Source organism: Ceratotherium simum, chromosome 17 (assembly GCF_057802395.1).
Source record: "Ceratotherium simum simum isolate JZ-2026a chromosome 17, ASM5780239v1, whole genome shotgun sequence".
Taxonomy (NCBI): Eukaryota; Metazoa; Chordata; class Mammalia; order Perissodactyla; family Rhinocerotidae; genus Ceratotherium; species Ceratotherium simum.
Genome location: NC_141916.1, coordinates 5,426,107 through 5,545,699, shown reverse-complemented (window position 1 = coordinate 5,545,699; position 119,593 = coordinate 5,426,107). Strand labels below are relative to the sequence as shown.

The 119,593-nt window shown below is 36.9% G+C and overlaps 1 protein-coding gene across 1 annotated transcript; it reads left to right on the top strand.

Moving 5' to 3' along the window:
- Positions 1-52,085: 52,085 nt before the first annotated feature.
- Positions 52,086-119,200, top strand: LEMD3 (LEM domain containing 3). The gene is made up of 13 exons (XM_087442068.1): positions 52,086-53,635; positions 84,810-84,847; positions 88,690-88,756; positions 91,059-91,126; positions 105,862-105,941; positions 106,028-106,173; positions 107,085-107,186; positions 107,298-107,400; positions 108,085-108,263; positions 114,344-114,425; positions 116,506-116,611; positions 116,715-116,793; positions 117,015-119,200. The coding sequence occupies exons 1-13, from the start codon at positions 52,108-52,110 to the stop codon at positions 117,176-117,178; spliced, it is 2,742 nt and encodes a 913-aa protein (XP_087298194.1). The 5' UTR covers positions 52,086-52,107; the 3' UTR covers positions 117,179-119,200.
- Positions 119,201-119,593: the final 393 nt, after the last annotated feature.

The window sequence follows — 119,593 nt, the reverse complement described above, 5'->3', positions numbered from 1 at the left end:
ATGTGAGCTCAGGGCCAATCTTCCTCAGCAAAAAGAGGAGGATTGGCAATGGATGTTAGCTCATGGCCAATCTCCCTCACCAAAAAAAAAAAAATTAAGAACTTCTTTTATCAAATGATAACATTGAGAATGAAAAGGTAAGCCACAGAGAGAGAAGATACTTGGGTGTATAGGATTCTTATCCAAAATATATAAAGAATTTCTACCAATCTGTAAGAAAACAGACAAATAATCCAGTAGAAAAGTGGGCAAAAGGCTTGAACAGACCCTTCACAAAAGAGCATACCTAAGTGATCAATTAACACATGAAAAACTACTCAACTTCATTAGCCATCAGAGAAATGTGAATTAAAACCACAGTGGGGGTAGTGACATCAGCATCATGGCAGAGTGAGCTATCCTGTAAACTCTTCCCCCAATAAGATACAACAAAAGGGTCAATCATACACCAACAAGAGACACTCAACCACACAAAGGGACATCAGAAAGACACACTGCTGCACATCTGAGAGTGGACATGCTGGGACCCCTGGAGGAAGTGGGGAGAGGTAAGGAGAAATCCTCTCCCTCTCCATCAGATCGGCGACTTGGGTTGCAAGGCTCCCAGAGAGAGGGGAGGAGCAGCCCTCTGCGGGGAAACCATAGCTCTTCAGGCTCTCTCAGCCAGTGGGAAACTCCCACACAGAGGACTCAGAACTGCTGCAGGGGTGCCATAAACATTTGAGCAGCCCAGGAGAGTGGATAACGAGGGGTGAGTGAGAATCACCCCACCAGGGACCCAGTGGGCAAAAGAGAGAGCCCCTCCATGCCCTGCATGTCTGACACTGCAGCTCAGCCAACCAGTCAGAGCAGCCAGGGCAGAGCACGGGGGGCTCAGATTACACAGCCCTTGACCCCCACATGGTGATGGCAGATGGAAACTGCAACCAGATATTTCCAGGATGAGGAAAAACACAATCAATACAGCAAGCATAATGCAAAAGTACATTAAATTGCCAGACCAGAAGGAAAATGACAAGCACCCAGAAATCAACCCTGAAGGCACAGAAATCCATAACTTAAATGACAGAGAATTCAAAATAGCTATCATAAAAAAGCTCAATGAAATACAAGAAAACACAGATAAACAATTCAACGAGATAAGGAGTTTCTTCACAAGAGAAACTGAAATCATAAGAAAAACCAATCAGTACTGATGGAAATGAAGAACACAAGGGAGGAGATAAAGGAGAATATGGAATCTTTAAAGAACAGAGCTGACAATATGGAGGAAAGACTTAGCATTATAGAGGATAGGAATACAGATATGCTCCAGATGGAGGAGGAGAGAGAACTAAGACTAAAAAGAAATGAAGAATGTCTCCAAGAAATATCTGACTCAATTAGGAAATGTAACATAAGAATTATAGGTATTCCTGAGGGAAAAGAGAGGGAAAGAGGAACAGAGAGCCTATTCAAGGAAATAATAGCTGAGAACTTCCCAAATCTGGGGAATGAGCAGGAAATACCAGTACGCGAAGCCAATAGGTCACCTAAATATGTCAACAGGCAAAGGCCCACTCCAAGGCATATAGTAGTAAAACTGGCAAAAGTCAATGACAAAGAAACAATATTAAGGGCACCTAGATGAAAACGAAGAATAACATACAAAGGAGCTCCCATCAGGCTCTCAGCAGATTTCTCAACAGAAACTTTACAGGCTAGGAGAGACTGGAATGATATATTCAAAATACTGAAAGACAAAAACTTTCAGCCAAGAATACTCTACCCAGTGAAAATATCCTTCAAATATGATGGAAAAATAATAACTTTCCCAGATAAATAAAAGCTAAGGGAGTTCATGGCCACAAGACCCCCACTACAAGAAATGCTCAAGAAGGCCCTCAGGCCTGAAAAAAAGAAGAGAAATGGAATACAAAGCTTGGAGCAAGGAGAAAAACAGGTAGACAAAACCAGAAAAATAGTAGATCTTTACCAGAATAGATTAGCAACCACTTAAATACCAAAATCAAATCACTTTAAACACACACCCACAACACAAGATAGAATAAGTTGTGACAAGAATAACTTAGAAGGGGAAGAGGAAAGAGATCAAATTGACTTAGTATAAGGGAATAAGAGGCCATCAGATAATGGACTATCTCATACACAAGATTTTTTATACAAACCTCAAGGTAACCACTAAACAAATAATCAAAACAAAATCACATAAGATAAACAAAGAGAAAACTAGAAGAGTCATAAGACAGAACAACCAAACTGAATTGGCAGTCCGAAACACATGGGACAAGAAACAAAGGAAATGCAAAAGAACCAGAAAATAAGTGATAAAAGAGCAACATTAAGCCCTCGTATATTAATACTTACTCTAAATGTAAATGGATTGAACTCTCCAATCAAAAGACACAGAGTGGCAGGATGGATTAAAAAGCAAGACCCAACAACACGCTGCCTTCAGGAAACACATCTTAGCTCTAAAGACAAGCACAGGCTCAGAGTGAAAGGATGGAAGACAATACTCCAAGCTAATGGCAAACAAAAGAAAGCAGGTATTGCCATACTCATTTCAGACAAAGTAGACTTCAAGATAAAACAGGTTAAGAGAGACAAAGAGGGGCAATATATAATGATAAAAGGGACACTCCACCAAGAAGACATATCAATTATAAATATATATGCACCCAACATAGGAGCGCCAAAGTACATAAAGCAACTATTACCAAACCTAAAAGGAGACATTAACAATAACACAATAATAGTAGCAGATCTTAATACCCCACTTACATCCATGGATAGATCATCCAAACAAAAAGTCAATAAAGAAACAGTGGACTTAAAGGAAAAACTGGACGAGATGGACCCAGTAGACATGTAAAGAGCACTCCATCCAAAAACAGCTGACTACATATTCTTCTCAAGTGCGCATGGAACATTCTCAAGCGTAGACCATATGTTAGGAAACAAGGCAAGCCTCAATAAATTGAAGTAGATTGAAATCATAACAAGTATCTTTTCAGACCATAATACCATGAAACTGGAAATCAACCACAAGAAAAAAACTGAGAAAGTGACAAAGATGTGGAGATTAAACAACATGCTACTGAACAACCAATGGATCATTGAGGAAATTAAAGGAGAAATCAAAAAATATCTGGAGACAAACAAAAATGAAGATACGCCATACCAACTCATATGGGATGCAGCAAAAGCAGTCCTGAGAGGGAAATTCATAGCAATACAGGCCCACCTCAACAAACGAGAAAAAGCCCAAATAAGCAACCTTAAATTACACCTAACAGAACTAGAAAAAGAAGAACAAACAAAGCCCAAAGTCAGCAGAAGAAGAGAAATAATAAAAATTAGAGCAGAAATAAATGAAATTGAGACAAAAAAAACAGTAGAAAGGATTAATGAAACAAAGAGATGGTTCTTTGAGAAGATAAACAAAATTGACAAACCCTTAGCCAGACTTACTAAGAAAAAAAGAGAAAAGGCTCAAATAAATAAAATTAGAAATGAAAGAGGAGAAATTACAATGGCTACCATGGAAATACAAAGAATTATAAGAGAATACTATGAGAAATTATATGCAAACAAATTGGACAATCTAGAAGTAATAGATAAATTCTTAGACTTATACAACCTCCCAAAACTGAACCAAGAAGAAATAGAGAATCTGAATAGACCAATCACAAGTAATGGGATTGAAATAGTAATCAAAAATCTCCCAAAAAATAAAAGTCCAGGACAAGATGGCTTCTCCAGTGAATTTTACCAAACATTCAAAGATTTAATACCCATCCTTCTCAAACTATTCCAAAAAATAGAGGAAGATGGAACACTTCCTAAATCCTTCTATGAGGCCAACATCACCCTGATATCAAAGCCAGACAAAGACAATACAAAAAAGGAAAATTATAGGCCAATATCGTTGATGAACATAGATGTAAAAATCCTCAACAAAATATTGGCAAACCGAATACAGCAATACGTTAAAAAGATCATACACCATGATCAAGTGGGATGTATACCAGGGACACAGGGATGGTTCAACATCCACAAATCAATCAACGTGATACACTATATCAACAAAATGAGGAATAAAAACCACATGGTCATCTCAATAGATGCAGAGAAGGCATTTGACAAGATCCAACATCCATTTATGATAAAAACTCTCAACAAAATGGGTATAGAAGGAAAGTTCCTCAACATAATAAAGGCTATTTATGACAAACCCACAGCCAACATCATACTCAATGGGGAAAGTCTGAAAACCATTCCTCTGAGAACAAGAACGAGACAAGGCTGCCCACTCTCACCACTCTTATTCAACATAGTACTGGAGGTTTTGGCCAGAGCAATCAGGCAAGAAAAAGGAATAAAAGGAATCTAAATAGGCAATGAAGAAGTGAAACTCGCACTATTTGCAGATGACATGATTTTATATATAGAAAACCTTAAAGAATCCATTGGAAAACTATTAGAAATAATCAACAACTACAGCCAAGTTGCAGGGTACAAAATAAACCTACAAAAATCAGTTGCATTTCTGTATGCTAATAACGAACTAACAGAAAGAGAGCTCAGAATGATAATACCATTTACAATTGCATCAAAAAGAATAAAATATCTATGAATAAATCTTACCAAGGAAGTGAAAGACCTATACAATGAAAACTACAAGACATTATTGAAAGAAATCGATAATGACATAAAGAAATGGAAAGAGGGCCGGCCCCATGGCGTAGTGGTTAAGTGCGTGCTCTGCGCTGCTGGCGGCCTGGGTTTGGATCCTGGGAGCGCACCAATGCACCGCTTGTCAGGGCATGCTGTGGCGGCATCCCATATAAAGTGGAGGAAGATGGGCACAGATGTCAGCCCAGGGCCAGTCTTCTCAGCAAAAAGCAGAGGATTGGCATGGATGTTAGCTCAGGGCAGATCTACCTCACAAAAAAAAAAGAAAAGAAAAGAAATGGAAAGATATCCCATGCACATGGATTGAAAGAATAAAAATAGTTAAAATGTCTATACTACCTAAAGCAACCTACAGATTCAACTCAATCCCAATCAGAATCCCAATGATATTCTTCATGGAAACAGAAAAAAGAATACTAAAATTCATATGGGGCAACAAAAGACCCCAAATAGCTAAAGCAATCCTAAGAAAAAAGAACAGAGCGGGAGGCATCACAATCCCTGACTTCAAAACATACTACAAAATAACAGTAATCAAAACAGCATGGTACTGGTACAAAAACAGACACACAGATCAATGGAACAGAATTGAAAGCCCAGAAATAAAACCACACATATACGGACAGCTAATTTTAGACAAAGGAGCTAAGAACATACAATGGAGAAAGGAAAGTCTCTTCAGTAAATGGTGTTGGGAATACTGGACAGCCACATGCAAAAGAATGAAAGTGGACCATGTGCTATCGCCATTCACAAAAATTAACTCAAAATGGATCAAAGACCTGAAGGTGAGACCTGAAACTATAAAACTCATAGAAGAAAATATAGGCAACACACTATTTGACATTGGTCTTAAAGGAATCTTTTCAGATGCCATGCTTACTCAGACTAGGGAAACTAAAGAAAAAATAAGCAAGTGGGACTTCATCAGATTAAAGAGCTTCTACAAGACAAATGAAACCAGGGTCAAAATGAATAGACAACCCACCAGCAGGGAGAAAATATTTGCAAAACATATATCTGACAAGGGGTTAATCTCCATAACATATAAAGAACTCAAACAACTGAACAACAAAAAAACAAACAACCCGATCAAAAAAATGGGCAGAGGAAATGAACAGACACTTCTCCAAAGGAGATATACAGATGGCCAATAGGCACATGAAAAGATGTTCAACTCACTAATCATCAGGCAAATGCAAATCAAAACAACACTAAGATATCACCTCACACCCGTTCGAATGGCTGTAATCACCAAGACAAAAAACAACAAATGTTGTAGAGGATATGGAGCAATGGGAACCCTCATACACAGCTGGTGGGAATGCAAACTGGTGCAACCTCTATGGAAAATGGTATGGAGATTCCTCAAAAAATTAAAAATAGAAATATCCTATGATCCAGCTATCCCACTACTGGGAATCTATCCAACAAACCTGAAATCAACAATCCAAAGAGGCTTATGCACCCCTATGTTCATTGCAGCATTATTCACTATAGCCAAGAAGTGGAAGCAACACAAGTGTCCCTTGACTGATGATTGGATAAAGAAGATGTGGTATATATATACAATGGAATACTACTCAGCCATAAAAAAGACAAAATCATCCCATTTGCAACAACATGGATGGAGGGTATTATGAGGGTATTATGTTAAGTGAAATAAGCCAGAAAGAGAAAGACAAACACAGCATGATTTCACTCATATGTGGAATATAAACCAACACATGGACAGAGAAAACTGTATTGTGGTTACCAGGGGCAAAGGGGGTGGGGAGTGGGCACAAGGGGTGAAGGGAGACATGTATATGGTGATTGACAAACAAAAATGTACAACCAAAATTTCACAATGTTATAAACTATTAAGACATCAGTAAAAAAAAAAAAAAACCACAGTGGGAAACTAATTCACACCCATCAGAATGGTTAAAATGGAAAAAGAAAGAATATATAAAGTTGGTGAGGATGTGAAGCATATATTGCTGGTGAAAGTATAAATTGCTACAATCATTTTGGAAAAACGTTTGGAACTAAGTACCAAAGCTCAACTCAGCAATTCCACTCCTAGGGATAAGCCCAGTGCAACAATGTGTATGTATTCATCCAAAGACGTGTTTATAAAAGCTCTATCTATCCTAGCCCCCAAATGGAAATAACCCAAACATCTATCAACAGTGGAATGAATTAATACATTATTATTTGTACAATAGAATACTATACAGCAATGGGAATACATAAACTACAATTATACACAACAGGGATGACTCTCACAGACATCATGTTGACTTTAATAAGCCAAAATGGTACATAGTGGATGATTCCATTTACTAAAAACTCAAAAATAGAAAAAAACTAATCTGTGATATTAGAAGTTAAGATAGTGAAGGGATTACCCTTTGAGGGTGGTAATGACTGGAAAGGGACATAAAGGGGCTTCAGGGTGCTAGTAATGTTTTGTTTCTCGATCTGGATGTTAGCTACATGGGAATGATTATTTTGTGAAAATTCATTAAGTTGCACACTGTGATTTATGTACTTTTCTATATGTATGTTGTATTTTAATAAAACATTTACTAAAAATCATTATATCATATAAAAAACAAAATCATACAAGATCTAGTAGAATACATAGGTGAATGTATTTATAAGGTTAGAGTGAGGAAGACCTTTCTAAGCAAGTCATTTGCAAGCTATAAAAGAATAGATATAAAAATTTGACCCCAAAAAATATTTTAAATAGCTATGTAGCAATTAAAATAAAAATAGCTACGTCGTAAATAAAATACTGGGGAAAATATCTGCAAACATATGACAGACAAAGGGATAATTTCCTTAATTTCCAAAATGCTTATACTTATGTCATACATACTCATATAAGTATGCCATCTAGTAGAAAAATGGACAGGAATATAGATTTATGTTTTACAGAAATAGAAATACAAAAGGCTAAATGGTGCTGAACTCCATTCACAATTAAAGAGGTGCAAACCAAAACAATGAAATATTGTTTTGTTTTACTGATTGTCCAAATTATAAAATATTGATAAATATAAAATTAAATAAATTAAAAATTAGATATGGCCAGCCCCATGGCTTAGCAGTTAAGTGTGCGCGCTCCGCTACTGGTGGCCCGGGTTCGGATCCCAGGTGCACACCGACGTACCGCTTCTCTGGCCATGTTGAGGCCATGTCCCACATACAGCAACTAGAAGGATGTGCAACTATGACATACAACTATCTACTGGGGCTTTGGGGAAAAAAAAAAGGAGGAGGATTGGCAATAGATGTTAGCTCAGAGCCGGTCTTCCTCAGCAAAAAGAGGAGGATTAGCATGGATGTTAGCTCAGAGCTGATCCGCCTCACAAAAAAAAAAATTTACATAAATTAAAAATTAACTAAATGCAAAGTATTGTCAAGGATGTAGGAAAACTCCATCTATTATTGATGAAGGTATAAATTGATTCATCATTTTTGGAGAACAATTTCTAATTTCCCAATATCCATCAAAAATTCAAAGCACATATATCCTTTGACTCAATAATTCCACTGTTAGGAGTTTATTTTATGAATAACAAGAAAAAATAACCAACCAAAATACATTTACAAAAATATTCTTTATGCTATTGCTTGTAATAGCAAAGACAAAGAAACAAAACACATGAGACAATCTAAATATCCATTAATAGGAAATTAGTCAAACTTTGGTACGTGTATGCAGTGGAATATCAGGCACCATTACCCAGGAAAAGAAAGTTCTATATGTGCTGATAATGAAAGTTCTTAAGGTTCATTATGAAGTGAAGAGAGCAAGACGTAAAGCAGTGTGTATAGTATGTGTTCCTTAGTGTATACAAAAAATTAATACACACACAAACATTTAAACACAGATGTGCATGTACACACAACACTATAGACACAGTCACACGCACACATAGCCACACGCACAACATAAATTTATCTTCAGGAAAAATACATGGGAAACTTGACGTTGGTTTCCTTTGAAGAAAAGAACTATGGGTTAGGCAGAGTTTGGGGAGAGGGGTTTTTTCTATTTTATTTTTTTCTCTATTGTTTGAAATTTTTTAGACATATAGTTGATTTCTCCTTTATGAAACGTTAATAGAAATTATTTAGGTAATGTGATTGTGAGCCATTTAAATTTTCTTCTCTTTGCTTTTCTGTTTTCAAAAATTAAACTCTAAGAAATGTTTTTTTAAATGACATTTCAAAAACTTTTTGATAGCTCATAATATAATTTTGAGTGAAAAAACCCCAATAAAACAATTTTTTTATGTAATATATTATGTGTAATATAAACACATAAAAATAATATAAAAACTTCCCTGAAATGTTAATGAGAAATGAGAAAATTGCCTATATATAATAACTAGAACCATGTTGTACTTACATAGTATAGAGAGAGAGTCAATACAGATATTCAGGTGTCAGCAGGAAAACAATGGAATATTGAGTGAATGATGCTGAGGTAACTGGTTCCTGTTTGGAAAAAAAGTAGATCTCTATTTCTTACCATATTCCAAAATAAGTATTATTGGAAGCATAAGCATCTGGCACTTATATATATATTTACATCTATATATATAAAACAGGAAACAAAATATTAGAAAAAATATGAGTTAGTACCTACCTGAGAAGAGGAAGAATCACTTAGGCATTACCATTAAAGGCGGAAAACTTAAAGACAGAAGTTTAAACTTAACTACAATAATCTTCACTGCTATATTGCATATGGTAGTAAAAAACAAGAAACCACCAATAATCAGTTATGGGTTATATACAAATAAAAAAGATAACTATGTAGCCTTAGGAAAGAGTAGTAGAAAATTACATAATCCCATTGAACAATATCTATGATATACTGTTGAGTGGAAAAAGTCATGTTGAAGAGTATTATGTACTGTGGGAACCTACTTAAAATTGTGTGTGTGTGTGTGTGTAAAAATACACGACTGCAGGAATAATACTTCAAAATGTTAATAGTAACGCCAATGCTTATAGCAGCATTGTTCACAATAGTCGAATGGTGGAAACAATCCAAATGTCCATCGATGGATAAACAAAGGGTGGTATATACATGCAATGGAATACTAAAATATTCCTTAAAAAGGAAGGAAATTCTGATACATGCTACAATATGGATGGACCTTGAAGACATTACACTAAGTGAAATTAGCCAGTCACAAAAATACAAGTACTGTATGATTCCACTTACACAAGGTACTTAGAATAGGCAAATTCATAGAGACAGAAGGTAGAATAGTAGAGTGGTTACTAGGAGGGAAGGGAGAATGAGGAATTAGTGTGTAATGGGTACAGAGTTTCAGTTTGGGATGATGAAAAATTCTGGAGGTGGATAGTGGTGATGACTGCTACCATATGCAGTATGTACTTAATGCAACCTTAAAAATGGTAATAGTAGCTATCTCAAGTTTTTTATTTTCTCTTCTTATTTTTCCTTTTGTTTATTTTCATCTTACTTGCTTATTGTTATTTTCTAACATTTTTATAACAAAAATGTTACTTAAATATTTATTGAAAATTATTTTTAAAACAGTAGAAATGGATTCTTACCGAAGGAGTGAAGGACACTAATGTCTCTTGAGCAACCTACTATATGTGAAGGCATTGGTTTTATTAATTTACTCCTCACAAAAGTTCTGTCAGGGAGTTATTATGCATATTTATACAGGAGGCCCGATGAAGTTAGGTATCTTGTATAAGGTGACACAGCTAACACTCCGCAGAGCCAAGGACAACCTCAGGCAAGTTTAACTCCAAGTCTGCACACAGGTCACGACATGATCAGCTTATGACTGTGGTCTTTTAAATTATTAGAGTCAGGTCCCAATTAAATCCCTAATTAAAGTTCTTCCCAGATAGTGTGGAAAAACATCCGTTGACGTGAGATACAAGAAATGGTGTCAGGGAGGAAGGCCTTGAGATATGAAGGAGGACTGGGAGTTTGACTGGGAGCGAGAGCGGAGGGCTGGGCCCCTCTGGGAATGTAATATTCTCAGGCAAGAGACAGAGGAGCTGAAAAGGAACTCAGAATACAAATGTGATGTTTCAACAGCAATTACAAAATTCACGTGAAAGCGCTTTGTGGACTGCAAAGCCCTGCTAATAGCTGGTGTTTTATGAGTTCTAGTAGCAGTGGTCTGAAGAGCCAAGACTCAAGGCCAGGGTCTGAGCGGCTCCCTCAGCTGTAGATCTGAGGCCGTCCTCAGGGCAGAGGAGTGGGAGGGTTTTCCCATTGTGATCACTGATCTCCAAAGTCTCCAGAGCATTATGAACCTTCCTCCCTTGATTCTTCTCTCTGGCTCATTTGCTAATCTGAGTTCTAGTCCTTCACCCAGACAGTTACCACAGACACAGACAGCCTAGAACACAGACACCTGGACCAATGGAAAATTCCATGAGTAACAGAAATACTATATGAAGGAGCTTAATTCAGAATGTGCCTCAAAAAAGCTGTGAGACAAATTTGACATATGGCTTCAATGAGGCCATTTTACCAAGAGCAGGACCAGGCACTCCATTTCGCCCATCCTTTTCATGGGGTTGTTCTGGGGTCAATAGGTATGTGACTGCTACCACCACAAAGTGACCCTCACTCCCTCCTTCCCTGAGTCTTTGTCTGGTGAGGCTGAGGGATGGCAAAGAGCTGAGGGGTGGAGTGAAGACATCTAGCTTGTACATCACTTAGGAAAAGAAAATTTTGAAAGGGTGACGGTTTGTAAAAATTCTAGAAAAAATTTAGGTGAACATTTGGCTATCTTTCTAAACAAAAACACCAAAGATATATGATCTATACCATATATACGTACCAAAGATATATATGTACACACACAAAGATATAAATATATATCTTTACTTTTATATGGTTTCTGTATACATATAGATACATAGTGTATCTCTATATATGTATCTATATATCTATATGCTCAGTGATATAAGAAATGACATTAAAGATAAATGATATCTCGAGGGGAAAATGTTGAGTTAAAATCCTTAATATAAAGCAATCCTTGCCAAAATTTTTTAAAAAGAGAGATGAAAATCCCAATAGAAAATGGGCAAAACTCCAGATAATTGACATACACATACAAATAAATGAAAAACTATGGTCATTTAACATTTTAAAAGATATCCAACTTCACTGGTAGTCACAGAAATGCAAATAAAAACAAGATATTTTACCTTTCATTATAACAAAGATGAAAATGATTGATAGCATTTCTGTTGTTGAGAGTGGGAGTTGGTGTCATCTTTCCAGAGAGCAATATAGCATCTTGTATCAAATTTTAGATGGGGATACTCTTTAACAAGAATTTTTACTTCTGAGAATTTGTGAAATAATTAGATATGCATAAAGCATATATGAACAAGAATGATCTTGACCAACTTTACAATATTAAAGTATTAGAAATGGGCCGGCCCTGTGGCTTGGTGGTTAAGTGCGCGCGCTGCGATGCTGGTGGCCCGGGTTCGGATCCCGGGTGCGCATCGAGGCACCACTTCTCCGTTCATCCTGAGGCCGAGTCCCGCATACAGCAACTAGAAGGATGTGCAGCTACGACATACAACTATCCACTGGGGCTTTGGGGGGGAAAATAAAATAAATAAAATCTTTAAAAAGAAAAAAAAAAGTATTAGAAGCAATGCTTATCAAAATTGAACAAGTGAGCATACGATGAAATGTCATGCTGCAAGTTAAAATAGTGCCTAATGGAATTTGTTGACATAAAAAGAAATTTTCATTATTTTAAATGAAAAAAGAGGTACAAAACAGCACGGATGACCATGGTATAATCTACGGTACAGTTTAAAATATGTCCATGTATGTTAACATATTTGTGTATATCTGGACACTGCTTATGTTAACAGTGATGGTTAAGGTACTCCAGATTTTCACTTTCTTCTTTATATTATTTGGTTGTATTATCTAAATCTTTTACAATAAACATGTATTAATAAGAAAAAGTAGTAAAGCTATTTCACTTTGAAAAATATTGAATGGGTTTTTTTTTTAAGCAAAGAGATTGAATCAAAATGTCATGTAACCCCCATGAATGATGACTGTTTTGGAGTCTGCAATAGTATTATTAAAGGTTAGCTATCAACATGCTTGATAAAATCAAGTTTTACAAAGACATCTGTCATTTTTGCAAGAATACCAAGGAATTGAATGCTCTTTGGAGTCCTGTTTATAATATATTTATAGTCTCCACAAAATCTCACCTTCTCTTAGGCTTTTAGTATACTTGGGAAGCAATGTAGGACATTTATCCTACATGTCCTTGGACATTTATCACTCATTTATATGGAGCCATATAACTTATTCCCAAGAGGAAATTTTGCTCTGCCCTTTGGATATGGCAATAAAAACTTTACCACTAATGGACAATAGGGCATAGGTCTAGCTTCATCATCTGTGCAACCCAGGAAGCATCAACTAGGATCTCAGAGAGCGTCGTGATTCTAAAAACTCTTCCCATATACAAAAAAAAAAAAAAAAAAAAAAAAAATGATCTGTATAATTAAAAAACTTTTACCAAGGATTTTATAAGATATATTTTGGAAATTCCCTTGCTGATAACTGATAACCACAATAAGAGTTGAATTCTTCTATCTTGTACTCATTTTTGAGAATACTCAGGTTTCCTGAGGCATCTTTCCCTGGACCATCTGAACATGATACATTTTCTTTCCACTCTTGGGAATAATCAATATCAAACAATGCCCGATTATGTGACTGGCTTCATTTAGGTAAAATACTGAATAGCATTTGTTCTTGTAGTAACCTTAAAAAAGGTGCACTTGTGAATTTTTAAAAAGGAATTTGAATTCTGAAATTCGAAATTTCAAGGGAGATCAGCTAATGGTGAAAGTAAGACCTACTGAGGAGACAATACCTTGGCAGAGTTAATACAAAATATGAAGTTAATTTTGTGCAGATGAATCTCAATTTTGTTACTTCCAAATTGATCAGGATCTCAGATACTGTTTCAAGCTAAACAAACTCAAAACAGAATTGGGATAAACCAAAAGGATAATTTATTAATCTCCAAAATAGGAATATATTTCTGGAGACTAGAATACAAAAGTCAGCACTCCATAACATCCCTTTCCAAGTATGAAGGTATCTGCAGAATTTAATTGGTAATCAGAAGATTGGCGAACATTGATCCCGGATGAGAGTATTGGGTGTCATGCGAGTTACTTCATCTTGGTCAGTGAGTCTCAACTGCCACCCACTAGGAGGTGTTTCAGAAATTTGTGGGGATATTTTTGGCTGTTACAATGACTGGAGGGTGTTTTGGGCTTATACAGGGTATAAGCCAGGGATGGTAAATGTCCTACTATGCACAAGACAGGACCACACATGAATTGTTTCACAGTCTACACATCTTTTGATTACCCCACTGGAGATTCATGTAGATGAAAACCTGTTTATAATTATCTGAACCTAGAAACCTAGCTCCATTTTATATACGAACACATCGTTTTTCATATACATGGAATTTTCCAGAAATGCAACTACTGGGAATAGTAAGATTCTGTGAAAAGCAAGAATGTGCTTGGTTTTTTTTGAATCTTTACCAAGAATTATTCACGTTTTGGAAAAATCACATCACACCTCTTTTCATTTTCATTTCCTGTACTTTTTATTTTCCTGTACTTTTTATACATAATAGCGTCTGATCTTCTTACTTCCCTTGAAACCAAACGTTTTCATTAAAGTAGATGCAAGCATCCAATTACTTCATTAGGTCTAGAAGAGTTGTGCTCAACCATTTTCATTTTGAATATGTATTATTTTATAATTGACTATTTGTTTCTCTTTTATATGTTACAGCATTATATTTATTTTGAAATTATATGTGTCAGAGTAGACAATGTTCTCTTTGGATTCTATATGAGGATAGTAAAGGGGGAATAACAGAATATCTATTATAAAAAGGCAGCTTTGGGTCAGTCCATTAAGGCTATATACTGTGTGATTCCATTTATGTGTCATTCTGGATAATCGCTATAGAACAGGGAACACATCAATGGTTGCCAGAGGCTAGGGGTTCCCGGGAAAGTTTAATTACAAAGAGGCAGCATGAGAGAATTTGAGGGGGGCATTGTTAACTGTTCTGAATCTTGACTGTGGTAATGATTACACAACTGCATGCATTTGTCAAAACTTATAGACATGTACACCCCCCCAAAAGAATTTTATTGTATGTAAATTATAAAATGTTTAAAAACTGGGGAGAAAAAACACAGAAAATAGAAGAACCAAAATGGTAGCATTGGGTGTCAGTGTTGAGAACCACTGACCTAGACCATAGAAACCCCTGATGACATTCATGCCCCCACAGTACAGTTCTCATCTCTAGTGACTAATCTACTCCTTTTCATCATTCTCCTGTGAATAGTGTCAAATATGTGAAGAGAAAAAAAAAACTCCTTTTTATGGAATTCATGACAATGAATGAACTATATCTCAACCAAAGCCAGCAAGTTATTGGTCGTTAGGATTAAAACCTAGCCACTTAATTCTAGTGATCTTTTACTACACCATACTGCCTCGCTAGTTTTGTGCTAAAATGGAAGAATACTGTGAATTCTTAAGTTTTTCCATTTATTGCCAGCATTACACCTCTAAAGTAAAATAAAATAAAATACCACTACTCACATTATACTACCACCTGAGGTTACTGAGAAAGCAAAAAAGTTAAGAAATAAATAAAAAGTTGTTTTCTTAATAACATCACCATTCACATTCCTAGGAGAAAAGTGTACTATAATGTCCCTTCTATTGACAGAAAATGCAAGTCTTATGTTTTTTTACAAGGTGTTTACAATAGGTCAGTGTTTTGGCTAGGGTGTTAAAGGCTTTTTGCCATTTACAGTATTTATTTTGCAGCTTTCTGAAACTGCTTTAGGAAATTTTAACATGTAGAAATGCTTGGTTCACTTATGGTAGGTTATTAAAATGGTTAAGGGAGGAACATTAATAAATGCCTTAATTTGGATAATATCCAAATAATAGGTGTCAAAATGACGAATTGCTAGCTCTTTAAATTTTCTTGCCTAACAACTATTCAACCAATTAAGCTACATGAATAGAACATTTGGATAATCGTTAACTGATATCTGTGCTAAGAATCTGTAACTCAAATCCAGTATGCTGGGTTTCTAAAAGAAGAACCAAATAAATGTCACGTTAGTAAATTTGCTTCACAATAATTGACAATGGAATTGAATGTGAATTGAAATGATTTAAAAACAAAAGCAAAATGTACCTTTATTGACTATAAGCTGAACCATGGATTTGAAAGCAAGATGAAGTTACTGATACCCACACTGTACATTCTAGCATCTGTGGCACACAGTCAACCTTCAATTGGTACTCTTTTTCAGTCACTCATAATTGGGTTTGCAATCATCCCGTCCACCATCAATCTATAATTGGTAGTTTCTATGACATATCTAGGAGGCGTAGGAGTGGAGGTGGAGTTATAGATGAAATAAGATTGGCCATAAGTAGGTAATTATTGAAACTGACATTTCTCTGCTAGCTATGTTGGAGTAACTGGTATTGGACTTGTCTTCCCATTACAAACAACTAGAAAATTGGACAAAATGTAAGAAATGTCTGTTTTAAGACCTTGGACAATAGGAAATGCAAGTTTGTAAACCCTAAAAGAAAGGAAACAAATTATTTAATCCCAATTATCACTCTGGCTTTTTTTCCTGAAGGCATTTTCCTGACTATGGAGTAGGGAGAGGGAATCTGAGTAGAGCAAGGTAGTCTCTGAGGAGACAGAGATTGGGGAGGCTGAGGCAGCTGGAATTTGTGGAGCAAAGGACATAGAGGAGAGACTATGTTAAAAAAAAAAAAAGAGCTCAAGAAGTCTTCATAGAAGTTCCCTTGAGTGTGTTTCTGAATACTAAGCTGAAAATTCATAGGAGGAAACTTTGCAAGGCTGGTTAAAGAACTACTAGGGGGCTATAAGCTGGAAAATTCCCAGAGCTCATGCAGAGCAGGGAGACATTTGAGTTTCAACCAGCTAAAGTGAAGAGAGCTCATTGAACACCTCAGGCACTTGGTAGAGATCCCAGAAGGATAATCCTTTGATAGTAGGATTAAATCCTTAACTAGCTCTAGAGTAAAGACTACCCTAGATCCACCCTAACAAAACTTAAAAACAAGATTCAAAAGGATCAAGCTAATCTACAAGTAAGTTAACTTCAGAACAAGATGCAACACTCTTTAAAGAAAAATTTAAAAATCCAGACATTTAAAATCTAAAATTCACAATGTCCATCATCCAATAAAAAATTACTAGGCATGTGAAGAAGCAGGAAAAGATAACACATAAACTAGAAGACAAATGAATCAGTAGAAAAATATCAAGAAATGATGAAATTCACAGATAAAGACTTTTAAGCACCTACTTTAAGTATGCTCAAGGGTTTAAAGAAAACATGAATACAACGAGGAGAGAGATGGCAGCTATAAAAAGAATACAATCAGAACGTTTACATTGCAAAGTGCACTATCTGAAATGAAAAATTCACCAAATGGACTTAAGAGTAGATTAGATATTACAGAGAAAAAGATCAATAAACTTGAAGACATAGCATTAGAAATTATCCAAACTGAAGCACAGAGAAGAAAAAAAGATTGAAAAAAATAGAGCCTCAGTGATCTACATATCTGTATTTGCATATCTAAATTTATGTAACTTTACATATTTATGTAAAGATATGTAAATTTACATATTTACAGAGTTACATATCTGTGATTGGAGTTCCAGAAAGAGAGAGGAAGAGGAGGAAGAAAAAAATATTTGAAAAAGAATGTCTGAAATATTTCCAAATCAGATGAAACTATAAACTCATAGATATAAGAAGCTCACCCCAAAGATAAACACACAGAAAACTACACCAAAGCACATCTATCTTACTCAAATGGCTGAAAACAAGTGGTATAGAGAAAAACCTTTAAAGCAGGCAGAGAGTAAAAGACACATTACTTAGAGAGGAATAAGCTTAAGATTTCTCTTTGAAACAATTCAAGCTAGAGGAAAATGGATTTCACAGCACTGAAAGAAAAAAAAGTCAACATGGAATTCTATATTTATTGAAAATGTCCTTCAATAAATTAAAATGAAATGAAAACTTTTAAAACAAAAGTGAAAAGAATTTGTCACCAGAAGGTCTGCATTATAAGAAATATGAAAGGAAGATTATACCAGATAGAAATCAGAAAAGCTAAATATGTGGATAAATATAAAATAATCTTTTCTCCTTTTAAAGTTCTCTTAAAAATAATTGACTCTTTAAAGCAAAAATAGTCAAGGCCAGCCTGGTGGCACAAGTGGTTGAGTGCGCGTGCTCCGCTGCAGCAGCCCGGGGTTTGCCGGTTTGCATCCCAGGCGCGCACCGACACACCACTTGTGGAGCCATGCTGTGGTGGCGTCCCATACAAAGTGGAGGAAGATGGGCACGGATGTTAGCCCAGGGCCAATCTTCCTCACAAAAAAGAGGAGGATTGGCATCAGATGTTAGCTCAGGGCTGATCTTCCTCACAAAAAAGAAAAAAAGCAAAAATAGTAACAATGTATTGTGAAGTTTATAAAATGTAAAACTAAAAGGTATGACAATGATAGCACGAAGAATGAGAGGGAGGAAACAGAAGTATACTGTTATAGGGTTCTTCATTATATGTGAAGTGGTACAATATTATTTGAATGTAGACTGTGCTAAGTTAAAGACGAATGTTGTAAATCCTGGAAAAAAGAACTAAAAAATAAAACAGAGGTACAGTTAATAAACTAAAAATAGAGGTAAAATAGAATATTAAAAAATACTCAACGTACAAGATGGGAAAAAAAGAACATGGAACAGGGGTTGGCCCAGTGGCACAAGCGGTTAAATGCATGCGCTCCGCAGTGGCGGCCTGGGGTTCGCCAGTTCGGATCCTGGGCACTCACCCACACATTGCTTGCCAAGTCATGCTGTGGCGGCATTCCATATAAGGTAGAGGAGGATGGGCACGGATGTTGCCCAGGGCCAGTCTTCCTCAGCAAAAAGAGGAGGATTGGCAGATGTTAGCTCAGGGCCAATCTTCCTCACCAAAAAAAAAAAAAAAAAAAAAACATGGAACAGATGTAACAAATAGAAAATGAATAGCAAAATGGTAGACAACACTACCGTTTCTTTAATTACATTAACTATAAATGTCTAAATACTCCACTTAAATAGCAGAGATCGTCAGATTTGATTTTAAAAAGGAAGACAATGTTATCTACAAAAAAACAAGTATTTTAAATATGAAGACTCGGATAGATTAAAAGTAAAAGGATGGAAAAAATATATACCAAGTAAACACTATTCATAAGAAAGCCAGAGAAGCTTTATTAACATCAAAGAAAATTGACTTCAGGACAAGGAATATTAGCAGAGATAATTGTTGAAGCTGTGTGATAGATATGTGGCAGTTCATTATACTATTTTATTTCTGTATATGCTTGACATTTTTCATAACAAAATATTAAAAATTGAAAGAGGAGAAATATATTCTAAAACAAAGCTTTATTTTTTCTGTGGAGATTGAATATACACTTCACAGTTTCAGCTACCCATTTTGAAACAAAAATAGCTTTTTCTGTGAGTTTGTATTACCAGCCTCATACTATAGAGATGTATGCTTTCTTTTTTCTATTACTCTAATTTCTCTTATAATGATTATAATACCACACTATTATTATTACTATTTTTGATGAGGAGGATTAGCCCTGAGCTAACCTCTTTTGCCAATCTTCCTCGTTTTTTTTTTTTTTTTTCCTTGCTTGAGGAAGTTTAGCCCTAAGCTAAGATCCATGCCAATCTTCCTCTACTTTACATGTGGGTCAACAGCACAGCGTGGCTGATGAGTGTTGTAGATCCACACGCGGGTTCCAAACCCACAAATCTGGGCCACTGAAGCAGAACATGCTGAAGTTAGCCACTATGCCACGGGGTCGGCCCCTATAATACTACATTTTTGAAATAATGATACCTAGAAGTATTAGAGAAGGTTAATAATTCCCCTGGTGAATGTGGATATTAGGTTCTGGAAAGCTGTGGGTAGATTTCAGTTTTATAGAGTTTACAGAGTTACTACATATTTGAAACACTGTACATATTGCAATTCACATTTTATAGCTATTTTTTCAAATACTCCAGAACAGAGAAGAATGTTTTCCATTATTAACAGAATATTTTTCTTTTCTTTTGCAAAAAAGAAAAGCAATTTGAAAACTGCCAGATTGAAATATATTTTACATGACATATATTTTACATTACATATATTTTACATGACAATAAAACATTTCACAGAGAATTGCTATAAATGGCACCTAGCCCAGTATAGAAAAGATTTTGTCATCTAACTTCCATCCTTTCTATTGTTATTTATCACCCATACAAGAGTTTCATACAGTTTATCACAGATAGGTGTTATTTCCAATCTCACGCAAGGTTTTGTAGATAAGCCTTAAGCCATTATTCTCATATTCAGAAGTCTGAAAAAATATATCTATGCATATTCTTCTCTAATTCACTAAGTATCAGTCAATAAATTTCCATTGGAAACTGAAGGAGAATATTAAACAGAATTTTGCCAAATATACCACCTTAAACATACAGCATTTTCTGTTATAAATTTATCTTATATTTTTATGAAACTATGCAAAGCACTTACACACGGTAATGCAGTAACATTTATTTAGCAATTATCATGTGCCACCTACTTTCATGAACACTAACACACTTTTATTTGTTTTAATTTATACTCTGACTGTTTCAAGGGAGATTTTAAAGTAGTTTAAAAGATACATCGAATGTAACTGGATGGCATATGCTTTCAAGCCAGGGATCCTCTTAAAGTGTAAATAGAGACATATAATTCATTCCCTTCCCTCTCAGGAGAAGCTTTCGGTTGCTCACACTGCTCACGTCAGTCGCACTCCCAACTCAAAGCCTGTGCATCTACTACCCCCTCTTCCTGAGATGTTTTTCTCCTAGACAGCCACAAGGCTTGCTCCCTCCCCTCCTTCAGGTCTTCGCTCAATTCTTCTTTGCAGTGAGGGTTTCCTGTGCCCATATTTAAAACCATACCCTCCCTCACCCTGCTCGGACCCTTCCTACCTCCCTTCCTGCTTTATTTTGATCTGTAGCATTTATCGCCATCAGATGTATCTTCTCCTTTTGCACTTAATCCCCTCTCTCATCTCCTCACCTCCACACTCCCCAAAATTAAGTTCTGTGAGCAGAGATTTTGCCTGTTCTGTTCACCGCTCTCTCCCCAGGACCTAGGACAGTGCCTGGCACTTATTTGACACTGTACACATTTGTTGAATCAGTTAAGAGCAAAAAAAAAAAAAAAACCTATATGGGAAACCCTATATGTGAGATATTTCACAGTTAATCTTTACCACAACACTAGGAAATAGATATTTGTAATTTTTTTCTCAGTCTCTCTCCTTTTAAGGTCACTCCCCTCTAAGATGCTATAGAAGAGACACTTCTCTGGACCTCCGTGCATTTGGCTCCTCGTTGCCACGTGCAATTTCCAATCTATTGCCACTCTCACATGAAGCTGTCACCTCCACGCAAGTATCAGGAAGAAATGAACGTGGGATGGCCTCACTTCCCATTGCTGGCTCTTTATTCCCCACTCACACACTTACATATAAGTACAGACGTGTCAGACTTCAGGGAAATCTCGGGGAAGGAAAAAGAGTTAAATGCAAACACAGAACTAAATATTAGCTATCCCCTTTCCTGAAAGTGCCCTTTTTATTCACCCTAAATCTCCCACTGGCCAGCTCTCTCCACGGGCCCCAGGCTCCTGCCATGTTCTCTCACCCTTTTCCTCTCCTCCTCCTCCCAAGTTCTCCCTCATCCCTAATTTCTGATTATTTCTCCATTAAGCACAGTTTAGTTAAATTTGCCCCTTTCAAGACATGTTCTTAGGCCCCACTTGCACTTTCAATTCATTTTTAAGATATTTTCCTAAATCAAAACTGCTCTCCCTCAACTTGGGAAGAACTATGGTGTAGACCATAGAGATAATTTTTCTCCATTTAAAAAAATTTGTATACGATGAAGAGAAAGAAAGAAGTTAAGTGATTTGCCCAAGGTAAAATATCCAGCAATCAGCATTCGAGCCCAGATCATCCGTGATCTTATATTTCTTAATATATTGATGATAAAAGAGTCCTGAGTTAGGTAGAGACTAGTGCTGTCATTTCACAGGAAGACACCAGCTCACAGGAGCAGTGCCTCGTTCAGCCTTGCCTAAAAGTGTGGGTCAATCCAGGACCCTGGTCTCTTCCTTCTATCACACTGTAATAGAAGCTGAAATACCTTATGTTGGGAAACCATAAGTTTAGTGAATATAGTTAACATAACTAATATAACTGTAAGACCCTATTTTGAGGAACTATAAATTTAGGGAGATATATAATTATAGCCAACAATTATATGGCATTTACAGGTGACAGACACTCTTCTAAGCATTCTACATGTGTTAGAGTATATAACTCACATAATCTTTGTGATGACCCTAAAAATAATAATTATTATTATCCCTGCTTTACAGTTAAGCTTACATATCTAGTAAATGATAGAGCTGGGATTTTAACCAAGTATTCTGGCTCCAGAGTGTGTGCTCTGGATCACTCTGCATTCTGACTCCACCCACACATTTGAGGATTGACTATGCACCAGGCTATTCTAAGTTCTTTACATATGTTATCTCATTTAATCTTTATTTGTAAAAGAGTTCTGGTAAGGTGGGTACCCTCACCCACATTTTACAAATATGTAAACTAAGGGCTCATAGAAGTTAAATTACTCATACAAGATAATGGAGCAAATAAGTGGTAAAAACAAGATTTAAACCCATGTCTTACTCACTCTACCATATTCTCTTTTCAGACTATATAGTGCATATATAAACACACATATGCCAATACATACATAACACATGGAGTTTAAGTTCTCAATAAGTTTATATGTCAAGAAAAAAGAAATACATGAACTTCTGTTTTATTTTTGATTAAAAAAATATGACAAAGATGATTGGAACTATGTTTTGCCCTTGACCTTGAGAGCAAAGATGATGTCCTATTTTTGTTTATATCCCCAACACTAAGCAGAGTGTTGGTGAGTGAAAAAGTAAATATTCATTCCCATGAATAGGTACTTACTTCTTAAATCATGAATTTGGGAATATGATGGACTCCTCTGAAAATGAGGTTTTATGCTTTAAGTGTGATGCAAATTGGAAGTTGCCATAAATATAAGAGACAGTGTGATATTTCACAGATATTCAGCTTCACAAATAAATTAGCTGTAGATATTCAAAATAGTTCATGGAATTCAGCCAAATGGTAAGTCTAAAGTAAAACAGGCTATAAAGATGGGGAATTTGGTTACAGATTCTGCTCTTTGGGCTATGGAGAAAATCATCATGGTCAACGAGTTAGTTTAAGATTCTATGAGTGATTCAAAAAGGAAAGGGGATGATATAATGGTTCTCGAACAAAAAGTAATGTCAACCTGGAAAAAAATGCCTGGAAAATACCTCTTGCAGGAGAGGAAGGGCAGTACCCAGGTGGGGTTCTACGCTGGGCCATGTTGGCAGGAGGCTAGAACAGGGTGGTAAGAGCTGTGGTAGGCAGAAGAGCGGCCCCCGAAGACGCCCGTGTCCTAATCCCCAGAACTTTAGGGGTTTGGAACCTAAACCCCAGAAACATTGCCCAAAAGGCAGAAAGGACTTGGCAAATGTGATTAAGTTAAGGATCTTGAGATGGTGAGATTATCCTGGATTATCCAGGGGGGCCCAATGTGATCAAAGTGTCCTTGTAAGTAAAAGAGGGAGGCAGGAGAGTCAGAGTTAGAGAAGGAGATGTGACAACAGAAGCAGAGATTAGAGTGATGTGCTTTGAAGATAGGAAAGGCCCGTAGGCCAAAGAATGCAGGCAGCCTCTAGGAGCTAGAAGAGGCAAGGAAGTGGTTTCTCCTCTAGGGCCTCCAGATGGAACACTGCCCTGCCGATACTCCAGCTTGAATCCAGTGAGATCCGTTTGGACTTCTGACTCCCAGAACTTTAAGATAATAAATTTGTATTGTTTTAAGCTATTAATTGTGAGACAATTTGTTACAGCTGAGATAGGAAACTGATACAGAAGCCCAGTTATCGGTCATTATCTCAGTCCAAAGAAATAATTTTTAAAGAGGAAAAGGCTAACCAAGCAAAAGAATACATCACAAAGAATAAGATTAATAAATTTGACGATGTAAAATTTCCATATATCCAAAGTAAAAGACAAATGACAAACTGAGAAAAATACCTGTGACAAAGGTGACAGAGAGAGAAGAAATCATCTTTGTACTGAAAAAGAGCTCTATCAAATTAGTAAAAAATAGCATCCTGAGAAAGGGGGGCAAAGGACATAAATAGATACTCCCAGGAAGAATGCAGAGGGCAATAAATGTACGTTTAAAAAATCGTCTCATTTTAAATGAAGAAATGCAAATGAAAACAAGACTGAGACACCATTTTTAATTTATGAAACTAGAACAAATGTTTTTTCTTTAAATCATATTCAAAAACATTTGAAACAAGGTGCATGTTCAACAATAGGGGAAATATGGAATATTATGCAGTTAGTCATTTGTAGCTATATTGACTAACCTGAGGAATGCTCATGATGCAATTTTTAAGTGAGAATAAGACATAAAACCATTCTTCGAGAAAGTTCCCAATTTTGTAATTTATGTGTGGATGTATGAGGTTCAAATTGAGGTGAAATTGGAAAGCAAGAGTAGTAAATGACAATGACTACACACATCACTTCCAATAGGAGGATTGATTTGCCGGTATATTTGTATTTTTCTGATTGAATGTATTGAACCACAGGTGTAATTCCAATTTAAGTTTTCCTTCCTTTATTTCCAGTTAGTTTCAAAATTAACACTACAGTTAATATTATATAAATATAAATATTTATACTTAATTTAAATTCCATTATATTTAATTAATAAAATAAAAATGTGCTTAAATATAAAGGAATAGGAATTATATTCTAGCAATAGAATTAATTCTTCATGTCACAACCTCTTTCTATACGAGCCCTTTTAAACATGTAGATTCAGACAGATTTAATCCACAAATACTTACTGAGTGCCTGTCCTCAAGGAAGTTACAGTCTCAGAGGGCACACAAGACACAAATAAAGATGCAATGTGGACTAACAGAAAGAACACAACGTGGAATTAAAACACGAGAGTTTGAGTCTGGGGTTTGTCACACAGTTAAGCAGCCCGTGAAATCTTTTGCAGGGAATGTAGTAGAACATCATAAATTATAAAGCTCAGTTATCTAATCAGGGGATCATGAAAAGCTTCTTCATCAGTCTGAATGCTCTGTGGCAGGCATACCAAGCATGTGTTTACCAAGTAGAGTTAACATTGGTCTATCCTTTTAATTCTTCTCCGCTTCAGAACAGACGTACACATTGTTCTCCCTGCATATGCATAATTACAAAAGTTTTGGCATATTGGTTACACTGAGAATGAAAATTTAAAAACCAGAGCGGATGGCTGAAACAGAGGTGGCATTATCCTTAGAGGGGAAAAAGGGTATCTCATCCCTGACTCTTAGCCTCATAAAGAGGCTTCCAGTTCTCTTTACGGAAACCTGCCTAGGAATCTAGCTTATGGAAAATAAGCAATACAACATTTGTATGAGCCAGAGACAAAATGATTTAAAAATTATACAATAGAAAGAAAGACAACCCAATAATGGACTAATGGCATCAAAACGATAATGACTGAGGGGTTCAATAAAATTTGAATGTAGGATAAAACAGAAACACTGAATTAAGGGAAATGAGCAACTAAGAAGCAGTGAGATTTCCAATTCTGACATTTCCCTCTCTGATCACAGCATCCTGATATTCTAATTAACCCATTCTTTCACTCCTACTGAACCTACTATTTGTCCAAATAATAAATTCAATTTTTTGCTTTTCCCCGTTCTTTCCGAATATCTACCTTACGCAACTTCATTTCCCCTCCAACCCAGGGTGCCTCTATGGACAGCCGTGCCAGGGGTGTTCTTGTCTGAACACTAGTCTGGACTCTCTCATCAGTGAGGAAACCTGCGCCACAGCCTGTTCGCCAGACTTGAAGCTGAGGAATCCCCGACGTCTGTTTTCTTTGCTCATACCCAGAAGCTGAAAAAGCCGGCTGTAGGATCACAGAGCTAATCTCACCTTCTGCCTAAAATGGTGATGAAGGACAATGAAAAATCTCTTCAAAATTTCCTCCTGATTAACCAGGAAAATGTATTAATGAGGAAAATCTTCTATGAACATATAGTAAAATAAAAGACATAGTCAGATTCTGTTAAGAAACAAAATAATCCTGCCTATCTCTCTGTGAAGTAGGACTGAAATGTAAGAACCTTGTTCTTGCCCATTACTTGTTGCCACAGTGACCATGACTTAGTAACTAAAGGCATTGATGTTCCACCCATGGTGAGCTACCCAGGCCATTCATTATCAGGCAGGAAAGCCATAGAATGACATTTTTAGGCATCCAAGGACTCAGAAACTAGATTGTCTTCCCAAATAAATGTCCTAAAGGCATGCTTCAGAACCCCAACATATTAATCAAAATCTAGATTCAAGAAAACAAAAGGGGTGGTTGAAAGTATTGGAGCAATCTATAAGCTAAATACATAGAGATAATTCGAATTTAGACAAATAGTGTGCAAATTTGAAATAAAGTTACATGAAACAGATGATTTATACTATTTAATGCAAAGACAACGATCCAGTTTATGACTACAGTTGAGATGAAAAAGAAAAAAAAAACAACACACACACACAGGAGAGAAAGGAGAAGCTTCGCTGAAGGACACCAGAGCCCTGGGTTTCACATCCTAAAGGGAGTAAAGTTCTTATGTTGCTCTCAATTTTAATAATTAGATGGTAAAAGTCTAAAATGGTTTAATTGAAACAGGATGCTTCCCTTCTTAATTATTGAAGAGAATAAGAACAAACTAGCAGTCCATATCTAAAGAGAGGAAAGGGATTAACACCCAGGAAGTAGAAAATAAGACATTTTATTTCTGTAACAATTTCTGCCCAGTACTCCTGCATTTCTCTGAGAAAAGCACCCCACGCTTCCATCCCCTCTCTAACCACAGACTCCAAATGGGGATAACATTGTTTTACATGACCTTACTTACCTGGTCTGGATTATCTGGGAGACAATATCTGACTTGAGCTTGGTCAATCCTGGAACCTCATCATCCCACCCACTCCCTACCCAGCGCCCTGAACTGATCCAGCACAGAGGCACGTAGTCATTCGGCACAAACTGTGAGCATCATACTCTTCCTCCAGGGTTTGTTCAACAGGACCTGTGTGAAAAGGTTTTTTCACTTTGGAGCTAAAGCTAGGAAGATGCATGGAGTGATGTGTGTGGACAAAAGTAGTCAGAAGAAGCAAAGCAGAGAGGCAGAGCAGGAGAATCTTGGTAATACCAAGTCTGGCTCACCGCGTCTCTAGCAGCGCTCTTGCCCTTTCTGGTTGCAGGAGCCAGTGAATTTCCGCTCTGCGTAAGCTAATTAAAGATGAATTTCAACATCTTGCAACCAAATACATAAATGCAAGAATTATAATTGTAAATGTAAAGGAGTTTAATTCTCTTAGTAAAAAGTCAAAGACCCAGATTGGAATGGAAAATAAAATCCAGTTACTTAAAAGAAAGACATCTAAAATAAAAGAGTAGAGTAAAATAATTTGCAAATACAAACCAGACAGATACAGAAGACAAATATAATTCAAAGCTGAAATCGTAAATAGAAAAAGTGTTGTCTCATTGTGTTAATAAATAGCATGATCCATAGAAAAGACATAGCAGGGCTGATGTGGCTGCTCAAAAATGTTTTCAAGGAACTTTTATATTTCTGTTTCATCATTCTTGGCATGTGGCTTTCATTCTGGTTACAAGAGGGATGTTTCAGCTTCAGATATTACTTCTGTGTTCCAGGCAGGAATAAAAAGGAATGGCATTTAAATCAAGAAAGCAAAACTTTCTAGGAATCTCTGGCTGACTTCTGTTTCTCATCTCATTGGTAAGAAGTGTATGACATAGCCATCCTCGGTTGTAAGGGAGGCTGAAATTTTTAAGCAGGGCACATTGCCACCCCCAAATCCTAATGTGTTACAAGAAAATGGTGGGGGGAGGGGAGGGAAATTTCATAGGCAACTAGCAGTGGCTGGCACATCATGTCAAAGGTAACATGAACGGGCCCCTCTCACATCTCTTTGGCAGTACTACAAATTATTTGGTAAAATCCTGTTGGAAAGTACCTTGGCAGTGTGTATCCTGCAACATCTTTATATCCTCCCATCTCGTCGTTAGTTGGAAAATGTGTCTTCCACACTCCTCTGATTTTCACGAGTAAGATTTTCCCTAAACACTCTCGGTCTCTTTGCACAGCTCCTGTCTCAAACTTCCCCAAGGAAGACAGAATGACTTCTCTACTTAGTGAGTTTAGGGTAGGAAACGGGCAAACAGTTCAGTTGTCCCTTTTTTCCTCGTAGGAGCCGTTTCTTTATAGGAAACAGACACTGTGGTCGGCTCCACTATGCCGTAGGTGTTCTACAGCATTAGGTCCACTGTGAGGAGGCCTCAGTTATCCAGATGTGCCTCTGTTGGTTGGGCAAGTATGCTTAGTACTGTGTCTGGCTGACACACATATAAGCCGCTTCCTCCAACCTACACTTTATCAATAATTAAGGGGATATTTAGAATTAGCTTGTCAAGTTCTATAAAGAAATATTAGGGTTTTGATTGATTGCACTAGTATCCTATGTTTAACTTTTGAAGTACTATCAAACTGTTTTCCAAAGTGACTGTATCATTTTATATTCCCACCAGCAATGTATATGTGTCATATGATACTAGATCCTTATGAGATATATAATTTCTACCATTCTGTGGCTTGTCATTTTACTTTCTTGATAGTTTCTTTTGAAGCACGAAGGCTTTAATTTTGCGGAAATCCAATCTATCTATTTTTCTCTTTTGTTGTTTGTGCTTTTGATGTCTTATCTAAGAACTCACTGCTTAACCCAAAGTCATGAAGATTTATACCTTTGGTTTTTTATGAGTTTTATAGTTTAGCACTTACATTTAAGTCTTTGATCCATTTTTAGTTAATTTCTTATGTATGTTGTGAGGTAGGGATCCAACTTCATTCTCTTGCATGAGGATATTCTATTGTCCCAGCACCATTTGTTGAAGAGACTGTTCTTTCCCCATTAAATGGTTTGGACACTCTTGTTGGAAATCAATTGGCCATAGATGTTTGGGTTTATTTCTGGAGTCTCAATTCTATTCCCATGGTCTATATCACTATCCTTATGCCAGCACCATACCACCTTGATTACTGTAGCTTTGTAGTAAGTTTTGAGATGGGGAAATGTGAGTCTTCAGCTTTGTTATGCTTTTTCATATTATTTTGGCTACTGTAGGTCCCTTGCATTTCCATGTGAATTTTAATATCAGTTTATCAATTTTTGCAAAAAAGCATGCTGGGATTTTGATAGTGATTAAGTTGAATCTGTAGACCAGTTTGGGGACTACTGTCTGTAATTTCAGTTTTAATTTCCTCTTTAATCAAGAGTTATTTAAAAAAAGTTTGCTTATCCTTTTGTTGTTACTCTATTTTTATTACAACATGATTGGAAAGTGTGTGGGCTGGCCCCGTGGCTTAGCGGTTAAGTGCTCACACTCCGCTGCTGGCGGCCCAGGTTCGGATCCTGGGCGCACACCGACGCACTGCTTCTCTGGCCATGCTGAGGCCGTGTCCCACATACAGCAACTAGAAGGATGTGCAGCTATGACATACAACTATCTACTGGGGCTTTGGGGGGAAAAATAAATAAATAAATAAAATCTTTAAAAAAATAAAAAGAAAGTGTGACGTTGTGAGTCCTATTGTTTGGATTTTGTTGAAATCATCTTTGTTCTCTGATCCAAAATCCATTTATTTAATAATATTCCATAGTCATTTGAAAAGAATACTTACCATATACTCATATGTGTGTGTTTGTGTATACATATATATATACACTTTTAAATCATATTATTTAAATCCTTGTTTATTTTTGTTCACATGATATGTCCATTTATAATAGCTTTCACTATGATTGTTGATTTGTAAGTATCTCTGTAACAGTTTAAAAATACATATTTTGAAGCTATGTTGTTAGATTATGAAGGTTCATAACTATTATACTTTCATAGTCACTTGTTTTTTACATTCCATTTTTTTCCTTCCAATGACTAGAGGGCATACCAAATCCCTTCAAAACTTTTAAACACACATTAAATTTCTATTTTCCTAATCAACAGCTGGAGTGAATCAGCATTCTCTGAAGAAGGCATCAAACTTTGGTGCTCTTTCCTTATCCCTTCTATGGCCCCCTCCTCACTACCTGACATCTCGAAATCATCTGGGATTCTACTTGTAGAAAGTTAATTTTTTACATTGGGTATTAATAATTAATCATAATGATAACTCTCACAGATAGCTTTACTGTGGTAATTAAATGAGCTAATGCATGGAAAGTGTTTGGCATGATGCTTGGCACATACTAGTCCTTCAGTGGTGTTTGCAATGAGATGAGCATGATCAATACTACTTTGTCCAGCACAGAGGCCTTCTCTCTCTACAAGCTCTCTTTGGTGATCCCATCTGCAGCTTTCACCAACACTACTACCTGGATGACTTCCAAACCTGTGTTCCCTACCTACCTACCTGCTCCTGGGCTCTCTTGTTTATTTTCAATTTCTATTACAGATCACCACCTAAATCTTCCACCAGAACATCAAGCTCAATACATTCAAATTAAATTATCTCCTAATTTCCCAATTTCTGTTAATGGAACAAGCATTATTCCTGTTATCTAATCTGGAAACCTTGGAGACATCTTTGCTGTTCTTCTTATCGTGCCCATATCCCTCAGCAAGATAATTGAGCCTAGTGCCTGTAGTATGTAGCTACACAGTCAATGTTAGTCTTCTTCCTTCTCCTTTAACTTGAATACATTGCGAAGCCCTGTAAAATCTCTTTAAAATGCTGCTTCTATTTACCCTCCTCTTTATGACTCCCTCATCCCAATTAACTACTCTTCATTTAGGATTGAGTTAGTCTCCTAGTTTTCCTTCTTATTTTTCAATTTCTTCTTCCTTCTGCTACCCTTACAGGTTAATCCTCCTCAGACATCATTCCAATCATGCACTTATTATATACTACCTGACAGACTCCTTGCTTTGAACATAAGTCTAAACCCCTCAGCTGACCACTCCAGGCTTTCTACCTACATAGGTCTAACCTATATCGCCAACTACTCCCTGTATGGATGCTATGCATCAGTCAACCTGGCACACTGGTTCCTCCTTGAAAACCTCAAACACTTTCTGAACTCTTTGGTTTTATCTTTGATATTCCTTCTGCCTAGAAAGCTTTCTTGAACCATCTCTGTCTGTCAAAATCCTACCTATCCTTAAGACTTTCTCAAAAACCACCCTTGTCACACACCAGATATGACTTGTCCTTCCTTTAAGCCACTATAGCATTTTGTATGCCTCTAGTAGTAATGGGAATATTTTTGCTTTAAATTAAAGATTTTCAGGATTTATTATTTTGACATTATACCAGATTGTAAGATGTTTAAAGAGCTTTGCCCTACTCATCTTTTAATTTTCTGTAGGCCCTTATTAGTACAGCATATTTCACAGAGTTGGTACTCAATAAATATATGTTGAATTTAATAAAGATTATATAATTTAGGATAAAGAAAAAAATTATTCTGAAAGCATGATCAAGCTTTCTTAAACAGACTATGTAAAATAAAGACCTATTCAACTACAAAAAGCTATTTTTCATATACGAATCTTTGCTTGGAGAGTGGACTAGCTAAATATGTCTCTGAATAACACAAGAGAAGGCATACACCATTTTTACGGTGGTAGACCCGAAGGAAACGTACTTTGCGAGAAAACCAGACCACAGAAACAGCTGTAGTATATGAATAGAGGTCTTTCTGAATATTTAATGAAGCGTAGAGGTTGTCCTCTGCTGACAGCTTATTTAGAAATATTTTGCTCTCCAAGTAGCTTTTGTTAATACAGAGATAATAATAATAGCTTTCATCCACTACACTGTACAGCCTGAGTAGATGTAAGAAAATATTGGAACGTAAGTCTAGGAATGCAGATTGTAGCCCAGTTCTGGAGTAGCTTGATGCTGGTATTGGGAGTTTATATAACGAGCAGCCCACTGAAATTTTTTTTTTCTTGTTTGTTTTAGATCCTGTGAGCACCATCATAGAGATATGCTTCAAGAAAACTAACCACACAGCAGAGAGTAAGTTGGATTGGAAGGAGAACCTAAAGGCAAGGAGTTAGCTGGTATACTTAGAGTTGGAAGAGGGCAAATGAACTAAAGTGGCACAAGTGGTGGAGAGGAGGGAAACGCTGATGCAAGAACTATTACAAAGGACTTAGCAATTGACCTGTAAATGATTATGATGGTGGGTAGGGAGAAACCAAAAATAGCTCCTGAAGTTTTGACTCAGGGGGTGGAGAGAGACAGTAATACGGTGAACAGAGAGAGAGAGAGAGACCCTAGAGGAGTTGGAAAGGTTACTTCATTTAGACCTGTGAAAACAGGTTTTCTTCTTACCTCTCTCATTTTCCTTCTCAGTCTTATATATTGGTTTCTCTTCCTTTGTTTGCCCATTTAAAAGTTACCATTTCAGACAAGTCATTAAAATCTGCAATGCAAGTCAATTAGGTACCTCTTTTTGCATGGCAAATGGAAGAAAATTTAAAAACATTTATCATCTCCAGTGTTATCAGTCTAGGAAAAAAAAAGATATGGTTATATGCTCCTGAGGGGGAGTATAAAGTGGGAATTAGTTTTATTATCAGAGATACATATACAATATATTTTGGGATTTTACAGTTTAAATCAACTTTATTGATGCATAATTTACATATAATAAAATACACCCATTTAAGTGTACTATTAGAGGAGTTTTAACAAAAGTGTACCCATGTGACTACTACCTCAGTCAAAATAAAATCTTCATCATCCCCCAAAATTCACTCATGTCCCTTTGCTCTCTGTCTCTCTCCACCTCCTACCAAAGACAAACATTATTCTGCTTTCTGTCACTATGGATTAATTTTTCCTGTGTTAAAATTTCAAATAAATGGAATCATATGGTATATACTCTTTTGTGCTAGCACCTTAAAAAAAAACTTTTTTGAAATGCCTCTAGATTTATGTGTATTAGTAGTTCATTCTTTGTTATTACAAAGAGTAGTTCCAATTTTAGTAGTTCCACTAACATTTGTTTATACATTCACCTATTAATAGATTCTGTTTCCAATTTTTGCCATTATGAATAAAGTTGTTATTAACATTCATATTTAAGCCTTTGTGTGGATATATGTTTCATTTCTCTTGGGCAAATATCTAGAAGTAGAGTTGCTAGATTATATGGTAAGTGTATGTTTAACCTCATAAGAAACTATCAAATTGTTATCCAAAGTGGGTGCACCATTTTACATTTCCACCAGCAATGTGTGAAAGTATTGCCTGCTCCACATCCTTGCCAACACTTGGTATGGTCACTCTTTTAAGTTTTAGCCATTCTAGTAGGTGTGTAGTGGTATTTCATTATGTTTTGATTTGCATTACTTTAATAACTAGTGATGTTGCACATCTGTCATGTGTTTATTGGCCATTTGTATGTCTTCTTTTGAAAAGTGTCTGTTCAAATACCTTGCCCATTTTTTAATTGGGTTATTTGTCTTCTTCTTATCAAATTATACGAGTTTGAGATACAAGTTCTTTATATATATGTGTATCCTTCAGATATATGTATTATGAGTTCAATACCTTGCCCATTTTTTAATTGGGTTATTTGTCTTCTTCTCATCAAATTATACGAGTTTGAGATACAAGTTCTTTATATATATGTGTATCCTTCAGATATATGTATTATGAGTATTTTCTCCCAGTCTGTGGTTTGCCTTTTCATTTTATTAAAGATGGTTTTTGAAGAGTAGTTTTTAGTTTTAATGACATCCAATTTATCACTTTTTAAAAAAATGACCAGAACTTTAGAAACTCCAGCTTAAGAAAATGCAAGCCTCAGCTTAAATTTGCTACGTGTCTGTTATTTACCTGGAATGCTTGAAAATTGCAGAATTGGGCTAGAATCCAGACAAATCTTACAAAAGTCCACAAATGTGACAACCACTTTTGTTTATATTAATAGCTATCATTTCGTGGGTGTTATACTATGCAATAAGTAGTGTGCTAAGTACTTCACAAATAATATTTCATTAATCCTTACAAAAAGCCTTACTGACAAGGAAACTTGGATTTAGAGTAAAAAAAATAATTATAGGAAAGGCTTAAATATCATCAGTGGCAGAACTAGAGTCTACCTGACTCCAAGTTCCTTTGCATCTTAAAAAACTATGTAGTGCCCTAAGAAATATCTGTATATGTCAAAGTCATGAAGATATTTTCCTATGTTTTCTTCTAGAAGTATTATATTTTAATTTTTATGTTTGGGTTTATAATCCCTGAGTTCATTTTTGTATTTAGTATGAGGAAGGATTCAAATTAATTTCCCCCATATGCATATCTGGTTGTTCTGTCATCATTTGTTGAAAAGACTATTCTTTCCCCCATTGAATTAGCTAGACACTTTTATGAAGAATCAATTGACCACGTATTTGTGGGTCTATTTCTGGAACCACTGTTCTGTTCCACTGATCTGTATCTCTATTCTTATACTAATACCACACTGTATTGATTACTGTAACTTTACAATATGTCTTGAAATCAGGTAGTGTAAGACATCCAATGTTGTGGGGGGGTTTTCAACATTGTTTTAGCTATGCTAGGTCCTTTGCATTTCCGTATAAATTTTAAAAACTAGATTATTATTATTTTTTTAATAATTTTATTTATTTATTCTTCACCCCAAAGCCCCCGTAGATAGTTGTATGTCATAGCTGCACATCCTTCTAGTTGCTGTACGTGGGACGCGGCCTCAGCATGGCCGGAGAAGCAGTGCGTCGGTGCGCGCCCGGGATCCGAACCCCGGGCGGCCAGCAGCGGAGCGCACGCACTTAACCGCTAAGCCACGGGGCCGGCCCATAAAAAACTAGATTATTAATGTCTATTTTTAAAAACCTGTTGGGATTTTGATTGAGCTTGCATTGAATTTAAAGGTCAACTTTGAGAGGATGTACATCTCAATATTAAGTCTTCCAATTTGTGAACATGATATAACTCTCCGTGTAATTAGGTCTTTCAATTCTCTCTGCAATATTTTGTAGTTTTCAGTGTATAGATCTTACACATATTTTATAAAATTCACCCCTGAGTATTTCATGTTTTCTAATCCTATTAGAAATAGTATTTAAAAATTTTTAATTTCCAGTTGTTCATTGCTCATATGGAAAAATACAATTGAAACTTTTAATATTGACCTTATATCCTGGACTTTGATATATATATACTTCAATAGGTTTTTTTTTTTTTGTAGCTTCTTGATGATTTTCTTTGTAAAAAATCATGTCATCTGTGGATAAGAATAGTTTTACTCCTTCCTCTCTGACCGTATGCCTTTTATTTATTTTTCTTGCTTTAATATACCCGCTAGGACTTCTAGTACAACGTGCGCAGGATATGCTGGACATGGCCCTCAGCCTTTATTCCCACTTCCTTCTAGTGTGACTTTCCGTACTGAAGTAGATGGAAAGCTATAATACTAAATTTCCCAGACTGCATCGCCACCAGAGCTCTACATTTGATGCGATTCCACCAGTTAGATGCACCTACACACATTTGAGAAGGTGGAGCTAAAGCGGAGGCCCTCTCACTGCTGCCTTTGGCTGCTGACTGATGACAAAACACGGTCACGGAACCGTGGGGTTGGGGCAGAGTCCAGTCTCCAGTTTCACGGCTATCACGAAGCAACTGCAGCGGCAGTAGCGTCAGCTTCCTGATCTCTGGGTTGCAGCTACGGTGTTTTGTTTGGGTTTCTTTTTTTAATCTTTCCTCCCAATTTTATTGAGACATAATTAACACACATCACTGTAAAAGTTTAAGGAGTACAGCATTTTGGTTCGATTTACATATACTGTGAAATGATCGCCACAATAGGTTCCGCTCACATCCATCTTATTTAGATACAATAGAAAGAAAAGAAAGAAAAAAGGAAAAAAGTGTTCTCCCCGTGATGAGAACTCTTAGGACTTAGTCTCTTAACAACTTTCCTATATATCACACAGCACTGTTAGCTATAGTCGCGTTGTACAGTACCTCCCCGTACTTGTTTACCTTATAACTAGAAGTGTGTGCCTTTTGACTACCTTCCTCCAATTCCTCCTCCCTGCATCGTCTGCCTCTGGTAACCACAAGTCTGGTGTCTTTTTCTATGAGTTTAGGGTGCGTTTTTGTTTGTTTGTTTGTTTTAAGATTCCACATACAAGTGAGATCATACAGTATTTGTCTTTCTCTGTCGCAGTTATTTCACTGAGCACAATGCCTTCAAGATCCATCCATGTCATCACAAATGGTAGGATTTCTTTGTTTTTTATGGCTGAATAATATTCCATTGCGTGTATATACTGCAAATTCTTTATCCATTCATCCATCGATGGACATTTAGGTTGTTTCCATGTCTTGGCTATTGTAAATAATGACGCTATGGACATGGGGTGCAGATGTCTTTTCAAGTTAGTATTTTCATTTCCTTTGGATATATTCTCAGAAGTGGAATTGCTGGATCATATAGTAGTTCTATTTTTAATTTTTTGAGGATCCTCCATACTGTTTTCCACAGTGGCTGTACCAAATTACAATCCCACCAACAGTGCACGAGAGTTCCCTTTTCTCCACCTCCACATCAGCATTTATTATCACTTGTCTTTTTGATGATGGCCACTCTAACAGGCATGAGGTGATATCTCACTGTGGTTTTAATTTGCATTTCCATAATGACTAGTGATGTTGAGCATCTTTTCACACTGGCTGAACATGCCTGTTGGCCTTTCCTATATCTTCTTTGGAGAAATGTCTATTCAGGTCCTTTGCCCATTTTTTAACTGGGTTATCATTATTATTTTTTTGCTATTGAGTTGTATGAGTTATTTTTATATATTTTGGATTTTAACCCCTTATCAGATACATGGTTTGCAAATATTTTTTCCCGTTCAGTAGTTCCCATCACTTTATTGATGGTTTCTTTTGCTGTGCAGAAGATTTTTAGTTTGATGTGGTCCCACTTGTTTATTTTTTATTTTGTTGCTTGTGCTTTAGGTGTCACATCCAAAAAATTATTACCTAGATTCATGTCAAAAATCTTTGTTACTGTGTTTTCTTCTAGGAGTTTTATGGTTTTAAGTCTCACATTTAAGTCTTTAATTCATTTTGAGTTAATTTTTGTGAATGGTGTAAGATATGGGTCCAGTTTCATTCTTTTATGTGTGAATATCCAATTATCCCAGTATCATTTCTTGAAGAGATTGCCTTTTCTCCATTGAGTATTCTTGGCTCCCTTGTCAAATATTAGTTGAGACTATATGCTTGGGTTTATTTCTGGGCCCTCGATTCTGTTCCATTGTTCTATTTGTCTGTTTTTATGCCAGTACCCTACTGTTTTGACGACTATAGCTTTATAGTATAGCTTCACACCAGGAAGTGTGATGCCTCCTGCTTTGTTCTTCTTTCTCAGGATTTTTTTTTTTTTTTTTGGCTATTCAAAGTCTTTTGTGGTTCCATATAAATTTTAGGAGTGTTTTTTCTACTTCTGTAAAAAATGCCATTGACATCTTGATAGGGATTGCATTGAATCTATAGACGGCTTTTGATAGTTTTTAACTTTAATAGTTCTAGTGGCAGACTCCTGATTCCCTACCTTCCTGCTTGTGGCAGAGGAGGTAAGTACCCTGGGAGGTCAGTTTCATGGTGTTGAGGGACTCATTCCTGGATCTCAGCTTATAACCCAGTCTTCCAGCCCTTCCAGTGATTTGGTAATGCTCTAATTCTCTGTATTAAGTCCCTTTCTGCTTAAAATACTTTAAATGCCATCTCTTTCCAGCATTGAACCCTGTCTGATATACATGGCAGACAGACATTCAATAAAGGCTTAAGCAACCAGTAATAAGCAGAAGTGGAGATAAACAGGCAGCTCGGGGACAAGAAATTACGTCCTTGGGGAGACAGATGTGCCAGACACGGTCTCTATCACAAGGAAACAACGCACTACCCTAGCTATCAGGGAATCAGGAAACCGGAACACCAACTTCAGGACAGGCCGTGCTGCAATGCAGCCTGTGTGTTGAGTTGGTAAACCTCCATCCTGGGGTTCTTGTGTCTCCTTTTGTCCCCTGTGCCTAGGAAGTTTGATCCCAAAGTGCAGGACAAGATTGTACCGCTAGATCAAGGTGAAGCTATCTTAGAAACCACAATCAGAGAGATGCAAGGACAGGGAAACAAGCAGAGCAGTTTAAACCTTAAAAGAAAAACTTCAAGGCAAATAAAAGGCAAAGCTACTTCATAAAGTGTTTAGTAGATATATGGTACCCATTACCCCAAGGCAGTTAAATGCGTTTTTTTTTCACATACTATTAAGAATTGTAAGTAGTCAGACAAGTCATCGAGCCCATTTGTCATCCAAGTTAGAAATCGCCTCAATGTTACTGACTAATGGTTATCCAACTCTTGCTTGAACATTTCCAGTGACAGGGAGCTCATTATTTCACAAACTTGGCTATTCTGTTTCTCTAATCATCAGAACATTATTTTTTATGTGGAATACCAAATCATCTCTCTGTAATTTTTTCTGTCTGAGGGTAAGCATGTGGTCTCTTGCTACTTATCTCTGTTTCAAAGTATCTCTGGTATTCATTCCCACTCACAAAAGGCCTCAATTTCCTTTTAGGAAATTACATCTCTTCCATGGTGTATGGTTTTCAGAGGAGAAGACCTGTGTGCTTGTCTCCCATTCTGGGAACAAAAGCAAATCCTTGCCTTCCTTGTTCTCATAAAACCAGGCATAGGTATGTGTCCCAGCTTTGGCCAGTCATACACTTTCTCTTTAGTTTTTCAATCTTGAGAAAATGTGGCATGAATAAAAGGAGCAATTCGAGGTCATTCCGCACAGAGTAGTGTGCCAACTACACATTGCAGTTATGAGGCAATGGCTGTACTTTCTGCATCCAAAAGAATTTGTGTTACCTTGGTTATTGTTCCTTTCAGAATCTGGTCCTCTAATCTCAATTCTAAGTGCCCCCAATAGGCTTTCAATGGCTTAATTCTCTTAAGAGTTTGTTTATGTTGCTTGTAGTTCAAATCTCTAATGAATAGTCCAAATATGAATGAGTATGTAGCTTTTCTTTTTCCCTGAAGCGTCTAGTCTCTGCTTATCTTAGTTAGGGACAATTTGGCTGCAGTGGACAGAACCCACTCCAGCTGACTCAGAAAACGAGAGTTGTATTGAAAGAACACAAAGAAGCCTCAAGGCACTAAGGTAGGAGTTAGCGCTGGGTCGGAGGGAAATGGAGCTGGGAAGTGGGAAGTCAGGAACTGTGGTTATTCTTTCGATCTCTCAGGGTCAAGTGTTCTCCTTCATATTTGTGTCTCTCTTGTGATTTCATTGCTATTTTCTACACATATATTCTGGTCTCTATTCTTGCTGGGTTCTGTTTAACCATCTCATATCAACTGCTCATGACTTTTTAGTTTAACCCACAATCAAGTGACTAAAACTTTGTCTCTTAGTTCAGATTATCAAGAGAGAAAAATTTGCTCTCTGACCTGCCAGTAGATTGGCTGACTTTGGTTGGGGATTCACTCTTAGTCAAATCAGCTAGGGAAGAGGTAGGGGCAGGCTGATTGTATGTCCCTCTGGAGGCAGTGGGTATGACAGGTCAAGGTAGGCAGTGTAGTCGGGAGTATGTGGCAAACTGACCGATTGGTCCAGTATGCTCTTGATGGTGAACGATCCCCACGAGGCCAGACATTCTGAAAAACTGTAGCCTGGGATTTGGCAGTTATCCTCTTCTAAGAATCATCCAAGATTTCCTACTAAGAATCATCTTTCTCACCGAAGGTTACCTGCTTGTTTTTAAACAGTCATCCTGATTCTAGTCACCAGTTGTCCCTGAGTGGCTGATAGAGACCCACTGTCTCTTCTCTCCTCTGTCACATTCCAGGATTTCTTAAAGTTTTTCCATGGACCACCTGCATTAGAATCTCCTGGGAAACATGTTTAAAATGGAGATAGATTCTGGGAAATCACTCTAGATCTACTGAATCAGCATTTCTGCAGGGGCAGGAGTGGAAGGAGCTGGCCATTTGCATTTTAACGATTTTCTAGGTGATTTTCTAATACATTAATATTTGAGAACCACTGAGCCAGACAATACATTACTTGAGGACAGGGGACAGTGTTTATCTTGTTCAGGATTGACTTCCTTGACACATTGCATGACACATAGAAGACACTTGATAAATAATCAATAAACTATCTTTTATATCAACAATATAATTCTGATTCTATACAAATGTATAACAACAGTGACGAGCCTAACTTACAATTACTGATTGAATCATAAACTCATGATTATAATACAATACCAAATTACTTCTATCAATTACTAAGAATATTCATAAGGTGTCAAAAAATCAGCCCATTATTGTCATAATTTTAATAGCTAGAACTCTCCTTTGCTTTTATGTTAGACTTGCTTTCAGCCCACATTCCAATTCTTCTTCTCCAAACGGCATAGGTAGGATTTTCATGTCCAATTTCAATTATTTTCCCATCAGACCATTTGAGGTAGAAATATTTGTCCATTTTTAGCCTTGCTGTTCATGTTCCTATTAGTTACTCCTTCTCTTATGTTTCACAATTGTAGAGTGCAAAAAAATGATTACAGGATGAAGGGGAATGTGAGGTGGTGGTGGTCGGACAAATAATTCGCAAGTAATAATTCTAAATGACTCCTCAAGAAAGTGATAGATCATAGTCTTTCTTTTTTCTCCTTCTATACGTCATAAAAAAATGTGTTGTCTTTACACTGAGGTAGAACAAATATAATAGCAGTTTTATGCTTTACAATTTATATTGCTAGTTTCATGAACTTTTTGAAATTCTATAATATTTCTGACAGTTGTGAACTTTTTCTCCCCCTGTGACACTGAGTCAAAATGCTATGACCTTGGAGGGAGAGAGGCATGTTCCAGCTCTGCCCACCCCCACCCACCTCCTCTCTTTGCCATTGGAAAGATCTACCAACTGGCAAATTCCCTCCTCCTGTTCCCATCTGCCCCCCCAACACCACCCATGAGTCCTGGTGCTATCCTCTGGAGACACAGAGATTTAAATTCAGTTTAACCTATTTTTTAAAAAATGTTTTCACTTATACGAAATATATCCCAAATTCAAAATATATCCCAAATTTATTCATCTCCTTCTTCTGCTGATACTGCCCTGGTCTAAGCAATATCCGCTCTTGCCTGGATTATTGCAATAACCTTATTTGTCTCCATGCTGCCACCCTTGCCCCACCCCCAACAGCCTATTCTCAACATAAGTCCCAAACCCATGTGATGCCTCAAACCCATGTGAGACACAGTCCCTCCTCTACCTAAAATCCTCCACATGGCTCCCCAACTCACTTAGGCACTGGCCAAAGTCTTTGCAGTCACCCAAAGGGCCCTACCTATTCTGAAATAGTGTAAGCAGTCAATAAATATTTGTTGAGTGAATGAATAAATTTAAAGAACTCTTAATTCTCCTTACTTTCAAATTAATATCCTAGTTCCTCAAAAGTTCCTCTGAGGAAATGGCTTCCAGACGTCCATTCCGGTCATCCTCCTCTTATGTGAACTTTAGGTTTTTAGTGTCCTTCTCCAAATGTGGCACCAAGATGTGAACTAGCGATCCAACTTTGGTATAACCAGCAAAGTTTACTCCACACATCCTTCCATCACGGTGGCTTAGGATTGCATTCACTCTTTTGGCAGCCTTGTCACAACATTGGATCCCATTCTGTTTGCAGTGAACGAAAATTCCCATGTCTTCACCCAGAAACTGATGTTAATTCAAATCTACTCATCCTTGCACTTGTGCAGTTGGTATTTTGAAACTATGTAAGGACTGACCCAAAATTATCTTCTTTCATAGAATCTGATTCTTTTTGTTCAAAGAAACTTGCATCAATGCCTGTAATTGCTCAGTTTTGCTACTATGGCAACACTGTGAGTTGTTACTATTTTTTCAGCCATTACATTTCCCATCAGCAGCTTGTCCTCCTTTGTCTTCCAACTGGTGCACAATACAAAAGCAATTTGTTTTTCTGCTGAGATTATTTTGCTAGATCATTTAAATATTTCTTCTGATCTGACTAATTGTAGAAAAAAAGTTTAATAGAATTCGGAAGACCTGGGTGCTGTCCCATTTACTAGCTTTATGATCTTGGAGAAGTAAATGAAACTCTATGCCTCCACTTCACCACCTACATAAAATGAGAATGATGACAACTTGCATCTGCTGCTATTTGATAGGGCTATTTTAAAGTTCAGTGAGATCATGGAAGTGCCAAAGGAGTATTGATATAAAACAGGAAAAAAGGCCAGAGACTCCAAATCAAGCTACAATCAGACGAGCTTCTCTTATCCTGCTAATTTTTTCCTTTAAAATATAGCTCCATAGCATAGAGATCTGGAAGTTAGGGTAGCTGGGTTGTAACCTTAATTTTCTCACTAACTAGTTGAGACACTTTGGACAAATAATATCACCGGATAGGCCTTATTTTCTTAACCTAAAAAACAATAGGATTTGCCTACATACTTTCTAAGATCCCTCTCAGCTTTTTGCATTTTTAGAAGTCTGTCATGCTGGCCCACACTCAAGAATAACACAAATCTCAGTTGCTCATTTGTCTTCATCAAGGTACATGTCTGGTGGCTTTTGTAATGATTAAGATACTCATGCTTCATTTCCAATAGGAGCAGAGGTGCAGTGCCTATAAGAGCTAAAGGCTTTTAAAGGAGTCCTAAAACACCAAATTGAAACCAACAAGGCTTAGTTAAGTATTTAAAGAACCACTTGAGCTAAACTAGAAAGAATTTTCCATTTACTGAATATGAATTTTGTAGTTCAGACCCCACCCAAAACCTGTTGGTACTAAAGACTTTAATAGCAATAATGCATCTTGTTTAAGTAAAAACAGTTAAATCTTTTTATATGAATTTGAAAAGATGCAGACATTAGCAATCAGTTATTTTCTTTCCTTTAGAAAAAATGCACCACTTGGACTTTTATGTAACAATATCAAAATGCTAAGAAGAGAACCTGAGTTAATATGAGCATAGAAGAGAATGACAAGTTGGGACATTGCTTCAAATACTTTTTATGAAACTTATTTTTGTTGAAAACATGATTAAACATTAAAAACAATTAAAATAAAATTAATATCATATTATTCATAATCCCACTACTTGTAATGCAGCTTTAAAAAATTACTTTTTACTTTACAAGCATATATGTGAATTCCTTAACTTTGGGGAATCATCAACCTTAGGCCTTCGTGGGAAGAGCCCATTATCCACGGGAGAAAACATGAGGAGAATCTTCTGAAATTTGGCTCAGCAGCCTCCAAGACATCACTCTCAGTTTCCTCTATCTCACCGCCAGTTTTGTTTTCAGTCTTCTCTAAGGTTCTTTGTTATCTTCTCTTCCCCTAAATGTGGGGTGCTTCAGGGCTCAGTTCTCATATCTTTTCTCTTTTCCATCCTGCTAATTTCCACGGCATTAAATTTCATGCATCTGCTGCTGACACTCACATTTACAACTTCATCCCCGAGCTTCCCCCTTGAACTAAAGACTCATGCATACCTCTGCTTACCAGACTCTACCTGGAAGTCCCGAATATAACGTCCAACCGAATCTCTTGACTCCCCCCAAAACTTACTGTATCCCCGAACTGCTACATCTCAGTAAACAGCAACTCCTTTCTTCTGGATAGGAGCCCCGAAACCTTGGAGTCATTCTTGACCCCCTTCTCTCACATCCAACATCCAATTGTAAGCACATCCTGCTTAGCTCTACATTTAAAATATACTCTGAATCCAAATGCGTCTCACTTCCTCCCACTACCGCTCTGTTCCAAACCATAATATTTTTCACCCGGATTTTCGCAGTAGCCTCCTAACCTGTCTCTTTCCTTTCCCCCTTCCCCCTCCTAAAGTCTACTCTCAACACCACAGTGTTAAAAGTAAATTAGATCACGTTGCTCCACTCCTCAAAACCCTACAGTGGCTCCTCATCTCACTCAAGGTGAAATCCAGAGTCCTTACCATGGCCCCAAAGGCCCTACAGGATCTGCACTCCTCCTCCACCACTGATCTGACCGCATCCCCCATGGCTCACGCCCCGTCCCCCTCTCTACACCAGTTATACTGGCCTCCTTCCTGTTCCAGGCATGATCCCACCTTGCACACTTCCACTCTGGGTTTTTGCGCCTGCCATTCCCTTCAGACGCCTGCTCACATGTCACTTTATCAGAAAGGTCTTCCTAACCACCCATATAAAATAGCATCATCCACTTGTCACATTTACTCTCCCTCCCATTTTACCTTGCTTGTTTTTCTTCTTAGCACCTATCACTAATTGATGGACAACATGTTCTTTGTTTAATGTCTGTCTTCTTAAGCTAAAAGGCAAGGTCTATGATGTCTATTTTGTTTATTGTAGTATCCCCATCACCTAGAACAATGTTTGGCCCACAATAAGCACTCAGTAAATATTTGTTGAACAAATGAATGAACAAACCCTGTAGTCTTAATCAGAGACTTGACAAAATAAACATGAGCAGCTAAAAAGTAAATGCACCATTCACTGATTTGATACAGTGAAAATGATTGAACTAGAGTTACTTATGTCTGAATCTGACAAATAAAATGTTGAGCAAAAATGTAAATTGCAGGGGCCAGTCTGGTGGCATAGTGGTTAAGTTCGTCCGCTCCGCTTCAGAGGCCCGGGGATCACAGGTTCAGATCCCATGCACAGACCCACACACCAGTCATCAAGCCACACTGTGGCAGCATCCCACATATAATACAGAGGAAGAATGGCACAGATGTTAGCTCAGCAACAATCTTCCTCAAGCAAAACAAGGAAGATTGGCAATAGATGTTAGCTCAGGGCCAATCTTCCTCACCAAAAAAAAAAAAAAAGAAAAAAGAAAAAATATAGGTTGCAGAAAAATATATATATACACACACATATATAAAATTTTAAAATAACTTAAACATGTTTTATATATATCGTGTGATATATATATATAGAGAGAGACGAATGAGATGATGCATGAGAATGGTAAATACAAAATTCAGACAACAAAATAGTGGATATCTGAGGGGGTAGTATGGGCAAAGATGTTCATGATATTTCTCTAACTTTATGTATGATGAAACAAAAAAATTAGTTATGTAGACTTTACTGAAAAATTCTTAGGGGAGTCAGAGGAGAGAATCTTTATATCTTACAGATAATACAACTAAATAAAATTCCAATTACACAACACTGTTTTCCTTCAAAAACCTGCTGTACTACCAAGCATCAAGCCTTCACTTTTTTAAAAAAAAAACTTTTTATTTTGGAAAATTTCAAACATGTAAAAAATGTAGAGAGATTAGTATATTAAACCTGCCTGTACTGGCATTTCTTCTTCTCGTCAAAATGGAATAACAGGGTCTAAATGTATGCTTTAGCCTGAAACAACTGAAAATCAACTGAAACAACAGTCTAAGACATTGGACATCAGGCATGAAGGGCAGTGATCCCTCAGAAAAGAGGAACAAATGAGGCGAGCCTAAGGTCGCCCCAGCTTTGTCTGGAGAGGTTTCAGGCCCTGGAGCAGGGAGGGGAACCCAGTGAGCACTGCTGCTCCTCGAAGACCTGTTCTTCAGGGGCCAAAGGAACAATAAAAGAACACACTCCATTCAGAAGCATTCCTCTCAAGTGGATGGGCTGAAAATGTTCTCTGTTGAGGCAAGCAGCAGAGGTCAGCAGCAAGTCTCAATCACAAGTTGTGGGAGAGGAAGCTTTCCATACCATCAACCAAAACTCACAGCAGCCCTCTCCTCTCTGTCCCCTCTGTCCATGCGTAAGCTTCTGGGAAGAACAGGTAAGGAACATCAAAGGATACAGAAACCAAAATCTGAAAGTTTTGTAAAACACAAACCTGGTGATTCTCTACACCTGTTTCATACGCAGTTCTCTTATAACAGATAAAATGACATTTAAAGAAAGGATTGCATTGAAAAGAATGGGTCATCATAAACTGAAGTGTTCAGATCTCTGTGTCTACACCACTGCTCATATGATGTGGGACAAGAGAACATTGGTATTAAAATGACTTTTGCTGCTTAAGGAAATCAAATCTCCAGAGTAGCCTGGGCCTTGAGGCCTTGAGCCTCTTTGCAGGAATATTCCTTAAGCTTCATGATGAATTTGTAGACTCCCATTTCTCTTCTATTTATAGATAATCCTGTGGGAGTCCTATCCCTAATGTAGTTCTTTGTGTGTCACCTCAGAGTCTTCCTAACGCTATTTTGCGACATGTGGTGTCACTTTACTATTCATTCAACACACTCAACAATAAGCTAGGAGCTGGAAGGGATGCAAATTTCAGTCAGACACAGACCGCTATCTCAAAGAACATAGAGGGAGAAATAAGGCAAGCATATAAATAACCAGAATAAAAAGTACAATAATAAGTACTGTAAGAAAGTGCTTTCAGAAAGTTTTGGATATGTAAGGGATATTAGTGGTCAAGTATTCTTACTTCCTCATTTTAGAGATGAAGAAACTAAAGAAAAAAGGTTAAATGACTCATTCTGTGCAGTACAATCTACTCATGTGAGGCATCATGATGGGCTAGAAAGAATAGTGAACTTAGGGTCAGACAACCTAGGAGTGATCTTTGGATCTCGGTCCTTAATAGCTCTCATAAAGGAGAAATGATCGAAACTTCTTGAGCCTTAAGTTTTCTCATCTATAGAACCAGGACAATAATGCCTGCCTGTTAGGATTAGTGTAAAGATCTCAGGAGATAATGAGAAGATTTTGTAGACTAGGCAAATTATATTATTGAGGCAATATAAAAATGTAAAATATTACTACAATTAATTAATTGCAGAACTAGGAATAGAACTCAAATATCCTAACCTTGAGACCCTTGTCCATTATGTATTAATGTGAAATGCTCTCCATAACTTCTAGTACATTATTTAGCAATTAATCTTCTTGCATAGTTAGAGTAGAATATAATTATTAATCGTATGTATGTTGTTTACTTGAATTGTGTGATCATTCCTCATCTGTTTGAGTTATACACAAAAAAATAAAACAGATGCTCTTGCTACGAAACATTCTTGGCTAATCCTCATAGTAACATAGGATAAGAATTTTGTCCAACATTTCTCAAGACCATGTTGCATTTTCAGCCTGTTTATTCTGGCTTCTTTCTTAGAAGTAGTGTTAGTGTTGAATAAAAGTTGAGCAATTAAAAAGAAAAATAAATATCAGGAACTTTGTAGATCAAAACTAGTGAACACATCCTTGAGGCACTTTAAGAGAAGTTTAGCGATAACATCGTTATAATATTGTGTTATTTCTTTGATCTGCTAAAAAGTTGTGATGTAATCAGTTTTATATTTCTGAGTTTTCTTTCCAGTTGCTGCATGTAGCAACAAAACTAAGAAACAGGATAACTGTAAAAACTTTTGTCCTCTCCCTCACCCCATCACAGACTCCTTCCTCTTTAGGGTGGGTGAGAAAAGAGGGAACTTTTATGTGTCTATAAAAAGTTTATGTGTAAATAAAAAGTTTAATTTTATACATATTACTGCATGATTTAAGAAAAGTATTGAAGAGGTAGTATGCTGTAGTGGAAAGAACATGGAATTTGGACTCTGAGGTCATGGGTTTCGGTGTTCCATCTGACTCTTTTTGAGACTTGAATCAAGTAGCTTTTCTAACCTTGGTTTCTTTATCTGTAAAACACAAAAACTAATAAAACCCACCCCTTGGATTGTCAGAAGAATTATATGGTATTCCCAAAATAATTAAAAGGCAGCTAAAAAGACGTATATCATATTAGGAAGATAAAATAAAATTAAAATCATTTTAAAAAATGAGGCACATGAATATAAAGTTAGAAAATTTAGATGGAGTCAGCAATGAGATTAATTTATAAAATATATGCTATGGAGCTAAACACTTGCTATGGCTAGGCCACAAATTTGAGTCTGAACTTCCTAGCTGTCTCCTCAAAGAGGGAAACATGGCAAGTCACCAAACCAACAGTGCCATCCATAAGGTTAAAAACAAATTAGTAGTTTGGTGACTCCTCAAAAAGTTAAACACAGAATTACCATATAATCTGAAATTCATAGGTACATACCCCAAATAATTGAAAACAAGTATTCAAACAGATACTTGTACACCAATGTTCACAGCAGCATTAGTCACAACAACCAACAGGTAGAAACACCCAAAATATCTATCAACAGATGAAGAGATAAACAAAATGTGGTATAACTATACAATGAAGTGTTATTCAGCCATAAAAAGAAATGAAATACTAATACATTCTACATCATGGATGAAACTCAAAAACATTATGCTAAGTGAAAGGAGTCAGACACAAAAGGTCACATACCGTATGATTCCATTTATATGAAATATCCAGAATAGTTAAATCCATGGAGACAGAAAGTAGATCAGTGGTTTCCAGGGGCTGGAGAGAGGGAGAAATAGGGAATGTCTGCTTAATGGGTACAGAGTCTCCTTTGGGAGTGATGAAAATGTTTTAGAACTAGATAGAGGTCATGGTTGCACAATATTGTAAATATACTAAATGCTACTAATTGTACACTTTTAAATGGTTAATTTTATGTTATGTGAATTTCATCTCAATAAAAAATAAAACAAAGCAAAACCAAAGCAAAACCAAAACAAATGAGTTGTCTGGAAAAGTGCAACTATTTCTAATAGTGAGACCAGAAAGGACATTTTTTAAGGGAATGAACCCTCAGCAAAATTTTTATTTGAACATAATGTTGGGTTTCATATCATTCTTTAGAAGGTCCTTCAATACGAGCTGGTGTCATCACTATGAAGGGTAATATGGTGAAAGGTATTTTACTGGGAACTGGGGGAAGTACAGGGTTAGGAATGTGGCCCAAGGTACACTGGTCTCTGATGAGCAGGCTTAAGGCAGAGATGAAATTAAAAACATCTAGAGGAAGAGATGAACCGCCTATCCTTCTGCAATCCTCGTAAATGTTTCCCTTAGTCAAATGTTTGGAAGCTCTAGCAGGAGTCAGTTTGGGATTGCATTCCCTCTCAAGCATTTGGGTGCAGTTTGCCAATCTAGAGCCTCATGCTTTCAAGTTAGCCAATCTGGAAGCAGGAATAAGATCCATTGGTAATGAGGAGAATGCTGGGAGTGAGCAGTGACAGAGCTGAGACAGTGAAGGTTCTCCTGAGGAAGTGCTGGGTCTGCTCAAACACCCAAACAAGGGTCATTACAATCCCACACAGTTCCATGCAATAAATCACACCCTCAATATCTTCAAGGAGGAAGAGTTTCTTATAGACAACAGGAGGCCATTTATATAAAAGCTCTTTGTAAAGTGTAAATTTTATATCAATTGTAGTTTTCATTGTTATTAATATCTGGCTATAATACCTAACATGTAAACAACAGATTTGAACAGCATTTTCACATACCAAATTCATTTATCATTCTCAACAAATACTTATTGGATATTAATTGTGTGCCAAGGAGGGTAGACAATATTATCAACATTTTAGAAAAGAATAAATTAAGGTTTTGAGAGCCTAAGATTTGCCCTAAGTCATATGACTTGGAGACTCAAGAACTTTAGTTCCTAGGTCATTCCAAACCTTGCTGCCCCCAAGAGCTGAAATGACCAAGGACTAAGGTGGCCAAGCCCTTCATCTTCATTAACTATTAAATGTGATTATTTAATGCCTTGGGCAAAGTTTTACCACTTCCATATCTGTCTGTACAGGGGTATTTTCTTGAACTGCTCTTACATGGAGTTCTCAGGAGCCACGCTACCAAGCACACACAATGCTCGGCTTTACACTACTGGCCCACATTTAGTGAGTGCACATTGTGTGTTAGGCATGGTGCTAAGCATTATGCAGACATATTCTCATTTAACCCTTAAAATAGCCTGCTGAGGAAGGTTTATCATCCCTCTTTTGTTTATACAGAAACTAAGGCTCAGAAAGAGTAAACACCTTGCCCAAAGTCACAGGCAGAAAGACAAATGGTCTGACAATCCTTATAGGAAGATATTTAAAGGTTCATGAAAATCAGAGGCTGAACCAATAGACTTCTATGATTCCTACCTGAAGAACCAGTAGGGTGTGGAACAAATATTGAACTAAGAGTAAATGTAAGAGACAGGGCTGGGTCCACATCCAGTTTTGTTTAACTCCAAAGCTCACAGCTTAACCACCCTGCTATACTAAGACACAGGTCCAGTAAGTTTGTAATCATTTGATTTCCCACCCAGAAAATTATGGTAATAAATTCTGTGTCATTATCATCATAGTGGCTAAAATGGACTGGGCCAAACAGTCTTAAGTGCTTAACAGTCATAGATTCAGGAACATCTGTAGATTTTAAAGTCTCCTGATAAGGACAAGGAAGTGACCCTCCACATAAAAGTTTTTTTGAGATGGCAAGCTTTTGCTACGAGAAGTCGAAAATTCAAGTTACTGAGTATTACTGTGCTGTTGGACTCAGGATGTTGAAAAGCTGGTATCTATGCTTCTGATTAACATTTGTTTTGGTTCAGATGTGTATAACGCAATAGGGTAAAACAATTCATTAGACAAAAAATTATTATAATGTGCCAGATATCGTGCTAGGTGCCACCGTGTAGCTGCTACGGTTTAAGTACTGAAGAAGTGTCAGCTCTGCCAGGGTTTGAGGAAAAGGGAAGCCACCTTTACCAAATTGGGCAAGTTTCACCTCTCTGGGATTCATTTCCTATTCTGTAAAGGAGGGGGTTGGCTATCCAGGTCTCAAATGTCTCCGGTTTTTTGATTTTGTGTGAAGTCTTCTCCTCCTCCTCTGCACTATTCCCATGTCAAAATATTCAACTCATACCATCCTAGCTCTGCAATTCATTGCAATGTGGGAGTGAAGTAGGGAATAACAGAAGCAAGGCTCCTCTGCTCAGGGAGCGGACAGTTCAAAGGAATAAGACAATAAATAATTAAGTAAATATTATCATTTAAAAAATACATAAAAAGTCATTAACAATTAATAATTAAATAAATAACTGTAGGTTGGAAAGGTGCTAAGAAGGAAATAAGTAGCATGGCTTGTTGTCTTTTTTTCATAGAACGAAGCAAATGAGAAGGCTCTTTCAATTACAAGAATGACAACCTATCGAGGTCATCAGATTTTAAAAAGGGAAAAAATGATCATACCTTACAACCAACTAAGGAATGACTAGCCATTCCTCTTGAAGAAAACTGTGTTGGGACTGGTGTATCTACTCCGTCTCTTTCTTTTGGAATGGAAGTGGAGAGGCTTCTCAAAAAGAGCAGCGAGAGAAACTCACTTTTTTTTGTTTGTAAGTCAAGCGGAAAGACAACGTGAAAAGAGAACCAGGAGTCAGCCAGGGATTGCCAATCTAGTCTGGCCCTCAGGGTTTCTTTTAGTCTCTCCGGGCTCCCTCGGCAGCGGGAATCTGGATGGAAAGAAAGCGAATGCCGTGAACTTCAAGGCAGATTTCCTTTCAGTTATTACCGCCCGGTGGCAGGAGCCCGGGAAGAAGAGGTCAAGGTGTGGTTTAGCGAGAGGCAGCTCGGGGGGAAGGCGCAGGGCAGGGCAGGGCAGCGCAGAGACCGCAGCAGAGGGCGACAGCACGGAGGGGGCACGCGCCGGCCCCAGGTGAGCGCGCAGACCGCCGGCCGGCCGCGGGCGCCGCGCGCCGCTCAGGTGGCGCTTCCCGCTCAGGTGAGCTCCTCCCGCCCTCCCATTGGCCGAGGCGCCGGGCGCCGGGAGGGCGACGCAGCCGGTCTAGTTCAGGGTCTAGGGCGGCGCGTCACTTCCGGGAGCGCGGAGCTTGTAAAACACCCTGGAGAGAAAATGGCGGCGGCAGCGGCTTCGGCGCCTCAGCAGCTCTCGGATGAGGAGCTTTTCTCGCAGCTCCGCCGTTACGGCCTGTCTCCGGGCCCCGTGACGGAGAGCACGCGCCCGGTCTACCTCAAGAAGCTGAAGAAGCTTCGCGAGGAGGAGCAGCAGCAGCACCGGCCCGGGGGCCGCGGCAGCAAGACGCGGAACAGCAATAACAATAACACGGCCGCCGCCACGGGCGCCGCCGCGGGACCGGCGGGGGCGGCGGGGCTGGGGGGCCGGCCGGGGTCGGGCGACCTCTCCTACCTGCGGACTGCGGGCGGCCTGGGCCGGGCCGCGGCCTCGGGCCCCGAGAGCCCCCTGGGAGGGGGAGGGCCCGGGGCCGCCGCGGCCGCCCCCACGGCCGGCAGCAAAGTGCTGCTGGGCTTCAGCTCGGACGAGTCGGACGCCGAGGCCAGTCCCCGGGACCAGGCCGGCGGCGGCGGCGGCGGGGGCGGCGGCAGGCGAGACCGGGCTGCGCTCCAGCCGCGGGCGCTCCGGCCGCCGGCGGCGCCGCTGGCCGCCAGCGAGGGGACCAGCAGCAGCCCGGCTGAGCGCAGGAAGCCCCACTCGTGGTGGGGGGCGCGGAGGCCGGCGGCGCCCGAGACCCCGGCGGGGCGGGACGGGGCCGCGGAGGGCGAGGGCGGGGAGGGCGAGGACGGCGGGGACCGGGACGCCGAGGCCGAGCAGCCGCCGTGGGCGAGCCGCGCCGTGAACGGCAGCCGGCTTCTCCCCTACAGCTGCCGGGAGAACTACTCGGACTCGGAGGAGGAGGACGACGACGACGTGGCCGCGGCCAGGCAGGTGCTGAAGGACGACTCCCTGTCCCGGCCCCGACCCCGACGGAGCCACGGCAAGCCTCTGTCCCCGCCGCCGGCCAGAGCCGCCGGCGGCCGCGCGGAGCCCTCCGCTCCGGGAGGGGGAGGAATCGCGATGAATGACAGGGCGGCGGCCGCCGGCGGTCTAGACAGGGGCCGGAGCCTCGAGGAGGCGGCGGCGGAGCAGGGAGGAGGGTGTGATCCGCTGGACGCCAGCCCCGTTCCTCGATTCCGTGTCAACGCCAAGAAGCTGGCCCCTCTCCTGCCCCCGCCGCTGGCGGACGTGGACTCCACCTTGGATTCCTCCACGGGCTCCCTGCTCAAAACCAATAATCATATCGGCGGGGGGGCCTTCGGCGTGGACTCCCCCAGGATTTTTTCCAACAGCCTCCCTCCCAGTGCGGCGGCGGCCGCCCCGAGTTCACTCAGGATCAATCACTCCAATCACACGGGCTCGAATCACACCTACCTGAAAAACACCTACAGCAAACCGAAGCTGTCCGAACCCGAGGAGGAACTTCTCCAGCAATTTAAACGCGAGGAGGTGTCCCCGACGGGGGGTTTCAGTGCCCACTACTTGTCGATGTTTCTCTTGACTGCTGCCTGCTTGTTCTTTCTAATACTGGGACTGACTTACCTAGGAATGAGAGGGACAGGAGCATCCGAGGATGGAGGACTCAGCAGTAAGTATTAACCCCCGGGTCAGGTAACAAAGGGCGGGGTGGGAGGGGTCCTCTCTAAGCGCACTTGGCATTTTACGTGCGGTGACTTCTGTCTGCAGGGACCTGTGAGAATAGTGAAACGCAACAGATGGAGTGTATTTGGGTCATCTTTCCTTAAGAAAGAACATTATTACCATTGTCAGAAGGACGATCCCATGGCTGGTTTTTAAAGTTTTTCTGTATGATGTATTGGGAAATTGAAAACATCTTGTAAAGGAACAAAATATTACAAGCCTGTTAGTAAAATGCATTTATGTGTGTGACTTAAAGTTTCTTTTAGCCTTAAATAACTAGATGTGCAGATGCCAATTAACAGTTTCGAAATACTTTGATTGTTAAGGGGCAACATAAATGCAGTGTTTTTTCAAATTGACTTGTGACTCTAAAAGGAAATGTAAGATCTCTTGAAATTTTGGTTAAATATTTTGTAGTGTTAAGTGTACATGTAGGTAGTTCTGTAATTTCTTTAAAGTGAATGAATATAGAAAGGAAGGCACACCTCTAAATTGATTTCCCAGCCCAAAGCACCTCACCTCCCACCAGTGAAACAAGTAGTGGTTGGGCAGTGCAGCAGTTTGCAGTCAGATTTATCTGAATTGGTTTCCAGGCCCTGCCATTGACTTGCTAGAGGGCTGTAGGCAGGTGTGTTCATTCATTCATTAAGGCAGCAGCATTTATGCTGAGCATACAGCAGTGATGGCTCAGAGTCTCTCTGTCCTTCAGCACAAGAGGAAGATGAATACAGATCATTTTGTGTTCTGTGAAGGAAGCAAGGATGGAGTGATTGGTGTACACTGCTTTAGAGATGCTGAGAGTAGGTACTGTTTGAGATGAGAACTGCAGCAGAAGGAGACAGCCTTGTAGCGAGACAGGAGAGCATTCTGGGCAGAGATTATAAGAGGAAAGGCCTTCAGTTGAGCAGGAGTCTTGCTGTGGGTTAGAGTGGTTAGAGCACCATGAGCAGGGGGGGTGAGCGAGAGTTTGAGCTTCCCTTTCCTCATCTGTAAAATGATGCTGATATTGATCAGAGTGATGCCTGTCAAGATTAAAGAGAGAAAGTAAATTTAGTGGGTGATGGACTGCTGAACACATAACTTCTCAATATGTCCCTCTCCCCACTTGCCCTGAAACTTCCTACCTTTTTCACTCAACGTGAATTCACTGTGTCATTTGTATTTGTAAAATTGGCTTACTATTATTAATTTTATTTCAAAATAGCTAATGATGCAGTTAGCAGACTTAGCTAAAGAGTAGGAGTCAAAATAGTGTAAGCTTTGATTTGGATATAACCAATTCTAAGATAGTCAAATAATAGATTATTACTGTATTGCTTAATTAGAGGGGTTAAAGAGGACTGAAATCCAGCACTCACTTTAATTGGTACCCTGGGAGCAAGAGTGATATGTTGTGTCCTGCTCCAGATATTTGGGAGAAAAAAGGAATGAGGTCACACCAGAAGTTAAACTGGTAAACTTTACATACATTAAATGATGTTACCTATCAGCAGTACTTATCTGCATCTCTGTTTCTCTAACACACCAGCTCTCTGACCTGGCCCTTTTCTAAGAGCTAAGCGCTTTACACATATTATCTCAGTGAATCTTCCAACAACTCACAGAGGCGGATAGTGTTATCCTCATTTCATAGATGAGGACAGTGAGACTCAAGGAAGTTGAGAAATATACCCACAGTTGAACAGCTAGTGAGTGATAGGCCAAAATTTGGTTTTGATTTTTTTTTCAACTACAGAGCCCATGTTCTTAACATTGCTTTAGGTGTTGTTTGTAGAGAGCTTTCTAAATAAGAGAGTACTTTTATTTTATTAGGATTAAGAAAATAATTGAATATTTGATAGGATTTTATGCAGAATGATTGATGAGCACAATTCTCAATTAAGGTGACTGTCATATCTCACTGTTAAGATGAGTGACTAATGTTTTCTTCGGTACTAATATTTCAAATGGAATAGAAAAGGATAGGACCGCTAGGATTTTGGTACCCCCCCCTCACCTCCACCAATGTGGAAGGAAGGAAATTATAGTGTTTTGCATTTTAATAAATGGTAAATGTGAGGTAGCCAGGGTGATCGAGAGAACAGAGGCTTAGAGGTAGAGGATCTGGGTCTAGGACTTGTGAAAATGACCTTAGTCAAATTCCTTAACCTCTGAGCCTGTTTCTCTTATATTAGATGGGAATAATAATTTCTGCTGTCTATGGGGTTATTGTGAGGATCAGATGAGATAGTTTGTTAAACATAAAGTGGTATTCAAAAGTTTAGATAAAATTTGTTGTATTCCTGGTAAACTACAGTATATATGTGAAGAGAAATAGTTGTTTCTGTAAATGATTTAGTAATGTATTTCTTACCTACTCAACATTTTTTATTAAATTCCATTAAATGCACATTGTAGAGATGGATATAGAAACTTGAATCAAAGTGTCATGAGTCCTTAAATATATTATAGACTTGATCTATTGTATAGCTTTGTGGAAACAGGTGCCTGCTGGTTCACTTAGTCTGCACACCTAATGGTGAATCATTTTCACTCCCTGTGTTTCTGTATTCCGGATCCTTTGTCATATTATAATGGTTAACTGATGCTTAACCATAGGGTTCATTGGTCAGTGTGCTTAAGGAAATAGTTTTACTTTGAGTAATAATTTCACCAGAAGATTATAGGTTTTATATAAGAGTAAACTTTAGTAAGCTTTTATGAGTTATTATTTAAATTATGTATAAGATATAGTAGATTAACCTTTTAAATAGTTCTTAATCATTTATCTTTGAAAATTTTTCATCAATATCCTAGTTTTATTAGTTAGGTTGCTATGAGTCTCTGGTTTCTCATCTGTGAGACTAGGGAATTGGTTAGATAAGCTCTAAGTTCTTTCCAGCTGTAAGGTTTAAGATCCTAACTTTGAACTGCCCTACCACAACAACTCAAGCATCAGCCTGCAATCAGATTAGATGATGACAACCCACCAAAAGAAAATAGGCAGAATGGATTGACTGTCTTAGGTTCATATGATCTTTATTAAAAACTGTCTTTCAATTACAAAAGACATGATTTTTGTAGAGTATTTGAATAGAAATCTATGAAGCAAAAAATGAATGGGTATTGTCAACCTCTCCTCCTAGTCTCACTCACCCCTGGTGTAAATAAGTTCAAATAGTAACTCCTTTTAGAACTGTCTTAATGTTTTTCAGTGTTTTTCTAAATGCTACATTCATATATACGTGTGTGTGTGTACACATTTTCATTCAACAGTAGAGTGCCTACTGTGTGCCAAGCACTGTTTTAAGCAGCAGGGATATGTGGTGAACAAGGCAGATGAGATCGCTCTTCTCATGGAGCTTACATGGTAAGGGGAAGATGGACAAGTAAACAAATAAGAATTTCAGATAGTGATAGTTGCTAATACAAGGTAATGGTAGTAACTTTGGGGGGCTGGGGTAGAGAGGTATGCAATATTACATAAAGGTGGGCAGGCCTCTCTAAAGAGGTGATTTTGAATTGAGATCTGAAAGGAACTAGCCATTGACAGTCGGGGAGAAGAGCATTCTAGGCAGAAGTAACAGCAAGTGCAAAATCCCCAAGGCAGGGGCCGGCCTGGTGGCTCAGTGGTTAAGTGCTCACCCTCCGCTTTGGGGGCCCAGGGTTCGCAGGTTCGGATCCAGGGCACGCACCGTCGCACCGCTTGTTAGGCCATGCTGTGGCGGCGTCACATATAAGGTGGAGGAAGGTGGGGACGGATGTTAGCCCAGGGCCAGTCTTCCTCACGACAACAGGAGAGGATTGGCATCGGATGTTAGCTCAGGGCTAGTCCTCCTCACAAAAAAAGAAAGAAAGAAAGAAAAATCCCCGAGGCAAGAGCAAGCTTGGCCTGTTGAAGCATCAGAATAGAATAGCCGATGTGACTGTGGCTTAGTGATGAGGGGGAGAAGGGCCTTTGATGAAGTCGGAACTAGGCAGGGGCCAGGTCATCAAGGACCTAAAGGCCTTGAGGGCCACAGAAAGGAGTCAAGTTTTATTTTAAGTGACATCATACTGTACGTATTCTGCAACTTGTTTTTTCACTTAATGTTATACCATGGGTAACGTTCCATATACTAAGTTTTTAAGTACAGAGGAGGCATAATTTAAAAGCCTCGCTCTCCACTGGTCCCTTTCTCATCCTATAAAAATGCTAAAATCTCTGTCATCCCCAAACTGTTGTTCTTCAACCCTCTGTTCTTCCGTAGCTGTTACTCTCTTGTCAGCCAAGATTAATTATCTCTTTCCTCCTCTGCCATTCACTCAACCCGTCTGGTTTAGCTTCTTTACCATCCATTCCTGTGTAACCTCTGCGTCAAGTCACCAGTTTCTCAATTGCCAAATCCAAGAGAGGCTTTAAAGTTCTTACCTTCACCTCCTTGGTACATTCAATACGTTGACAGCTCCCTTCTTCATGAAATTCTCTCCTTTCCAAACTTCTGTATCACCACTCTCTCCTAGTGTTCATTTACTCCTGTCTGCCTGTGTGCTAAATTTTGGTGTCCCAAGCTCTCGTCTTTGGCTCTATCCTTTTGTACCGTTTCCCCAGGCAGTTTCATCCACTCTCCTGGCTGATACCACCCAGTCTCATCTTTTCACCTTAGCTTCTCTCTCCTGAGTTCTAGACTTAGCTGTTCGTTTATTAGATAAGTTTTTCTATTTTTCAATTTTTCAGAAGTACCAACACTGTCTGTACTCATCAGCTTTCCTTACTTGCACCTTGTTTCTGCCCTCTTCCCTATTTTAGTTGATGGTCCTTTCATGCACCCAGAGCTCAAGCTAGAAACTTTGAGTTTAGCTAGATTGCTTCCTTTCCTTCGTCTTCTTACCAAACCTCAAACCTCAATCTAATTGGTTACCAAGTTCTGTAGTTCTGCCTCCTACATATCTTTTGAATCAGTTTTTTTCTCTCCATCACCATTGCTCTACGTCTTTTGTCTGAACTGTTCCAGTAGCCTTCTAATGGGTGTCCCTGCTTCTAGGCTATAGCTCTTCCAGTCCGTTTTTCAGTGCCAGAGCGGTATTTCTAAAACACAACTGCAGTAATGCACTCTCTTGCTTAAAATTACTCAATGGCTGTCCCTTAATTATTGGATAAAATCTAAACTCCTTGGCTGAATGTTCATGATCTGACTATGCCTGCTTTTTCTAGCTTCATTTCCTACCTCTCCCTCTTATCACACTTGACTTTCTGGAAAACTGGAACTTGCTGGAACACTAATTGCTGTTCATCATGAAATTTTGTGCCTTATGCCTTTGCACATATTATTCCCCTCTTTGGCAAGGATGTTTCTTTCTCTCTATTAACTGCTATTCATTTTTAAAAGTGTCACCTCTGGATATCGTCTCTGACCCCCGGGCTTCTTTACCCTAGAGTTTGGCCCATCGTTCTCTGCTCAAATAAGATCTTATGCATCCTTCATAGCATTTATTACAGTGTATTATAATTCCGTATGTCCACTGTGTCAGACAGATTACAGCTCCTTGAGGTAATGTTTCTATAGGAGGACTTGAATACACTGGTAAAGGACAAAGGCTTTTCAGTCGGTTCTGAGTTTGAATCTCATTTTTCTCTCTTATACCTGCTGTGTGACTTTATTGATACTCAGTTGCTTCGTATTACAAATGAAGATGATAATACTTGCCTCAAGGTGGCTTTAAGCCTTACATGAGATAATAATATGTATATTTAGTGTTGTTGCCTGGCATATGGAGATCGCTTAGTAGATGGAAGTCACATTAGTATCCTTGGCACAAATTCATTACTCAGTACATATTTGTTGAACACATGGTCACGTATCAGGTACCCAAGATACATGCACTGATTAACTCATCATCTACCTCTGTAATTGGTTACCTCCTCCGTACCTAACTTAATACTCAGTACTGAGAAGGATACGAAAGAAATCTCATTCCTGCAGAAGCCTCCACTCCACTAAACATAGTCACGGGAAATGGGTAAGAAACATACAAGATATGTGATATGTGCCATACTTTTATTAAAGGGGAAAATTCACTATGAGCTGGATCAGTCTCACGTGATCAAAAGCCCTGATTCCAAATTTGGACTTGATTCTGTGAGTTGAGCAATGGGAATCCATGGAGGTTTTAAAGTAGAGGACTAGCATGATCAAATTGATCTTTTAAGAAGGATAAACAGGTGGTAGGACAGGTGATGGAGTGCCAGGATTGGATAGAACGAGTGGGGTAATAGGCACTAGAAGCAGACATGGAGTGGTGAAAACCTGAAGGAGGTTGATAACTGTGGGGACAGAGTAGGGTCTGGGATTGAGAATCCATTTGAGAAAGAAAAATAGTGCTTGGTGACTGTTTGGAGACAGAGAATAAAGGAGAAGTAAGCGTCAAAGATTATTCTGTGGTCATGAGCCTGGATGACTGAGAGAGTAGTGATACCATGGACAGGAATTAGAGATGTTGAAAGGGATCTTGTTTGGGGAAAGGTGGTATAGAGAAAATGAGTTTATGTGGGGCTTGTTTTTTGAGTCGTTCAAGTAGAAATATCCTGTAGGCTGTTGTACTTGCATAATACGGTTAAAGATGAGAGACCGGTGCTCACTGTGAGCACTAGTACTGTTTCCTGTAGGAACAGATACCTTTTTAATATTTGTTTCTTTTTTTAATGTGTGTTTTCTTTTTAAAGACGAGCCAAGCTTTACAAAGGGTACCATAGTTTTTTTAAAAAATAGTTTTTCTTTATCAAGTAATTAGACTAACCAAAAGGTCCAAAACTTGGTATTTATAATGAAATAGGCCTAAGGACTTTGAAAAATAGTTGCCCTCATTCTTGAAGAATGAAAGCTGAGTGTTCACATTTGAAGTTTTTTGAAGTTGACTACTTTGTTAGGAAAAAAATTTTTTTCTAGACCTCGAGGAATTTTCCTGGAACACCAGGAGTTTGCATATCCCAGTTTGATGATTTAAGAAATTAAAATCTACTTTGTGAAAGTCTTTCGTTTGAAATTTATCTCTAGAATAATTTAAAATAAAAATCATCAGAGTGAAAACTTGTGAATTCCCCATGAGTGTATTCCCGGAGCCTAGTTTGAGGAGACTTGGTGAGGATATCGGGATTGGGGTTGTTAAGGAGGCAGGCCTGGGTTTGGCTATTGGCCCTTTCACTTCTTAGCTTTTTTATTAAAGGCAAGTTGCTGAACCACTGTAAACCTCAATATCCTCATCTGTAAAATGGAGCTAAGTAAGGATTAAATGAAATAGTGCATGTAAAGTATTTGGCTCAGTGTGTGACACACAGTACTAGTGGTAATAGCAGCTAACCCTTATGTAGCACTATGTGCCAGGCCCTGACTAACAGTTATAATTGTCATTTAATCTTCATGAGGCAGGTGTTATTCCATTCTGTAGATAAAGAAACTGAGAGAAGGAGAAGTTCAGTAACTTGCCCAGGGTCATGTCACCAGTAAGTGCAGAGGCCGTATTTAGACTCAGATAGCGGCTCTTCACCACTCTGCTAGATTGCCTTTTATTAGGTGTAAGCACATAAGGACTCTGTATATGTTCTCCACTATTATTATTATTATCCAGAAAATTATGAAGGATATGGATGGGTGAAGCAGATTAATGCATCAGATCCTAGAAATGCCAGGAATAATCTGTGAAACAACAACTTTACAAGAAAGTACAAATTTGTACTCACTTAACAATTAGGAATCATGTGGAACTATTTATCCTACTTAATGTTTAAGATTAATTCATTGGTGTATAAGGGGGGAAATCTGCTATAGTATAATACAAACTAGAATATATAATATGTAAAACTATAAAACATGATACACTTTCTAATTTTTAAAAGATTTTCACAGTCTCAAAACTGGTGGGGAAAGTGTTCCTCTAATTTGCATTACCACTTTAAAACTTATGTTTTCCATTGTTCATTTTCAAGATGTAAAGACCTGTAAGTATAGTACATTTGTCTTCCCTTTTAAATAAACTTTGTATATATATATTTTCCCTATACTTATATTTGGTTTACTAGGAATGAAGCATTCTGTAATTGCAGGGATGCTTTAAAAAATTAGATATTTTCATGAAATTCCTCAGTAGAGTTGTGAAGTTTTTAAACTAACTTCTCCTTGCTCATTAATTATTCTATATTAACTTTACCTATCTGGAGAATATTTATGGAAATAAAAGGAACCTCATTGCAAAGAGATATTTATAACATGAGTATAAAGAGATATTTAATCTAGTTTATAAGTAGTTTAAAAATGAAGTATACCTTAAACTATTAGAAATCTCCTCCAAAATATATAGTAAACATGTAGTAGTAACTTCTTTATGAAAATTATATTATTAATGGTATATCTTTATTCTAATCATGTATTAATTTATCATATACTAAATATTGCTACCATTTAATTTGGAAACCCAGCCCAATACTAATTGTGGAAATGGTTATAATGATTATTGTCTCATAACTTTAGATTTTGACATTCCTACTTAGAATCTATTTTTAACAGATTTTGAAGTAAACCAGTAGCAGTATATTTGAGTAGTAACCTTTGGATTTTGCTGTTTTAGTAATGCATGTTATAACCTGAATGACACAAGTGATAGTTTAAAGGAAAATCAAGTTGGTCTAATTAATATTCTTTATTAACAACACTGTCAAAAATAATTTTTAAACAAGAGTTGACCAGAAAGGAAGTGTTTGTTTTAATATTTATTCGTTTATCTAACATTTTATAGTTAAATTTGACATTTGACATGGTTCCTTTGAAAATATATTTCTAAGGAAATTAGCTTTTTAAAAAGATTATGAAAATTTATACTAACGAGTAATAATGTCTGAAAATAGATCTATTGTGTGGAAGCCATCATATATTACTTTTATGACGTCTTAATTTTTTTCTTTTTTTCTAGAGATGTAGAGTGTAAAATTATACCACTGATTTGGTGTGGGTAGCAGATTTATTGCTCTATGCTCACAGCTTTTTGCCTAAAATGTTTTTGCAAGATGACTTCTGAATTCATCTTCATGGCTATGTTGATATCAAATGGCAAGCTAACGTTTAGAAATAAGGCTTGGTGCAAAACTATGCAAGAGTTTAGTTCAGCTGTCCTTGAACTAATTGAGTGATAAGTATGCACCAACAATTGCTCTCCTGCCCTGAATGTGACATGAAGAAAAAAAAATCCTTTAACAGCAATGGGTGTTTTAACACATAGCAGAACATTAATTTTGTTTTGCAGTTAGAGACCCCTTTTTTATATGTATATGTGTACGAAAGGAATTTGCTGATTGTAGCTCATTCCTGAAAGCACTTTATACTTATAAAGGAAGCTTTTGCTCTGTAGGAATTCACCTAGGTATAATTTTTTAAACTTACTTATAGAGAGACCATTGAAATTAATTAGGAGAGGGGAAATCTTAGAATATCTGTTTCTTTTAGTCCCTGGGCTATGGCTTAGAACCTTGGTCAGTCTTATTAATAATGACTTCCTAGGTTTATAAGGGTACCTCCCATAGTATCACAAATGCTTTCTGGTTTTAGTTCACTTGAAACATTTGTTAAGTTTCTCCCATTCATTCATCCATTCACTCACTCACTCATAAATCATTTCTTGAGCACCTTGAGTGCCAAGGATATGCTTTCTAGAACTATAGGAGTGACACTCTTCCCACACGCACACTGCCTCCCCTCCTGCCACATTGTGGTGGCCTTCTCTTCTCTTTCTAAATATTTATGCACTAGCTAGCCTCCAGAATTGTGATTTGGTTACTGTGCAACACTGTTTCAGATTTGTATATTGTGACTTGGAAAACATAACTTTAAAAATTCGTTTCTGCAATTTGAGTATGCCCTATGGTAAAGTTTACCACAGTGTGTACTAGACACAAAAGAAATAGTTTCATATCTTGAAGGTTTTTACAAGTAATTAAAAAAGTAAAAAAAGGAAGAGACATGAAGAATGAATTTGCCAAAAATGAAAATGTCATCAGTCTCAAGTGTTTATGATTATGGTTCAAGATGTTCTAGAAATATTCTTATGCTTATGACAAAAAGTCTTTCTTTTAAAAATGACATCTCCAAATGTCTCTTCTTTCAGATTCTAAAACCTTAAATGATAAAAGCGTTTATAGAGAACTTTCTGTGTGAGCACTTCGTTTTAATTTTCATGAGGGAAACTGCTCATATTACCTCCATGAGAAAACTGAAGTATAGAGGGAATAAGTGACTTGTAAGTGGCTTGTCCAAGATCCCACAGCTACTAAGTTTTGGAGTCAGCATTTGAACCTGTGATCTGACTTCAAGGTTCACAGTCTTAACCATTGGGCAGAAGTAGGTTTTCTTATGTATCTTCTCTCACCTGCTAACTTTATTTGGGCAGGTAAGTCACTCCTCACCTCTAGGCCTTGGTTTTTGCATCTGTCGAATAGGGAATAGTAAAATCAACTTTACTTCCAGCCAATGACTTTTGTAGGGAACTAAGGTGATAATGTCTAGGGAAATGCTTTGGAGAAATTTGAAGTGATATATAGCTGTATATTTTTAATGCTGTAGGTTAGAATTTCCCAGCTACAGTAGTCTAATTTAAGCAACACGTGTTGAGCACTATAACATGTCTTGTCAGTAATATTCGTAAGTAATAGAAGAGTTGGTTAAATTTATAGTCCTTATCAGTCTTTTTAAGCCTTTCTCTCAAGCTGTCTGAGCAGATAAAAGGAGTCATCTTTTTACATTACCTAATTGGTGCCTTATCGCTAGGCATTGAAAAGTAATGTTTTTATTTTTGCAGTTATATTAATTTAATAGGTTTTGAAGCACAATTTGAAACTAAATTTTAGCCTTGTTGACCACTAGAAGGTAGATTTGCTGATAGGAAAGTGAGAGGTGGGATACATTGCTTTAATTCAAAATATAGTAGTGAATTTGAGACAGAAAAACATTTCTTAGGAATGTGGGTGAGTCTTAGAGTAAGCTTCTGTTAACATTATCTGAAGAACAGACAGTGCATGCAGCTGAAAGAGAAGGATGGCCTGCCACGTGCTGTTCTTAAGCTAGTTTGTAAGATAACCTGAGTATTGTTATTGCTCAAGTGGGAGGATGAGGTATGTCCCTATGAATAGGCAGTAGATTGAATGGGGATAATCCAGAGATTGGGGGATAGAAAATAAAATGAATTTGATAAACAGGATATTAAAATCATGCTGCTTAACATAGATGTTCAAGTTACAAAATAACATGTTTTAGGACAACCTTAAACCAGGGATGTTAATTGGTGTTCATTCTTTTGCCCTTGAGTTCTGAACAGCAACAGTATAACTACTTCTCTGCCATAAGTTGTTATTTTCCTTACAAGCATCTTATCGAATTGGAATAAGTGGCAAATTGAACGAAAAAATATTGTCCCGGTTCTGTATGCACTTTTATTTATTATTATTCTTATAATTCTTATTATCCTCTTCTTCTACTATATAGATACTGCAAAGGTGAGGAGATTATTGATATTTTACTCTGATCTTGGCATCTAGACTTATAATTCTTCCCTCATTCCCTTGTTGGTTGCACTATTCTTAGAATCAGCAGTTCTTTAATTAATTGCAGTTTCACTGAGTGTTTAAATATCTGAGGCCAGTATTGCTGAATGGTTCCTTAGTAATTAGTCCCGACCCAAATCAAACACAAGTTGTATTTATGATTTTTTTTATTTGTGCTTGAAGCCAAATTGCCAATATTTTTCATATGAGAACAAGAACACAAGGGACACCCCATATATGCCCAAATGAATATGCTGAATTTTAGAAAAACACATATTACACACGTTATCTTGAATTCAAACTGTCATGAAGGCTGGGGGAACAGTGTTCATCCGTGATGATGTGCAATGAAAATGAATCACCACTGTTTGGGAAAGCTCGTTGAAACAGAAACCAAACTTCTTTTTTTACCTCCTCCCTTTCCCTCACCAAAAAAAAGAAATAAATAGAACAAAGTAAAAAAAAATAAATAAAATCATGCTGCTATATTATAAGGAATTTAAAATGCATTTGGATGTTCACTGTCTTAGATAATTCATATGAAGCACGTAATGAAGTTTTTGTCCCATTTTGCATTTGAAACTGTATCAAAGATGTGATTGGTTTAGACTAGAACTGTCTAATAAAAATGTAATACAAGCAACATGTAATTTTAATTTTTATAGTAGCCACATTAAAATGTAAGAAGAAACAGGTGAAATTAATTTTAATAATAAATTTTATTTAATCTAGTACACAGTCCTGTGCCACATAATGTTTCAGTCAACGACAGACTGCATATATGAGGGTGGTCCCAGAAGATTAGTACTATATAGCCTAGGTGTGTAGTAGGCTATACCGTCTAGGTTTGTGTAAGTACACTCTGATGTTCCCACAATGACAAAACTGCCTAACAACTCGTTTCTCAGAACATATCCCTGTTGTTAAGTGATGCATGACTGTATCTAGAATATTATCATTTCAACATATAATCAGTATAAAAATTATTGAGATATTTTACATTTTTTTGTACTAAGGCTTCAAAATCCAGTGTGTATTTTATACTCACAGCATTATCTCAGTTCACACTAGCCACATTTCAAGTGCTCAGGAGCCACCTGTGGCTAGTGGCTGCTGTATTGGATAGCACAGGTCTAGACTGCCCTTAGTTATGGAGTTAACGTTGTTGGTTTAATGAGATCTAACAGCTGCTAGCATTTGAATCTTACAATGTGCCATGTGTTGTGTTCTCTATAATAGTTTGATTAATCTTTATAATAACTCCATTTGTAGGTTTTATTATTCTCATTTTGCAGATACAATGTGGTATAGAGATGTTAATTTGTCTAAGGTCAAACAGGTATGATAGTCTGTAGCAGAGCAAGTATTTAAAACTAAGTCTGACCCTAAAAATCCTTGTCCTCTTCACTGTATTGCACTGTTTCAAAGCTTGGCCGCTTACCTTGGGCAGGTAGGTGAGTGGGATTTAGTTCTGCCACTGCTCAGGTATTTTTGATTTACTGCAGTGACTTACGATTTAATTACTCCCTATTTTAAGGTATAAAGGGCTTCTTAGCTTAAAGTGGAAGTTATATCCCCTAAATTCTCACTCATGTTTGTGATTAGGAATATTCCTTAATATTCTTTTCACCATTTCCTATTGTAAACTGCTTTGTACAACTCTTCAAACTAGACATGTAGGAGGGAGGGATGGCCTTTTGATTCTGGCACATGACTGTCCCAGGAGATAAGGGAAAAGTCAGCTCCTGTTGAGAAAAATGAAAACAGAATGACTAATACAACATTTGTTGGGGTAAAAAAAATTTTAAGAGTTTCAGTACCTCACTTTGAGAAAGATTTTGGGATGCTTTTATTCATCATGATCTTTGAATGATCTCAATTCAGTATCTCAATCTCAATAAAAATTATCTCAATTCCTTTACAAGGTGTTATTTTATGGTAGATTTATACTTAGCAACATCTCGTAATGAATTTGAGTAATTTCTTTGAATTACATTTAGATTTCTAGAGCATGTTTGCTCACAAAGACAAACTGTTTACTTCCAAAAGGGAAAATGGGCAGTCCTTAATTTTTGAATGGATTGTCTTCCAGATCATGTGTAAAATAGTTGTTGTTACTTGGAACATGTTTAACTGCAGTCACATGCCACTTAACAATGGGGATATGTTCTGAGAAATGTGTCGTTAGGTGATGTCGTCATTGTGTGAACATCATAGAATGTACTGAAGGGGAACAAAATTGGCCACCTCAAAATGTATCTTGGGCCGGCCCCGTGGCTTAGCGGTTGGGTGCGTGCGCTCCGCTACTGGCAGCCCAGGTTCGAATCCCGGGTGCGCACTGACGCACCGCTTCTCCAGCCATGCTGAGGCCGCGTCCCACATACAGCAACTAGAAGGATGTGCAACTAGGACATACAACTATCTACTGGGGCTTTGGGGGAAAAAAAAAATAGAAGAGGATTGGCAATAGATGTTAGCTCAGAGCTGGTCTTCCTCAGCAAAAAGAGGAGGATTAGCACGGATGTTAGCTCAGGGCTGATCTTCCTCACAAAAAAAAAAAAAAGTGTGTCTTTAACATTAGAATTACTTTAGGCTGATTATTTTTAAAAAAACACAAGACGCAGAAAGTTTTTCTTCTTACTCCGCCTCAACTGCCTGAAAGAATTCCGATAAATAAACCTGACTCAAGAAGTGAGCTGTTATCTTAGTATCACGTGAACTAGGTGGTCAATGGGGAAGAACCTAGAAAAACCTGTTTGTTGGACTGTCCTCTGTGTTCTTCCGTTTCTGTGTGGCCATACAAACACTTACTTTCCAAACCTTTGCTCCTTTTCACCTACCTGTGAATTGTTTTCCTTCCCTTTGAAGTTCCTGACTCGCCCCACCCCCAACATCCTCTTTTGTCTTTAGCTATGGATGGTATTTAAGGTGAGGGCTTTTGCCATTTTGCCGAGTTACTCAGTTGTCCTGGGTTTCTCCCATGTACACATGTTGTTAAACTTTTGTTTTTCTCTTGTTAATCTGTCTCATGTCAATTTAATTCTTAGACCACCCAGAAGAACCTAGAAGGGTAGAGGAATAGTTTTCCCTCCCCTGTAGTACTTAACACAAACCTAGATGCTATAGCCTACTACACACGTAGGCTATATGATACTCATCTTACGGGACCACCGTTGTATATATGGTCCATTGTTGACCAAAATGTTATTATGCGGCACGTGACTGTACATTGTTTTTAAGTTTAAGTTCCCAGGCTAGCCCATAGAAGTCTATTTAAAACCGTATCCTATTTTAGCACTAATAGAGTATTGGTTTAAGTTTTGGGTCCTCAGAGTAGTGGATCATGTTCTGTGGGAGATGGAGGAGGAGGAAGCAAGTTTATTTTTGGCGTTTTATGTTTTCTCCTACTTTTCCATCTCTTAACTCCTGTGCTTATACTGGCCTAAGCTTCCTGCTGTTCTAGTATAATGTTGGGCAAACATTTAAGTGCTCAGTACTTCAAATGTTTTTCTTTTTTAAAATTGAGATATAATTGACATATAACATTGTATTAGTTTTAGCTGTACAACATAATGATTTGATATATGGCTATATTGTGAAGTGATTACCACAATAAATTTGTTAACATCCATCACCACACAGGTACAATTTTTTTTTCTTGTGATAGAATTTTTGAGATTTACTCTCTTAGCAACTTTCAAATATACAATACAGTATCGTTAACTATAGTCGCCATGCTGTACCTTACATCCCCAGGACTCACTCATCTTATAACTGGAAATTTGTACCTTTTGACCACTTTCACCCGTTTCATCCACCCCAGCCCCACCTCTGGCAGCCACCAATCTGTTCTCTGTATCTATGAGTTCTTTTTTTTTTTTAATTCCACATACAAGTGAGATCATACAGTACTTGTCTGTCTCTGTCTGACTGATTTCACTTAGCATAATGCCCTATAATAAATAATAGGTCCATTTATTGGGTACTTGGCAAGTGTAAACATTTAATCTTCTTAAGTGTTTTTTACATCATTTTACAAATGAGGCATTTGTAGTGGAGGATTAGGTTAATCACTTTGTCCAAGGTTATAGGTCAGAGAGGGGAGTTACAGAGTTATGTTGTTGGTTGAACCCTAGCAGTGTTTCTTGAAAGCTCATCCTCTAACTATTGTACTGTACTGCATTGTTCCTTCACATGCCCTCCTCTTTACCAAATCCTAACTTCTTTTATTCCCTCAGTTCAGCTCCTTTTAGCTAAATGTTAGGGAAAGCCATTTGATTGAGTTTAATTCACAATATTGTAGAATTCTGATACTGAAAATTACTTGATTTAATTTATGATAAAATTTGATAATGTGGTTATCTTTAGTGAGGATTGAACCAATATGGAATCAGAGTTTAGCCCACCCTCTCTAAATCATCTTTCATCCTTATATGTGTAGTAGTTGGGTTGCCTGCATTTTCTAGTTAGAATTTATGTCAGTAGTCCTCAGCTTATGGGCTGAAAACATTTTGGGAGCTGTACCCATTACAAAGTGTTTGTTGTCTGAGGACCTAACAAATGGTTTGCCCCTCTCGTATTGCGCTATTATTTGTCAGCTATATACAACTGCTATGAATAGAATACAAAAAATTATTGTATTCATGGTAGAATTTTGTCATATTGTCTTAGTGAGTAAATAGTAAAAATACTGTTGTGGTGATCTGAACGTCTTGATATAAATGAAGAGGTCCTTTTACTTAAAAAGTGGAGAACCGTTGCTTAAAGCCCGCTATAAGGAAATTATACTGGTTATAATTTAGAATTTGTTTTTAAGACATTCATAGCGAATGTCGGGGGATCTGTTGTAATGTTTAAATGTCTGACTGACTGACCAACCTACCAACTGGTGAAAAAGCCCTTTAATCTCAGAGGTGATTGTACTTCAAATACAAGACCTTTGTTAAGCCAGATTCTGTCTCTGATTAGTGAAGTTAGTGAAAATTTTGGCAGTTAGTGAAAAATTCAGGCATTATAAAAGATTTTTGGGAGAGATCCTTGCCTTGGGGGTCTTCCCTTATCTCTTCCTAACTCACAGATTTTCTAAGAACTCTGTCATTTCTTTCCAGTAGCTCCATGACAGGGACAAATGAGGAATGGAGTACTGGTATATTGTATTATTTTGTAAACTGAGTGCTGTCTGTTTTTTTATTTCATGCTAGGATTAGGAAAAGAAGAAAAAGCTAAGATTTATTAATCTCTTTTCCCCCCATATTGCTAGACATAGTCACAAAACATCCCATTTTGTATTAGGTTACTAGGGTACCAGAGAGGTGACTTGCCTAAGATCGGAAGTCATAAGTGTTGGAACTAGTATTTCTTGCTTCAGAGATTTTCTTTCACTTTATCCCACTGCCTTTCAGTGTGAAGAGATACTTTTCATTCATCTAAATGACATACCTCCAGAAGTAAGCATTACTTAGAGAAAAATTTGTATTTTATTTAAATTTTAAAAATTTAATTTGTAATTTAAATTTTTAAAATTGTACTAGGTTGAAATTAATATAAAACAATTATAAATTATATTAATTCTATGTCATCCAAGAAGGAAAAGGATAAAAATATCACCCAGTCACTTTGAAACAATTTAGTACCTTTTAAAAAATTCTGTAATATTTATGTTAGAAAATTAGAGAAGCTAGGGTGGTTTAGTGTTCGTGCCTGAATTTTGTTGTAGGCAGAATATCAGTCCAAATGCATTTTTAAAAACAGGAGTATAACATTCTGTTGGGTTGGTTTAGGTTGCTTATTTTATTTTTTTGAGCAAACACTTCTTATCTTCTTTAAGATTCCTTTTTGGTTAATAAATTCTGTAGGGATTATAATGTGGAATAAGGATACTGAGTTTCATCAATAACTGCTAGTGATGAAGAAACATACAAGTACTGCAGTTAAATAAATAAAAATCCATGCACCTGGTGTTTAAAAAGCAAGACTAAATAGCCTATAGTAGGATGTACAATTTGAAAAAAAAAAAGGAATAAACAGCTTAAAGTAGTAATTCAAAATTCTGGCAAGTCAGTCTGCTAACTAGAGCAGACATCATATGAATGTAAATAACTACATTTATCTGTGCTTTAATTTACACGACCTTTTTCTACCAGTTCATTACAGGGTTGTTGCCATGCTTTTTGTCTATTTTTGTTAATAAATCCTTGTTCTGGGGGAAGGGAGATCACACTGAATGAATAAAGGCAGGTAAACTTCAAGTCAACGTTTTTGGCACATAAGATCATCTTAGAGTTTAAAGAAGTTTTAGAGGTCATTAGCTACTTTGGGCAATGGCATTTGAGAGAAGATGATGTTTTAGTTGAGCCATTTTGGTCATAAAGACAGTCTTAAGAAACTGAGCCTTTACTCTGAGGATATGTGTAGACTGGGACTGTAAAGACTTGGGGAATCAATTCAACTCAAGGGAATCTAGGTGTCTACTTGTATGTGTGCCTCTGTCTCGGTAGTGTGCTCAATTTTGTATTCGTTATTTCATTTAATTCTTAAAACAATCTTAAGAGCTGGGTGTTATTCTCATTCCCTTTAGAGGAGGAAACTGAGGCTTAGGGAGGCTAAGAACTTGTCCGAAGTCAGCGAGCGGCAGAACCAGGATTTAAATACCGGTAGTCTGACTCCTGACGTGGAGTCCTTGTCCCCTACTGCACTATCTGCATGGTTTTGTATCATCTTGTGTATTTGTTTTTGAATTTCCTTTGGAATTATCCCCACCTCCTCCTTTAAAAAAAGTCTTGCAGTCTGCTGGACCAGGAGTTCCTAACCCCAGTGGTCCATGAATCTTAAAGAGGCCATAAATGGACTGCAAGTGAACAGTAACTCCTTGAAATTATATGCACATTTTTTGAATATGTGTGCATTTTTCTGGGGAGAGGGTCCATAGATTTTATTATTTCTCAAAAAGGTCCCTGACCCTACAAAGTGGTGAGAATTGCTGCACTGTCAGCTGCCCTGGGGAAGGTGCTGCGAGTTTTCATCTTGGTATGCTTCAGCACCTGGTTTTGGGTTGCTCAAAAAATATTTTATGAACAGAATTTAACAAATAAAAGCTGATATGTGGGGAAATACTCATGATCAGGGTGTTTTAAGATCCCTTGAATGTTGACTAAATGGGTATTGAAGCATCAGTTTTATTTACTTGGTTCAGAAGACTGTTTTGTTATTGACAGGTTGAAATTTCCAGCTCTGCTATATAGTAGTTCTACGAAGTTAGGTTTCTGAAGTCAGAGCATGAAGCAAAAATTAAGCATGGTGAAAACTGGCAGTGAAAAGTCCCCTAGATTTAGAGGCTGCCATATGGTCTCTCAAGAAGACAAGTTTTTTTCCTCCAGCGTAAGGATAGACTTTTTTGGTACCTGATGAAGCATTAAGGACCATAGTACATCTTTAAACATTAAAATCATAATGTTTGAAGTATTCGCAGTATGAGAGCCACATGGAAACTGAGAGCAGCTGAGGAAATAGCATTGTCCTATCTCTCATCTCACGGTTTGTCTAGGGCACATGATTATTGACCGTAACAGCCACTAGAATGATTGTGGGGAATTGCATTCGTCATTTTTTTAGCATTCATTCACGCATTTTTATTCGTATTCTCTTGTTCTGCTACAAGTAGAAGTTGTAGAAGTTAGAAGTAGACATTAGGTGAAAATCGGCCATGATCGCAGTGTATGTGGTAGTTTCTGTCTGTTGTGTTCATGTGTAAGCATGGGTTTTACTCTTAAGGTTCCATATAGTATTCACCAACAAAAAAAGTCTTATTTAGCCTAGTTTACCACATGTTGTAACTGCTTATATTTTGTTTTATCCAGTGGTTTTGTTTTTGACCTAGTGATGACATACTTAAATTCCTGTTTCCCAAATGACTTCATTTCTGTCTGGTTTCTTCCAGAGCTAAAAGTCAGGATATAACTTGTAAGCACGTTACTCATAAAGTCAATGACAGTGATTTCCTTTTTAGCTCCAAATTGAGTTTATATGTTTATTTCGGTCATACTTCAATCTCTGTGCTTTGTCTATACTTATAATGCCCTTTTCCCTTTTATCAGAGCGCTGTTCCTTATCCCCATTAATGAATGGAATGAGAACTACTATCATTTAGATTTTCTTTTTTTTTTTAGTTCTATTCACCTTTTCATTGCTCTGCAGCTTTTCTCTTTCCAATTTCTTATTTGCATATTGTCTTTGTGGTACACAAAACTAAACTGGTGGTAGTATTTATTATCTCTAGTCATTTAAAATGTTAAATACATGCATTGTAATAGAGAATGTTACTAAGTAGAAGATCTCTTGTATTTAATTGTATGGGAAATGCATGCTTCTTTATTGCATTGCACTGGAGATAGGTTGTACAGTGTATCACAGATCCTTTTGGATCTCCAAATTCTCATTTAGCAATATTCTTTCAGAACAGACCCTGTTATAATACAGTTTTACTTGTATTCTTGGCATTGTAAACCTTGAGGAAGTGTTATAGCCAGTCTCTAGTGTGTAGCAGTTAATGTTTAAAATCTCTTAATACAGTGAGCTGTCATCATGTTTAATAAATTACAGTATTGCATTAGCATAAATTCCTTTGGGTGCCAAGTTATCTGTTGCACAGATGCTTGGTATTATTTATAGGTTTATATTTAACCTTTGTGGGTCGACTTGCTTTTATTTTTCTGTTCACTTGTCACCATGCAGTAGCATAATTCTTTAACTGGCATATGTGCGAAAATAGTTTTCAAGAAGAGATCTGTGAAAGTACTGAAAAAGCAGATCACTCAAACTTTTGGACTTTGAGCAGAGTAGTAAGATAAAGCTCCCATAATTTAAGTAGACATATCGCTTTGTCTTTATTTGAATGTGTTCTTATACTGCCTTTACTGCCAACATTGGGTAAACTACAGGAGTGTCTTTAGCTGACAAAATTAGATGGAGGCAGCAGCCTAATCGTTTCCCTCTGGAGTTTTGAGCCACTAAGACTTAGGGGTATGTGTGGGTATGTGTTGGGATGGGGAGAGATTCATTATTAACTTTATATTTTATCTTCAAGTAAGCTGTTTAGATTTTCTTCAAGTCTAAAAGTCTTCTTTTGGGTTAAACATTTTTTGAATGGGAGCTTCAATTTTAGTTACTAGTCAGATTCAGTAGTCAATAATTTTATCAAATATTCTTTGAGTTATGGATGCTCTATTAAGATATCAGAGTTCATTTTTGGAAGGAATAGACTATCATTAAAGTCTTTTAAGTATGTATTATTTTGATATTTTCTTGAATTGCTAGTGATCTACCTTTCTAATTTAGTAATAATTTTATTTTAGGTAAATGAAGCTGGTCTTGTAAAATCATTGGTAGGTGAACTACCTCCAAAACAATAGAGTGTGCATGTTGGAAAATAATTTTGAGTGTTTGTGAAACATTTACTTTTTGAAAATTACTAGATACAAGCTCCTATATTTTGGCTGTTTTCCTATATGCCAAGTTTCTGGCACCATTTTAAATGTAAAAAAGATAACTTAAAATCTTATTTGTAGGGCCGGCCCTGTGGCTTGGTGGTTAAGTGCGCGTGCTGCGATGCTGGTGGCCCGGGTTCGGATCCCGGGTGCGCATCGAGGCACCACTTCTCCGTTCATCCTGGGGCCGAGTCCCGCATGCAGCAACTAGAAGGATGTGCAGCTACGGCATACAACTATCCACTGGGGCTTTGGGGGGAAAAAATAAAATAAATAAAATCTTTAAAAAAAAAAAAAAAATCTTATTTGTAAATGTAAATTATATGAATTTAAAAAAATAAGACTATATTAAGCAAGTCTTTCTAAAACAAAAAAAAACTTTACATTACCATAACTTTTAGTTTTCTGTAAAAGAAGAGGAACTTTTCTTTGTCAGTTTTCAATTTTTCAAGAATTTAGATTGAATTGGAAGGAAGAAAATGTTTTTTCTTGTACAATAAGCTGCAGCTTTTAAAATTAGGGTTTTATGGGCCTGGCACCGTGGCTGAGTGGTTCAAGTTCCACTCGCTTTGCTTTGGTGACCCAAGTTTACGGGTTCAGGTCCCGGGCGTGGACCTACTCCACTCACCAGCCATGCTGTGGCTGGGTATCGAAGTGATTTTTTATGGGTTCTCTGATAGGATTTTAGCACCATCAACACACATTTTTTGTTGTTTTCTATACTTTTCCTCTCCTAGAATTTTATTATGAAAAATTTCAAACAGAAAATGGAAAGAATTGTGCTGTGAGCACTCATACACCCACACCTAGATTCTACACTGAATATTTTCAGTATTTGCTTTATTATATATCTTATCATCACTCTGTCCATCCATCATTCTGTCTTTTTAAAAAATGTATTTCAAAGTAAGTTGAAGACTTAGGATACTTCACCCTTACATGCATTATGCATGTTATTAACTAAAGTGAGGTTTGTTGTTTTTTTTTAGGTAAAATTTACATAATGCACAGATCTTTAATGTACCATGAGGTGAGTTTTGACAAATGCATCTAGCTGCGTAACTTAAATTCCTACAGATACAGAACATTACCTTCACCTCCCAGTTTCCTCATGCCCAGTCAGTACTCTAGCACTGTTCTCATGTTTTCACCATCGTTTGGTTTTGCCTGTTCTAAAACTTCATGTAAGTGGATTCATAGAATACTCTTTTGTGAGGCTTTTTTTGCTCAGCAAGATGTTTTACTCAGCAAGATTCGTCAGTGTGGCATTTTGTTTTTTCAGTGTGGCATTTTCTGGTAGTTCATTCCATTTTATTGATCTCGATTTATTTTTAAGGCTCAGGTTTATTTTAGGCAGAAATTATTGCCCTTTCCTAAATTCTTAAAGCGCTCTATACTAAACTCTAAGGTGGTATGGATTGTTATGTATCATAGCCACTCGTTTATCTCCACTAATCCTTAAGCAGCATGTTCTCAGAACACGGTCTATAGACTGTGCTCCATAAATACTTGTTGAATGGTCTATGGTTAGAAGTCATTCTTTTGGCTTTTGTTACAGAGATCCCAAACTTGGAGTACAATTATAATGTGAAATTAATGCTTGAATAAAGACAAAAATTTAAATTACAGTCTGTTATCATTTTTTCCCCCCTAGGAAATCTTCATTTTTATGGTGAGCAAATGTGAGTCTTTTAAATGACCACACAGTTGAAAGAGACTATAATGTTTATTATCATATAGATACAGAATAAGAACCAACCAAATAATAGAGCTATTGCCGACTTAATTGTGGGTTTTGACCTTTTATTTCCTTGGACACATTATTTTAGTTTTCATTATATTCATACTACTTTGGTATCCACATTTAAAGCCCTTTTTATTTAATTTTATAAATTCACTGTGTATGTTCTGTCATTTTTTAAGGATAGCTTATTTGGAAGTAATATGGGATTGTTGCCTCTCTTAAACCAGAGCAAGTGAAAAGGTGGGAGCCCTATAGGATATGAGAAGTGGAGAAGCTTTTGAGTTTTTGCTCTCCTTCCCTTCTCTTTCACTCATCACCCCCATCTACAGGTACCTCTGTAAATCCAGATAGGTAGGTGGGATTAAAATGAAAAGATGATTTATAAGTAGAACAAGGGTGGTAAAGAGTTTACCTTGGGCAAGTTTTTTTTGGTTTTTTTTGTTTGTTTTTTTTTAATTGATATTTTAATAGTTTTTAACATTGTGAAATTTTGGGTTGTACATTTTTGTTTGTCCATCACCATATATATGACTCCCTTCACCCCTTATCCCCACCCCCCCCCCCCCACCCCCCCTTGCCCCTGGTAACCACAATACAGTTTTCTCTGTCCATGTGTTGGTTTATATTCCACATATGAGTGAGATCATACAGTGTTTGTCTTTCTCTTTCTGGCTTATTTCACTTAACATAATACGCTCCAGGCCCATCCATGTTGTTGCAAATGGGACAATTTTGTCTTTTTTTTATGGCTGAGTAGTATTCCATTGTATACATATACCACATTTTCTTAATCCAATCATCAGTCGAGGGACACTTAGGTTGCTTCCACTTCTTGGCTATGGTGAATAATGCTGCAATGAACATAGGGGTACATAAGCCTCTTTGGATTGTTGATTTCAGGTTTGTTGGATAGATTCCCAGTAGTGGGATGGCTGGATCATAGGGCATCTCTATTTCTGATTCTTTGAGGAATCTCCATACCGTTTTCCATAGAGGCTGCACCAGTTTGCATTCCCACCAGCTGTGTATGAGGGTTCCTGTTTCTCCACATCCTCTCCAACACTTGTTGTTTTTTGTCTTGGTGATTATAGTCATTCTAACAGGGGTGAGGTGATATCTTAGTGTTGTTTTGATTTGCATTTGCCTGATGATTAGTGATGGTGAACATCTTTTCATGTGCCTATTGGCCATCTGTATATCTTCTTTGGAGAAGTGTCTGTTCATTTCCTCTGCCCATTTTTTGATCGGGTTCTTTTTTTTGTTGTTGTTCAGTTGTGTGAGTTCTTTATATATTATGGAGATCAACCCCTTGTCAGATGTATGTTTTGCAAATATTCTCTCCCAGCTGGTGGGTTGGGCAAGTTTTATAGTAGACAGTTTTTGTCCATAAAACTTTGTCTATTTTGATTGCTGATTTAATCTCAATATTCACAGTAACTTGTTAAGTATACTTGAAGTGAACTGTTCCTGTGTTTTAGAATGACTATGTATTTAATGGAGCCATGAAACAATTGGAGACCTTACAGAGAACAAATGGGCAACGTGCTGTTGCAAAAGAATGTACTGCCTTGTTCACCCTGTCCATTTTTAGATCTGTCTGGCTAATGGTGAAATGCAGAAGTGTTTGCCACACAGGTGCAGTGTTCTGCAGCTGTTGGAAACATTTGCCCCCCACTTCTTCACATATAATTATGCTCTGTTTTAACCATTAATGCTAAAAGATGGGATTTGAGAATTTGAATGTCTGTTTACAAGAGGTACAACTCAGAGAGATAATTGGTCACTTAGGCAGCTGAATTTAGCTGCCTAGATCTTGAAGTTTCCAAAGACTAAAACCTAGCCTTAAGGTCATCGAGTTTTAGAATTATAAGAGACTGCCTTTGAAAGCGCATGTCTGCAAAGTTACTGCCCTCTGGACTGGCCTTCTTGAGGACAGGGCTTATATGTTTTCATTTTTTAATTTCCTGCATCTAGCATAATGCCCGGCACATAGTAGGCACTTGATATATGTTTGTGAATATCTTACATTGAAAGATGATGCCAAAATATTTTTTAGATGTGGTATGGTACTAAATTAGAAAATTATGATTTTTTTTTTTAAACTGATGCCTTGTGGTAAGTTTTATAGCAGTGTCATGAACAAAGTGCCATGGCAGCAGAGAGAAGGGGAGTGATTAATGCTTCCCATGGTGGTCATGGGACAGTTTATATTTTGATATATCATGGAAAATTTTTCCTGGACTACAGTTAGAGAACTTGGTCTTGAAGCCTTTTCCTCAACTAAGAGACAACAGTGTATTCTCCAACAGCAGTGTCTTTTCCTCCTTATCCCCATTTTGAGCATTTTTCATGCATTATATCATAAGGAGATGATAAGTTAAATGATTCTAAATCTGAAAGTTCTAGAGAAGAATGCTTTTCTTAAATAGAACAAATATTTTCTTTTCTGTAGTTTTTTGTCTGATGAAAAGAATGTAGGCTTTGGAGTCAGACATAGGTTTGAATCTCACCTTTTTAAACTGTAGTTAGCTCAAGGAAGCAACACAACCTCATCATGCATTAGTTTCCATAAAAATCGGGGTAATACCTGCTCTAAAATAGTCGTATAAGGATGAAATGAGCTACCACATGAGTACATGGCATCAGTATTCGTGGAACATACCAAGAGCTCAATAAATATAATTTCCTTTTTATTCAAAGGAGAAAGTTGTAGCGTGATCAGGATTATAGTATGCCTCTGGCATTGGTGAAGCTGTTATTCTAGAAGACTGCAGTATGCCTTCAAGCTTCCATTCGTTCAACATGTATCACCCAGTATGGGCAAGACATTGAGATATGTAGAGATTTTGCAGTCTTGTTGGAGGAGGAAACAAACAACAAATAGTTAAACTATAATATAAGGTAGTGAAGATACTGAGAGTAAATACATCGGGGTTCTGAGGTAGTGAAGATACTGACAGTAAATACATCAGGGTTCTGAGAAGAGGAAGGTCACGATGAGCTGCAGTGGTCAGGCATCCTTTATGATTGGAGCAGAGCTGCAAACTGGACCTTGAAGACAGAATGAAGCAGAAGGAAAAACACTCAGGCTTGAAGAAGACCAGAAAAATCAAAGGCTCAGAGCCTTCCTGGCAAATTTTTTTTTCAGCTTTATTGAGATACATTTAATATATAACATTGTATAAGTTTAAGGTATGCAACGTGTTGATTTGATACATTTATGTATTGCAAAATGATTACTACCATAGCATTAGCTAACATCTCCATCCTTTCATGTAATCACCATTTCCTTTTTGTGATGAGAACATTTAAGATCTAGTCTGTTAGCAACTTGCAAGTATGTAATACACTATTTTTAGCTATAATAATCATCATGTTGTGCATTAGACACCCAGAACTTGTTAATCTTATAACTGGAAGTTTGTACCCTTTGACCAGTATCTTCCCATTTCCCTCAGCCGTTGGCAACCACCATTTTACTCTCTGTTTCTATAAGTTTAGCTTTTTTTTTAGATTTCACATATAAGTGATATATAGTATTTATCTTTGACTTATTTCACTTGGCATGCCTTTAAGGTCCATCCATATTGTTGCAAAGGGCAGGATTTCCTTCTTTCTCATGGCTGTGTAATATTACATTGTATGTATGTATATACTGTACCTTCTTTATCCATTCAGCTTTTGATGGACTCTTCGGTTGTTTCTATATCTTGGCTATTGTAAATAATGCTGCAGTGAACATGCGGATGCAGATATCTCTTTGAGATCCTGTTTTCCTTCCTTTGGATATATACCCAGAAGTGGGGTTGCTGGACCACTTGGTAGTTGTGTTTTTAATTTTTTGAGGAACCTCTACACTGTTTTCCATAGTGGCTGCACCAGTTTACATTCCCACCAACAGTACAAAAGTGTTCCGTTTTCTCCACATCCTCACCAACACTTGTTATCTTATCTTTTTGAGGATAGCCATTCTAACAAGTGTGAGGTGATGTCTCATTGTGATTTTGATTTGCATTTCTCTGATGATTAGTGATGTTGAGCACCTTTTCAGGTACCTGTTGGCCATTTGTATGTCTTCTTTAGAAAAATGTCTATTTAGTTCCTCCCAGCAGAATATTTTTGTATACTGGTAATTGATAGTAGTTTCAAGTATTCAGAACAGAAAAATCTCAAGGCTGACTGAAGTTGCTTGTGCTGATCCAGGGAAAGCAGGAGGAAAGCACCCTGAATTTACTATCTCCTCAGTTTTCCTGGGTCGTGAATAACAGATCTTTTTTTTTTTTTTTTTTTTTGGTGAGGAAGATTGGCCCTGAGCTAACAACATCTCTTGCCATTCATCCTCTTTTTTGCTTGAAGAAGATTGTCCTGGAGCTAACAACTCTGCCAGTCTTCCTCTATTTTGTATGTGGGACGCCACCACAGCATGGCTTGATGAGTGGTGTATAGGTCTGCATCCGGGATCTGAACCCGCGAACCCCAGGCTGCTGAAGCAGAGTGCATGAACTTAACCATTATGCCACCAAGCTGGCCCCCAGATCATTTATTTTCTAAATGCTTAGACCTCTTAAACTTAATCAAGAGAGTGACCCACGGCTTATTACATGTGCCTTTTCTTCTAAAGCATAAGCCAGATAACATGCCTTCAATTCTCTGAGGTTTCTCGCTCAGAGTAATATATAAAAGTCTTCGAGGTACTACATTATTTGTACTTACTGACTCCTTTAAATGATCTTACCAGGTTGACTTCATTTCTTGCTATTTGCTGTCTCATCCACTCTGCTCCATTTCCAGGAGTAACATGATAGGCGTGCTATCCCTTCACAGCCTGTACACTTCTTGTTCTTCCTCTCTGTAAACCTCTTCTTTCAAGTATCCACATGGCTTGTTCCCTCTGCTCTCAGGTTTTTATACAAATGCAATCCTCTTAGTAAGGCCTTCTCTGACCATCCTATTTAGTATTGCTTCCCTCCCTCACATGTCAAGCACCATTCCTGCTGTTTTACCTTCAAAGCACTTAGAACCATTTGACATGCTATATATTTTAAAAATGTATTTGTTCATAGTCTCTTCTAACCCCTCTAGAACATAAGCTCCTTGAGGGCAGGGATATTTCTTATTTTATTCACTGCCACATTTCTGATGCCTAGCACAAAGTACTCAATAAATATTTGTTAAGTGAATAAACTTTATCTTTCTTTGTGAGTTGTAAAAGGACTTTGGTCACCACAGACTTTTCTTCCCTTTACTGCCCTTGAGTGACCAAAATGGAGTCTTTCTGAAGAGAACATCAATTTATTTGGTCACCATTAACCATGTACTTTGTGAATACATTTATAGGTTGATATACTTCCTTTTTTTTCCTTTTTATGTGTGAATTCATAATGGTTGATAAATTTGATTTCAGCCTAGGAGAATGAAAAAAAGTTTACACTTGACAGAAAGGATCAGTAAAACTAGTAACATTTTTGAAATTGATGTGAGAGAAAGAGGTTTGGAGGAGAGTCAACAATGTGTTTATAAGTAAGTAGGAAATTATCACAAGATTAAAGTCAGTTCCTTGAAGCAAACTGTGATGGGAAATCATTGGATGATTTTGAGGGGTCTAATAGTATAATTAATTTGATTTTTTAAGAAATTTGGTTTTTACAATCATTAGGATAGTTTAAAGGGAAGTCAAAATATTAAGGACATTTACAAAGAAAAGTTTGTATGTTTGAGGTTTGAAAGAATCTGAACAAGAAAGTTGAGGGAGAAGTGGCCAAACCAAAAGAATTGGAGAAGAGTGGTGATGAGAAGCTGTTGGAGGGGTGGGGCATAGAGGAGCCAATACCAGCTCTGAAATGCCTTCACGAGTCTGCCTTCCAGGGGATGGAAGAGTCAAGTGTGAAATACCAACTTGGCATTATCATTGCTTTAGGGTAAACAATAAGAACTATGATTTACTCTCAGGTCCTTCCCTAGAAAAGAGGTGAATGAACGAAGTGGCAGTTCTTTGCTGTGGGATGCTTTGGGAATATGGTGTCTTCTCTACAGTTGCCTATTTGGCAGGCGAGGGAGGAATATTTTCACTGGGGTTAACAATATGTGTTGTTTCCATTAAAGACTGAAGGTAATTTGGGTGAGATAAAAGATACTGATGTGGTGTTAGAAATACTGAAATGATTTGGGAGAAGAAAAGTTAAATGTATAAAGATGCTTCTTTTAGAAATTTGAGGGCTTTTCATTTGTTAAAATTGCTGTTTTTAGATGGAGTGTCCTTTCTAAAACTTAACCTCAAGGCTACGTTTTACTTCTGTTGTTGTTAATTTAATAGGTGTGTCTGTTAATTTAATAGATGACAGTTGGCATAGGAAATTGGAGGAAGATTTCTTTAACAGAAGGTGTGTAGGATGGGAAGTATGCTGTTGGCTTTGTAGATATGTTCTACTCTTGGGTGTCTTAGCCCATTAGACAAGAGGCAGAAATCTAGAAAGATACAAAGGGCAGAGTGGTGTTTTTCATCAGAATTACTCTTTGGCCTTCTCCTTGTTATCCTATCACTCTCCCTCCCCAGTTGCTCAAGAACATCCCCTTCTCCAGCTGCCTGCAGAACTGAACACTTTGGCTTCAGTGTTAACACACACAGGAGAATACAGAAGGGTGGATGTAGTCTGGATAGCACAGCCAACACTTCTCAAGCTCTCTCGGTGTGTACAGTACTACGCTCGGCACCGGCATACAAATGTGAACAACACACGGACCCTCACAGTAGCTCAGTCTAGTGGGAAGCATCTACAATCTACAGTCATAGCTTCAGGGAGATACTTGAAGAGCTAGTTTTCCATTTAATAATCTTGACAAAAAATAACTTTTTACAGTCAAAAAATAATGCTATCATGGCTTTTCTCTGTAGACATTAAAACCTGTTTTTGAGAATTGTGTTTTAATATTTTTAGAATTCTTATAAAGAGCAAATAAAATATTGTTTGACCAATTTATTTTAAGTAGATTGACAAGGCATTTTTTAGTAGTATATTGAACTAAATATAACTTTATTTTAAATTGTTCAAATTTTACATTAATAAAAATTAATATTATTAAAAAGTATCTTTTTAGTCCAAGTGTGTTCTGATTCGTAACATTTTATTTAATCTTTAAGCTATATTGTTTCTTTTTCCTCTTCCCCATTGAGTACTTTTGATCTACTATCTTTCAAAATTTTTTCTTTTCCAGCGTTAAAACCCTGTTGCTCCAAAGAAAAATGTCTAAAAATCCATTAGCAAAATCCTTTTAGATGATAGCAGGGTATGCTTTTTTATTGTACCTTGTTAAACTGGTCTCACACATGAACTTTCTTAGAATCAGGCAGTTCCTGGTTCCTGTGGGACTTCCTGTTTTCTCAAATAAAAATAGAAAAGCACCTCAGAAAGGAAGCCTGGCCAATGTGGCTGCTTTGCAGGCTCAGTCAGTCCTGGTTGTGACCTTACCTATCGGAAAGCTTTGAGTATTTTTGCATGTAATTAAAAATAGGTGATCAGGAGGAGATTCTAAGAAACAACCGTGAGAGATGCTACATATTCAGCCATAAACTTGTTTGTATCTTTTTTTGGGGGGTGGGTATAGGGACGTTGGATGGAAAGTGGTAAAACTTTTCCTCATAATATAGTATTTATCGGAAATACGAAGTTGTTTAGTCCTGAGACTTAATCGCTACTTTGATCTGTGTATTTGTTTCTTGCCACTTTTCCAGATGTTAGCGAGGATTAGGAAGGTTTCTTTTTTTAATCATTAGAAGTCAGAATTATAAGTGAATTATTCAGTTTTAAAGCATCTTACAGATTTCCTCAAGTCGTAACTGCTTTTAGTCTCTATTTTGAAGAGAAACCAAGTTAGGGTGGAAGCATGATACAGTCATTAACAGTAACAGTAACAGGTAACATGTATTAAGTGTTTGATACTATGCCAAGCATTTTATATGGTTTATCTCATTTAATCCTTTCATCTGTGTAAGGTAGGTATCATTATTACAGCCTTCCTTTATAGAAGAGGAAACTACAACTTAGAGTAGCTAAGTAGATATTAGTTCAAGGTTATGTTGCTAATAAATAATAGAGCTGGAACTTGACCCCATCCACTCTGACACCAGGGCACCTGCTCTCAGTTATTACAGAGAAAACCACAAATTCAAAGAGAGAATGGTAAGTATAGTAAGTCTGAAAAATTACTTCCGACCTTTATTATTATCAGTTTGTTTACATGTTTATATTCAGTTTTAGCAAAGTACATGCTGACATTTCATAGGGCTTGTTTAGGTAGCCTCTAATTCTCATTCTTCAGTGATGCTAATAGTTTTCTTTTTTTCTTTCCTTGATAGTAAAAAACCCCTTTGATGAAACATTTGGAAAAATACAAGTAAGTAAAATATCACAATAATGATATTTTGTCTCTTGTTTTATATGATAAAAGTATTAGGATAACTTTCAACTAAAAAATAGTAATTTTAAAGGTTCTTTTAGGCTGAAGCAATAAATTTTCTTATTTTGAGTATTCCTTAGGTATAGTATAATTAAATCTGATGGATTTTTCTCCTAAGAGCTGACCTGTTTATCACTTTAAGGTAAAAGCCAAGTGCCAAGTGAAATGGCAGTGGCCTACCATCTGGGGATCTGGTCTTACCTTCAAAAATATGCCTGTTGCCTTAAGTTGTTGGAGACGCTAGCAGTTTTTGTCCTCTTTGCCCTCGTCTTGTCTCTCTTTGGAGCTTTTGCTCATTGGCGTGCCTATTCAGCCATCAGGGAGGCAAAGGATTTAGAAAGAAACATAGCCCTCAGGCTACCTCTTCATGATTCCTTTTCTTTTTGAAGGATCTGTAATATTAATTTTAACCTAAAGTTTACTCACATGAAAATATTTTTCACTTACCATCATTATTGGCACATCAAAGATTAAGATATTTGAGCTTGTATTATAATACACACCTAGTTGTTAATTTTTTTTATTATAGGAACTGACAGTAATATAGACCTGTATACAAAACATTATTTACTGTGCTGAAGGATGTGTAATAATGTGTAATCAGATCCACAGAATATTACTTTAGATTATTAGAGTGGGACTTTGTAATGATTATTTTTAGTAATATTCTATTGCAGTGATATTTATTTTACAAAAAGTTACAATATTACACTGCCAGTTACAATATTAAGTATGGCACTGCTACTGGCATTATTATTTATGTTTGTATGATATGCTCACTGAATGTGGGAAACACAAGACTTTATTTTCTTCTGTATAATTTTCCCTGTGAGGGGAACTGAAATTCTGAACCTCTAAATAATAGCAATAATTGTAATGAAGATAATGGCAGTTCACTTATATTAAGTGCTTATTCTGTGCCAGGCACCATGCTAAGTGTTTAAAGTCCATTATCATTTAATCAAAGACTTGATACAAACAATTGAAAATATCCTTGAGGAAAAAATTGGCTGAGGATAGAAGAGGGAAATATTTAAAGGTGACAATATAGGAGAAATTCGGTAGAGTTACCCTACAGTTTGATTTTTTCCCCCCCAAGAATGAGAACTTTGCTTCAGAAAATGATATATGTGTTACTAAAAGAAAATCTGGCTTTACCAAAACAGACAGTTAGAAGGTGGCTATTGCAAATTATAAAATTATTTTTGTTTAATGAAAGGTTACTTGAAGGCTAACTTTAAATACGGATTTATTTGTAGTTTAACTTGTTTTTAGAGTGATTAGGGAAGCCAGTAGTTAGGCACATTTCAAGCTGAATGTTAGGAGACAATCTGAAAAGCAGTCAGACTGGAAGAAGGCTGTAATAAAACTATAAGCCAGTATGTTTCTATAGGAAAGTAACTTTAAAATTTGATTTACATGCTTTTCAGAATTATTTCTAGTGTAGCATATACTGGTACTAAAGATAATTGAGCCAAAGCCTGTCTATTTCTTTCTCAAAATTGATTTGTTTACATTAAGAACACACTCCATAAAAACTATTTAGATCATAATTTAGTTGATCGTTTGGATGGCACTTGAGACCCTTGTAATATACAGATGGTCATTTTGAATAAGTTGCCATTGGAAAAATAATTCTTGAAAAAAATTATAGTTGAGCTTTTTGGATGCTTAAATTATTTGTATGGGAATGTAACATTATCTATGTTATTCAGTATAAGATCCAGTTATATCTAATTAGGTTTTGTTGTTTCTTCTACTTATCTAGTCCAGTGTTAGTATCTGTGAATCAAAAGATGAAGTTTAATCCCAAGCCTCTGATGTTCATTAAAGATGTAATCACAGCGGACAGGTGTCAAATTTTTGGATTTGAAAGAGGAGTGGGGGAGTTTTTGAAAGGGGAGTGGGGATGGGCATGATCAGGACATACAAAACAAAAAGGAAATCTGTCTCTTTTCCAGATAAGGGAGGAAACAAACTTCAAAACTCTCAGCTTCTTTAATACCAGAGCTTAATCAGATTTACCTGGGTTTTATGTATCAAGTCCACAAGCTACACTATCATTGGAACTCCTCATCCTATTATAGTGAACATATTTATTAAAACAATTTTGTGGTCTAATGTATCACAAATGCATAGCTTTCAGAATCCTGGATTTCACCCCCTGCAGTTACTTTTTGAAATCTGATTTTTGCGGTTTGGATTTTTAAGCTTATGAGAAGATAAGGACTGGATTCAGAATCTGGTTGAGATAGTGTTGGGGGTGGGGAGAAGCAAAAGGGTTGGAAGACAAATAATCAGCTGAGAGAATGTCGCTTACCTGTATCAACCGTCTCGCTTCAAACCAGGGATTCTGCTGGTAGGATTGAGGAGGCTTAGATGAGTTCTTTTCTTCCTAGTGTCACTGATTAAAGCTGCATTGACAGAAGCATGCGACCCAGAGTGTGCAAACTTGTCTCTTCTGTCCCTGAACATATGGCATGAAAATATAAATGGATGAGGTTACATGTCGTTGGGCATGTGAATGTTACTTTCCCTGCTTTTTATATCCTGTCTGAATTTGCTCCTAGTCATATTCATCCAGTAATCCTGTTTTGTTAGACACTTCAGGAAGAAAAGAAATAATAAAGACACAGCCCCCTCATGAATCATGAATTTATTTCAAATAGTGCGATAACCTGTAATTACCCCCTCTCCTTACCTACCCTCCCCCATTGCTTCTGTCGGTCCCTCTTAATTTAATTGCTCTTAAATTGGGGTCTCATTGCTTTAGACTACTTGGCAGGGTGCTTAGACATTGCAATAGTCTCATCTCTAGTCTCCTTTGGTATGGTCAGAGCACTATTCCTGATGCACAAGTCTGTTTTACTTTCCTCCTGCTAAACTTTCAGAATGAAGTCAAACTTTTTGTCTCGGTATTTAGGGCTCTCTAGCAGTTGATCCCAAACTACTTTTCCGGTAGTTTGCTGAGTCACAGTAGGCTACTGGTTATGTAGGAAATATAACCACTGCTTTTTTTCCTTCGTATCTTTGCTCATGCTGTTACTTTTGCCTGGAATGCTCGATTCTATTCTTCCTGTAAAGCCCAACTCACATATTCTCTCTTCCATAAACGGACCTCTCTCCCCCTCTCTCCCTCTTCTGTATTTACGTTATACTTGGTTTGCAAGTGTAATATAACACTTAATATGTTTTTGCCCTTGAGGACAGGAACCATCTTGTTCACTGGGTCTCTTGATTGGCTGAGAACAGTTCTTAACTCTTGGTAGATATACATTAAATGTTTGTTTCACTTTAATGGTTCGTAAATTTATACAGGGCCACTTTGAGAACCTCGGAAAGATTGAGGGAAAATCAAAGTGTCAATACTCATTCCCTTATTACTATGTGCTTAAGTCAGATTAAGACAAAACATGAAGGGCAACCTTGAAGAAAACAGTCTCCTAAGAACAATACACATGAGCATGCATTGTGTGGAGGGGGATTTGGAGCATTGCTTTTGTGGTAGGGGGAGTTTGTTGTGTCTGAGACCTTTTTAGCACTAACTTTAGTGCCAATTTCCCGATCAAGATCAAGAAAGTAAAATATTTAGAGGGCTAATTTAGATTCTTAAATTAAAATTTCTTCAAAATATGGTAGCCATTGTTTAAATATGAATTTGTCTTTCAGATTATGTAGCTTCTATGATTTTAAATTCATTTACTGTTTTTCTTTTTGAATAACATTATGGTGTGTGTTTTTTTTCTTGGATATTTTATAATAATTTCTTTCAATTTTAGGAAAGTGAAAAAAATCTTATGATGAACACTTTATACAAGCTTCATGATCGATTGGCACAGCTTGCAGGTAATTGTTTTAACGTTCATAGTCTCTAAAAATGTTTTAAAATTAATTTGCATACGTAGCATGCTATATTAGTAGAAATAGTTTTTCCCAAGTCCAGTGTTATGTTTGTGGAATATTCTCTCTTTAGAAGTTTTTATTACCTATATGGAGTGGATTTTTATTTTTATAGATATATTTAGTCAAGGCCTTTTTCCTGCCTGCCATATGTATTAGATGAACAACATTGTATGTGGTATTATACAGTGTAATTCTAAAGTCAGTCAGATTTCTTTATTGCATTAATAGTAACAAAAAGTCCTGAAAGCTTAAACATCAGTTGAATTGGGTAAGCAATGTGTTAGCTAAAATCCTAAATTAAATATAAAAGTGCAGATTTTCCTTTGGTGGTTATATAGGTGTCATTTCCTTGGATAAAGCCAATATATTCTAGAATTTTTTCTCCTGATTCATTGCATTTTCCTCATATTCTGCTCTTAGTAAGTCTTTGAAAGCTCTCAGGTATCAACATATCTGCAATTAGAATACTATAGGTAAATTGGTAGCAAGTTTAGCGTGTAAAAGCTGTAGTAGCAGCTTATCTGTTTATTACCTTTTAACTTTTTTTTAGATATTCTTATTTCACATATAACCTGAAAGAAAAGACTTGGGATTCTCTTCTTATAAACAGTTACAAGAAAGGAAAAAATATAGTTTTCCAAACTTTTGTATGTAGCTGATCCTTTTATAGAAGCCAGATCATTGGTAGAAGTCTAGTAGGTAAGTGTGGAACTTCTCTGGTTGAATGGAGGCATTTAGGATCCTGACAGTCCCCCCTCCTCTCACCAATCTTCAGTTTTTTCCTTTGGGTCCTTAATTATGGTCAGGTTTTTTAGGCTCGTGATTCTGTGTATATCACTACAAGCCTTCTTTGCACTGGCTGACATACTGTCATATTTGTACACTGCAAGCTAGTAACTTTTATTTGGTATGCTGTAGCACCCAGAAGTAGGTTAAGTGTATACTCTAGCTAGGAGTTCCTGATATTGCTACCACAAGCTTCTACAGCTGTCTCCCTAGCATTGTTTTATGAAGTGTGCTGGATCAGCATAATCTGGGGTGCTTTTAAAGATATAGATTCCTTCCTCTGGAGCAGGGGTCGGCAAACTTTGTGGTGTGAAGAGGCCAGATAGTAAATTTTTTAGGATTTGCGGACTAGACCATCTCTGTCACAACTACTCAGTTCTGCTGTTATGGCATGAAAGTAGCCACAGATAATACATAAATGAATGAGTGTGGCTGTGTTCCAATAATATTTATAAAAACCAGCAGAAGGCCAGATTTAGTCAGTGGGCTGTAGTTTGCTGACCTCTGCTGTAGATCTATGGAATCTGACTCTGAGGGTGTATTATAAAATTTGAAGACTTACTTGTTCATCTAATAGGTATTTCTTCTCTTTTTACAACTATGACCATTAAAATCTGGCTGCTTGAACAAAACTGATAAATAGGAACGTGGTTGCTTTTATAATAGAAAAATTTGTCAAGAATTTTACTTTAAGTTGTACTTTCATATTAAAATATTTTTAAAAACTACTTGAAAGAAACAGTGCAGGACAAACTTACAATTGAAGTTTAGTATAAGGATAATTGATCTCTAATAACCACAGATAGCCTGAAAGAAAAGGCTTTGGATTCTTTTCTTATAAACAGCTACAAGAAAAGGAAAATGTAGTTTTCCAAACTTTTGTCTGTAGTACATCCCTTTATAGAAACCAGATCATAGCTAGAAGCTTCTATCTAATTTCCCTCTTGATCTGTGTTACAATAATTTTTAAAGCATGGACACCCCTTGCTAAATATGGGTTTAGTTGTACTCTGAAAGTGCACATTTTGATTCAAACTTATTTGAACCCTTGAATTATTATCTTTGGTAATAGGTGTATAAGTTAGCACAATGAACTTTCCCCCTTGAAAAACAATATGTCTTTGGAGGGCCTTCTGTGTGCCAAGAGCTGTGCATAGGCATCCGTGTGACATGTTCCTACCCTGGCTAACAGCTTAGTTGGGAATATAAGAGGAAGATATATTCCTACTTAGACTGAAATGCATTAAAGGTTGTGGTTTATATAAAGATAATTGTTTATTTATATTACTGGAATTTTTTTCTAGAAAATGTAAGTAATATTGCTCATCTTCTTTCTTTACTGATATTAATAATATAACCTATAATTGTGTAATTTGTTAAATATTTTGATTAATCATATTTGTTTTCTTCTGTTTAACGTACTACTGATTCAAAATTAATAATATGCTGATCTTTCCAGGAGATCATGAATGTGGCAGTTCTGGTCAGAGAACACTTTCTGTCCAAGAGGCAGCTGCATATCTAAAAGTAAGCAGTGAAATTCAGGTTTTAATGGCTATATTCTTAACGTTTATGTAAATCATTACAACTTATATCAAAAGTACCATGTATTTGATTACTTTAATTGTACTGTTAAAAGCTTGGGTTTGCTGTTTGGTGTAATGTGAGCAAGATAAAGTGAAATTACTAAAGTTTGTTTTGGAACATTCTCTATGAGAGTGCACATTAATTTGGAAAGGGTACAAACATTGAGAGGGAAATTGAGACAGGTAAGTAGCATGTAAGAAAGAAAGTAAGCATCTAACCATTGTCATTTATTTCAAATTTTCTGCCCTGGGTTAATTTCATTTCAGGGTACTAAGAGAATTTGTGGATGAATTTTCTAAACCACTATAAGTAATCTTTAGGAAATTCTGGATGAAAGGAAAGGTACTAGAAGGTTCAGATGGACAAGTGTCATTCTGATTCCCAAAAAGAAGAAAGTGAATTTTGAAAACCATGAGGAGCTTGATGTCAGTCCATAAAGATGTGAATACTTGCAAATGGAAATAGTGATCCACAGGAGCTGGCATGGGTTCATTGCAAACATGTCACATCATACAAACTTTATTTCTCTTTTTTTTTATTGTGGTAAAAAACACATAACATGAGATCTATCCTATTAAATTTTTAAGTGTACAGAATTATTAACTATATGTGCACCATTGTACAGCAGATCTCTAGAACTTTTTCACCTTGCATGACTGAGTCGCTGTACCCATTGCACAGCATCTGCCCACTCCCCCCTCCTCCCAGTCCCTGGCTACCCTCATTCCACTTTCTGCTTCTATGAGTTTGACTACAGTAGATACCTCAGAGAAATGGAATCACACGGTATTTGTCCTTCTGTGACTGGCTGATTTCACTTAGCATAATGTCCTCAAGGTTCATCCATGTTGTAATATATGACAGGATTTCCTTCTTTTTAAGGCTGACTAATATTCCATTGTGTATGTTTGTGTGTGTATCACATTTTCTTTATCCATTGATCTGTTGATGGACATTTAGATTGTTTCCACTTCTTGGTTATTGTGAATAATACTGCAGTGAACGTGAGAGTGAAAATATCTCTTAGATTCTGTTTTCAATTCTTTTGGATAAACACCCAGAAGTGGGATTGCTGGATCATATGATAGTTCTATTTTTAATTTTTTGAGGAACCTCCCTCCTGGTTTCCATAGCAGCTGTACCATTTTACATTCCCAACAACAGTTTACAAGGGTTCCGTTTTCTCCACATCCTCAAAAATGCTTTTTTGTTTTTTGATAATAGCGGTTCTAACAGGTGAGGTGATATCTCACTGTGGTTTTGATTTGCATTTCCCTGATGATTAGTGATCTTGAGCATCTTTTCATATACCTATTTGTATGTCTTCTTTGGAGAAATGTTTATTCAAGTTCTTTGCCCATTTTTTAATCAGGTTATTTGATTTTTTTTGTTGTTGTTACTCAGTTGTAGGAGTTCCTTGTTTATTTCAAATATTAGCCTTTATCAGATATGTGATTTGCAAATATTTTCGCCCATTCTGTAGGTTGCTTTTTCACTCTGTTGATTGTTTCCTGTGCTGTGCACAAGCTCTTTAGTTTCATGTCGTCCCACTTTTCTGTTTTTGCTTTTGTTGCCTGTTCCTGTGGTGTCATATCCAGAAAATCATTTTCAAGACCGATGTCATGAAGCTTTTTCCCTGTATTTTCTTCTAGGAGTTTTATAGTTTCGGGTCTTATGTTTAAGTTTTTAATCCATTTTGAGTTGATGTCTGTGTATAGTGTAAGACAAGGGTCCAGTTTCATTCATTTGCATGTGAAAATCCAGTTTTCTCAACCCTATTTGTTGAACAGGCTATCCTTTTCCCATTGTGTGTTCTTAGTACCCTTGTCGAAGATCAGTTGACCATATATGTGTGAGTTTATTTCTCTGTTTTCTTCTCTTAGTCTATATGTGTCTTTATGCCAGTACATACTCTTTTAATTGCTGTAACTTTGTGATATGTTTTGAAGTCAGGTAATGTGAGGACTCCAGCTTTGTTCTTGCTCCAAATTGTTTTGGCTGTTCAGAGTCCAAAGTTTCCATATGAATTTTAAGATTAATTTTCTATTTCTGAAAAAATGCCATTGGGATTTTGATGGGGATTGCATTGAATCTGTAGATTTCTTTGGGTAGTATGGACATTTAAACAGTATTAAGTCTTCCAATCCATGAACATGGGATGCCTTTCCATTTATTTGTGTCTTGAATTTCTTTTAGCAATGTTTTGTAGTTTTAAGTGTATAAGTCTTTTGCCTCTTAAATAAAGTTTATTCCTGAGTATTTTATTCTTTTTAATGCTATTGTAAATGGGATTTTCTTAATTTCCTTTTTTGATTGTTCCTTTTTAGTGTATAGAAATGCAACTAATTTTTATATGTTTTTGTTTTTTTATCCTGTAACATTGCTGAATTTGCTTGTTCTAATGGTTTTTTTGTGGAATCTGTAGGGTCTTCTATGTATAAGATCATGTCTTCTATAAACAGAAATAATTTTACTTCTTCCTTTCCAATTTGGATGCCTTTATTTCCTTATCTTACCTAATTGCTCTAGCTGGGTCTTCCAGTATTATGTATTGAATAGAAATGACAACAGTGGAAGTCCTTGCCTTGTTCCTGATCTCCAAGGAAAGATTTGCAGTTTTTCACTGTTGAATATGATATTAGCTGTGGGTTTTTCATATATGGCCTTTATTCTGTTGATACAAATTGCTTCTATTTCTAGTTTGTTGAGTGTTTTTAATCATGAAAAGGTGTTGAATTGGTCAAATGCTTTTTATGCATCTATTGAGGTGATCATGTGATTTTTATCCTTTGTTCTATTAATGTGATATAGCACATTGATAGGTTTTTGTTTGTTGAACCATCCTTGAAATCCAGAAATAAATCCCACTTGGTCATGGTTTATGATCCTTTGCTGTTGAATTTGGTTTGCTAGTATTTTGTTGAGGATTTTTTGCATCTATATTCATCAGGGATATTGGTCTGTATTTCTTGTATTGTTTTTGTTTGGTTGTGGTATCAGAGTAATGCTGGCCTCGTAAAATGAGTGTAGAACGGTTCCCTCCTCTTCAGTTTTTTGGAAGAATTTGAGGATTAGTGTTAATTCTTTAAGTATTTGGTAGAATTCTCCAGTGAAGCCATTGGGTCCTGGACTTTTTTTTTTTGTTGGGAGGTTTTTGATTACTGATTCAACCTCCTTACTAGTTATCTGTCCGTTCAGATTTTCTATTTCAGTCTTGGTTATTCAGTCTTGATAGGTTATATGCTTCTAGGAATTTATCCTTTTTGGAGGGGGTTATCCAGTTCGTTGGTGAATAATGGTTCATAGTAGTCTTTTATGATCCTTTGTATTTCTGTGACATCAGTTGTAATATCTCCTCTTTCATTTCTGGTTTTATTGATTTGAATCTTCTCTCTCTTTCTCTTAGCTAAGGGTTTGTTAATTTTGCTGATCTTTTCAAAAAAACCAACTCTTTGTTTCTTGGATTTTTTTCTATTCTCTATTCTGTTTATTTCAGCTCTAATCTTTATAATTTCCTTCTGCTAACTTTGGGCTTAGCTTGTTCTTCTTTTTCTAGTTCCTTGAGGCATAAAGTTATGTTGTTTATTTGAGATCTTTCTTCTTTTTTAATGTAGGCATTTACCACTATAAACTTCCCTCATAGTACTGCTTTTGCTGTATCCCATAAGAAGCTAGTGGACTTCTTGAGTCTGTCCATTTCTTTCTCAAGATTTGGGAAGTTTTCTGTCATTGTTTCTTCAAATAAACTTTCTGTCCTTTTCTCTCTTCTCCTTCTGGGACTTCATCATGCATATATTGGTCTGGTTGATGATGTCCCCTAAGTCCCTTAAGCTTCCTTCATTCTTCTTTGTTCTTTGGTCCTCATTTTTTTTCTTTTTGTTTCTCTGACTGGATAATTTCAAATGGCTTACCTTTGAGTTCCTTGATTCTTTCTTCTGCTTAAGTCAGCTGTTGAACCCATCTAGTGAATTTTTCAATTCAGTTATTGTATATTCTTCAGCTCCACATTTTCTGTTTGGTTCTTTTCAATGTTTTCTATCTCTTTATTGATATTCTCATTTTATTCATGCATTGTTTTCCTGAGCTCATTGAGCATCTTTGTGACAGTTATTTTGAATTTTTTGTCAGGTAATTCATACACTTCAGTTTCTTTAGGGTCAGTTTCTGGAGATTTCTTTTGTTCCTTTAGTGGGGGCCATATTTCCTTGTTTCCATGGTGTGCCTTGTTATTTTATGTTGGGATCTATGCATTTGAAAACACAACCGCATCTTCCAGTCTTTATGGACCACCTTCATGCAGGGGAAACCTTCACCTGTGAGCTCAGATGAAGATTCTGGGGTCCTCTCAAACCTTTTCTGTGAATGCATCTTCTCTGGGCTTGTGGGTGTAAATTCCCAACTAGAGAGGTTTTGTAGGTTTCTTTTTTCAGGAGCTTATAATCTCTTGCTCCCTCTGGTGTCTCTTTGCTGTACTGCGAGTCCTCTGGAGCAGCAGCAAACTGTCCAGCTCTTTTCTTCTCAGCAACCCCCAGGCATCTAGACTACATCAGGTCTCATCAGTGCTCCGAGACAGGTGATACACAAACCAGTCCCTCGGGCCGCTCCCTGAGAAACTGGAACATTGGACATGCGCTCCAACTCTTTCCTTCCTCAGGGAGAAGCCAGGAGTTGGGGGTTGTCTCCCCATCATTCTGCACTGAGCTGGTGGGAGGGGTGATGGCTAGTGAGTGTGTGCTAGTTCACACGGTTGCCTTTGTTACCTACCTGGTGCCTTTACCTGTCAGTGCTTAGATTCAGGCAACACAGCAGCCAAGCCCCCTGGTAGCCCCCTGAAAAGTCTGAACGGTAGACATATGTTGCAGTCTTCTCTTTCTCTCCTCAAGGAGAAGCCAGGAGTTGGGAATTTTCTCTCCACCGCACCACGCTGTGCCCGGGGAAGGGGCTCTGGAGTGGGAGTGCTATGAATTTTCCTGCTGGCTTCCATGCGGCTCGTTCGTGCTTGCTGGGGGTGCAGGAGCCTCGTAACTGGATTTCTTAGAGAGGAATTGGTCTGTGTATTGTTGAATTTGTGTCTCCGTGGGGGAAGGAGGGACTGGAGCTTCCTATTCTGTCATCTTGCTGCTTTTCACCCCCTCTTTTTTTTTTTAATTTATAATATAGTATGTTCTAAGGCTCTCAGCAAGGTTTTGGTGACAATCTCCCATGATGTGCTTGTCAAAAAAGAGAAATGTGGACTCAGTTTTTAATTTAATCCATGATGTATATGTAGATACCCAAGAGATGTTAAGACAATACAATATGATGGAAATTAGATGTGGATTTAGATTCTAGCACTGCCACATAGAAGCTGTGGTAAAGTCCCTTCACTTTTCTTTACTTATTTCTCACTGTGAAAGTGGGACTGTTACTAATACCTTTCAGAGTTGTTGGGAGACTTAAGTGGGTATATAAAGTACCTAGCTCAGTGCCTTATTAGTAGAAGCTTATAGTAGCTTCCTAATAAGTTTTATATCTTTCTGTGTTACTTAACTAATTAGATCAGTGTGATTCTGGAGAGAGGATTCTAATAACATGCTACAGGATTCATCTCTCAACCTTGTTCTCTTCTTAATTTTCAGCTTCGACCTAGATGAGAACATTGATGACAGACAAATTTCTGGATAGTGTAATAGCTGGTAGATTGGATAGCTAAAGAATCAGGATCCAGGGGCTGGCCTGGTGGCGTAGCGGTTAAGTGCACGTGCTCTGCTTTGGCGGCCTGGGGTTTGCAGGGTCGGATCCCAGGGGCGTACTGATGCACCATTTGTCAAGCCATGCTGTGGCGGCATCCCATATAAAGTAGAGGAAGATGGGCAGGGATGTTAGCCCAAGGCCAATCGTCCTCAGCAAAAAGAAGAGAACTGGCATCAGATGTTAGCTCAGGGCTGATCTTCCTCACCAAAAAAAAAAAAAGAATCAGGATCCAAAAAGATCTTAAGTAAGGAAGGGTTATGATTATGGAGCTCTTAAGAGTTGGAAGAATTGCTAGGTGGATTGGAGGGGTGGGGGCAAAGAAGGGATTGGATTGAGGAGGCTAAAGTGGATGTGGAATAAAATATTCCAGGAAGACGGCGTAGCATGTGGGAATCCAAAACAAGCAAGTGGTTCCTAATGAGATATTTGAGAGTGTTTTTACTTCTAGCAGTAGGAAAAACTGACCCAACCAGGGCTTCCTTCCTGCTTTCTCTTTTTTTTCCAGCTAAATCTCTTAGAGAGGTTATGGCACAGATACGTGTTATGGTTGAGCATAAATTCCTGGAGCAAGATTAATTTACATTTCAGAAGAACCCTGAGACTCTTAAAATCTACTGACTACTATATTTGAAGGACTAAAGGGATGGGCTAGGGTTTGGGGACAGAATAGTGATCAGTAGTGAAGCTGGAGCTGAGGAAGAGGCAGGGTTGGTGTGGAAGGATGATTAAGCTCCTTCCTTTCCCCTCCCCCAGCTGTTTGGTTGCAGCTGTGGATCAGCAATAGGATAAGGTAAAAAGAAGGGACACAGAACCAGGGTTGAGACCAGTCGGAGTCTAAGCCAAGCAGCAGCAGGGTGCAAGAGATTGATTCGACTCAAGACTGGCAGCAGAAGAGTTACTGGAAGCACCCAGGCAGGAGCTGAGTTGAGAACTGCCTGTATTGAGTAAAGAAAAAAATTAGTGTTAATGAACTCCAGTCTTCAAAAAGGTTTTTATATCTTTTATCTGAAATTATGTTTCTGATTGTTTTGCCTTTTTTTTAATTCAGTGGAGTTTAATTTAATGTATATTTTTACAAAATATTTTGAACTAATTCCATCTCTTAATTAGCTGAGTGAAGTGTTACAGGGTAACATTAGAATGTACACTGTGGAATTAGAATGTAACAGGAGAAATGTTAATATCCTTCTTATATGTTTGGATTTGTGTGTGTGTGTGTGTGTGTATTTGTGTTTGTTAACCTTTTCTTTTTGGAATCCCATTTTCAGGTTTTCAAATGCTGTGAAGCCTGCTATGGCTTGTCACCACCAAAGATGCAGTTTGGACTGCTACTAAAAAAAAGAACATTAAACAGGAATTTTTCCCAAAAAATAAAATTTTAAGCTCTAGATAAAAGCTTTAAGTACTATTTCTAATACTGCTTATTTTTTTCAATATACCATTAACTTATATGGAAAATAAAAGGGAAAAAGCATTTCAAATTCACCACCTAAGGTTAACCACTCGTTTTTGTCCATTTTTCTCTAGTCTTTTCTTGTATTTTTTCCCCAAAATTAATATTGCTATAAATATTTCATATTATAAATACTTATATAGTTTTTCCTTAAAGTTATTATGAGCATTTTCCCATGTCATTGTTCAGGTTTTTGAAAACTGTTTTTATCACTTGATAATGTTTCTTTACATGATTATATTGTCTTGGTTTGTGGTTTTTCAGTATTATGAAAGCACTCTTAATCTTTGCATATAGTATTTGATTTTCTGATCATTTCCTTAGGAAATAGTCCTAGAAAGGAAATTACTTGTTCAAAGAGCGAGCATGAGCTTTTGTTAATGCTTTTGACGTATGTTACCAAATTACTTTCTCATTTGGAATGACAGTTTTAGCAAAACCTAACCAAAATTGGCTATTTTACTTTATTTTACCCAAGTTCTAGCATAAATATGGAAGAACCTAACTACAAAGCTGATATGAAACAATGATGATAATATATATATTGTAGACTTTCTGCTTATGGAGAGAGATCTATTGTTGTACGTTTCGTGTGTTTATACTCTGGTTTCACCAGCAACACAATTGAGCTTTTGCGTTCAGAAGTCAATGAGCCCAAGAATGTGTAGAACTCCTAAGGGTGTGCATGTAAGCTAATTTTTCCCCAACTTCTAGTGCATTTTAAGCACAATATTGGTTTGATGGAGTAAAATGAGTGAATAAATAAGCCTCAGTAAAATTTTTTTTTTCTTGAATTTGATTCTTTACATTTCATTCTTATTTTATTTCTCCCACTTTTGCCTTCAAAGGAAATTTAAATGCAACAACTAATTTAAATGATTTAAACACTGTTTTTCTAACTCCCCCAGTGGTTTTCTTGAGCTTTTTATTCATCATTTTTGAGGTTGAAAGCTTGTTTTGATTTGTGAAAAGTTAAGAGGTCCCTCTGGTGGAACATTTAGGGAATACATAGTATTATATATTTTCATGAAAAGACATAGATTGGTTTTTTGTTGTTTGGTTTTTTTGTGAGGAAGATCAGCCCTGAGCTAACATCCATGCCAATCCTCCTCTTTTTGCTGAGGAAGACTGGCCCTGAGCTAACATCTATTGCCAATCCTCCTCCTTTTTTTTTTTCTGTTTTTCTCCCCAAAGCCCCAGCACATCCTCCTAGTTGCTGTATGTGGGACGCTGCCTCAGCATGGCTGAAGAAGCCGTGTGTCGGTGCGCGCCCGGATCCGAACCAGGGCCGCCAGTAGCGGAGTGCGCGCACTTAATTGCTAAGCCACGGGGCCAGCCCCTGACAGATTGGTTTTTAAGTTAAATGGTGGGAGCTTTGTATGATGACTTTCCAATAGGATGATGTAATGAATGGCAGTTCATTTCCTAGGTCACTTTAAAAACCTGTTTAATCTTTACCACAATGAATATGTTTAAGATTTGTGAAGAAAATAATGGGAAAGAAGATAGCTATAAATGTGCCAAATTATGGGGTTGGATGGACTTTTATGGCCTAGCTTGAAGTGCTAATCATTGTTAATAAAATTGTGTCTTGGTGGAAAAATAAGTGTTCTGAGAAATGGAATGAGGGAGAAGTTTCATAATAATTATAATTTATCAAGTACAATTTATCTTAGTATTTTCTTTATGTTACCTCTAATTGCACAATGACCCGGCAAGGTAGGTGGTATCAGACCCACATTATAATGAAACTAAAGCTCATGGGGGTTTAATGACTAGGTCATCTAGCAAGTAAGTGATGGAAATGGGAGTAGGATCAAGTACTTGCTCTTCTCACTATGCCGTTCTGCCTCTTAGATGGAAGGACTAGGTTTGTAACCCCTAGCTTCATCTATTGAGTGGGCAAGGGACTAATCCTGAAAAGGGGTTAGGATCTGAAGCGATCAAAGTAGAAGCATACGCATAAATGACGTATTTTCTCTTATCTCCACTGAAGGTTATACATATAGGTAGTCAGTGATGGAGTCGTGATCTGATCCCAGGCCTGCTTGATTGTAAGGACAGTGTTCTTTCCAATATTCCTGGAGGTGAAAGATCAAGAATTAAATCATATTCACTGTTGTATTGATTTCTGTGTGTCACTTTAGTTAATTTAAAAGGTAGCATCTGACGTATAGCATACATCATCTCACAGCTAACCAGAATATTCACTAACTGGAAAGCCACATAGCTATCATTACCATGTAAATTATCCACTTTGTGAACTATCCCCCACAGGTTTTTAATATTTGCTTGACTTCTCTCTTGTCAGTCTTTTTCCCTCCTTACTAATGTTTTGTTGTTTTATTTAATGAGCTGAGTCTTTTACATGAAACAGTATTATTTTTGTACTTTGAAACTGTAATCCAAGTTCAAAGCATCTGACATGGTTTTTAAAATACACAATTTTAGCCAGTTATTTTGAAAATAAGATAAATTTGGAATTGGGAATCATGGGTGTGTGTATGCACATAATGTGTTACAATAGATTTGTTAAAGATATGGGAAAACATGCTTTGAATTTAGAAAGATTTAGCTGAAGCAGTCAGCAGTACGTTGACTGAACTATTGCCTATAAGTAAATAGTAGTAAGTAACAATAATAATAGACCTGCTTTAAAAATTAAAAACTTAGTTTTCTCCTGATTTTTGTTATCAGTTCTTAGAAAATGAGCGTTTTATGATGTTTTATGATGAATGCCTTACCCCAAGGGCTGGCAAACTACAGCCCATGGGTCTGTTTGTTTTTTTTTTGGGGGGGGGGGGGGCGGGAGGAAGATCAGCCTTGAGCTAACATCCGATGCCAATCCTCCTCTTTTGGCTGAGGAAGATTGGCCTTGGGCTAACATCCGTGCCCATCTTCCTCTGCTTTATATGGGACACCCCCACAGCATGGCTTGACAAACAGTGCATCAGTGTGCACCCGGGATCCGAATCTGCAAAACCCAGGCCGCCAAAGCGGAGCACGTGCACTTAACTGCTATGCCACTGTGCCAGCCCACCGTGGGCCTGTTTTTGTATGGCGTGCTAGCTGTGTTTTACAACATTTTTAAAGATTGCTTAAGAAAAACTATGTAACAGAGGTCAGAAATGTATATGAGTACAAAGCTTAAAATATTTATTCTCTGGGCCAGCCTGGGGGTATAGTGGTTAAGTTCATGAGCTCCACTTCGGTAGCCCAGGGTTTGCGGGTTCAGATCCCGGGTGCGGACCTACACACTGCTCATCAAGCCATGCTGTGGCAGTGTCCCACATACGAAAAGAATAGAGGAAGATGGGCACAGATGTTAGCTTAGGGACAGTCTTTCTCACCAAAAAAAAAAATTTACTCTCTGGCCCTTTACGGAAAGAGTTGGCCTACCCCTGCCTTACTTACAGCTTTCTAGGTGGCTACAAAAAGTGAATAATGAAACACTTTGGGCTCTTAAAATCAGGTAGATGCTGTGAATGCTACAGTGTTAGCATGAGCTGTTTACCGTAAGCCAGAAAAAACTCAACTGTTACTTTTACAAAAATTCCACTTTATAATACTGTGGAACTCGATGTACTGTGTAGAATGTTTGTGGAAGTAATGGCCTATTTAAGACCTCAACATCCTATTAAATCTTTAATGAAGTTTTAAATAAATTATCAATTGTTTTTTGAAAACGTGTATTTCTGAAGGAACATTCTATGTTTCTATTGTATTCCACATAGTGAGTGGGTATCTGAGTGGTGTTAATTGATGTTAATATGGGGAAAGGAAAACAGAAAATGGGAAAATAACAAGATACTCTCTTCTTACCCTTATTTTTTTTTTAAATATTTTATTTATTTTTAAATTTTTATTTATTTTTCCCCCAAAGCCCCAGTAGATAGTTGTATGTCATAGCTGCACATCCTTCTAGTTGCTGTATGTGGGACGTGGCCTCAGCCTGGCTGGACTAGCAGTGCATCGGTGCGTGCCCGGGATCTGAACCCAGGCCGCCAGCAGCGGAGCTCACGCACTTAACTGCTAAGCCACGGGGCCGGCCCTACCCTTATTTTTTAACTAGAAGTTTTAAGCTCTTTGTTTCTCCATGTACTTGGCTTATTAGAGTAGGTGTCCTTGTTAATTTGAACCATTATGTACATTTTTAAGGATCATTAATGAGGGCAGTAATGCTATTTATAATATCTTTAGCCTCCTAAAATTTTTATATTTAAAATACACAACTAGCAAACTTGGAAATTTGTTTTTTTAATGTGTAAAAACAAATTTTTATTTGAAACTTACGTTTATAGTCTAGCTTTCAGTTTTATGTAGTAATGCAAAAATGTCATAATATTCTGCATATTATGTTGTAGTAATGCAAGCCAAAGAGCATATATATAAATACAGGTAAATACAACATATATATTTCATTTTATTTTTTAAATATCTGTCTTTGAAGGGTGCTATATGTCTGCGTCTTTGAAGGATAAATTCTTGAAAGAAACTAAGTACAAAATCCTGTTTAAAAACCTATACATTACATAGAGGAATCAACACAGTGTCTCCAGCTCCATAGATAACCCATATTAATCTTGCTTTGTGCATTTTCAGAGTCCTGTATAGCTTTTGCTTTATCTAATCATGATTCATGCAATGTAACCAGAAATATGTTCTTTTGATGCTCCTTCGTCAGAGCTTTTTTCTTCTCTAATTTTAGAGCAAGTGAATATGAATTCTGTTTAATTTTTAGTAATACACAAAGTGATTTCTAGTAGTGTATTTATAAGGATTAAAACAGTAATTGCCTGAAATTATTTTTTTATAATTTTGTTGCATAACATTTTAAAGCAATATTAAAACTTAAAAATAACTTTCTTCATTCTTTTCCAGTTCTTACTGAGTACGTATCTTTTATAGTTATAAATATATATAAACTGAGTGTTGTAGTTTTGCTTTTTTAAGCATATAGCTGTTTACCTCTTATCATGATCATTTCTGAATTCATAATATCCCATTAAAATGACCTCATATATAAACTGTTTCTCAATTATTAAATACTTACATTGGCTACAACTTTTTGATATTTATAAATAATGCAGAAGTTATTACACTTTTTTTTTTTAAATAACAGCCTATAGTTATCTTCACCGTCTGAAAAATCCTGGTAGTAGTTATACATAAGTCATTATGCCTCACAAGATTAGTTCTGCTTCATAAAACTTTTTACTACATTTTAAAATTTGATATATTAAAATAACTGGCTAGTTTCTTATTAGGAAGTAAATGGCACTGATCAAATGAAAACCTTGTAATTCCCAATGCCGTTGAAGAATCTGTTGGTAAAATGCAATGGCTATTGCTTATAAAATTGTTTTTGTTTTTTAAGAGGAATTTTTAAAAATGGCTTCTTATTTCTACTTTTAGAAATTCATTTTTTGCACTTCAAAAAGTACATAAAGATGTACTTGGAATAGAATATAAACTCTCTGAGCATAGGGAATGTTGATTGTCTCGTTTAGTGCTACCTCTCTCTAGGTCCTCGAACAGTGCCTGGCGCATATTAGGCCCTCAATAAATATTTGTTGAATTTTCAAGGGTGTTTATGACATATTATATTGTATATTAAATAATTGGAAATGCTCTAAATGTTCATTAATAAGGAGTTGATTAAAGTATAAACTAACCATACAGTGGAATACTATTTTGCTGGACAGAATTGGGGTTGTTTCATGTGTACTGACATTGACAGTCACAATACCTCATTCTGTGAAAAAAGCAAATGGAGAAACAGTATCTATAATATGATACCACTTTTATTTTTAATATTTTGATTTAAAAAATACATAATCCACCTATGCACAGCAGTTCTTAAACTTTTTGGTTTCACCTTTTTGCACTCCTAAAATTACTGAGGACCCTAAATGGCTTCTGTTTGTGGGATATATGTATATATATATATGTACTTATATATTTAATATATAATAGATACTATATAATTTAATAATTTATACATTTATATTTATTTAAAATTTATATATTTAATAATTTTATTATAAATATATACTTATATTTATAGATATATATGTATTTATATTTAAAGATATATTTACATTAGAAATTAAAACAAAAAATTTAAATCTACCTATTTGTTTAAAATAAGAATAATGAACTTATTACATGTTAATGTAAATAATGTATTTGTATGAAAAATAACTATATTTTCCAAAATAGAAACATTTAGTGAGAAGTGGCATTGTTTTACATTTTTGCAAATTTCTTTAATGTCTAGCGTAATAAAAGACAACTGGATTCTCATATCTGCTCTGCATTCAATCTGTTGTGATGTTATTTGGGTTGAAGTACATCAAGAAAATCTAGCCTCACACAAATATGTAGTCAAAACAGGGGAAAGTTTTTTTTTTGTAAGAAAGATTAGCCCTGAGATAACATTCGTTGCCAATCCTCCTCTTTTTGCTGAGGAAGACTGGCCCTGGGGCTAACATGCGTGCCCATCTTCCTCTACTTTATATGAGATGCCGCCACAGCATGGCTTGACAAGCGGTGCGTCGGTGCACGCCTAGGATCTGAACGTGCGAACCCCGGGCCGCCGCAGCGGAACGCACGCACTTAACTGCTGCGCCACCAGGCCAGCCCAGGGGAAAGTATTTTAATACCCTTTTCAGATAATTGTAGGTATGCTTCTTTAATACTATACCAAAACGGTACAAGTAGTAGTTTCTTAAAGATCAGTTGCCATGTGGAATTTGAAACTATATCAGTGAGTTTTTCATTCTCTCTCTCTAAAGTCCTTTGGTCCATTTTTCATTTAGAATGGATCTGTCACCCATGCAGGATTTTATAAGTCACGCATTGGTCATTTGGAAAATATTGGTTTACTGGTTACGCAGATCTTCCAAATGTTGACGCATTTTATTATGCCGTACCCAGAAGTCACATTCGTTAATATCATACCAGTCTCATTGCAAAGGTTTTCAAGTATTGTGAAACTGTCAAGCTCATAGTACTGGATGCACGTTTTTAAAAATTCTGCTTTTCACTTAAAAGCTTGAATTTTATCATTGGTTACACAGTCAATTGTTTTTCTTGATTTGATGGGCTTACTTCATTCTCGAGAAAATGTCTGTGAAACAGCCAAGTCTGAATAGTTTGTCATTTGTTCATCTAAAACTAGTGTTCCATAAAAACAAAAAGTGGCTAATTCATTCTTATCATGATGATACTTAAAAAGCAAATCATATATATATAAAAAAAAAAAGACAGGAAAATATTAACAGTGGTTATCTTAGTGTGGTGGGGAAATGGTGACATTTTTTCTTTTTTCTCCTTTTATTTTTCTGTAATGAATAATATGATTATGTTATATAGTTTAAAGTGTAATATGTAAAGATAAGGTATGTTTATCAGACAGCTTACACATAGAGTCAAGTGAAAGTGAATTATTATTAAGAATAATTATTTTTTCTATTTTTCTTATTAGGATTTAGGTTCTGAATATGAAGATGTATTTAACACCTCATTGAAGTGGATTTTAGAAAATGGAAAAGAAGTTGGAATAAGGTAAAGGATTTGATTTCCATTTTGACCATTTTGTAGTATAAGAAGTGATTTTGACTCTAAACTCTCCCTTACCTATTTTTAAATAGATGTGTTGGTTATGGCCCTGAGGAAGAATTGAGAAATATAAGTGATGTGCAGTTTTTACAATCCACAAGACCGCAGATGTCTTTCTGGTGTCGTTTTCGCCGTGCTTTTATTACTGTCACCCACAGGTTATTGTTGGTGTGTTTAGGTAAGTTGTTAGGATGGGAAGGAAGATACATTGTAGTCTAGAAGTTTTGTGTCTGTATTTTACCAAATGCCAGAGTTGAGAATTTACTTCTGTGATAGTTGCTATTATAAATCACATCTAAAAGTCTTCACTAAGGTATAATAATACTGAGATTTTTTTATACTGTCAGTATCAATCTAAGGGCTTAGAAAACTACTGTAAGGGGAAGTGGGAATAAAACTTTGTCATAAGAATGTCACAGAAAAAGCAAGTGTAGTGCATAGATAGAAATCTCCTTTAGAAAATAGAACAGGAAAATATAAACATTAAAGTTTTCTTTTAAGTAATAAAATATTATAAATTAAGTTCATTAAAATTATTTTTAATTTTAAAGATATCATTTACCTAAATTAAAATTTTCATTCAGATTCCTAGATTTTATGTGACTATTTTGATTGATAATAGGAATTTAGGAGATATTCATTTTTTCTTTTTTCTGTCTAAATCCTTTAAAAAATAATTGAATTTTCTTAAAGTAAACTGTAGTATGTTTACAGTCTCATGAGACTCACTTTTCTAGTAGTTTAATGCTACCAAGCAAAAAGATTGTGAAACATAGTTATGTTATTCTGTTTTAAAAAAAATAATGTAATTTAAATGTTTAGTTGTCAGTGTAATAGAAGAAATGGTTTTTCTAGAGTAAGTGAAACTCTGGAAAATGTTTAATATTAAATTTTTCTATGTAGTTTTAATTATGTAGCTAGTTCAACCCATTCACTGTCTTGAAGGCTCATCCCAGTATACTTTTTTTTTTTTTTGGCTTATATTATTAATACTAGATTTAACAACTGGCCCAATAACTTTAGTTGCAATGAATATTATTAATGCCATTGATCATAATTTTTAAAACACAAAATATATAAATATTGCAGGTGTAGTGATGGTTTGTATCGTTCTGCGCTACATGAAATATCGCTGGACGAAAGAGGAAGAGGAAACACGGCAGATGTATGATATGGTGGTAAAGATTATAGGTACAATATTTATAAAAATCCACACTATATCTAGAATAGTCATTGTGTGATGGACTACAACATGATGTCCAGGGATTGATTCATTTGTAAGTTTGTTTGATTTATTTTCAGATGTTTTACGAAGTCATAATGAAGCTTGCCAGGAAAATAAAGATTTACAACCTTACTTGCCTATTCCACATGTGCGAGATTCCTTAATACAGCCTCATGACAGGTGTGTTCAGAGCATTATGAGTTGAAGTAACCAGAATGTTGTGTCTTCTGCAGTCGTGAAAATTATATTGAGAGTTGTGACCCTTCTTAACTAGACCTGTTTTACTGTACAGGCTTTATTTTTGTACTTTAAACTCTCCTTTCTTTCTAAATTCTCTTCTATTCTCCTGATTGTGAGTCATATAATAGACAACTGGATTTCTAAATCATTCTCATTCCTATACATTTTTGATTCTGTGTTGTCAATCTCTACCTTATTTCCTTTAATTTTATCTTGATAAAGAAACAGATAGACAATAACAGTAATCTTTTACTAATAATGTTTTTAAATACCTTATTTTGTTGTTAACAAAGCTTTTTAAATTAAAAAAACTGAATAATAACTTTTTGAAAATAAAAGATGAGCCGTATCCTGAAGCAGCATTCTTAACCCTAGTGACACGTCAGAATCACCAGTGGAGCTTTTTGAAGGGAAAAAAACCAGTGCTTAAGGTCCACCTCTGGAGATGGAAATTCAGTAAATCTGAGGTGTGAGGTTCAGGCCTCTAAATCTCTTTCAGAAAAACTCCGTAAGCAGTGAGAAGAATAGCCAGAGATAACAATAGCCACTACCTTCAATTACTAATATTTGAAAAAGATGACAAGCCAAGATGGTGGTAACTTTGTCACTTTGTTCACATGGTAGGAAAAAAATGAAGAAAGTCTGGGACAGAGCTGTTGACTTCCTTGCTGCTAACGAGTCTCGTGTTCGCACGGAAACACGAAGAATGGGTGGTGCAGATTTTCTAGTCTGGCGGTGGGTCCAGCCTTCTGCGTCCTGTGACAAAATATTAGTAATACCTTCTAAAGTATGGCAAGGTCAAGGTATGTATTTTTAAAGAACAAATATATAAACATAATTTTTTCTTACTTTTTTCAACTGCAAAAGTCTTATGTATTTAAAGTAAAATAGTACAATTGAAGGATGTATGAAGGCAAAGCTCCTTTCCAGTTCCATCCCATAGAAGGAATCAGTGTTAGCTTCTTGTATATCCTTCCACTTTTCTCCTAATATAAATGTAAATGGTGTGTCTTTACTGTAATAGAATACTGTACCCATTACTTTGATTTTTTTCTTTTTCACTTAACAAAGCAACTTAGTATTATAGATCTAACTCTGCATTCTTTTCCCCTAATTTTTAATGCAAATAATGTTACTGCACAAAATTGGAGTTCTCTGCCTGATGTGCATAAATAATCCAATTAATTATGGCATCAGCCTTTGAGGGGAGAAATCAGCTTTTATTCTCTGAGATTGATCTACAGGGAGACAGGGGGCCTGTGCCCTCAGATCTGTCTCCCTGATTCAGGATTTGGGGTGAAATTTAAGAGGTTAGGGAATACAGGCTGGCACGCGGAAATGGTGGGACAGGTTTTGATTGGTGGGCTGCAAGCATTTATGGTAAGGTTTTAAACATTTATGACAGGGTTCTAAACATTTATCATGGGTTTCTAAACATTTTCAATGAGGTGGGAAAGGAATTTTAACACTGGATCTTCCTGAATGAGGGACCCCTCGCTTCTGATAAGAGTCCAACTTCCAAGTTCCGGTCATGTCCCGGTCCTTGGGTTCCATGGGGAGGAGGATTTTTGGTTCTGAGGTCGTTTCAGGTCACGATTTCTTCTTTTACGCATGCTCTGATGACGTGACTTTGCAGTTTTTCCTGAAAGACACTTCTTAATCACTCTGTTGATAAGAGATGGGGTCAGTTGAACTGCTCCTGGAGGGCCTCTGGTTACGATAAGACATCTATAATTTGTTTTATATGTATACATGTATGTACATAAAACATATGTAAGTGGAATCATAACTTTTTAACTGTTCTTCCAATTTTTGCTTGGCCTGCCTCTTTCTAAGACCCTTCCACCTGCATATCCCCAGTGCCAAGTAGCTTTTGTGGGTATCTTTCTATATTTTTCTTAATGCTTGCACAGTTCGAAAAACATGTATATAGAAGGATATAGGAGGGTTTGGTGATTGGTTGTCTTGTGTACCCAAACCTCTACTAGTGATAGTTGTTACCTCATTTGAATTTTTTTGTATCCTAATGGTTAGTTGCAAAATGAAATCTCATGGTTAGTTTAATTTGCATTTTAAGACTAGTTGTGAGTTGAATTTCTTTTAATCTTCTTGTTGGATAAAAGGATATTTACCGTGTTTGCTAAGCATAGCATTTATGGGAAAGGTAACTAAATTGTTTTGAAATTACAGTAGGATAAAATCCAATCACTCTCTTTTTTCTCTAATTAATTTTCACTGTCAAAGGCTTCTGTAATCATGGCATACAGATGAAGCTTTGATGTTGCCAAAGGTGACACTGAACAATAAACTGTTTGCTTCAAAGGGTGTATGCAGAAGGGCCCCAAGAAACTGAAGACAGAGAATTCAAAGCCAGTAGGATCTGATTACCTTAGTGCCTAATTATAATGGGTGTGCAGTCTCAGCCTGATTGCTTCATAGAGCTAGCAATCACTGCTCACGGATGCCTTTGAAGTTCTAGAAAAGGCCATTATTTTGTCCATATGAATTTTTTTATCGTTATAGTTGTCTTATTTGTAAAATGTGAGATTTTCAAGATGAATCTAAAGACAATTTCTTGACCTAGATGATCCATGTTGTTCTTACAAATTAGTAGTGGTGTGATTACTTTAACTGTGTTAAATTGGGTGCTCTATAAACTCTAGGATTTTAAACCTCAGACTATTATTTTCACTTTATCATTTTCTTTAGATAGGAAAAGACTCTGCAAGTGTGATAAAATACAACTTTAGGTTGGTTATAGTGGTAGTATAACCCAACATGAATTGATGTCATATTTTAAAGTGACCTGCTACTTTTTATATGTTTCATCAGGTTCCGGTGTATTAAATGTTCACAAACTATATGCCAAGTACTGAGCTATCTTAATTTGAATATTTCTAAATTGGCTATATAAAGAATTGGAAATTTAGGGACCGGCCCCACGGCATACTGGTTAACTTTGGCGCATTCTGCTTCAGCGGCCTGGGTTCTAGGGTTCAGATCCCAGGTGCAGATCTACACCGCTCGTCAGCCACGTTGTGGTGGTGACCCACATACAAAATAGAGGAAGATGGGCACAGATGTTAGCTCAGGGTGACTCTTCCTCACCAAAAAAACAAAAAAGAATTGTAAATTCAATCTCCTTTACTTAATAGTCTTTGATGAACAGTTAAGTGATTAGGGGTTCCTGATCCTGGAAAGGAATTGAGAGTAAAGGCACCTATTACTTATTTGGCAAATAGAAAAAGTGTAATGGCTGAGGTAATTCTAGCCTGAAGGCAGAAAATCCTGAGGTAGAACCTAGTAGCTATTTGCTTGAAGTATACTGGTTCAGTTTTTGGATGGTTTGTGATGATAAAACAAAAGTCTATAGGCTCCTAGCAAGAGAGATTTGAATTCTTTTAAGAATTTCATCATCATAAGAGTTGTTACAGGAGGCTAATAAGTTGTTGGAATATTTCTTAATGATAGTTGTACATCTTTTGCCTCATTTAAGAACATAGCTCTAATGTAGAGAGAATTTAGTTTTAATATTACTTACATTTTTATGCCATTAAATGTATAGTCTAAATATAACTAAATGACTCTGACCTAGCTTTTTAAAATATTAATGCATAAAATAAGTTTTGCTTCCCTTTAAATATATCTGAACACAAATGTTGTGCTATATAAATATGGGTATATACTGTGGGTTTTGGTGGTGCTTATGTAAAAAGGTAGTTTAACTTATTAACAAGCTTAATGTTTCTCCCCTTATAAATGCAGTGGTTTAGTTAAAAAGTACATGGCTGGAGAGTTGGTAATTATAGTAGTCTTTTGAATTCACTACCACTAAAGCTATTGTCATTTAATAGCATTTTCCCCAAGTAATTGTTAAATAATCGACCTTATGGAATTTTTAGTTCAGTTTCTAAAAGATAGCTAAATATAAATTGGATGATTTTATATATATATTATATATAATATATAAATAAATATAAATAAAATAATATATATAACATTAGTATCTCTAAAGGTATTTTAAAGCACCAGTTAAAAATCAAACAGGCCCTGCTGGGGAGCCAGGGAATTATTTATCCTTCTGACATATGTAGTATTTGGAATAAACAGCATTCATTTAAAGGATTCAAGGGTAGTTCCTGAGGTATTTGAAATGATATTCAGTAACTACTGAATTCAGATTCAGTAACCACTGTATCTCTCCTTGGCCCAGGAGGTGGTTACAGTTTAGTTAGGGAGATAAAGCATATATCTTAAAAATCAGTTTGATCTTTGGGACTACTTTCTGACTAGAATTGGGCAGGAATACTTTCTCCCAGATCTGTTATTTTGTGGAAACTTGGATCTAGGCTAGAATATGTGGTATGAATTCTTCTGTTTTCCCTGGTTCACCCTGCTGGCCCAGGCCAATACTGGAATCTCAAGGTCATTGAGGAACAGAACCTATACACTGCTAGGGAAGTCTGGAAGGTTCTGGAGGTTCACACACCTTCTTGATCTGGGGTTTGGCAACAATTTTCATATCCAATGACCATCCTTCCACCCCATATCGCACTGTTTGGCCATTCACACTGCAGACATTTCTTATCACTAGATACTTCTGAAATCTTTATACTCTGTTCTTTAGCCATAAACTCATCCTTTCAATTTGCCTGCTTTATATATTTGTTTTTCTTTTTTAAACTTCCTGGAATCTCCAGTTCTCCAAAGCATCTACTTTCTCCAATTCTTCAGCCTTCCTCCTATCTTCAGTTCTTTTCCTGTCTGTCTTAGTTTCCACAATCCATCTTTCCAGTCGCTCTCTTGCTAGTACCCTTAAGTCAATACCTATCCTTCATCTTATCCTGGTAAATTCCAGCCAAGGATGAAACTCTTTTATTGCCTGTCTGCATGCAAGTGGCTGAGCACAGCGGGAGAAAATCATGCAACTTGGCAGACTGGTACCTTCATAAATAATCACCTTCAGTTAGGCCCTCAGTACTACCTGACTTTCATGTTCTTACCGTATATTACTAGTCATTCACTTTCCTACTCTACTCAGTAACAGTTTTAGATTTCTTCCCCCTTTAAAACCTTTGCCCTTCTCTCTCTTCTAATTCTCTGTTGATGACTCAAATAGAAACAATCAGATTGTATCTGCCTCAAATTTCCACTACCAAATTCATAAAATTACCAGAATCCACACTCATTCTCACATCCTATTGCAATTGAGGAGCTGTCTCATTTAACAAAGACACAAGCCTTTCCCTCTAGAGGGAATGGGATCTAAGCCCTCTGGATCCCGTTCTCTCTAGTCTTCTCAAGTATCTTCCCTTACTGTGTTTTAAATCCGTGTCTCTACTGGATCTTTTCATCAGCACTTGAATTTGCTATAGTCTCTCTCATCTTTAAAACACATTGTTGGACTCTCCATTGTCCTGTAGCTATCACCCTGTCTCTACCTATTTACAGCCAAGTAGCATTAAACAGTTTACTGTACTCACTGTCTTTACTTTTTCAGCTGACTCCAGTCTGTTTACCATCCCTATCATTCCAAAGAAACAGCTCTCTGACTTCCATATTGCTAAACTCAGTGGACATTTTCTCTTCTGTCCTTATTTTACTCAACGGTGTTAACAACGAGTCTGCCTTGAAATGTTCTTCCTTTGGCTTTGGCAATGCCACTTTCTTCTGGTTTTCCTCCACTTCTGACCAGTTCTTCAATCTTCTTTTCTATATTTTCTTCTTTTCTTGGACCTCTAGGTATTGGAGTTTCTGAAGACCATCTTCTTTTCTCGTTCTGCTTGTCTCCCTTCATGATCTCATGTTGAGATTTCATTTACCATATGTGTGTTCATAACTCCTAAATTTGTATCTTGAGCTAAGTCTTCTGTTCTGGTTTTGAGATTTTTATACCAAGCTGTAGGTACCACAAGTTCAAGTGCATAAACTCAATATCTTCTCTCCCCAAACTGACCTGTCCTCTAGTGTTCCTGTCTAATTAATGATACCCCTCCACATTTTGTTCTGCATTAAACCTGGGCGTCATCCTTAATCTCTACCTTACCCCATCATGTGCAGCCTTTAAACAAGTTGAGTCACATCTACTCCATAATGTACCCTGGTCTGTCCACTTATTTCCACATATTTGGTTGGCCTGTCTTATCCACATTGCCATCATCTCCCTCTTAGACAACTATAATAACCTTCTAATTGGTCTCCTTGCATTCACTTTTGCTTCCACCTAATTGATTCTCCACATAACAGTCTATTTAAAACATTTTTAATTTAAAAGACATATCATCATATTATTCCTATCCTTCAAACACTTGCGTGGCTTTGTATTGCTCTTATGGTAATGTCTAGATACTTTAATGTGGCCTACATGGTCCTGAATTAGCTGACATCTCCCTCTTCAGGTTTGTCTTTCTATTCTCCCCACTCTAGCCACAGGGCTGTCCGTTAGTCATTTGAATATACCAAGCTCAGGGGCTGTGTACAAGTCATCACCTTTGCATGAAATGTCCTTTACGTCTCTCTTCATTGTGCCTATTTTTATTTATTCTTTAGGTCCCAGCATAAATCTCACTTCCTCAGTGAAGTATTATCTGATACTCTCAGACCAGCTTGTTACTTTGACAGCTTTCTGTATTCATCTTTTTTAGGATTTACCATAATTATGATTTCTTGGGTGACACTGTTTTTCATCTGTCTCCCCCATTAAACTGTAAACTCTGGGAGAGCAGTGACTCTCCCCAAGTCCCAGTGTGTCTTATTCACCTTAACCAGAAGTCTGGCTCATAGTAAAAGAACTCAATGAGTATTTTTTGAGTGAACTGAATAACTGAATGCCTTTCAACAAAATGGAACAATGGCAAATAGTAAAACGAATTTGTTTTTCTAGCGTTTCATTTAGATAGAAGAAATTCACCGCCAAATAGCTTGACACCGTGTCTAAAGATTCGAAATATGTTTGATCCAGTTATGTAAGTATTATGATCAGAGGTACATATAATTTTTATTTGGAAAATTTGGCTGAAAATGCATGATATTCTTATAATGCTATGTCTATACTTGAAAAATCTCTTTTACTTCTGAATCTCTAACTACAGAAATGTTATGTTTTTCTCTTTTCTTCTGTTTTGTTAAATTCCAAGCAAGCGTGTGGCCAAAAGACACAGATGTATAATGATTTGTAAAACTTTTATAAACCTTTGTATTCACTGTGTAACCCCAGAGAAGATAAATGCTTGAGTCAAATTAATGACACAAATGATGACAAACAATACCCTTTGTTAAAGGCATAAGTCATGTCTGCCAACATTCTTTGCCTCAGTAGACAATGTAGATAAAAATATCTGCTATTTTTAAATTTCCAATCTTTGTAAAAAATTCTCTACAAAATGTACACACCTTCCCTTCTACAATCCTGTCTGCTTGTCCATGTGATATTCAGGAAACTTTTATGTCCATATATATTTGAGAAACTTTTTTGTCTGTATAATTACAGCAGCATATGCATCCGATAAAAAGCACAGTCAAAAGTTATCGCCTTAGAATGCAAAATATCTTCTACGTCAGCTGTGATAGTCTTGAGAATCTGCTTCCTAAAGGCAGCTGCTTATTTGCCCAATGATATGACAGGGCAAATTCTGTTTTTGAAAATATCCTGACAGTGGAAATTGTACTACATATCAAATACCCATAATTCCCATCTAATAACTCATTTATTTCATGAAATAGTTGATATGATGAGATTCCAAATAAGTGAGAGCAAAATTGGAAATGTAGGGAAGCGCTATCAGTATATACAACCCCTCCCCACCCCTGGCGGTCCGTTTTGCAGAGATAGAAATAGTAGTCCCTCTATTGGGAATTTTACCTCGTACCTTAGGGATTAGGAAATCCATGCCAGTCCAGTATTTTATTACCTAACATGAAGATTTACCATTTAAAGTGTAGCCGCCTTTTCCTCTGCCCCACCATCTGTATCTCACAGGTAAAGACAAATGTGCATTATTGCTGCAGGAAATCTTAAAATTCTCATACGAGTAAGTTGACTGTGCAAAATGTTTGTCCTGTATCACTTTTCCATTATCTTGGAAAAGAGAAGCTCAGACTACACTGTCTACTAAGAATTTTCCTTAAGTTAAGAAATTTGAAAATATCATTAAAAGTAAAATAATATGGGGCTGGCCCCGTGGCTGAGTGGTTAAAGTTCTTCACACTCTGCTTCGGTGGCCTGGGTTTGTGGGTTTGGGTCCCAGGCGCAGAGGTACTCCACTCATCAGCCATGCCGTGGAGGCATCCCACATGCAAAATAGAGGAGGATTGGCACAGATGTTAGCTCAGGGACAATCTTCCTCAAGCAAAAAAAAGAGGAAGATTTCCAACAGATGTAGTAAAATAATATTCAACTTTTGTAAGTTCACTACAACTCATTAAAGTGCTTATTAACACTGGTCTAAAAAGAAAAAAGAAATGACTGTACATACATAGGATTTTAAACATAAAAATGACAGCACATTGGGGCTGGTCCGGTGGCATAGTGGTTGGGTTCACACGCTCTGCTTCTGCAGCCCAAGATTCGCAGATTCGGATCCCTGGCATGGACCTATGCACTGCTCATCAAGCCATCCTGTGGCAGGCGGCCCACATACAAAATGGAGAAAGATGGGCACAGATGTTAGCTCAGGGCCAGTCTTCGTCAAGGAAAAAGAGGAAGATTGGCAACAGATGTTAGCTCAGGGCCAATCTTCCTCACCAAAAAGAAAAGAAAAGAAAAGAAAATGACAGCACATTGGTTTTGCTGTGATGGGCTAATTCTTCATTGCCTCAGCTCTGTGTAGTCTTACACTGGAAAGTGAGGGAAGGGCTGGGATTTCTGAATGCTAATATTTTTTAATCTATCTACTGCTAGTAACAAGTATTTACTTACTGCTAATTTGAACATTATGTGTTTTTAAACTATCCCCATTCTTTTAGGATATATATGTTGTAAGAGACAGTGAAGACTTCTTACTGAGTAGGAATATGCTTTTGATTTTTGTTTTCATTAATTTTTAGGGAAATAGGGGATCAGTGGCATTTGGCAATTCAAGAAGCAATTTTAGAAAAATGCAGTGATAATGATGGCATTGTTCACATTGCAGTAGACAAAAATTCACGTGAGGTAAAGTGACTTTTACTATTGAATTCTACATTTTGGATTTGTTGCTATTAAACTAAAAACTATTTCTTTTCATTTCTTTCTTTCTTTCTTTTTTTTAATATAGGGTTGTGTATATGTTAAATGTCTGTCTCCAGAATATGCTGGAAAAGCTTTTAAGGCATTGCACGGCTCTTGGTTTGATGGTAAGAAATTTGAGTGTTATAAACATTTTGAAAAGATAAATTATAGCTTACTGTTAAACTATACCAGATTTTAAATTAAAGAATTTTAGGTTAGCATTTTTAGAGTAATAATTTTAGATTATTTTGTATTTTGTGTTCATATGTCTTTTACCACATTTTGTTTTCTATAAAAATTAAGCACATTTTTACAGATCTAAAACAATATTTTTATCTTACAACAGGGAAATTGGTTACAGTAAAATATTTACGGCTAGATAGATATCACCATCGCTTTCCCCAAGCTCTTACTTGCAACACTCCCTTGAAGCCGTCAAATAAACATATGAACTCTATGTCTCATCTTCGTCTTCGGACTGGCCTAGCCAATTCTCAAGTTGGTTCCTGAAAAGACTTTCTTCTACTCCTAGGACTGTTATTTACAATAGGAAAATTCCTGTTTGGCTTCCTGTCTTCCTTTTTAAATGCTTTTTGTATGTAATATTTTTATTGAATATAGCTCTGTTTGAACGTTCCAGAAATCTTAAGGTTCCAAAGGGACTTAGCAGTGAGGCAGCAATGCTGAGTAGATAGAATAATTGTTTCATTCAGTTTTTGGAGCTCAGTTAAGCCAATGCATTTAAAGTTTTGCATGAGGAACATTGACTTTATTAAGCATTTTCAGATGTGATGGTTGTATTTTTGCACCAAGAAGTGTTCGGATAACCACACAAAAGCATGGTGAAGAGGCTTCCTCTATTTCCATAATTTCCTGTGAACTAATGTTGTAAATTTTTGTATACAGTCATCTGCATAGTTCCTTACAGGCTAATGTGGTAAAACTGTTAATTTCCCAGTTTAACCTTAGGTTTCTTTTGCTTGTAAGAGATTCATTTGCTACAGCTGGAATTTGAAAAAATTAATTTGGGTTTAGTGGTTACATATAAGTGGATGTACATGTACTTAAACTTGGCTTTTGTATATATGTATAAATGCTGGTGGTGGCGAAAGTCGTCTTGTGAGGATGTCTGCATTACAGCAGTAAAATAAGCTTCCTGTTTTACTCATAATCTGGTGTGTATATGTGTGTATGTGTGTATATGTGTGTGTATATATATGTGCATGTGTGTGTGTGTATATATACACACACATATATACATATGGCTGTACTATCACATAGATCAAACAGCCAAACACCTGGAAGTATTAGATACAAGTTTAAAATATCTTTTATAGGTTTTATATTAAAATGTCTGAGTATGATTTTGTGTGAAAGTTCCGATACCAGTTGTAATGGATTCCAATTTACGTAAGCAATAAAGAAGCAATTGGCAGATATTGGAAAAGTATTTTGTGAAAAGCTGTATTTATTATAAATACTAGGGCTATGACATAGTACCATTGGGGATAATTCATTTTCCCAATCTATTTATGATTTATTGAAATTTTAGCTCCCCTGTTATGTGTCAAGTTTAAAGCAGGGCACATTGTTGCAGCAAAACGTGTATTTGAAATATTACATTTGCAATTTTGGGTCATGACAGTTTGCAATATAGTAAATGCACGAGTGACCGTTGCCTTGCTTTGTGCCTCGGTATTTACTTTGTTTCAGTAAAGTTACTTTATTACTGTTTATGATTTCACATTAAAATAGTTGGTGAGCAAAGTTTACTTGTAATGTAACATTGGCTTTTTTTTTAACAACCTGTTGATATGTCATTGTCAGTCCAAATGAATCTGTGAAGCGGCTGGAATTGTACCAATTTTGATTTTGTTTAAAGCTCAGTTTCCTTTTTGTTTTTTATTGTATATGTGTTGGGTTTGCAGCATGAACTTGCACAGATAATGCACGTTTTCTGGTTAAGTAAACATGATGCACACTGTTCTGTAACAGAAAACCCTATTGTGCCTTACCTATGTGCTTTTGTGGGCACCATGTTTATGAAGAATAAAAAATGATTTGTTATCTGAAGAGAATAAATTTTAATTCTCAGTTTATGTCTCAGATGCTAAAGTGTGAAAATATAAATATATATAATATATAAAATAACCAATCTTTCTGTATTTTATGTGCATCATAGTGATTTATCTGAGCTTAGTGACCCTATCTTGTGACCTGTTGCAAGAGTGAATGTAAAAAATAGTTGTGGCATTTTAAAAGGTCGCCTTTTGATGCAGATGCATCTTTTTCTTGCTTCTAAGACATATTTCCTGTAAACACTGTACATTTATTATTGTAATATATACTATTATGCAGCTTACTTTACCTGAAACTGTTAAGCCGACCAAGATCCCTCCCTGCAAGACAGATGGGAATGTGTATAATAACTAGATATTTGAGAAGTTCTGAAGTTTGATGTAATCTGTTACTTGTCCTGTTAAAAAAAAAAAGGAAAAATTCTAATTAAAAATTTATTAGGTTTTTTTTTAATGCGTCTTTGCTTTTAAAAAACTCTTTAAGTGCCCTGTGTCTTTATTTTTTTTACCAGTGAAAATATGTGCCTTTATTTTAAATTTTTGGGGGGTTCTGTAAATATATGTATGCTTATAAGGATGAATGAAGATCCTAAAGATAATTTTAACCACCCGTTTCTCAGCATCCTTTCTTTATGAAAATGTCTTTGTCTAACAAGTGTGCGGATCAAAGTGGGGCAAGAGTATAAATCAGCTGCATCACTGAAGCCCTGTTTAGCTTAACTAGACATTTTTTTATAAGAGCAAGACTTTCTCAAAAAAGGAAGCTATTTTCTACTTTGTGGCTCAAACTCCTTATCTCATCATAAACAAATAGTTTATGGGCTAGCTACTTTGAGTAGCATTGGTT

What these genes read in the sequence shown, in the direction of transcription:
- LEMD3 (XM_087442068.1), top strand. Translation starts at nt 52,108, where the DNA reads ATGGCGGCGGCAGCGGCTTCGGCGCCTCAGCAGCTCTCGGATGAGGAG. An exon ending in TAAAGTATGGCAAGGTCAAG is followed by an intron (nt 108,264 to 114,343) that starts GTATGTATTTTT and finishes TTGTTTTTCTAG; the next exon opens with CGTTTCATTTAGATAGAAGA. An exon ending in GCACGGCTCTTGGTTTGATG is followed by an intron (nt 116,794 to 117,014) that starts GTAAGAAATTTG and finishes ATCTTACAACAG; the next exon opens with GGAAATTGGTTACAGTAAAA.